Source organism: Scyliorhinus canicula, chromosome 1 (assembly GCF_902713615.1).
Source record: "Scyliorhinus canicula chromosome 1, sScyCan1.1, whole genome shotgun sequence".
Taxonomy (NCBI): Eukaryota; Metazoa; Chordata; class Chondrichthyes; order Carcharhiniformes; family Scyliorhinidae; genus Scyliorhinus; species Scyliorhinus canicula.
The window spans coordinates 82,945,117-83,089,295 of NC_052146.1; the positions used below are offsets into that span (position 1 = coordinate 82,945,117).

Consider the following 144,179-nt stretch of genomic DNA (forward strand, 5'->3'; position numbering starts at 1 on the left):
CCCTGGAAGGACCCAGGTCCCATCAACGAGTTCAGCATAACGACCACATAGGCCGCCAGGTCCGACCCCTCCAGCCCCTCCGTGAGGCCCAGGATCCGCAAATTCTTCCGCCTCGACCGGTTGTCCAGCTCCTCGAACCGCTCCTGCCACCTTTTATGGAGCGCCTCGTGCATCTCCACCTTCCCCGCGACGGCCACGGCCTCATCCTCCCTTGCGGAGGCCTGCTGCTGCAGCTCCCGGATCACGGCCCCCTGGGCTGTCTGAGTCTCCATCAGCTCTCGTGGTAGCCTTCAGCGACTCCAGCAGCTCCACCTTAAGCTCCTGGAAGCAGCACAGCAGAGTCTCCTGCTGCTCCTGCGCCCACTGCCTCAGCTCCTCGAGGGCTCTGCCGGCCGCCATTTTGTTTCCCTTCCCCCGCTTTTCCAGGGGCGCTTCCACTGTTTTTATGCTTACCCCACTCCTGGTCCGGACCATAGGACCTTGGGGATCTACTCCAGACCCCTTCCCACGTCGGGATTCGTCGACGAAGTTCCGTTGGGGGCCCTGGAAAGAGCCCCAAAGTCCATTATTAGCGGGAGCTGCCGAACGTGCGGCTTAGCTCTGCATTGCCGCCACCGGAAGCCAATTTCACATTCTTTTAAACTCTAGCAATTATATGCCTAAACTCATTCCGTCTTCATAAGACAAAACCCTCCACTCTGGAATCAATCTAGTGAACCTTCTCTGAACTGCCTCCAGTGCAACTACATCCCTCCTCAATAAAGGGGACCAAAAACGTATACAGTAGGTCTCATCTGTCCAGGTGTGGTCTCGCCTATTATGATTCCGGACCAGACCCCAACAATTCCTTCGATACCAGACACAAACCCCAATATTTTGTTTGTAAGACTGAGGAAAGGATACTTCACTCCAGAAGTGGTCCCACTCACAAATAGGAACGTGATATATTAAAACAAACATTATTTCTAACTTTAAGACAATAGCCTTAAAATTACCAGTTAGACAATGCTTAACAAAACAATGAAACAATAAATCCCAAGTGCTATATTTATCCCCACTCGAGCAAGACCCATCTCGGGTCAAAATCCACTTTTAAAAGCAGTTAGCCAACGCAGGAATATTTGCTTAATAGAAAAAGACTGATTGGAGGGAGAGAAACCTGGTCAGGAAGTACACAGTAGGTCTCATGTGTCCAGGTGTGGTCTCGTCTATTACGATTCCGGACCAGACCCCAACAATTCCTTGGATACCAGACACAAACCCCAATATTTTGTTTGTAAGACGGAGGAAAGGATACTTCACTCCAGAAGTGGTCCCACTCACAAATAGGAACATGACCTGCAGATTCTCGCCTGCTTCACAGTATTATTTAACCGGCCAGTCAGCCTTTGAAAAACTGTTCCTGTCCTGTTCCCAGGCAAATCTTTAACTCACTGTGAACTGCTTCTGTTCACAGATCAAAACTCACATGGGAAACCCCATTGGCCAGCTGGTGAGACTGCAGGGGGGCACCGCACGGGTCAGAGAATCCCACCCGGGGTCTCTAATTATCCCAGGAAACCTTCTTTATATAAATAAAATTTCATTAGTCGAACTTTTACAATGCTTTAATTGCACCTTGGCTCCAAAAAGTCTAGCTGCCTTTCAAACCAGGATTTTTAAAAAAATGACTGCAGCAGTCACACACAAACCCAAGCGTTTAACCCTTTCTGCACCAAATACAACACAATATATCAGAAATTCCTACTTTCACACACCAAAGCCTTGTATAGTTGCAGCAAACTTAGCTACCGTTGTACTCTATTCCTTTAGCAATAAATGCCAAAATGTAATTTATCTTATTACCCGCTGCATCTGCATTCTAGTTTTTTACGATTCTGCACAATGACACCCAGATGCCTCTGCTCTGAAGTTCCTCTCCATTTAGATATTAAGTTGCCTTTCTATTTTTCCGACCAAAACGGACAACCTCACACTTTCCACATTAAACCCCATCTGCCAAACATTGGCCCACTTACCTATCCATATCCATTTGTAATTTTCGCATTTCTTCATTGCAGTTTAGAATCCCACCTATTTGATGTTGTCTGCAAATTTGGCTTTGGTTCCTTCTAACCCTGTGTCCAAGTCATTAATATAGATTGTAAATAGTTGGACCCAGAGGACCGAACCTGGTGGCACCTCAATTATTACATTTGCCAGCCAGAAAAAGACCCATTTATCCTGATTCTTTCTGTCACTTAACCAGTCCTCTATCCAAGCTAAAAGCACCTTGTGTATTAACCTTTTGTGAGGCACCTTATCACACCTGGAAGTTCAGATACAGGACCACATGATTATAGAAGCAGAATTAGGCATACGGCCCATCACGTCTGCTCTGCCATTTGATCATGGCTAATAATCCCCATTCTCCTGCCTTCTCCCCGTAACCCCTGATTCCCTTTTGTTTAAGGGGCAATTTAGCGTGGCCAATCCACCTACTCTGCACATCTTTGAGCTGTGGGGGTGAAACCCATGCAGACATGGGGAGAATGTGCAAACACCACATGGACCCTAACCCGGGGCTGGAATCGAACCCAGGTCCTCAGCGCCATAGGCAGCAGTGCGAACCACCATGCCGCCCTTCCTGATCCTTTATTAATAAAGAATCTCCCAGGGTAAATACTCTGGGAGTCCGGTGTCGGTGGCAACACTGAGGATTTGGAGGCAACACTTTAAGTTGGGGGTGGGGTCAAGAGAGATGCCGATTAGGGGAAACCATAGGTTTAAGCCAGGGAAGTTGGATGGGAGGGTTTGGAGATAGGAGACCTGTTCCTGAGAGGTCGATTTGCAAGGTTTTGCAAGGCTTGAGGAGTTGTTGGAGAAATATGGACTGGGGCAGGGATATGTATTTAGGTACCTGCAGCTCCAGGACTTTGCCGGGAAGGAAGTTCAGAGCTTCCCGATAGCGCCGGCTACCACGTTGTTGGAAGAGGTATTGACAACAGAGGGAATGGAGAAGGGTGTGGTGTCGGCGATCTAGGGGCTGGTTTAGCACATGGCTAAATCGCTGGCTTTTAAAGCAGACCAAGGCAGGCCTGCAGCACGGTTCAATTCCCGTACCAGGCGCCAGAATGGCTTCTCACAGTAACTTCATTTGAAGCCTACTTCTGACAATAAGCGATTTTCTTTTCCTTTCATTTCATCTATGGGAAGATTTTGGGGGAGGATTAGATATATTGCAGGGGATGAAAGCCAAGTGGAAGAAAGAGTTGGGGGATGTTATGGAAGACGATTTGTGGTGTGAGGTGCTCCGGAGGGTGAACGCTTCCATCTTGTGCGCGAGGTTGGGGCTGATATAGTGCAGGTCGTGTATAGGGTGCACCTTTCGAGGGCGAGAATGAGCCGACTCTGAGCGGGTGGAGGATGTATGTGTGTGCTGTGGGAGGAGCCCCGCAAACCATGTTCATATGTTTTGGTCCTGCCCGAAGCTGGAGGGGTATTGGAGTAAGGTTTTTAAGGTCATCTCGGGGGTGGTACGTGAGGTTGGAGCCAGGGCTCCTAGAAGCCATTTTTGGGGTGTCGGACCAGCCTGGGCTGCAGGCGGGTGTGGAGGCAAATGTTTTAGCCTTCGCCTCGCTGAGTGGCCGGAGGCGGATCCTGTTGGGGTGGAGATCAGCTTCTCCGTCCTGTGCCTCAGCTTGGCGGGGGATCCACGCTCGAGAAAGTGAAGTTTGAGCTGAGGGGCAGGATGGAAGGCTTCTACAATTCATGGGCATTGTTTATCATGTATTTTCAAGAATTGGATGCTATCGAACATTAGGCGGGCGGGGGGGGGGGGGGGGGGATTATTGGGGGGTTAAGCACAGCGTTTATCGGATGATCATGAATTCTTTTTGTTTTTTTGTTTTGTTGTATTGGGAATGTATGGGTGATGTTTAAGTTTGATGGTTGAAGGGGATGCTGTTTGGAGGATTGATACTGTATTTGTTATTATTGGATATTTTGTTGTGTATTTGATGAAAATGAGAAGATTTAAAATTTTTTTTATAAAGAATCTATCTATCGCTGTCTTAAACACACAAGTGACTTGGCCTCCACAATCTTCTGCGGCAATGCATTTGACAGATTCACCACCCTCTGGCTAAAGAAATTACTCCATCTCAATTTTTTTTTAAATTTAGAGTACCCAATTATTTTTTCCCAATTCAGGGGCAATTGAAAAATGAAAATCGCTTATTGTCACAAGTAGGCTTCAATGAAGTTACTGTGAAAAGCCCCTAGTCGCCACATTCCGGCGCCTGTCCGGGGAGGCTGGTACAGGAATCGAACCGTGCTGCTGGTCTGCTTGGTCTGCTTTTTAAAAGCCAGCGATTTAGCCTGGTGAGCTAAACCAGCCCCTAAATGAAATGAAAATCGCTTATTGTCACGAGTAGGCTTCAATGAAGTTACTGTGAAAAGCCCCTAGTCGCCACATTCCGGCGCCTGTTCGGGGAGGCTGTTATGGGAATTGAACCGTGCTGCTGGCTTGCCTTGGTCTGCTTTCAAAGCCAGCGATTTAGCCCAGTGTGCCAAGGTTCCTGTTTGTATTGGCATTTAGCATGGTTAATCCACCTAATGTGCACATCTTTGGGTTGTGGGGGTGAAACCCAGGCAGACACGGGGAGAATGTGGAACCTTCACATGGACAGTGATCCGGGGCTGGGATTGAACCTGGGACCTCGTACCATAGGCAGTAGTGCTATCCACTGTGCCACCTTGCTGCCCCTCATCTCCATTTCAAAGGATTGTCCTCTGTCTGATGCTGTACCCTCAAGTTCTAGTCTCTTCTAGGAGTGGAAACATCTTCTCTGCGTCCACTCTAACTAGGCCTCTGTATTCTGTAAGCTTCAATTAAATACCCCCTCATCCTCCTAAACTCCATTGAGTACAGACCCAAAGTTCTCAACCGTTCCTCATGACAAGCTCTTCATTCATGGGATCATTCTTGTCAACCTATTCTGGACTCTCTCCAAGGTCAGCACATCCTTATTTAGATATGGGACCCAAAACTGCTCACAATATTCCAAATGAGGTCTGACCAAAGCCTTTACAGCCTTAGAAATACATCCCTGCTCCTGCATTCTAGCCCTCTCAATGAATGCTAACATTGCATTTGCCTTCCGAACTACCAATTGAACCTGCACGTTAACCTTGAAAGAATTCTGAACTAGGACTCCTAAGTGCCATTGTGCTTCAAATTCTCAAAGCCTCTCCCCATTTATCTGTAACCTCATGCTTCGGCATATCCCTCACACTACCATTATCACCAAGCCAGGGGATCAACCCTGGTTGTCATTCTGGTGAAGCTACAACACAGGACAAATTGCGTGCCAAATAACATAAGCAGCAAATGATGGACAGAGCTATGTGATCTCCAAACCAACGGATTAGATCTAAGCTCTGCAGTCCTGCCACATCCAGTCATGAATGGTGGTGGACAACTAAATAACTCACTAGAGGAGCAGGCTCCACAAATATCCTCAATAATGGAGGAGCCGAATACATCTGTGCAAAAAAACAAGACTGAAGCATTCGCAATAATCTTCAGCCAGAGGTGCCAGGTGGATGATCCATCTCGGTCTCCTCCAGAGGCACCCAACATCACAGATGTTAGTCGTCACCCAATTTGATTTGCCCCACGTGATATCAAGAAATGGCTGATGGCACTGGATACTGCAAAGGCTATGGGCAAATGCAACAAGACCTGTACAATATCCAGGCTTGGGCTGACAAATGGCAAGTAACATTCACGTCACACAAGTGGCAGGCAATCTCCAATAAGAGAGATTCAAACATTCACCTCTTGACATTCAATGGCATTACCATTACTGAATTCCCCCCACTATCAACATCCTGGGGGTTACCATTGACACAAACTAGCCATATAAATACAGTGGCCACAAGAGTGGTTCAGAGGCTAGGAATCCTGTGGCAAGTAACTCACCTCCTGACTCCCCAAAGCCTGTCTTATTCATTCATGGGACGCTGGCATACTGGCTGGGCCAGCATTTATTGCCTATCTCTTGAGGGGGCAGTTAAAAGTCAACCACATTGCTGTGGATCTGGAGTCACATGTAGGCCACATCAGGAATGGACGGCAGATTTCCTTCCCTAAAGAACATCAGTGAACCAGATGGGTTTTTACGACAATCGTTTCATGGTCATCATTAGACTTTGAATTGCAGATTTTTATTAGATTTCAATTTCACCATCTGCAATGGTTGGATTCGAACTTGGGTCCCCAGAGCATTTGTGACAAATCCACTATGCCACCACCTCCCCGTCTACAAGGCACAAGTCAGGAGTGTGATGGAATACTCTCCAGTGGTCTGGATGAGTGCAGCTCCAACAATACTCAAGATGCTCGACACCATCCAGGACAAAGCAGTCTGCTTCATTGGCACCCCTTCCACAAACATTCACTCCCTCCACAATCAATGCACAGTAGCAGCCCTGTGTACCATCTACAAGATGAAATATAGGGACACACAAGATTTCTGAGACAGCACCTTCCAAACCCATGAGCACTATAATCTAGAAGGACACGGGCAGCAGATACATGGGAACACTACCACCTCCAGGCCACTCACTATCCTGACTTGGAAATATATCAGCCATTCCTTCACTGTCACTGGGTCAAAGTCCTGGAACTCCCTCTCTAACAGCACTGTGGGTGTACCTACACCTCATGGACTGTCGCTATTCAAGGACAATTAGGGGTGGGCACCAAATGCTGACCTAGCCCGGTAGTGTAGTACAAGGGGATAGCACTGTGGCTTCACAGCACCAGGGTCCCAGGTTCAATTCCCCGCTGGGTCACTGTCTGTGCGGAGTCTGCACGTTCTCCCCTGTCTGCGTGGGTTTCCTCTGGGTGCTCCGGTTTCCTCCCACAGTCCAAAGACATGCAGGTTAGGTGGATTGGCCATGATAAATTGCCCTTAGTGGCCAAATAAATGGTTAGGACGGGTTGTTGGGTAACGGGGATAGGGTGGAAGTGAGGCATTAAGTGGGTCAGTGCAGACTCGATGGGCCAAATGGCCTCCTTCTGCACTGTATGTTCTCTGTTCTAGCCCATGAAAAATAATTTTTAAAAACTGCATTTTCCATTCCCCTTACAAAAAAATGCCAACATTCATTTTCCTTCCAAATCACTTGCTGTAGCTGTAGATCAATTAATAATAATTATAATAATAATCTTTATTGTCACAAGTAGCCTTACATTAACACTGCAATGAAGTTACTGTGAAAAGCCCCTAGTCGCCACATTCCGGTGCCGTTCGGGTACACAGAGGGAGAACTCAGAATGTCCAAATTACCTAACTGCATTTCTTTCGGGACTGAAACCAGGAGCACCTGGAGGAAACCCACGCAGACACAGGGAGAACGTGCAGACTCCGCACAGATAGTGACCCAAGCTGGGAATCGAACCTGGGAGTCTGGAGCTGTGAAGCAACAGTACTACCCATTGTGCTATTGTGCTTTCTTCATCTACATTGCCGGATATCTGAAGCTGATGGGAAGCCTTCAGAGTCTTCTTGTGCGTTGAGTCACCACAGGCTGCAGTTCATCAGGCTAGTCTTTCTGCCGAATTCTTAACTTTGTCACTGCCGCCATTATCTTAAAATCTTCCGGACTCTGGCACCATGTTGTGTTAGGTGTTCGATGTCAAGCAAGGAATCTACCAAATGACTTGTGACTTGTCCAAACCAGGATCTTTATTAAATCACACATGGTAAGATAGCGATATGCTACAGAGCAAGTTATCATGGGGTTTCTTTGTACTCCCCTGGAACAACCCTTTGGCACGACTGTCCTCTTGTACATCTTATAACCATCTGCCGATCACCAGATGTGCTTGCACTTATATCAGAGTGCCTTGTCACATGACCCCTGTCTGGAGAATGCATGGTGGGTCTGTACCGCCACCTGCTGGTTGGAGGTCACACCACCAGCTATCTACAATATTGCTTACAGGCATCTCACCACACACCCAACATACAACTTCCACCTATATGCCGCCACCGAAAGTCCCCAGCCATGATCATGTTGAATGGTGGAGCAGGCTCAAATGGCCTACTCCTCGTGTTTTCTATGTTTCTAATTGTTTTAACCAGTATTACATTCTGCAGTATCAACTAGTTGGTCGCTGGTCCTGGTGGACATCTAGGAATTCTCATCAACTGGTCCATATTAACATTTAAATCTGCCAAGTGGAAATCAGCCAGCACACAGAGTTTCCCACTGCCAAAAGTAAAATAAACTTGATTCCAAAATATATTAAAAATACAATCATAACCAGAGCAGTGATTTGAATGTTTTGATAACTCCCTAGTTTCCCCCCAGTGGCCTAATAGGAAAATTCAATAATTGGTGGTTGATGTCAACATTCAAAGGAAATTGAAACCGAAGATTCATAAGAAACATAATGTGGGTCAGACGGACGGATGGGAGCTCGCAGGTTAGTATGATTTTATATAGCATAAAGTAAAATAGTACAATGGGAAATATTTGCAGGGCTATGAGGAGAGAGCAGACTAGGGAAATTTGAAAAAAGAAGAAAAACTTGCATTCATATAAGGTTTTTCACAATCACCAGATGTCTCAAAATATTTTACAGCCAATGAAGTACTTTAAGAGTTCCCACTGTTGAAATATAGAAATAATGCCTCCCAACTGACACATAACAAACTCCCATCAAGAGTCATGTGATAACCCAGATAATCTATTTTAGTGATGTTGATTGAGGGATAAATATTGGCCAGGAGAGGAGGGAAACACTCCTGCTGTAATAATGCTAATCTATCTTTGCATTCACCCAAGCAGACAGATGAGACCACGTATTTAAAGCTACAACTCCAACAAATCAGTACTCAGTACTGCACCAGATTGTCAGCCTTGATTTTCATGCCCGGGCCCTGGAGTGAGACTCAAATACTTGTGACTCAGCAGCAAAAAGGCTGCCAACTGAGATTTGTGGGGCTGGAATGAAAGACATTTGCCGGGTTATGGGGAATGAGCAGGGCAGTGGGATTAAGGAAATTTATAAATGTAATGACACCACATGGACTTTTTTGAATTCATTCACGGGATGTCAGCATCGCTGGCAAGGCCAGCTTTTATTGCCCATCTCTAATTGCCGTTGTGACAGTGGTGGTGAGCTGCCGCCTAGAACCATTGCAGTTCATCTGGTGTAGTTACACCCATAGTGCTGCTGCGAAGAGAGTTCAAGGATTTTCACCCTGTGACACTAAAAAGATGGTGATTTAGTTCCAAGTCAGGATGGTGTGTAACTTGGAGGGTAACTTGTAGGTGGAGGTATTCCTATGCGTCAGCTGCCCTTGTCCTTCCAGGTGGCAGAGGTCACGGGTTTGCAAAAATTGAGGAAACATTGATGAGTTGCTGCAATGCATCTTGTATACAATACAAACTGCTGCCACTGTGCATCAACGGTGGTGGGAGTGAATCCAGTGTCCTGGATGATGTTGAGCTTCTTGAGTGTTATTGGAGTTGCACTCATACAGGCAAGTGGAGCATATTCCAATCACAGTCCTGACTTGTAGATGGTGGACAGGCTTTGGGAGTCAAGAGGTGAGTTACTTGCTTCAGAATTCCCAGCCTCTAACATGCTCTTGTAGTCACAGTATTTATATGGTTGGCCTAGTTCAGTTTCTGGTCAATGGTAACCCTCAGGTTATTGATAGTGGGGGATTCAGCAAAGCTATCAAATTCTTGCTTGTTGGAGATGGTCATTGCCTGGCACTTATGTGCTGTGAATGTTATAGAATTATAGAACAGTACAGCACAGAACAGGCCCTTCGGCCCTCGATGTTGTGCCGAGCAATGATCACCCTACTCAAACCCACGTATCCACCCTATACCCGTAACCCAACAACCCCCCCTTTAACCTTACTTTTTAGGACACTACGGGCAATTTAGCATGGCCAATCCACCTAACCCGCACATCTTTGGACTGTGGGAGGAAACCGGAGCACCCGGAGGAAACCCACGCACACATGGGGAGGACGTGCAGACTCCGCACAGACAGTGACCCAGCTGGGAATCGAACCTGGGACCCTGGAGCTGTGAAGCATTTATGCTAACCACCATGCTACCGTGCTGCCCCAAATGTCATCCAAGTCTTGCTGCATATTGGTACAGACCTCTTCATTTTACGAGTTGCAAACAGTGCTGAATGTTGTGCAGTCATCAATGAACATCCCCATCAATAAAATATTTTCTAAAAAAAATCAATGAACCTTTGATCTAACGATGGAAGAAAAGTCATTGATTTTTTTTTTTTTTTTAAATTTAGATTACCCAATTATTTTTTCTATTAAGGGGCAATTTAGCGTGGCCAATCCATCTACTCTGCACATTTTTGGGTTGTGGGGGCGAAACCCACGCAGACACGGGGAGAATGTGCAAACTCCACACGGACAGTGACCCAGAGCCGGGATCGAACCTGGGACCTCAGCGCCGTGAGGCGGTTGTGCTAACCACTAGGCCACCGTGCTGCCCCGAAAAGTCATTGATGAAGCAATTGAAGATGGTTGGGCCTAGGACACTACCCTGAGGAACCCCCGCATGCTGTTTTGGGACTGAGATGATTGGCTTCCAACAACCTCAATTATTCCCATTTGCGTTGGGTAGGATGCCAACCAATTTTGCCAGAATTTCTTGATGCCACACTCACAGAATCTCAGAATTGTTATGGTGCAAAGAGGCCACTCAGCCCATCATTACTGCCCCAGCTCTCCAGATGAGCATTATGACTAAGTTCCATCCTCCTGCCTTTTCCCTGTACCCCTTGCACATGATCTCTATTGAAATAATCATCTAAAGCCCTCTCAGATGCTTCGATTGAAACTGGCTCCACTACACTTCCAGACCGTGCATTCCAGTGCTAACCACTGTGTCGCCCCTTATGTAGTGGTCGGTGAAGGCGGCTCACCACCACCTTTCTGAGGGCAGTTTGGGATGGACAGGAAATGCTAGCCTGGTCTGTGACGCTCACATCCCATGAACCTGGAGGATTATGAGGAAATAGCAGAGCGATGGGAATAAGGAAATTTCTAGGGCTATGAGGAAAAAGGAGGGCAATGTGTAGGAGACTTTCATATTGGTAATTGGAGTGCTGTTTCAAAGATCCAGCACAGCCATGATGGGCTGAATGGGCCAACAGTTGTCCTGATAAAGAGTTAAAAAGACTGGAAACTTTAACTCTCTCCAGATGCTGTCAATCCTGCTGAGTTTTTCCAGCATTTCCTGTTGAGTTAGAGCTGCGGCATCCGCAGTATTTTGTTGTCCTTTTAGTGGCCAACATTTGTGTTGTGCGATCCTATGAATTTTTTCAGTAAAAATGAATTTTTCAAATTTAAAACAAACTAAAGCGAAACAATCCGCGAGCTGAAGGAAAATCAATGAATAATTGGGGAAGTTGGAACATGCGCACTGGAGCCCTGCCACGCGGAACTACAATCCCCACAATGCACCCGGGGCGGAAGTTCCAGAGCCGCCTGCGTTGATTTGTCGTTCGGCCTGACGTCAGTGAACGTGCCAACGGAAAGACGCGAGGACACTTCCGGTTAATGTCGGAAAAGATCAGGAATTTTGGGTGAGGAAGGGAGTGGACGGACCGAGTGGCCGCGTCGCTGGAGATCGGGTAAAGAGAGCAGCAATCGGCGCCGCTCCGTGTGTGCCTGTTGTCCGGTGGCCTCGGCCTCCTGGTAGTGCGGCTGGACCCGGGTTATTGGGCCGGGACCGGGTTTGCGCCAGGATCGCATTGGTATCGGGGCCGAGTTTGCGCCGGGATAGGGGCCGGATTTCCGCTGGGATCGCGCCGGGTTTGCGCCGGCTGCTGATCGAACTGAGTTAATGTCTGTTGCGCAATGTCCCCGTCACAATGTCTTGTTCCTGAAAACTTGTGAATTAAAATCGCCGGAGTTTGAGGTTTGTTTGTCCAAACCATCCGGACCCTGAGTTCCCCATTCGCAGGTAAATGTTGCTGAGTTTTAAGGTTAGAATCTTTCCAATTTGACAATCCTGTCGCCCTTTGGTCAGTCAGTGAAGCTGAAAGCCTGTCCTACAATGTGATTAATTAATGTGCTGCTGGACTCGACTCTGTTTCTCTCCACGGAGGCTGCCAGACCAATGAGTTTTTCCAGCATTTTGTTTTTATTTTAAAAAAATATGTTTATTCAGGTGTTTATAAATAAACATCAAACAAAACCATAACCAGGATGATAAAGATAACCAACAGATAACAAAAGGAGAACACACATTAACTCAATAAATAACCAACAACCACGCCCTACCCTCTCTACCATACCTGCCCCACCCTCTCTGCCTCCACTTTTCTAATTAACCCTAATCCTCTCTCCCTCCCCCTGCTGATTTAACTGTCCTGGAAGAAGTCAATGGACTGGTTTCTAGCGCCGCGCGAACCCTTCCATCGACCCGCTTAAGGTGAATTAAATTTTCTCCAATCTAAGGAAATCCTCCACCCAAAAAGATCTGTCTCTGGGCTACCAGAGAGGTGAACGTCAAAATGTCGGTCTCTTTCGTTCCCGGGTCTTCCGACACTCCAAACAGCCAATCCTGGACTCGGAACCATTTTCACCCCCAGTACCTCTGACATCATGTCAGCGAACCCCTGCAACTTCGGGCAGGCCAAAACATGTGAACATGCTTCGCAGGCTCTCGCGCATGATGCCCACACCTATCCTCCACCCCCTCAAAGAGCCTAATCGTTCTAGCCACTGTCATAGGCAACATATGGACTACCGTAAATTGAATGAGACTCAACCTGACATGCGAAGAGGACCTATTCACCCTTCTCAAAGCTTCCTCCCATCCTCCAGCTCTCCCCCTCCCCCAGCTCCTCCTCCCACTTGCACTTAACTGCTCTGGTCGGGGCGCCCTCCCAATCTATCAGTTCTTTATATATCTCTGACACCTTGCCCTCTCCAACCCCTACTTTCAACAGCACCTTGTCCTGCAACCCTGGGTGCGGCAGATCGGGAAAGGATGGCTCATGCTTTCTCACGTAGTTCCTCATGTGTAAGTATCTGAACCCATCTCCCCATGGCAACTTGAACTCCTCCACCAGTTCTTCCAAACTCAGGAAGCTGCCCTCCACAAACAAATCTCTCAATCCCCGCCCTCCGCAAACACTAAAAACATCCATCCAGTTCCCCCACAGATCGGGGCCCAAATTGAGGCCCCATCAAGCCTCAAGTGCTGTCCACACACCCTCAGGGCTGCCACTACCACTGGACTTATGGAGTACCTGGCCGGCGAGAACGGCAAAGGCGCCGTCAACAGCGCTCCCAGACCAGTACCCTTACAAGAGGCTGCCTCCATCCGCTCCCAAACCGACCTCCCCACTACCCACTTCCTTACCATGGTTTTATTTGCCGCCCAATAATAATTCCTTAATTTGGCAAGACCAACCCTCTCGCCTTCCTTCCCCAAGGGGCCTTTCTCGTCCACACAAATCCCAATAGCAATGAGTTAACCTTGAAAAAGGCCCTGGGGATAAAAATCGGCAGGTTCTGGAATGCAAACAAAAACCTTTGAGAGCACAGTCCTCTTTACAGATTGAACCCAGATTGAACCCGCCCCGCCAATGACAACGGAAGCACATCCCACCTTTTAAATTCACCCCTCATTTGCTCCACCAACCGAGCCAGATTCAACTTGTGTTGTTGCTCCCATCCCCGCGCCACCTGAATCACCCAGATACCTAAAGCTCGGCCCCGCCACATTAAATGGTAATTTGCCCAATCTCCTCTCCTGCCCCCTCTCGCCTGAATCGGAAAGACCAAACTCTTACCCATGTTTAGTATGTATCCAAAAAAAATGACCGAATTTCACCAAAATGCCCATGATACCCCCTCTATGCTTTCCAGTGGGTCTGATATATACAACAGCAGGTCGTCCGCATATAGGGACATCCAATGCTCCACCCTGCTTCCGCACAATCCCTCCCCAATCCCAAGACGCTCTAAGCACCACCGCCAAGGCAAAAGCAACGGGGAAAGTGGGCATCTCTGCCTCGTCCCCCTGTACAACCTAAAGTACTCCCAACTAACCCGATTTGTTTTGCCACTCGCCACCGGTGCCCGGTACAGCAGTCGAATCCAATCTACAAACCCCTGTCCAAACCCGAACTGCCCCAGCACCTCCCACAAATAATCCCACTCGACACGATCAAAGGCCTTCTCCGCGTCCATCGCGACCACCACCTCCACATTTTGTCCCTCCAGAGGCATCATTATAGCATTTAGCAGGCACCTGATATTGGTCGACATATGCCTCCCTTTCACAAATCCCGTCTGACCCCCCCCCCACACCCCATCACCTCCAGCACGCAATCGGCGAGGCCAGAATCTTAACCAGCAACTTGGCATCCACATTGAATAGCGGCATTGGACGGTATGACCCACACTGCTCTGGGTCCTTGTCCTTAATTATGCCGCCAAAATAATATTTCACATCAAGCTGGCCAATGGGAGAGTTCTGTGGCATTTGACAGTTCCTTTCCAGTCTGACGACAACCCAAATTAATGCTTCCTTTAAACCTGCTGCTGGCAGCACTTGGCTGGAGAGTGGAGATTTATCATAAAATATCCAGAATACCTGCACACAGTTTCTGAAAGATGGCATCATTGAACTGTGTTTCCCTAATCCACATCAATTATGGCAGAAATCAACCCAGCCTCTTGGTGCTGGAGAGGCCACACAGCCAAGTAAGCTATTGATCATTCCAGCAGAGTGTACACAAGAGCCAAATTATGAAATAGTAGCTCGAATCTTGCTGGAAAGAGACATATCATCAAAGCTTTTTGAACTGCCCTCATCAGGGCAAATGCCAAGAAGTTCAAACAAGCGCAACAATACACAGGGACCCATTTGCTGCAAACAAAAGGGAACATGTTCAAGACTTGCACATTTTGTTTTGAATTACCCAGGATCTCAGGAGCCTATAGTTCCCCATTGGTTGGTAAGTTGGCTGATTGCCATGGAGAAAACAACACCTCAATCAATCAGTATCCTTTTGCCTCTGTATAAATTGTTGCGACCATTTGAAATTTGACAGTCTCGCATCTGTCCTAACGATGCAAGATTAAAAGATTCAACAACACGTCTCTTTTTCAGGAAAAAAAGATGAAATGGTGTCATTTTAATGTAATTTGCTGATGCTATGGGAAATCTTAACCATAGTCTTTCGACTTAAAAGACTTTTGTAAGACAACATTGCAGTGCAGGAAGAGAAGCAACTGCGACATTAGAGAATGGTATTAACACATAGAAACATGAACACAACAAGAGCAGTTATGCAGGGTAAATGGGAGCATCTGCTTTACAAAGTGTGGCTCAGATTAAAATACTACTACTGCAGTTTAACATGTTAAACAAATGCTCATGAAAATGAATCGCTTATTGTCACGAGTAGGCTTCAAATGAAATTACTGTGACAAGCCCCTAGTCGCCACATTCCGGCGCCTGTTTGGGGAGGCTGTTACGGGAATCGAACCGTGCTGCTGGCCTGCTTGGTCTGCTTTCAAAGCCAGCGATTTAGCCCAGTGTGCTAAATAGCCCCTATCTGTTAGACCCATAATGTCAGCAGGCCCAGTTCAATTGAAACCTAACAGGATGACTGTGGCAAACCGTTATAAGCCTAACTTTCTTTCTGCAGCAGTTTTAGAACCATTGAATCCCAACAGTGCAGAGGCAGTCATTCGGCCCATTGAGTCTGTACCAACAAGCAGGTGGCATGTCCTTCTTCAGGATCAGCGATATTGAGGCCTGCGCCAACGTAGGGGAGAGCTCACCCTTCTCCCTCACCTCATTAAATGTCCTCACCAGCAGGTGCCCCAGGTCACCCAAAAACCTTTTCTAAAACTCTACTGGGAAACCGTTCAGACTCGAGGCCTTCCCTGCCTGCTTCGCCCCCATACCCTCTTAGCACCTCCACCAATCCAGTGGGCACTCCCAGCCTCTCGACCAGACTCTCCTCCACCCTGGGAATTCCTGCCCGTCCAAAAAATCCTGCATTCCCTCAGCCGGAGGTTCTGATTCATAAAGCCTCCTCAATCTCCTCAAAACAAAACTCAATCACCTTTACCGGATCCAGAACCACTCCACCCATGCCGTTCACCACCCTGCCAATCTCCCTCACTGCTTCTTGATTTGGTGGGCCAGCATCCTGCTAGCCTTCTCCCTGTACTAATGCACTGCCCCTCTGGTCCTCCGTAACTGCCCCACTGACTGCCTTGTGGACCCAAATCCAAACTCCATCTGGAGCTTCTGCCTCTCCTTCAACAACCCGCTTTCGAGCCCTCAGCCCACCTGCATAATCTTGCCCGCCAACCTTGACATCTCTGCCCACTCCTCCTCCCTGTTAGTCTGAATTGATATAAACTCCCCCCCTGACCACTTCCTTGAGTGCCCCACATAGCGTGGCGGCCGAGACCTCACCTGTATCATTCACTTCCACATACCCACTGATGGTGGCCCTCACCTGCTCACCGACCTCCTCTGCTAACAACCCCACATCCAACCTCCACTGCGGGTGTTGAACCCCCCCCAATCCACTTGTAAGTTCACCCAATGCGTCGCGTGATCTGAGACCACGATCACCGAATATCCCGAGTCCTCCAGCAGCGACTTACTGACCACAAAACAATCAATCCACGAGTAGACCCTATGCACTTGGGAGATGTATGAAAACTCCTTTGCCCTCTGCCTCCAAACCCTCCCCCCATGTGCTCCATAAACCCCTTGAACTCCTTCACCACCAACCAACACCCTCGCCAATCTCAAACTCGACCGGCCCATCCCCGGGTCAATGACTGCGTTAAAGCCCCCCCCCCCCCCCCCACCACCACCACCACCACCATAATCCGGTCCTGGGGTCCGGAATCTTCCCCTACACTCACCTCATAAACTCCACATTATCCCAATTTGGGGCATAAACATCGACTAGGACCACTCCAATTTCCCGCTTGCAAATCCCCCCCGGGTCCGCTACAATATTTCCCACCTCGAACGGCACCCGCTTATTGACCAACACCGCCATCCACACTTCATATCCAACCCCGAATGGAAAACTGGCCCTACCCACCATTTCCTTAGCCTTGTCTGGTTCCCAATCTTCAGATGTGAATCTTGCAAAAAGGCCACATCCGCCTTCAAACTCCTCAGATGGGCAAAAATACACAACCGTTTGACTGGTCCATTCAGCCCCTTCATGTTCCATGTGACGAGCCTCAAACTTCATCTTTTTAAAGAGGGAAGCCTTCACCTGATTAAACCCGGTCGTCATCCCAAGTCCTGGTATACTCGCAGCTCACTCCATTCCCAGGCGCATCTCCTCATCTGCCTCGCCATCTCAGAATCTTCTTATCCAGGAACCGGTGCCCAGGCGGTTCGTTTGCCTGCGGCCTTATTAGCTTGATCAACCTCCAGGGGCCGGCTGAAGGCACCCTCTCCCATTAGCTTCTCCAGCCATGTAAGTGTCAGTGTCCACTCCCTCGCTGCCTTCAGACATCCCTACAATCCTTAATTTGTGCCTCTGGGAGCGGTTCTCCAGGTCCTTCTCCTGCAGCCTCAAACGGGACCTTGGATTCATGTTGCATTACATTCACCCCCCACCATCTGGCCTGGCCTTACGAAATCCTATCAACTGTCCTGGCTTGAGACAATTCACACCTCCTTAACCTGTGATTATCCCTCTCTCCAATTGCTCCGTCTGGACCTGTAAAGACTTAATTACCTGTAAAAACTCTCATTCAAAGTATCGTCTTGCATCTTTGACTTTGTCTATATTTTTTCTGGAACCCACCCCCTCGTTCACCTGAGGAAGGAGCTGTGTTCCGAAAGCTAGTGATTCGAAACAAACCTGTTGGACTTTAACCTGATGTTGTAAGACTTTTTAACTGTGTACTTTTTAGGAACTCGATGATTTTTCATTTATCAAGTCTGCTCCTTCTGCACACATCTATTATTCACCTGTTATGATCGCTATCCATCCAATGTCTTTAGAAAGCCTCTGCGTGTTTCCACGAGTTTAGAAGAGTGAGGAGTGACTTGATTGAAGTATATAAGATCCTGATTAGTGTTAACAGATGGTTGTCGAAAGGATGTTTCCTCTTGTGGGCAAGTCTGGAACTAGACGGCACTGTTTTCAAATTAGGGGTTATCCTTGTAGGACAGAAATTAGGGTAATTTTTTTTTCTTGAGGGTTTTTCAACTTTGAACCTCTATCTCTGAAGTTGGTGGAATAATAATAATCTTTATTATTGTCACAAGTAGGCTTACATTAACACTGCAATGAAGTTACTATGAAAATCCCCTAGTCGCCACACTCTGGCCCTTGTTTGGGTACATTGAGGGAGAATTCAGAATATCCAATTCACCTAACAAGCACGTCGTTCGGGACTTGTGGGAGGAAACGAGAGACCCTGAGGATACGGGGCGAACATGCAGACAGTGCAGTGCCCCAAGCCAGGAATTGAACCCGGGTCCCTGGCGCTATGAAGCACCAGCACTAACCACTATTCTACCCTGCCACCCAAGCTAAATCACTGGATACTTTCAAGGCAGAGGAAGATAAATTCTTGTTCGGCAAGGAAATCGAAGGTTATCAGGGGGTAGATGGGAAAGTAGAACTCGAAACACAAACAGATCAGCTATGATCTTGTTCAATGACAGAGCATGCTCAGGGGGCATAATGGCCTACTTCTACTTTATATGTTCAGATGCATAAATGCTCACAGCCTACCAAATGTAACCACAAGAAACTGAGACAAGAGCAGACCATGCTGTTTGCCCGACCCTTAATGTGATCCTGGCTGATCTTCAATTTTACATTCCTGCCCATTCCCCATATCCCTTGATTCCCCGAGAGACTAAAAATCTGTCTGTTTCAACCTTAAATATATTCAATGATAGAGCAGGAGCAATCCAACTGCCACGCTGCGCCTGAAAAGCAGCTCGCGAAGGCACAGCGTGGCTGTTAGAAGCCAGGAGCCCCCCCCCCCCTCCCGGGATCTACTCGGCTTGCAGCGCCTTGCGAGATCTAACACTATCTCGTAGGCCATGGCGATGTGAATCCTGCCCTATTCTGGGCGGGGTCACATTTTTGCAAATCTGCATATTAAAGCGTGACAGCTAGCCTCGCTTAAATGTGCAAATTCCGAAGTACCTGAGGCTTTGGGATCTATCCCCTTCAGAGACCTCGGGTGAGCGCCGTTCAGCATTGGTCCCCACAACAGGGACCAGACTGAACATCACTCGTGGGGGCTCCCAGGGATTGGAGGTCCCCAGATGCATGTCCTTTGGGAAGGGTGGTACCCTGGTACTGCTGGAGCTACCTGGGCACATTGGCAGTACCACCTGGGGGCCAACCTGGCACTGCCAAGATGCCAGTTGGCAGGGGCACTGCCAGGGCAGTGCCAAGGAGCCAACCTGGCATTTTCGTGTGCTGATGATCGAGCCAGGTGTGCCTTGCGCGTGTATGGGGGTGGGGAGGGTGGGCAGAGACCCCCCCCTCCCCATGGTGGACCCCTTGGGGGAGCTTGAGGCTCAGAGATCGGGACGTCATTTAAAGATGGCATCCCGATCTCGCGCTACACAGGGGTTCCAGCGCGTGGAGCTCCTTGGTGTAGAAAATGGGGGACGCATACCCCGCTAAGGCCCCTTATTTAACGCGAGTGGCGTGCAGTGCTGAGAAAGACGTGGCTAAACTGCTCCCTATGGGACTTTGTTCCCATTGAGTTGAATCGCGTCCAGCACCCATAACCGTCTGGGGGAGAGCCTTCTGATAATTGGCAACCCTTTGTGTGAAGAAAGTTCTTTTCATCAGTCCTCGATGCTTGCTCCCTTGTCCTGAGATTGTGTCCCTATATTGTAGATTCCTAATCAATAAAACGCCAACATGTCTGGCCATTCTCGCATCTCCATGTGTCAACTGTGGCTCACTGTCTTTCCAGCTTCAAATCATTAGTTGGATAGTTTTTAGCCTTTTTTCTTTTAATAAGGCCTTCATATCGGGAGCGGAGCTGAGGTGGAGAAATCTGGAGTGCAATCTGGGAAGTTAAGTGGTATAAAAACTAACCTCTGGGACCTTCGGCCTTCACATAAGAAGCGGAGCTGAGTGGGAGAAATCTGGAGTGCAGCCTGGGAAGGTAAGTGGTATAAATACTTAGCTCTGGGATCTGTGGCCTTCACATCCGGAGTGGTGCTGAGCGGGAGAAATCTGGAGTGCTGTCCAGTAAGGTAAATGGTATAAAAACTAACCTTGGGGATCTGCGGCCTTCATGTCGGGAGCTGAGCAGGAGAAATCCGGAGTACAGTCTGGGAATGTAAGTGGTATAAAACAACTTACCTCAGGGATCTGTGGCCTTCTCGTTGGGAGTGGAGCTGAGTGGGAGAAATCCGGAGTGCAGTCTGGGAAGGTAAGTGGTATAAAACAACTTACCTCAGGGATCTGTGGTCTTCTCGTCGGGAGTGGAGGTTAGCGGGAGAAATCCGGATTGCAGTCTGGGAAGGTGGTATAAAACAACTTACCTCGGGGATCTGTGGTCTTCACATTGGGAGCGGAGCTGAGCGAGAGAAATCCGGAGTGCAGTCGGGGAAGGTAAGTGGTATAAAACAACTTACCTCGGGGATCTGCGGCCTTCACATTGGGAGCGGAGCTGAGCGGGAGAAATCCGGATTGCAGTCTAGGAAGGTAAGTGCTATAAAAACTTAGCTCCGGGACCTGCGGCCTTCACATAAGAAGCGGAGCTGAGCGGGAGAAATCCGGAGTGCAGTCTGGGAAGGTAAGTGGTATAAAACAACTTGCCTCGGGGGTCTGTGGTGTTCACATCGGGAGCAGAGCTGAGACGTGGTCACACCCAAGGTGTAGGCAGACAGATGGGTGACCATTAGAAACTGCAGGCAGTCAGTGCAGGAATCCCCTGTGGCTGTTCCCCTCCCTTACAAGTATGCCGTATTGGATACTGTTGGGGGGAGGGGGTAGCTTAACAAGGGAAAGCAACAGCAGCCAGAACAGTGGCACCACAACTGGCTCTGTTGCTCAGCAGGGGGGGAGCAAAGTGCAGGAGAGCGATAGTTATAGGGGACTCTATAGTAAGGGGCACAGATATGTGCTTCTGTGGATGTGAAAGAGACTCGAGGATGGTATGTTGCCTCCCTGGTCCCAGGACCAGGATATCTCAGAATGGGTAGGGGGCATTCTGAAGGGGGTGGGTGAACAGGCAGAGGTCGTAGTACACATTGGTACTAATGGCATAGGCAGGAAGGGGGACAGGGCCCTGCAGTAGGATTTCAGGGAGTTGGGTAGAAAGTTAAAAGACAGGACTTCTAGAGTTGTAATCTCGGGATTACTCCCGGTGCCACGTGCCAATGAGGCTAGAAATAGGATAGTACAGCTAAACAGGTGGCTAAACAGCTGGTGTAGGAGGGAGGGTTTCAGATATCTGGACCATTGGGATCTCTTCCGGGGATGGTGGGACCTGTACAAGATGGACGGGTTGCATCTAAACTGGAGGGGCACCAATATCCTGGCCGCGAAGTGTGCGAGTGTCATACGGGAGGGTTTAAACTAGGAGATGTGCGAGGTATGTTTTTTTACACAGAGGATAGTGGGTGTCTGGAACTCGCTGCCAGAAGAGGTGGTGGAAGCAGGCACGATAGTGACGTTTGAGGGGCGTCTTGACAAATACATGAATAGGATGGGAATAGAGGGATAGGGACCCCGGCAGTGTAGAAGATTTTAGTTTAGATGGGCAGCGTGTTCTGCACAGGCTTGGAGGGCTGAAGGGCCAGTTCCTGTGCTGTACAGTTCTTTGTTCTTTTATAATCAATCTAGTTGCCAATTTGGTTGAAGTATTTTTGCTAAGTTCTTTTGCCTTTTACACAAGGTGTTTGATAAAATATTTTTTCAAATTTAGTTCCTGGTTTGGAATATTTGTTTAATATACAGTTTTGAGAGTTTGTAGTAAGATTTTAATACTTTATTTCATTTGAAAGGTTTTCTTTCCTATATCTCTATCTCCTAGTGTATGCACCGACTTGCGATGCATACGGATTGCTGCATAGCTGGCAGAGGAAACTAATAGGAGGGGGTCAAAGGGATTCTGAAAGTGTCCTGAACTGCAAAAACAAATCTTGAAAAGTTGATTTTTATCACCTGAACACTGACTGTATTACAGTTTAGAAATAGCCAATTTTTAAGCATTATTATTTTATTTATCTCATAATGCGTTTTCTGAAGACAGTGGTTTATGCTGTCATATAATTCCAAGAGCAACATGAAAGTGAAAATTGCTTATTGTCACAATAGGCTTCAAATGAAGTTACTGTGAAAATCCCCTAGTCGCCACATTCCTGCGCCTGTTCGGGGAGACTGGTACGGGAATTGAAACGCGCTGCAGGCCTGCCTTGGTCTGCTTTCAAAGCCAGCTCTTTAGCCCTGTGCTAAACCAGCCCCTGATATGCTTTTATAAACCATAAAAATGTATTTTTGCGGCAAGATTAGGGTTGCATTGATTAGAAATATTTACAATATATTCAAGTAATAGTCGATCTTCTGTATAAGTTGATCCCTGACTTTTGACCGAATAAACCCAACACTTTCCGGTTGCAAGCTGCTTGTCGACTCTCTCCCTCTTGGAAACATACAAAGCAGTTGAAGATTTGGTCGTGTGCAGGTTGCAACAAAGTGAATGAGGAGAGCCAAAGTCAATGAATACTAGTCACTTAGATCTGCACTTTAAGCAGAGAAAACATTAATTCCATAGATGGGTGGGGCTCTATCTCTTTGGATTTTGTGAAGGAAACAGCTGTAAAATTTGCACTAGCTTATAGCTAGTCTAATAAATCCATAGTGTTCCTCATAGAGCCTTGTGGCATAAATCAGTCAGCTGGGCTAGCTTGGAAAACTGGGAAGGCAATTGGATGTCTGCCAGCAACCTAAACAAAATGTGGAGGGTCATGTAGTCGACAAGCTAAGGATCCCCATAGACACAAAATACGTGCAGATGTAGGTCATTCAGCCCTTTGAGACTGCTCTGCCATTCAATATAATCATGGCTGATCCTCTAACTCAACACCACACTCCTGTGCTTTTCTCATGCCCCTTGATGCCTTCAGAGTCTTGAAATCTACCTATTTCCTTCTTAGATATATTGACATGGCCTTTCTGTGGTAGAGAATTCCACAGGGTCACCATCCTTTCTCTTCGTCTCAGTCCTAAGTGCCGAATCCTGAGTCTATTTCCACTTGTTCTAGACCCCCATCCAGAGGAAACAACATCTGACCAGCCTTGTCAGAATTCCAAATGCTTGTTAGACCGCCCTTAATTCTTCTAAAGTCAAGTGAATATTGGCCCAGTCAACCTAATCTCTCCTCATGTGACAATCCTGCCAATCCAAGAATCAGTCTGATGAACCTTCGCTGCATTATCTTCTATGGCAAGTATACCCTTTCTAAGATAAGGAGACCAGAACTACACACAGTACTCCAGGTGTGGTCTCACCATGGCCCTGTACAGCTGCAGTAAGATCTTAATTTATTTTGTTAGCCATGGTTGTGCCACTTTTCTTGTTGTGCTTTTGCGCCAGAAAGGAATAAATAACAGTTGCAATGCATACATTAGTTGCTTAAATATTAACCATTGCCGATCTACCATCATGCCTTTTTAAAAAATTATTAATATTTATTGTCCCATTTTGTCAAAAAACTGTGAAAATGTCCATAACCAATTGTTTTGATAGCAGCTTTAACTTGCGGTAGTTTTGTCGATCTGTTATTGTAATCTTCTTGCTTCTCGCTCAGATTCCAAAAGTGAGAGCACATCTCCCTCACGAACTGGCCCTTTCACATTCCGAATGATGAATCGGTTGCTGTCATTCATAAATTCCACACGGACCTGAGTACACTGTCCCTGCGAACCAGTCCTTTCAAGAACTTTGGCAACCCGGGCCAGTTTGATGGTCGGAGTCCGCGGACCCTCCATAATGGTGGCGGTGGAAAAGGAGCGCGTGGATCTCGCCTACCATCATGCCTTTTAATGAAGTTCTCCAATCTATTTTCACCAACTCACCCTTCATACCTTTGTAGTTTTCTTCATTTAGATTTAGGACCCTAGTTTCTGATCAGGAGTCTTCACTTTCCATCATATTGAAGAATTCTATCATGTTATGATCACTCTTCCCTAAGAACTCTGCACAACATGATTATCAATTAACTCTTTCCCATTGCTTAATATTAAATCTAACAGCATGTTACCTAGTTGATTCTGGCCTAAAAATCCATCTCGTACACACTCCAGAAATTCATCTGCCACAGTATTGTTGCTAATTTGATTTGGCCAGTCTACATGTAGATTAAAGTCCCCCAAGTTACACTAGCACCCTTGTTACATACATTTCTAATTTCCTGTTTTATGCCAGCCCCAACCTTAAAGGCACTGTTTTGAAGCCTATAGACAACTCCTAGTAATGTTTTCAGCTCCTTGTTGCTTCTTGGCTCTACCCAGACTGAATCTACATCAAGATTTTCTGAGCCAATATCCTCACTCACTACTGCATTTATTTAATCCTTAAATAACACTGCCACCCCACCTCCACTCCATTTTTGCCTGTCCTTCCTAAATATTGAATACCATCGGATATTCGGCTCCCAGCCTTGGTCACCCTGCAGCCATGTTTCTGTAATCATATTGGACCGTGTATATCAATTTGTGCTGTTAATTTGTCTACCTTATTGCGAATGCTCCATGCATTTAAAGGCAGTGCCATTCAACTTGTTGTGGTGGATTCAAGATGAAGAACATAGAACAGTACAGCACAGAACAGGTCCTTCGGCCCTCAATGTTGTGCCGAGCCATGATCACCCTACTCAAACCCACGTATCCACCCTATACCCATAACCCAACAACCCCCCCCCCCCCCCCTTAACCTTACTTTTATTAGGACACTACGGGCAATTTAGCATGGCCAATCTTAAGATGTTACACCACAGACGGCTATATTTGTCTGCAAAATGGCTGATATCGACATCTTTTGGGCAGTAGGGTAGCATGGTGGTTAGCATAAATGCTTCACAGCTCCAGGGTCCCAGGTTCGATTCCCGGCTGGGTCACTGTCTGTGTGGAGTCTGCACGTCCTCCCCCTGTGTGCGTGGGTTTCCTCCGGGTGTTCCGGTTTCCTCCCACAGTCCAAAGATTTGCGGGTTAGGTGGATTGGCCATGCTAAATTGCCCGTAGTGTCCTAATAAAAGTAAGGTTAAGGGGGGGGGTTGTTGGGTTATGGGTATAGGGTGGATACGTGGGTTTGAGTAGGGTGATCATGGCTCGGCACAACATTGAGGGCCGAAGGGCCTGTTCTGTGCTGTACTGTTCTATGTTCTATGATCTTTGGCCTTTTAGGTTCTATGATCTTTGGCCACTGCAAGGTTACTAATGAGGAAACATTAGAAATACCATGAATACACAACATTTCTTCCTCTTTTAAATCAAAGGTCCCAGACACAATAAACAGTATAACATTAACAATCAATTGGCAACATGAACAACCAATCAACAATAACAGTCAACATGCCTGATACGTTGGACGTCGACGTACTATGTGATTGTCGATGAATCTCTGGTGTCTGTCTTTCTGTCTTTTAGTGTTTGCTGCAACCTCTGGTGTCTTTGGCTTGGTTTGGACTTTGTTCGGGGTCACCTTAACCAGAGTTGATGTAGTGTTCTGAGGTTCACTTGCCGTCTAATTCTCAACTGAGGTACTACTTTCCCCAATTGATTTGATTAGTGTCAGGCTCTGTGGAAGGTCCAGGTTGTCTGTCAGCACAGCTGGATATGTACTCTGTTGGTTCTGCGTCTGGCAGATTGGATCTTGTTGCCAAAAGTTGATCTGCATGTCTCCTCCACATTGCATTGTCTTGGGTTTATACAGTGTAGGAGACCTGTCCTATCTGCTAAATTGTGGCAGGTCTCCACTTTTTACTTGAGGTATAGTTCCTTGCCATAGCTTTTTGACACTGGCAAAAAACACAGCATTTTGCCTTGTTCTCCTGTCATATGACCTAATACTGTTGTTTTTTTCTCAACAATTTATTTTTTCTTCGGTGGTTTTTGCAAATCGAGTGCTGTGCCTAGTTAATGTTTGACCATTATTGACATTGTTGAGCGTGCAGTATTCCTGTACGTGAGCAAGAATTGACTCAAATGTCTAAACAATGAACCTTGATCTCTAATTACCTTTAACGGATGTTTCACGTCTGCACAAAACTTTCTGCCAACCCATTTGTGGCAGGATGATAAAGGAATGGATCAGATGTGTTGAATTCCATTCTGCTTCAAGTAGTGTACGAACTCCTGCGAAATGAAGTGCGTCCCATTATCGATTACAAATTGTTCAGGGTAACAGAATCTTTATTGAAGTTTCGCCTCTCCCGAGCTCTTTGTCGAAGTTTCGCCTCTCCCCGCGCTCTTTGTCGAAGTTTTGCATCTCCCCGCGCTCTTTGTCGAAGTTTTGCCTCTCCCCATGCTCAATGTCGAAGTTTTGTCTCTCCCGAGTTCTTTTTCAAAGTCTCGCTTCGTAGGGGCTACACGGTGGCGCAGTGGTTAGCATTGCTGCCTCGTGGGGCTGGCCACCCGGGTTCGATCCCAGCCTCGGATCACTATCCGTGTGGAGGTTGCACATCCTCCCCGTGCCTGCGTGGATCTCACCCCCACAACCCAAAGATGTGCAGAGTAGGTGGATTGGCCAAGCTACATTGTCCTTAATTGGAAATAAAAATGATTGAGTACTCTAAATTTATTTTAAAAAACTGAAGTCTGGCCTCTCTAGCTCCATACCCTTCACAGAAGTCTCTCTTTTCTCTCTCCGTGCTCTTTACTGAAGTCTTGCCTCGCTACCTCTGCGCTCTTTACTGAGGTTTGTCAAGAAGTCCATGTACATCAGATCCATATGTGTGGGTTTTGACAAGATGACAGTCAGCATGCTGGCATCTCTTACACAGATTCCTCCACTATATCCGCTTGGTACTGCAAGATTATTTCCCTTGTATCCATTCAATTTCCTTCTACCACACTCCTAAGAAAGCAAGTTCCACCAAATTGTGCATTTACTGATTTATTACTGAATAGAGGGCAATTTTGGAATTAATATGCTTATCTAAACCGTTAATTTCTCCAAACTAAATTACTTCTGAACTGTTATAAATGGTTGACTCGAATATTTGACTTTGATTGCAATTTTCAAAAAGTATTGAATTCTACAAAGTAATTCCTTTCTTTTGTTTCTGTGCAGGTTTTTATTAAGTAAAAACATAAACTATGAAGAATCAAGATTCCGAAAGTAAATTCAGTCCACCTGCTGATAGCCATGGGACAACAGCGGTTGGTGGCGTAGCAGCAGAGAGGGCAGATCCTGCTGGGAGAGAGGACTGTCTCAGTGTTGTCACTCAGTCTACTGGATCTGAAACTAATTATCAATCCAGCAAAAAATCTGATGATCTGAATGGGCTTGCTCAAAACCATGATAATCTAAGTACCAGTGAAGACGTACTGAATGGAACAACTGCAGGAGATGGCTGTGAAGAATCATTAGTTCAAGAGACTTCTGCTGGAAATGTCTTGGATACCCTCCAGCCTGAATCTTCAACAGCTGATGTCTCAGATGAGCTTAGCAGACAGCTTGAAGACATACTGAACACTTATTGCTGTAACCTGGCTGAGCATAGTTCTGTTGTGCAGCCTGAGGAATCTCCTGAAATGGAAGAAGCAGAGAAATGTGCTAACAGTGAGCCTCTGAGAAATGGTGTGCGGGAGATTGAATGTGGGGGTATAAGTGAAGAGATTGAAAAGGTTGTGAAGGCTGAGGCTCGCGTAGAAGATGTGAGAGAGAATGGAGATGTTCCAAACAACAAAGATCAGAAGAAAGCTCCAGAAAAGAAGAAAGCCAAAGCTTTAGGTAAGCCAAACTTCTAATGGCTATACGTCTATAAAGTGTTCAGTGTAATTTTTTTAACGTTTCTCTCTTTCCTGGAATTAGCACATTTAAAGGTCTCCAAATGATGCAGTTAAAGGACAGGGAAATAAGATTAGACTAGGTGGCCCCATTGAAGAGCCAGCATTGACACAAGCCAGAGGAACAAAATACTTCTATCTGTGATATAATTTCTGATTCCATGACTGAATAAATAATTACTTTCATTTATGGGATATGGAGAAAATAAATCTTAATTTCTTGGCCCTCTTTAATGGTTGTGGCTCTCGGCGATCACTTGGTGTTGAATTGGTTCAGAACCAATCTGAAATAATGCCTCTCATTAGATACTCGTGTCTCTTGCTTAACCTGTAAATGCTGGATTCATTTAGGAAGACAACCGGGATCTGAAATATTAATTTTCAGTGGGAAGCAAAATGAGGATTATTCCAAAATCAACTTGTTGCTTTGAATGTTGAGTGCTTGATTTCTGTTTCGACGTATAAATCTAACTTGGTATTTACGTTTTCTATCTATCTTGTTGACAATATTTAATTTCTGAATAGCAACACTTTTAACTTTTAGTTATAGCTAGTATAACTAGTAAATATTTTTTGTGTGAATGCAATTTTAAACTGACAGTTTGCAGTTAATGCTTCAAGAACTAAAGTATAATTTGTGTTCATTTAAAAAAAAAACTATCATTATAGACTTTTGCTGCTGAGTTCTATGGCTAAAGAGCATATAAAACTCATCATATGAATTCCATCTAACCTTGGTAGATTACAACTTTGAACCGCACCCTGGCATGTGCTGTATATTTAATCTCTTGCAACTACAACAAAGTTCATTTCTGACGAATTCTAGAAATTCATTACAGTGTTGAATAAACATGCAAAGTTACATAATTGCTCGCACTAAATAGATGATCTCAATTTCACATTCCCATCTACTCCCGAAAACCTTTTGTCTACTTTCTTATCAAGAATCTATCTACCTCTGCCTCACAAATATTCAAAGACTTTGCTTCTACTGTCTTTTAATCCTTGGTCTTTTTGGCCTCTATTACTTCAAACATTCTTTTTAGCAGGAAAGCCATTGACAAAAAACTTGTGAAAGGTCTTAAAATACTAAACTTTATAACTACTTCACCCAGGCAAAAACTGTGTTTTAATTTACATTCATACCTTTGGTATAGCATTTTACAACTCGGTAGTTTACTTTATTCAATAAATTTTGAGTACCCGATTCCCTTTTCCCAATGAAGGGGCAATTTAGCGTGGCCAACTCACCTATTCTGTGCATTTTTTTGGGTTGTGGGGGTGAGACACATGCAGACAAGGGGAGAATGTGCAAACTCCACACAGACAGGGCGGCATGGTGGCACAGTGGTTAGCACTGCTGCCTCACAGCTCCAGGGTCCTGGGTTAGATTCTGGCCTCGGGTGACTGTGGAGTTTGCACTTTCTCCCCGTGTCTGCGTGGGTTTCCTCCTGGTGCTCCGGTTTCCTCGCACAGTCTAAAGATGTGCAGGTTAGGTGGATTGGCCGTGCTAAATTCCGCCTTAGTGTCCAAAAGGTTAGCTGGGGTTATGGGGATGGGTCGGAGGCGTGGGCTAAGTATGGTTCTCTTTCTTAGGGCTGGTGCAGACTCGATGGGCTGAATGGTCTCCTTCTGTAAATTCTATGATTCTATGACTGACCTGGGGCTGGGATCGAATCTGGGTCCTCGGTGCCATGAGGCAGCAGTGCTAACCACTGTGCCACCGTGCTGCCCACCCCTCTACAGTTTACTTGAGACGTGGATGAGAAAATAATATGGTAGAGATTAGACCCTCTGACCTCTTATTAATTGTTAGCTGTAGTTCAGTGGGTACGACTCTCGTCTGAGTTGGAAGATTGTGGGATTAAGTCCCACTCCAGAGAATTGAACACACATCCAGGCTGACAATCCAGAGCAGTAATGAGGCAGAGCTGCCCTGTCGAAGCTGCTGACTTTTGCATAAGATGTTAAACTTCCCTGTCAGTGCCCTCAGGCATGTGTAAATGATCCATGGCACTATTGTAAAGTAGTAAAGGTGAGTTAGACCCAGTATCCTAGGCCGATAGTTATCCCTCAATCAACATCATAGAAACACGCTCTGAGCCTGTGACCACATTGCTCTTGTGGGAGCTTGTATGTAAATTGGCTGCTGTGTTTCCTCCATTGTAACACTTCAGATATACTTTATTGACTGTGAAACACTTTGGGATACCCTATATAAATGCAAGTTCCTTCTTTCTCATTTTGTCCCTGTCCTCCCTCTCATACTCCTCCCTCTCTCTCTCTCTCTCTCTCTCTCTCATTCCCTCTCTCAGCCTTCAGTAATGTTTTAATTGCTTTTTCATATTTACGTGACAACAGAAATCAGACTTTGCACTTCCAAGTCTCCCTGTTCATCTCCCAAAATGCAATAACAGCAAAACAACATGCATTTTTTATGGTGGGTACTAAACCAAGCAAGGTGATATTTTAGGGGTGACAAATGTTGGTCATAGTGGTGGATTTTACAGTACAGAGATTTAGGGGAGGGTTCTTGAGATTGGCATCTAATTGTTTGAAGACATGACTGCCAGTGGTGGGGGTGCATAAGAAACCAGAGTCAGCAGCAGAAGCCAGAGTTAGCAAAGCGCAGCATTCTCTGGAGTCTGACAAAGGTTGCAGAGTTGGAAGGGGTAAAGCCCTGAAGGCATTAACAAGATGGGCGGCAAGGTAGCACAGTGGTTAGCATTGTTGCTTCACTGCGCTAGGGTCCCGGGTTCAATTCCCACTTGAGTCACTGTCTGTGCAGAGTCTACACGTTCTTCCCGTATCTGCGTGGGTTTCATCCCACACATCCCGAAAGACATGCTTGTTAGGTGAATTAGACAATTCTGAATTCTCCCTCGTGTACCCAAACAGGCGTCGGAATGTGGCAACTGGGGGATTTTCACAGTAGCTTCATTGCAGTGTTAATGTAAGCCTACTTGTGACAATAATAAAAGATTATTAAAGATATGGGAATTACATCCTGTACTCATCAATCAGTGGGTTTTCAGGCCTGAATAGAGGCAGCAGAGATTTGGCTGAAGTTTATGGTGAGAAAGGATGGGATGTTGCCCAGGAGATATAGTCAGATCAGGAGGTGACAAATTATTTTCATTTATTGGTAATTGATTTGTTATTTTGACTGCTGGATTGTTTAGCAAATCTAAATCCTTTCCAGAAACTTAAACTCAAATGCATTTTGTATTTTAATATTCTCTCCATACTTAATACTTAGAATTGGTCTGTATAAGACCATTAAAGAAAATGATAGATACATAGAAAAAGGAACAGGAGTAGACCATTTAGACCTTCAAGCCTGCTCTGCTACTCTTTATTAAAATTAATTTTCACGGGATGTCGCTGGCCAGGCCAGCATTTGTTGCAAATCCCTAATTGTCCTTGAGAAGGTGGTGGTGAGCCTCCTTCTTGAACCGCTGCAGTTCATTTGATGTAGATACACCCACTGTGCTATTAGGGAGGGCATTCCAGGTTTTGACCCAGCGACAGTGAAGGAACGGCGATAAATTTCCAAGTCGGAGTGGGAGTGACTTGGAGAGGAACATCCAGATGGCGGTGTTCCCATGTATCTGCTGACACTTGTCCTTTTAGATGGTAGTGATCATGGGTTTGGAAGGTGTTGGCTAAGAGCCTTGATGAATTCCTGCAGTGCATCTTGTAGATGGTACACACTGCTGCTACTGTGCATTGGCGGTGGGGGGAGTGAATGTTTGTGGAAGGGGTGTCAGTCAATCAGACTCCTTTGTCCTGGATGGCTTTGAGCTTCTTGGGCATCACTCATTCAGGCAAGTGGGGAGTATTCCATCACACTCCTGACTTGTGCCTTGTAGATGGTGGACAGACCTTGGGTAGACAGGAGGTGAGTTACTCGCTACATGATTCCTAGCCTCTGATCTGCTCTTCTAGCCACAGTATTTATATGGCTGGTCCAGTTCAGCTTGTGGTCAATGGTAACCCCAAGGCTGTTGATAGTGGGGGATTCGGTAATGGTAATGCCATTGAATGTCGTGGGGCGATGATTTGATTTTCTCTTATTGGAGATGGTCATTGCCTGGCATGTGTGGCAAGAATGTTACTTTCCACTTGTTAGCCTGAGGGCCCTACTGCATTTGCATGTGGACTGTTTCAGTATCTGAGGAGTCGCGAATGGTGCTGATTATTGTGTAATCATCAGCAAACATCTGACCTAATGTTGGAAGGAAGAACATTGATTAAGAGTTGAAGATGATTGGATCTCAAGAACAAAGAAACGTACAGCACTGGAACAGGCCCTTCGGCCCTCCAAGCCTGCGCCGACCATGCTGCCCAGCTAAACTAAAAGTCTTCTGCACTTCTGGTGTCCGTATCCCTCTATTCCCATCCTATTCATGTATTTGTCAAGATGCCCCTTAAAAGTCACTATCGTCCCTGCTTCTGAGGAAATGAACAAAAGGGGATGGCACTGAAGCATTGTGGGCTGTCAGGCTAAGTCAGCAGCATCATGGTGAGGGGGATGGGTGATCACAGGGGCCTCCTGCAAAAGGGCAGCCGATTGGGACCATTGCTAAGATTACCTTATATGGCTAGGTTAAAGAATGTAATGGAACCTATAGAAACCCTACAATTGCCAAGTTACCTTATTTGGTCATGTGTGTAACCTCTTTTTTTTTTACCAATGTATATGAGACCATGTTTCTTTGTTCTGTGATTCACTCACTCTGGGGACTCGACAAGACCCGGGCAGAGTGAGTCAACTTGCAAGACGCACAGTTAAATTAAAGTGGTTACCTACAATCCGACTTGGTATATTTACTGAGACCAGACTGAGGGCAAAAAGAAATCGAATTCTCACTTCCACCACCCCCTCCGCCAGCGAGTTCCAGGCACTCTCTACCCTCTGTGTAATACAACTTGCCTTGTACATCTCCTCTAAACCTTGCCCCTCGCACCTTAAACCTATGCCCCCTAGTAATTGAACTCTGTATCCTGGGAAAAAGCCTCTGACAATCCACTCTATCTATGCTTCTAATAATTTTGTAGACCTCTATCAGGTCGTCTGTCAACCTCCGGTGTTCCAGTGAGAAGAAACCGAGTTTATTCAGCCTCTGCTCATAGCTAATGCCCTCCATACCAGGCAACATCCTGGTAAATCTCTTCTGCACCCTCTAAAGCCTCCACATCCTACTGGTAGTGTGGTGACCAGAATGAAACACTGTACTCCAAATGTGGCCTAACTAAGGTTCTATACAGCTGAAACTTGACTTGCTAATTTTTATACTCAATGCCACGGCCAATGAAGGCAAGCATGCTGTATGCCTTCTTGACTATCTTCTCCACCTGTGTTGCCCCTTTCAGTGACCTGTGGTCCTGTACACGTAGATCTCTCTGACTGTCAATACTCTTGAGGGTTCTGCCATTCACTATATTCCCTACCTGTATTAGACCTTCCAAAATGCATTACCTCACCTTTGTGTCATCCACAAACTTACTAATCAGACCAGTTACATTTTCCTCCAAATCATTGATATATACTCCGAACAGGAAAGTTCCCAGCACGGATCCCTGCGGACCACCACTAGTCACAGCCCTCTAATTAGAAAAGCACCTTTCCATTGGGGTGCTGTTTAGGGGCTGTTTAGCACACTGGGCTAAATCGCTGGCTTTGAAAGCAGACCAAGGCAGGCCAGCAGCACGGTTCCCACCTAATCTTGTTATAATTAGCCTTCCCCCAATTTAGCACATTCACCCTAGGTCCATTCTTAATCCTTGTCCACCAGCACTTTAAAACTTACTGAATTGTGGCCACTGTTCCTGAAAAGCTCCCCTACTGAAACTTCTACCACCTGGCCGGGCGCAGTCCCCAATATTAGATCAAGTATATCCCCTTCCCTAGTTGGACTATCTACATATTGCTTTAAGAAGCCCTCCTGGATGCTCCTTACAAACTGCCCCATCTAATCCCCTCAACATGATAATGGCTAATCATCTAACTCAGTAGCCTGTTCTTGTTCTCGCTCGCTCGCTCGCTCTCTCTCGCTCTCTCTCTCTCTCGCTCGCTCTCTCTCTCTCTCTCGCGCTCTCTCTCGCGCTCTCTCTCTCTCTCTCTCGCGCTCTCTCTCGCGCGCTCTCTCTCGCTCTCTCTCTCTCGCTCTCTCTCACCCCCCACCCCCACCCCCACCCTCCCATTCTTTGATCCCTTTAGTCCCAAAAGTCATATCTAACTCCTTCTTGAAAATATACAATATTTTGGCTTCAACCGCTTTATGTGGTAGCAAATTCAATAGGCCCACTACTCTCTCTGGGTGAAGAAATGTCTCTTCATTCCTGTCCTAAATGGTTGACCCCTTATGCTTCTGTAACCCCTGGTTCTGGACTCCTCAGCTATCAGGAACATTCTTCCTGTATCTAACCTGCCTAGTCCTGTTACAATTTTGTGAGTTTCTATGAGATCCCCATTAATTCTTTTAAACTCCAGTGAATGTAATCCTAACTGACTCAATCACTCCACATACGTGGAGTTACCATCAGATAGTGGATAACCTCACATTTGTCTAAATTATACTGCAACTGCAATGCATTTGCCCACTCACTCAACTTGCCCAAATCACACTGAAGCATATCTGAATCCTCCTCACAGCTCACCCTCCCACCCAGCTTTGAGTCATCTGCAAATTTGGAGATGGTACATTTAGTTCCCTCATCTAAATGATTAATATAGGTTGTGAATAGCTGGGTTCCTAGCCCTGATCCCAGTGGTACCCCACTAGTCACTGCCTGCCATTTGGAAAAAGACATGTTTATTCCTACTATTTGTTTCCCAACCAGTTTTCTCTCCATCTCAACACACTACCCCTAATCCCATGCTCTTTAATTTTACACACTAATCTCTTATGTAGGACTTTGTCGAATGTTTTCTGAAAGTCCAAATAAACCACATCAACTGGCTCCCCCTCATCAACTCTACTAGTTACATCCTCTAAGAATTCCAATACATTTGTGCAGCATGATTTCTCTTTTGTAAATGTGTGCTGACTGTCCGATCCGACCACTGTTTTCCAAGTGCTCTGCTATAAAATCTTTTATTATGGATCCTAGCATTTTCGCCCAAGGATAGCAAGGATTTGAAGCACTGATCCCTGCACAATTTCACTTATTATCTTTTCCTCATGATTACACTTTGTTTTTCCTACACGCACATCTAAACCAAGTTATGTTACTGCCTTTGCAACAGTTGTCAGTTTAGTGACTGCACAGAGCAAGGATGAAGCGAAACAATACTTGCTTTTGAAGAAGTCACTTTACCAAGATTGTACTCTATTGACGCATTAACACTATCAGAGATAATTTATTTGAAACTAAAAATGACACATGTAGTACTTCTTGTATCCATGCCAATTCCCACCCATCTTGATAAGGCAGTGCTGAGACTTTGAAGCTGAATGTTCTACGTCCCTTACTGTTTGTACGGTCAGTTGTGACAGTATTGTACTTGACCCTGAAATAACTCTGAATCGGATGGATTCACCATTTGAGGGGGTGTGCTAATCCAATTCAATAGTGTAATTTGTTTGCATTTGCAAAGCTTCTGGAAGGTATAAGATTTTCTGTTAATTAAGCCAATTGATCTTATGATTAAAAACATTTTATTTTATTCCTAGCTCCTTTTTGTGGTGCTGGACTCACCAGTTTTTAAATTCTCCCAAGTCTTTTAATTTCTCCTATAGAATCTGCAGTGCAGAAGGAGGTCATTCGGCTCATTGAGCCTGCATCGGCCCTTGGAAAGAGCACCTTACCCAAGCCCACACCTCCACCCTATCCCCGTAACCCAGCAACCCCACCTCACTTTTTTTGGATATTAAGGGCAATGTAGCATGGCCAATCCACCTAACCTGCACATCTTTGGATTGTCATCTTCCCACATGGCAGACTGATCAGAAAAGTGAAATCCCATGGGACACGGGAAAGCATTGAGTTGAATCCAAAATTGGCTCTGCCACAGGAATCATAAAGGGTTGATGTTTCTGCAAATGGAATTTGGTTTCCAGTCGTGTTCCACAGGGCTTAGTATTGTGTAAATTAATGATTTTAACTTAAATGTGAGAGGCATGATTGGGAAATCTGTAGATGACATGAAAATTGGCTTTGTAGTTGATTGTGAAGAGGATAGCTGTTGTCTCCAAAATGATATACATACATTGATACATAGAAGATAGGAGCAGGAGGAGGCCTTTTGGCCCTTCGAGCCTGCTCCGCCATTCATCACGATCATGGCTGATCATTCAACTCAATAGCCTAATCCTACTTTCTCCCCACAGCCTTTGATCCCATTCTCCCCAAGTGCTATATCTAGCTGTGTCTTGAATGCAGTATATTCAAAGTTTTAGCATCAACTATTTCCTGTGGTAACAATTCCACAGGCTCATCACTCTTTGGGTGAAGAAATGTCTCCTTTCTCTGTCCAAAATGGTTTACCCTGAATCCTCAGACTATGACTGTGTCTGGACACACACATCATTGGTAACATCTTTCCTGCATCTATCCTGTCTAGTCCCATTAAAATTTTATAAGTCTCTGAGATCCCCCCATATCCTTCTGAGCTCCAGCGAGAACAATCCCGACCTAGTCAATCTCTCATCATATGACAGTCCCGCCATCCCTGGAATCAGTCTGTTAAACCTTCGCTGCACTCCCTGGAGAGCAAGAACATCCTTCCTCAGAGAAGGAGACCAAAACTGCACACAATACTCCAAGTGTGTAATTGCAGCAACACATCCCTGCTTCCATACTCAACCTCTCGCAATGAAGGCCAACATACCATCAACCTCCTTTACCGCCTGCTGCACCTGCATGCTTACCTTCAGTGAATGGTGCACAAGGACACCCAGGTGCCGCTGCACACTCCCCTCTACCAATTTACAACCATTCAGGAGTAATCTGCCTCCTTGTTTTTGCTTCCAAAGTGAATAACCTCACACTTATCCAAATTATACTGCATCTGCCATGGATTTGCTCACTCGCCCAACCTGTCCAAATCATGCTGTAGAATCCGTGCATTCTCGTCACAATTCACCCTCCCACCTAACTTGGTATGATCTGCAAACTTTGAGATGTTGCATTTTGTTCCCTCATCCAAATCACTAATATATATTGTGAATAGCTGTGGTCCCAGCACCGATCCCTGTGGTACCCCACTAGTTACTGCCTGCCAATTTGAAAAGGACTCATTAATCCCTGCTCTTTGTTTCCTCTCTGCCAACCAGTTTTCTTTCCACCTCAATACATTTCCCCAATCCCATGCTTTAATTTTGCACAATAATCTCTTATGCGGGACATTGTCAAATGCCTTCTGAAAGTCCAAATATACCATATTGACTGGCTCCCCCTTCTCGACTGTGCTGGTTACATCTTCAAAGAATTCCAAGCATGTTTTTCCCTTCCTAAATCGATGCTGACCCTGACTTTTTCCTGCCACTGCTTTCTAAATCTACCACTATAAAGTCCTTGATAATGGATTCAGCGCCTTGGTTGAGTGGGCAGAAAAGTGACAACTGGAATTCAAACTAGAGAAGTGTGAACAAAACTGGAGTCAGTGGGAAGTAGAGAAAATTCCCTGGAGTTATACTTGGCACAAGGGAAGATGGTGGTGGAGGTTGGAGGTCAATCACCTGAGCTCCAGTCCGTCACAGTAGGAGTTCAACAGGGTATTGTCCTGGGTCCAACAATCTGCAGCTGTTTCATCGATGACTTTGCTTCCATCATGAGGTTAGAAGTGACGCACAATGTTCAGCAGCATGCGTGACTCCTCAGATAGTGAAGCAGTCTGTGTCCAGATGTGGCAAGACCTGGATAATATCCAGGTTTAGGCTGACAAGTGGCAAGTAACATTCGTGCCCTACAAATCCCAGGCCAACGAGAGAGAATCTGACCATCACCCTTTGGCATTCATTGCAATTACCATTGAATCCCCCACTATCAACATCCTGGAGATTGCTATTGAGCAGAAATTGAACTGGACCAGCCACATAAATACTGTGGCTAGAAGAGCACGCCAGAGGCTAGGAATCCTGCAGTGCATAACTCACTTGCTGATTCCCTAAAGCCTGTCCATCATATACAACGCACAAGTCAGAAGTGTTGATGGAATATTATCCACTTGCCTGGATGAGTGCACCAACAACATTCAAGAAGCTCGAAAACATTACCCAGACCAAAGCTGCCTGCTTGATTATCATCCCATCCATAAACATTTATCCCTCTACCACACAGCAGTGTGGACCATCTACAAGATGCACTGAAGGAACTCTCCAAGGTTCCTTAGGCAGTACCTTCCAAACCCATGACTGCTACCATCTGAAGGACAAATGAAGCAGATACATGGGAACATGTATAGGGCAGCACGGTAGCATTGTGGATAGCACAATTGCTTCACAGCTCCAGGGTCCCAGGTTCGATTCCGGTTTGGGTCACTGTCTGTGCGGAGTCTGCACATCCTCCCCGTGTGTGCGTGGGTTTCCTTTGGGTGCTCCGGTTTCCTCCCACAGTCCAAAGATATGCAGGTTAGGTGGATTGGCCATGATAAATTGCCCTTAGTGTCCAAAATTGCCCTTAGTGTTGGGTGGGGTTACTGGGTTATGGGGATAGGGTGGAGGTGTTGACCTCTGGTAGGGTGCTCTTTCCAAGAGCCGGTGCAGACACGATGGGCCGAATGGCACTGTAAATTCTATGATTTTTAAAAAATCACCATTTGTGGGGGTGAGACCCATGCAGACACGGGGAGAATGTGCAAACTGCACGTGGACAGTGACCCGGGGCCAGGATTGAACCTGGTCCTCGGTGCTGTGAGTCAGCAGTGCTAACCACTGCGCTACTGTTTCACCCCTTGGAAATATATTGTTGTTCCTTCCCTGTTGCTGGGTCAAAACCCTGGAACTCCCTACCTTAAGCACTGTGGGTGTACCTACACCACATCAATGGCTGGAGTTCAAGAAGGGAGCTCACCACGTTCTTGAGGGCTATTAGAGATGGGCAATAAATGCTGACCTCGCCAGCGAGCCCATATCCCACAAATGAATTACTGGAGCGATGAAGGAAGAGAGGTGACTTGATAGAGGTGTTACAAGGTGATGCGAGGCATGGATAGAGTGGATAGCCTGAGACTTTTCCCCAGGGTGGAAATGGCTGTCATGAGGGGACATAATTTTAAGGTGATTGGAGGAAGGTATCGGGGAGATGTCAGAGGTGGGTTCTTTACACAGTGGTGGGTGCGTGCAATGCACTGCCAGCAGGGGTGGTGGAGTCAGAGCCATTCGGGACATTTAAGCGACTCTTGGACAGGCACATGGCCTGCAGTAAATTGAATGGGTGTAGGTTAGGTTGATCTTAGATTAGGATAAGTGGTCGGTACAACATCATGGGCCGAAGGGCCTGTACTCTTTTGTACTGTTCTGTGTTCTATGAATTTATAAAATGCATGTGGGGAGGGTAAACAAATGTAGGGAATACACAGTAAATGGACACGCATTGAGGGGGGTAGATCCGTGTCCACAGGTTCCTCAAAGTGGCTGGGCAGGTGAATAAGATGGTAAAGAAAGAATATGGAATGCTTTCCTTTATTGGGTGGGATACGGATTTAAAAAGCAGGATGTAATGCTGGAACTGTATAAAAAGCTGGTTAGGCCACAGTTAGAACTTTGTGTACAGTTCTGGTCACCAAATTATATGAAGGACATAATTGTTCTGAAGAGAGTGCAGAGGAGATCTCCACAAATCTTGACAGGGCTTGAAAATTATGAGGCATGATTGGCTCGGCTAGGGTTGTTTATCTTAGAACAGAGGAGGCCAAGAGTGAACTAATTAAGGTGTACAAAATTGAGGGGTCCAGAGAAGGTGGATTGGAAAAACTGGTTTCCCCTCGCTGAGAGGGGGTCAGTCACCAAAGGGTGATTGTGAGAAGTGTTAGAGAGGACATGATTATAAAACCTTTCACCCAGAGGGTGGTGGGCATCTGGAATTTACTATTTGAATTGGTAGTTGAGACAGAACGATCAATTTGAAAGGTAATTGGATCTGTATCTGAAGTGCAGTAATCTGCAGGACTGCAGACCTGGTGCCGGAAAGTGGAATTAAAATGAGCGCTAGTTTTTTTTCCCCCTTTCTTTTGGCTGGCAGGGACATGATGTTCCGAATGACCTCTTTCTGTGCTGCGACTTTTCTGTGATTGGCAACATGCATTTTTAAATTTCATCTATTAAAATGATACTGAGCAGGTAGCAGTTGGAACCAAATCACAAGCAAGTTACAGCTAACACTGCACAATAACAGCTGAGCGTTACAATTATAAAACTTTCTCTTAGTTTGTTGAGTATGTTCAAGGCTGAAATTGATAGACTTTTTGAACATGGTGCAAGTAGACTGACTCGAAGTCAAAGATGAGCAGTAATGTTGAATGGTAGAGCAGGCTCAAAGGACTGAAGGGCTGCCTCTTGCTACTTTTTCTTTTGTTTTCTGGGTTTGATTATGGAAAAGGAGATATCAAAGGGAATGGGTTTTGTTGGTTTAATGGAACCAACTACTATAAGGCACAAATCAAATAAGTACAAAACAGTACCACCAAAGGCATGGGGTTGATTGGTGGGACATTTAAAAAGTACCAAAGGCGTGATTGACGGGGTATTTCTCAACGGCCACATTGTCGAGATCGTGGCCCATATTTAACGGCACTTTGTGCTTGAAATGAGCCCTCACCTGCCTCTCGCCATTACTGGCTGTCTCGCCGTCTGATTCACTGGACTTGTGCCTCAGCGTCGCGCTGCTAAAAAGGGGGAGCTGCTTTTAAATGCTCCCTCACCATTCTCTCCCAGTCAACACATACATGTATGGCAGCGCACAGACCTGCTCCTTGCTTTGGCGATGCCGACCTGGCCAGGCTTTTCAACGCCATCGATGAGAGATGAGATATCCTGTTCCCCCGAGGAGGTCAGAGGGCCAGCAACAGGCCACCAACACCACCTGGAAGACGGTCGCAGTGGCTGTCGGAGCGGGCAGCATGACCAGAAGGACCAGCGACCAATGTCGGAAGAAGACCAATAGCCTCCATTGAGCCGCAAGGGGAAGTCCACCTCTCTCCTGGCATCAGTTCCGCCTGCCACCCCTCAAATTCCCAAGATCACAAATCACTGCTGATACACCGCACCATCCCTACATCCGATCTTTGTGCCTGTTCCTCAGCACCACCTGACACCCACCTGCATAACCCCTTAATGTCCAAGTGCAGTGCCCACACGTGCCATCTGCTATAACGTCCCTGACCCATCAAACTCACTTTGTCCCCGAAGGCAAAGATAGCCCATAATAAGTGGGAAAGGGCCAAGCCTAGGTTAGAATACTAGAGATCCAAATCCTCTCCCCCTATGAGGAATGGGCCCTGGAGATTGCGGGGTTCTCAGAGGGGAGAGCAGTCACCAATAACAAGATTGGCCTGCGCCGCAGAGCTGAGGATCCACTACTCCTTCACCCAGGTAACCTGATTGAAATTGTTTGTGCGAACCTATAACAGCTGATTGCTGTTATTGTGCGGGGCGCAGTGGTTGCTGAGTGAGTGCTTGCTAAGGGGAGTAAATTTTTAAAAAACTTACTGTTGGGGGTTTCCAGCTGAATCCGGTCGGAGTGAGGACAGAGTGACTGCTGGATAAGTAGTAAAGATTTAAATTGTTTGCGTGGGCCCATAACAGCTGATTGCTGTTATTGTGCAGGACGCAGCGGTTGCTGGATAAATGTTTTACTTTTACCTGTATTTAAGTTGGGCGGTTCCTAAACCCGAGACACTACAGTTGTAGTGTCCCCCACCCTGCCTCCGCCTCTAACCTAAGGGGTTGAATGAATATCAGGTAAGCTCTTTCTTTTTCTTGTTTTTATCCGCAAGTTATCTAGAGGGGATAGCAGGGAAGGCAGTGCAATGTTCCTCCTGCAGAATGTTTGAGGTGAGGGACGCTGCAGTGTCCCTGCTGATTTCACCTGTGGGAAGTGCACCCATCTCCAGCTCCTCAGAAACCGCGTTTGGGAACTGGAGCTGGAGTTAGATGAACTTCGGGTCATTCGGGAGGCAGAGGTCATCATAGATAGTAGCTTCAGGGATGTAGTTACTCTGAAGAATCAAGATAGATGGGTGACGGTGAGAGGGGCTGGGAGGAAGCAGTCAGTGCAGGGATCCTCTGTGGTCGTTCCCCTCAGTAACAAGTATACCCTTTGCATACTGTTGAGGGGGACGACCTACCAGGGGTAAGCCACGGTGAATAGATCTCCTGCACTGAGTCCGTCCCTGTGGCTCAGAAGGGAAGGAAGGAGAGCAGGAGAGCAATAGTTATTGGGGACTCGATAGTTAGAGGGACAGATAGACGGTTCTGTGGCAATAAAAGAGACTCACGGATGGTATGTTGCCTCCAGGGTGCCAGGGTCCGTGATGTCTCAGACCATGTTTTCAGAATCCTTAAGGGGGAGGGGGAACAGTCACAAGTCGTGGTACATATCAGTACCGACGACATAGGTAAGAGAAGGGACGGGGATTTAAAACAGGAATTTAGGGAGCTAGGGTGGAAGCTGAAAGCCAGGACAAATCATGTTGTCATCTCTGGTTTGTTGCCGGTGCCACGTCTAGCGAGTTGAGGAACAGGTAGAGAGTGCAGATAAACATGTGGCTGCAGGGATGGTGTAGGAGGGAGGGTTTCAGTTACGTGGATAATTGGAGCACATTATGGGGAAGATGGGACCTGTACAGACAGGATGGGACCTGTACAGACCTGTACAAACTAATTTGTCAGGAGGATGGGAAAACAAACTGTCGTCCAGAAGCCGGTGTTTTGAGTAGTGAGGTACAGAGGAGGATATCAAGGTCACAGGCATGTACCGGTAGACAGGAAGGTGGGTTGAAATGTGCCTACTTCAATGCAAGGAGCATCCAGAATAAGGTAGGTGAACTTGGAGCGTGGATTGGTACTTGGGACTACGATGTTGTGGGCATTACGGAGACATGGTTAGAATAGGGACAGGAATAGTTGTTGGAAGTTCCGGGGCATAGATGTTTCAGTAAGAGTAGGGAAAGTGGTAAAATAGGTGGAGGAGTTGCATTGTTAATTAAGGATAGTTTAACCGAGGGCAGCACGGTGGCCTGGTGGTTAGCACAGCTGCCTCACGGCGCTGAGATCCCAGGTTCGATCCCGGCTCTGGGTCACTGTCCGTGTGGAGTTTGCACATTCTCCCCGTGTTTGCATCGGTTTCGCCCCCACAATCCAAAAATGTGCAGAGTAGGTGGATTGGCCACACTAAATTTCCCCCTTAATTGGAAAAAATAATTGGTTAATCTAAATTTATTAAAAAAAAGGATAGTTTAACCGCTGCAGAAAGGCAGTTTGAGGGGATTCTACCTACTGAGGTAATATGGGCTGAAATTAGAAATAGGAAAGGAGCGGTCACGTTGTTAGGAGTTTTCTATAGGCCCCCAAATAGTAATAGAGATGTGGAGGAAGAAATTGCAAAACAGACTATGGATAGGTGTGGAGGTCTCAGGATAGCTGTCATGGGTGACTTTAACTTTCCAAATATTGATTGGAACCTCTATAGGTCGAACAGTTCGGGTGCGGCAGTTTTTGTACAATGTGTGCAGAAGGGTTTCCTGACACAATATGTGGATAGGCCGACAAGTGGTGGGGCTACACATTGGATTTGGTACTGGGTAATGAACCGGGCCAAGTGTTAGATTTGTTTGTGGGAGAGCACTTTGGAGATAGTGACCACAATTCGGTGTCTATCACTATTGCAATGGAGAGGGATAGGGCCATACAGCAGGGCAAGGTTTATAATTGGGGGAGGGGTAATTATAATGCGATTAGGCAAGAATTAGGGAGCATAAGATGGGAACAGAAACTATCAGGGAAAGACACAAATGAAAGGTGGAGCTTGTTCAAGGAACAAATACTGTGTGTCCTTGATAGGTATGTTTCTGTCAGGCAGGGAGGAAATGGCCATTTGAGAGAACCATGGTTCACAAAAGAGGTTGAATGTCTTGTCAAGAAGAAAAAGGAAGCGCATGTAAGGATGAGAAAACAAGGTTCAGTTGGGTCGCTTAAGGGTTACAAGGTAGCAAGGAATGAGCTTAACAAAAGGGCTTAGGAGAGCTAGGAGTGGGCATGAGAAGTCCTTGGTGGGTTGGATCAAAGAAAACCCCAAGGCTTTTTACTCTTATTTGAGAAATAAAAGAATGACCAGGGTGAGGTTAGGGCTGGTCAAGGACAGTAGTGGGAACTTGTGCATGGAGTCAGAAGAGATAGGAGAGGCGTTGAACGAATACTTTTCTTCAGTGTTCACCAAGAAAAGGGGCCATGTTTTTGAGGAAGAGAGTGTGATACAGGCGGGTAGGCTGGAGGAGGTAGATGTTCTGAGGAAGGATGTATTAGCAATTTTGAAAAAACGTAGGGTTGACAAGTCCCCTGGGCCAGATGAGATATATCCTAGGATTCTTTGGGAGGCAAGGGATGAGATTGCAGAGCCTTTGGCTTTGATCTTTGGGTCCTCACTGTCCACGGGGATAGTGCCAGAGGACTGGAGAGTGGCGAATGTTGTTCCTCTGTTCAAGAAAGGGAATGGGAATGACCCTGGTAATTATAGGCCGGTTAGTCTTTCTTCGGTAATTTAATGGAAAAGGTTGTGAAGATTAGGGATAGAGAGGGATTTGTGACCATTTGGAAAGATGCAGCTTAATCCGGGATAGTCAACACGGATTCGTGAAGGGTAAGTCTTGCCTCTCAAATTTGATTGAATTCTTTGAGGAGGTTACTAGGTGTGTAGATGAATGTAGAGCAGTTGATGTCGTATACATGGATTTTAGTAAGGCGTTTGATAAGGTTCCCCATGGTCGGCTCATGAAGAAAGTAAGGAGGTGTGAGGTAGAGGGAAATTTGGCCAATTGGATAAGTAACTGGCTATCACATTGAAGACAGAGAGTGGTGGTGGATGGAAAATTTTCAGACTGGAGACCAGTTACCAGCGATGTACCACTGGGATCAATGCTGGGTCCTCTGCTATTTGTGATTTTTATCAATGACTTGGAGGAGGGGGCTGAAGGGTGGGTCAGTAAATTTGCTGATGACACCAAGATTGGTGGAGTAGTGGATGAGGTGGAGGGTTGTTGTAGGCTGCAAAGAGGCATTGATAGGATGCAGAGCTGGGCCGAAAAATGGCAGATGGAGTTTAACCCTGATAAGTGCGAGGTGATTCGTTTTGGTAGGAAAAATTTGAATGAGGATTACAGGGTCAAAGGTAGGGTTCTGAGGAATGTGGAGGAACTGAGAGAACTTGGGATTCATGTCCACAGATCTCTGAAGGTTGCCACTCAAGTGGATAGAGCCGTGAAGAAGGCCTATTATGTGTTAGCGTTTATTAACAGGAGGCTTGAGTTTAAGAGCCGTGGGGTTATGCTGCAACTGGACATGACCCTGGTGAGACCACATTTGGAATATTGTGTGCAGTTCTGGTCACCTCACTGTAGGAAGGATGTGGAAGCATTGCAAAGGAGATTTACCAGGATGCTGCCTGGTTTGGAGGATAGGTCTTATGAGGACTGGTTGAGGGAGCTAGGGGTTTTCTCTTTGGTGCGGAGGAGGATGAGAGGCGACTTCATAGAGGTTTATAAGATGATGAGGGGGATAGATAGAGTGGACGTTCAGAGACTATTTCCTCAGGTGGATGTAGCTGTTACAAGGGGGCATAACTATAAGGTTCAGGGTGGGAGATATAGGAGGGATGTCTGAGGTAGGTTCTTTACTCCGAGGTGGTTAGGGTGTGGAATGGACTGCTTGCTGTGATAGTGGAGTCGGACACTTTATGAACTTTCAAGCGGTTATTAGATAGGTACATGGAGCACATCAGAATGACAGGGAGTGGGATAGCTTGATCTTGGTTTCGGACAATGCTCGGCACAACATCGAGGGCTGAAGGGCCTGTTCTGTGCTGTACTGTACTGTTCTATGTCTCAAGTGAGTTGTTCATGCTAGACAAAATTATCCTTTGCTCTCACTGACCATATGTCCATTGTCTCGTAGGGTATCTGGTGGGGCCGGGCCATCCAGAATCCCCCCCCACACACACACACACACACACACCCCACACCTCTTACCCAAGAGAGCACCGAGGCATCACAGCTATCATCCCCAACTTCCTCCAGTGCAGAGACGCACTCCTTGGTGGGAGACATTCGTGGACAGGCTTCTGGGGCACCATCTGGTGAGCATCACACAGTTGCTGATGCACGTCAGGTGGAGGCAGGAACATCCAAGGGAGTCAGCAGTCAGGGGCCTCTGGACAAGGATCTCCCAGAGCTGATGCAGATGATAGGACACAGAGGTGATGTTCAGGAGGGGATGTCAGCGACATTCCAACTAGTTCATAGCCAATTGGAGAAGGCCCAAAGGCTACGGGCGTGGGAGATGATGTCGACAGTGCGTGGCACCGAGGCCAACACTGCTAGGGTGGTGACCGCAGTCATGTTCCAGTCGCTCAGGGACATGTCCCAGGTGCAGGTGGACATTGCCGGGGCACTGCAGAGCATGGCCCAGTCATTGAGGAGCATCTCTGAGAGCATTGACACCATGATGCAGACGATGGGGAGCTGCCGGGACTGGCAGAGCCAGATGACGTAGAGGACGAGCTCACTCCAGCTGTCGTCCCATGGAATTCCCCAGGGTCCCGTGGGCACCGCCAGAAAGGAGGAAGCAAAGAGACGACAATGGTCTCCAGAGTTGGGGAATGGTGGCTGGGAGAGGTTCAGGAGATGAGGCGAGCGGAAGGAGGGAATGGGGGCGTGTGGGAGAGGTGGGAATGGGGGCGTGTGGGTGGAGTGGGAATGGGGGCGTGTGGGTGGAGTGGGAATGGGGGCGTGTGGGTGGAGTGGGAATGGGGGCGTGTGGGTGGAGTGGGAATGGGGGCGTGTGGGTGGAGTGGGAATGGGGGCGTGTGGGTGGAGTGGGAATGGGGGCGTGTGGGTGGAGTGGGAATGGGGGCGTGTGGGTGGAGTGGGAATGGGGGCGTGTGGGTGGAGTGGGAATGGGGGCGTGTGGGTGGAGTGGGAATGGGGGCGTGTGGGTGGAGTGTGAATGGGGGGTGTGGGTGGAGTGGGAATGGGGGCGTGTGGGTGGAGTGGGAATGGGGGCGTGTGGGTGGAGTGGGAATGGGGGCGTGTGGGTGGAGTGGGAATGGGGGCGTGTGGGTGGAGTGGGAATGGGGGCGTGTGGGTGGAGTGGGAATGGGGGCGTGTGGGTGGAGTGGGAATGGGGGCGTGTGGGTGGAGTGGGAATGGGGGCGTGTGGGTGGAGTGGGAATGGGGGCGTGTGGGTGGAGTGGGAATGGGGGCGTGTGGGTGGAGTGGGAATGGGGGCGTGTGGGTGGAGTGGGAATGGGGGCGTGTGGGTGGAGTGGGAATGGGGGCGTGTGGGTGGAGTGGGAATGGGGGCGTGTGGGTGGAGTGGGAATGGGGGCGTGTGGGTGGAGTGGGAATGGGGGCGTGTGGGTGGAGTGGGAATGGGGGCGTGTGGGTGGAGTGGGAATGGGGGCGTGTGGGTGGAGTGGGAATGGGGGCGTGTGGGTGGAGTGGGAATGGGGGCGTGTGGGAGGAGTGGGAATGGGGGCGTGTGGGTGGAGTGGGAATGGGGGCGTGTGGGTGGAGTGGGAATGGGGGCGTGTGGGTGGAGTGGGAATGGTTGCGTGTGGGTGGAGTGGGAATGGGGGCGTGTGGGTGGAGTGGGAATGGGGGCGTGTGGGTGGAGTGGGAATGGGGGCGTGTGGGTGGAGTGGGAATGGGGGCGTGTGGGTGGAGTGGGAATGGGGGCGTGTGGGTGGAGTGGGAATGGGGGCGTGTGGGTGGAGTGGGAATGGGGGCGTGTGGGTGGAGTGGGAATGGGGGCGTGTGGGTGGAGTGGGAATGGGGGCGTGTGGGTGGAGTGTGAATGGGGGCGTGTGGGTGGAGTGGGAATGGGGGCGTGTGGGTGGAATGGGAATGGGGCCGTGTGGGTGGAGTGGGAATGGGGGCGTGTGGGAGGAGTGGGAATGGGGGCGTGTGGGTGGAGTGGGAATGGGGGCGTGTGGGTGGAGTGGGAATGGGGGCGTGTGGGTGGAGTGGGAATGGGGGCGTGTGGGTGGAGTGGGAATGGGGGCGTGTGGGTGGAGTGGGAATGGGGGCGTGTGGGTGGAGTGGGAATGGGGGCGTGTGGGAGGAGTGGGAATGGGGGCGTGTGGGAGGAGTGGGAATGGGGGCGTGTGGGAGGAGTGGGAATGGGGGCGTGTGGGAGGAGTGGGAATGGGGGCGTGTGGGAGGAGTGGGAATGGGGGCGTGTGGGAGAAGTGGGAATGGGGTCGTGTGGGAGGGGTGGGAATAGGGTCGTGTGGGAGGGGTGGGAATAGGGTCGTGTGGGAGGGGTGGGAGAATCGGGGAATGGGTGTTGGGCTCTTGAGTGCTTGATTGTTGGCTGCCTCTACGGTGCTGACTTGTCTAGAGGTCAGGATTCAAAGTTTGATTGATATGCGATGCAATAATAATCAGGGTGGCACAGTGGTTAGCTCTGTTGCTTTACAGCACCAGAGACCCAGGTTCGATTCCTGGCTTGGGCCACTGTCTGTGTGGAGTCTGCACGTTCTCCCTGTGTCTGCGTGGGTTCCCTCCCACAAGTCCAAAAAGACGTGCTGTTAGGTAATTCTGAATTCTCCCTCTTGTCTACTCGAACAGGTGCTGGAGTGTGGTGACTAGGGGCTTTTCACAGTGGCTTAATTGCAGTGTTAATGTAAGCCTACTTGTGACACTAATAAAGATTATTATTTTAATTGTCTGAGACATGGTATGTATACCCACTAGAGGCCATATTTTATTGGAAAAAGAGCCAATATTAACAGAAATTTGCAAATCAACCAGATAACATTCCACATATCGCACTAATCATTAATCAACAAGGAAACGGGCAGTAAGTGGCATAGTGATTAGCACTGCTGCCTACGGCGCTTAGGAGCCGGGTTCGAATCCTGGCCCTGGGTCACTGTCCATGTGGAGTTTGCACATTCTCCCCGTGTCTGTCTGGGTTTCGCCCCAGCAACCCAAAGATGTGCAGATTAGGTGAATTGGCCAATCTAAATTGCCCCTTAATTGGAAAATAAATAATTGGTTATTCTAAATTTATATTTAAAAAATCAATAAAGGAAATGTCACCATTCCCTATTCTTTCAGGCTACAGAAAAAGAAGGAAACAGCAGCCTCCAGGCGTTTGCATCTACAAGCAGCAGCAAACACAACCTGCAGCTGTGAAGTGCTCTCACTACTGGCAAGGCCAATTCCTCATTAGCAGCAGCCTTCAGCTGTGAAGCTCGCGGCGTTTCAGAATCAAAGGGAGTTAATGTGCGGCATGATGGCACAGTGGTTAGCACTGCTGACTTGCAGCTCCAGGGACCCGGGTTCAATTCCGGCCTCAGGTGACTGTTGAGTTTGCACTTTCTCCCCGTGTCTGCGTGGGTTTCCTCCGGGTGCTCTGGTTTCCTCCCACAGTCCAAAGATGTGCATGTTAGTTGGATTGGCCATGCTAAATTGCCCCTTAGTGTCGAAAGGGTTAGATGGGGTTATGGGGCTAGGTGGAGATATGGGCTTAAGTATAGTGCTCTTTCCAAGGGCTGGTGCAGACTCTTTGGGCTGAATGGCCTCCTTCTGCACTGTAAATTCTATGATTCTATGAATATGACCGTGTGCTGTTTAGCATTTTGTGCAGGTATATTGAATAATTGCTCTTGATTGGTAAATGTTTTAATTCCTAAAGAAAATGTAGTGTGTATTTATCTGGTATGCAGGCATTTTATGTCGCCGTCAAAAGGTTAAAATGTGAATAGGGTGCAGGTCCATACAGCTTGTGCTGTTCCTGCTATGTATTTTGATTAGCATTAACGTAGCCTTCAAAAAGATTATTGATTAACAGATATATTATGGGGACTGCAATGAGGGAGGGAAGAAGAAGACGTTTGAAAGTATGTTCCTGCATTGTGAGAAATATGCTACATTTCTCGTCTGTGATTATCTTTTTTCAGGAAAGGAAATTACGTTGTTGATGCAGACACTGAATACTTTGAGCACCCCAGAAGAGAAGCTTGCTGCACTTTGCAAGAAATATGCAGACATGGTCAGTTAAAAAAACTTTAAAGTTATACACTGCTCCAATCTAATCTGAAATTTAAATTATTTTCTGCTTTTTACATATTTTAAAGCGTTCTTTTATAGGTTAACAGATGTGGACTACTTGGACATTTGATCTGGATTTGGATTTTGTTTATCCAAATCCAATTCAAATGTCCAAGTCGTCCGCATCTGTTAACCTTTAAAAGAATGCTTGAAATATGTAAAAAGCAGAAAAGAATTTACATTTCAGGACAGATTGGAGCCTAACCTGAAATTTAAATTCTTTTCTGCTTTTTAAATCCTTTAAAGCATTCTTTTAAAGGATAACGGATGCGGACTACTTGGACATTTGAATTCTGACACTACTCTGGAATATTTTATGTACATTAAATTTCTGGCCCCTAATATTCATTACTTGGGAAAAGTGCATATTTGCTTTGTTAATCTTCCCCAATCATGATGTATTCTCTCATAGCCACTCATCTTATCTGGCATCTACCTGGTGATGTGGAATATTGCCCAAGTATCTGTTGTCCACTAAAAGCAGGACAAATTCAGTCTGGTTAATTACAGCACCATCAGTCTATTCATGATCAGCAAAAGTGATGGAAGGAGTTGTCGACAGTGCTGCCAGATGGCATTTACTCAGCAATAATCTTCTCCCTGACGCTCAGTTTAGGAGCAGAGAACAGGAGTAGGCCCATAAGCCTGCTCAACCATTCAATTAGATCATGACTGACCATCTACCTCAACGCTACATTCCTGTGCTATCCCCCATATTCCCTGATGTCATTGCTTTCCAGAAAGTTATCGATTTCTGTTTTGAACATGCTTCCACAGCCATCTGGGGTAAAGAATGCCAAAGATTCACCTATCTGTGAGTGAAGAAATTCCTCTCCACGGCCTTCTTATTCTGACATGACATTATGAACTCTGGTTCTAGACTCACCAACTAGGGGAAACATCCTATCTACATCCATCCTGTCATGCCCTGTAAGAATTTTGTAGGTTTCAATGAGATCACCCTTCATTCTTTGAAACTCTAGAGAATACAGACCCAGCTTCCTCGATCTCTTCTCATAAGACAAAATCCCTGCCATCCCAGGGATTGGCCTGGTGAAACATTTGTTGCGCTCACTCTATGGCAAGATAAGGAGACAAAAACTGTACGCAATACTCCAGGTGCTGTCTCACCAAGGCTCTGGACAATTGCAGCAAAGTATCTTTACTCCTGTACTCAAATGTCCTTTTAATGAAGACCAACAAACCATTTGCCTTCCTAATTGCTTGCTGCACCTTCATGCTAGCTTTTAGTGACACGTGCAAGAGCACCCAGGTCTATTTGGACATCAACACTTACCAACCTCTCAAGGTTTGAAAAAAATGCAGCGTTTCTGTATTTTCTACCCGGATGGATAATGTCACACTTATTCACTTTGTATTCCATCTGCCATGTTCTTGCTCATTCTCTTAGCCAATCTAAGTCCCCTTGAATACCTTTAAGATGTGGGAGCAAAAGTAGGCCATTTGCCCATTGAGTCTGCTCCGCCATTTAGTGAGATCAAGGCTGATCTGATGAGGCAGTTTCCTGCCTTATCCCTATAACCCTTGATTCCTTATTGATTAAAAACCTTTCTATCTCTGCTTTGAACATAATTAATGACTCAACCTCTACAGATCTCTATGGTAAATAATTCTACAGATTTGCTCCCCTCTGAAGGAAGAAATTCCTCCATCTCTGATTTAAATGGGTGACCCAGTATTATTTGATTATGCCCTCTGAACACAGGAATTAGGAGCAGAAGTAGCCAATTCAGCCCTTCGAGCCTACTCCGCCATTGAATCAGATTATAGCTGATCTCTTGCTGGTTTTAAATCCCTCCTCCCTATCTGTTCCCCATATCCCTTTAACCCGTTTTTAAAAAAAATCAGAAACAGGTTGAAGCATCCTCTTGGCGTCGACCCTGTCAAGCCCCCTGAGAATCTTTTATGTCTCGATAAGATCATTTTGCTAAACTCCAATGAGTACAGGCCTAACCCACTCAACCTCTCCTCATGAGAAAATCCCTCCATACCCGGGGTCAATCGAGTGAACCTTCTGGGCTGCCTCCAATGCGAATATACCTTGCCCCTTGTATCTTATTCACAACATCCGTTCCCCTAGTTTTGTGGCATTAGCAACATCGCCCCCACATCCAAATAATTTATAGATCGTGAACAGCTGTGTCCCGATCACTGTCCATGCGGTACCTCCATAGTAATTGCTGGCTAGCCTGAGAGCGATAGGTTTATTTCCACTCTGTTTTCTATCTATTGATTAATTCTCAATCCATAACCGTATCCCATGTGCTCAAATTGTATTTACTAACCTGTGTGGGACCTTACCAAAAGCCTTCTGAAGTTCCAAATATATCCCATCCATTGGTTCCCCTTTACCGATGCTACAGGTAATGTCCTCAAAAAAGCTCCAACAGGTCTGTTGAACATGATTTTCCTTTCCTGTGTTGGCTCTGCCCAATCATATTACTATTTTCCAAGTGCCTAATTGTCTCAGCCTTTATAATTGTTATGGGCCAGGGTTTAAAGAACCTCAAAGTGTATCATGGTGTTCACCTGACCCACAATTTTAATAGATTGTGGTATGGGGAGCACACGGCCCACTCTACAGGTGTGGTACAGTAGAAATGGAAAGTATTTTTTAAAGCAAAACACTGTTTATTCTATGAACTCAAGTTAAACCTTTTTAAAACCGTTACAACCGTTAATTCAAATACAACCCCAAAGAATACAACACTAAGTAATCCTTTAAGCTTTCCTTTTAACATCCATAAGACTTAAAAAGAAAACCTTTAACAGAAGCACCTCCGGTTTAACTTCACTACTGGGAACAGTTACCACATTGAAATCAGCAAATGGGCAATCATAAGCTTGCAGAGATTCACACACATCCTGCTGTGATTGCAGTTTCTCCAAAACTATAATGAAACCAAACCCACCCGGCAGCAAAAAGCCTAAAGCAAAAGTAAAAAGCTGACAGACAGCCCAGCTCCACCCACTCTCTGACATCACTGCAGTAAGAAACACCCATTTCTTAAAGGTACTCTCATTACAGATATTTCTATACACACCATTTATAAACACCCATTTCTTAAAGGTACTCCCACATGACATAATAGATACAAGCATTTTCCCTACTACCCACTCCAAAGTAACAGGTCTGTAGTCTCCATTTTTCTCTCTTCCTCCCTTAAATAGAGGATTTGCCACTTTTCAGTCTACAGGAATCTCTCCAGAATGTATAGAATTTTGAAAGATAATCACCGATGCATCCACTATTGCTATAACCACCTCTGTAGCTCTTCTGGTCCAGGGGATTTATTAACTTTCAATTCAATTATTTTTTCACGTCCTAACTCTTTATTAATACTAATTTCTTTAAGTTCTTCATTTTCACAAGCTCCTCCCTCCATTCTCTTATTTCTGGGAGGTTTTCAGTACCTTCCTTTGTGTAGACAGACACAAAGTAATTGTTTTGTTTCACTGGCATTTCCCAATTCACCATTCAAAATGTTCCTGTCTCTACCTGTAATAGATCTACAATTGTCCTAAGTTCTCACTCGCTTGCATTCCTAGTCTCTTTTTCCTTTCTTGAGCAGTTTCTTGGACCGCCTTTGCTGAATTCTAAATTGCTCCCAATCCTTGGGCTTACCACTTTTTCTGGCAACTTTATCACCCACTACTTTTATCTAATGCAACCATTTTTAGCCATGGTTGATTCTCCTTTCCTGTTGGGCTTTTGTGTCTTAATTGAATGTATATTACCATGTAATACATCTTTAAATACTAGTCATTGTCTGAGTGTATTTTCCCAGCCCATCATGGTCAACTTGCCCCTCCAAAGATGTGCAGGTTAGGTGGATTGGCCATGCTAAATTGCCCTTAGTGTCCAAAAAAGGTTGGTTGGGATAGGGTGGAGGTGTGGGCTTAAGTGGTCGGTGCAGACTTGATCGGCCTTCTTCTGCACTGTAAATTCTATGATTCTATGTTCATAGTTTCCTGTATTCAAATTTAAGACCCTAATTTCAGGATGAGCTACATAATTTTCAAACTTAATGTAAAATTAGCATAGTATGGTCACTATTTATTAAGGCTGCTTTACAGCAAAGTTATTAATTATGCATTTCTCATTATATTATAATAAATATAAAATGGCTTGATCCCTAGTTGGTTCTTCAACACATTGCTTTGGGTTCTGTCAGTGTTCCTCAGCTCCTGACCTAATTACAGCCTTGTTCCAAACATGGACAAAGGAGCTGAACTAAAACGTGAGGTGAGAGTGACTGCCCTTGAAATTAAGGCTGCAGTTGACCAAGTGTGGTACCAAGGAGCCCCAGAAAAGCTGGAGTCAATGGGAATCCGGGGGGAAACTCTTCACTGGTTAGAATCACACCTTGCATAAAGGAAGATGGTTGTGCTGTTGGAAGTCGATTATCTCCGTCCCAGGATGCCACTGCAGGATTTCCTCAGGTCGTGTCCTAGGCCCAACCATCTTCAATGACCATATCCCCATCTTCCCGTAACAGCCTCCCCGAACAGGCGCCGGAATGTGGCGACTAGGGGCTTTTCACAGTAACTTCATTTGAAGCCTACTCGTGACAATAAGCGATTTTCATTTCATTTTCATTTCATTTCATTTCATTAAGGTTAGAAGTGGGATGTTTGTTGATGATTGCACAATGTTCAGCATCTCCGATGCTGAATCAGACAGTGCCCATATGTAGCAAGAGTTGGACACATTCAAGCTTGGGCTGATGACTAGAAAGTAAAATCAGCGCCATGCAAGTGACAACCAATGACCATCTCCAAAAGAGAATCTAGCCATCTTTTGAATAAACTGTCCCATGTTGCTTCCAGCAGATTCACTTCTTCCAGTTTTGCTAAATTGTAATGTTCAGTATCGAGCAAAAATTATTTCCTTCAGTCTCCAAGAAATCTCAAACTCTCTTTGTTTGCATGGCTCACCCCAATAATTTCTTCCCCCTGGCCAAGCCAGGGCAAACCTTTCAGAGTTCTTAAATTTCTACTAGTTCCCTCTCCTTGACTGTCAGACCAACTGCCATCAGAATTCCGCCTGGTAGCTATCACAGAACAGCCTTTTTCCTGCTGCATACAACTGTTGTTGCCTTTGTCTCCTGGATTCCACCTCACTCTGTTATCTCTTAGACAGGAAGTCTGCAATAATGAGAACATCTGCTTCTATCTTTGATTTCAGCTGTTAAACTGAGCATGTGCATTTCAACAACACGTGACTTGGGCCCCGTCTCTCTCTGTTTCTATGGTGACCAGGCCATACAGGCTTGTTGTCGAAGCGCTCACAACAGATCACGTGACTTTCTTCATTGCCCACTTTCATATGTTTGTGACCAGACCCCAATATTTGTTTGGATACCGCACAAGAACCCCAAACATTTTTAAAACTGTGAGGAAAGGATACTTTGCTCCAGGAGTGATTCCTCTGACCAATAGGTATATGGTATATTAAAACAAACTTTATTATTAACACAAGATTAAACTACATTAACATCACAGAAAATATCTCACAACAGTTAAACAATTCTTAACAATAAAAAGAAACACTTTTAGCTTCTAACTGATACCGTCTCTTTCTCCAATCTGGAAAAGCCACTTGTAAATACAATTAGCATATACAAAGTTACTTGCTGCACACTTGAATAGAGATTTCTTGGAAAAACCACTGAAGAGAGAAGAACAGAGAGATCTTGGGGTTCATGACCACAGATCTCTGAAGGTTGCCACTCAAGTGGATATAGCCGTGAAGAAGGCTTATAGTGTGTTAGCGTTTATTAACAGGGGGCTTGAGTTTAAGAGCCGTGGGGTTATGCTGCAGCCGTACATGACCCTGGTGAGACCACATTTGGAATATTGTGCGCAGTTCTGGTCACCTCACTATAGGAAGGATGTGGAAGCATTGCAAAGGAGATTTACCAGGATGCTGCCTGGTTTGGAGGATAGGTCTGATGAGGAATGGTTGAGGGAGCTAGGGCTTTTCTCTTTGGAGCGGAGAAGAATGAGAAGCGACTTCGTAGAGGTTTATAAGATGGTTAGGGGATAGATAGAGTGGACGTTCAGAGACTATTTCCTCGGGTGGATGTAGCTGTTACAAGGGGGCATAACTATAAGGTTCAGGGTGGGAGATATAGAAGGGATGTCCGAGGTAGGTTCTTTACTCAGAGAGTGGTTGGGTGTGGAATGGACTGCCTGCTGTGATAGTGGAGTCGGACACTTTAGGAACTTTCAAGCAGTTATTGGATAGGCACATGGAGCACACCAGAATGACAGGGAGTGGGATAGCTTGATCTTGGTTTCGGACAAGGCTCGGCACAACATCGCGGGCCGAAGGGCCTGTTCTGTGCTGTACTGTTCTATGTCTCAAAACCCTTTCAGATACCAGCTGCGAGTCTTGTTGTGTATGTCAGACTACTGCTTAACCTGTCAGCATTTGGCAAAAGCTCCTGCTGAGCTTAAAGCTCTTAGCAGATTAAAGGTTAAGATACCTTCTGCAGACCTGGCTCCTCCCATTAATTATATCATCTCTATCCCACTCAGATCCGCAGACCAGCTTACCCAAGTCTAAAAACAACGTCTCAAATTATCTACTCTCCAGGGAATCTTCTTTCTATAAACAAAAGTCTATTAAACCCCTCTTTGTAAACACACGTTTGGTTGGTTAGAGTGAATGCTAATCTCACTTTTACGATATCTTAAATGCACTTTTTTTAAGCCACAGAGTATGGATACCTTCAACCAAGCTTTTGATAACATTACTGCAACAGATAAATATAATGCAATCTATATAAAAACATTCAACATTCATCATACATAAATTAGAAGGACAGTTTAAAACATAACCCTCTTAGAAAAGGTTTAATTCGTAACAGTACTACGTACATGATCTTTATTTTAGTAAAATATTGCGGTCCTGGTTATGTTGGTTATGATGTGTAAAGCTGAAGTTCCACATGCTTAGCAAAATGGTTCTCATTTTGACAAATTAAGCTGTTCAAAATTAGTCACCATCCATTAAAGTGATCTAAAGCTTTGACCTATCTGAATGACACAATTGATCTCTCTGCAGCTCGAAGAGCATAGAAATACACAAAAGCAAATGAGACTGCTACAAAAGAAACAAACTCAAATCATACAAGAGAAGGATCACCTCCGGAATGAGCACAGCAAAGCCATTCTGGCACGCAGCAAACTAGAAAGTTTGTGCCGTGAGCTGCAACGCCATAATCGAACACTCAAGGTAAAGTGAAGTGATCATTGGTAACTGCAGATTAGTGCACAGATGATATCTGTTTGCTTCCAGTACAGGTCTTGTGGATAAAGCCTTGTTAATTTTTTGCTTAACCTACTTATATGTCTAGTTTTTCATCTGTTACTACAAATTCAGAAATGTGTTGGGGTGGATCTGTGTGGCATAGTTGATTAAGACATGTGAAAAGGGACAAAAGATAATCTCTATCTGGTTTGTCCTTGCCCACCATTGTACATCTTTATCATGACATTTGGGGAGACAGTGGTGTGGTGGTCATGTGGTGGACTAGTAAACCAGAGACCCAGGCTAATGCTCCAGGTACATGGATTCAAATCGCAACAGGCAGCAGGTGGAATTTGAATTCAGTTAATAAGTCTGGAATATAAATGTAGTTTCAGCATTGGTGACCATGAAGCAATCATCGACTGTCCTCAAAACTCAAATGATTCACTAATAACCTTTGGGGAAGGAAATTTCCCATCCTTATCTGACCTGGCCTACCGGTAGTGGTTGACTCTGAACTGTCCTCTGAAATGGCTTAACAAGCCATTGAGTTTAAGGGCAACAAATTCTGGCCTTGCCAGTGATACACAGATCCCAGGAAACAATAAAGAAGACCCAAGAATAAAGTAAACCCAGGGCGGCGCGGTGGTTAGTTGGCACTGCTGCCTCACAGCGCTGAGGACCCGGGTTTGATCCCGGCCCTGGTTCACTGTCCATGTGGAGTTTGCACATTCTCCCCATATCTGCATGGGTCTCACCCTCTCAACCCAAAAAGATATGCAGGATGGTGGATTGGCCATGCTAAATTGCCCCTTAATAGGAAAAAAAAATTAGATACTCTAATTTAAAAAAGAGTACACCCAATTCAACCCATCCTCTTGCAACCATATAATCTCATAAGAACAGCAAAGAAAACAAGAGGAGGTGATCGTTACCCAATTTAGGGGGAATATCTCTGAAATTCTTCTCTGATCCACGCAACAATATAGCAAATTCCAGGAGACTGCATTGGCCAGTAAATAACTCTCTATTTTTATAAATTGAGATGCATTTTGCTTCCTGGAACTTACCCACTTACCTTTTGAATGCTTGCATCGAAATTACATTCAACACATTACTGTCATACTATTCCAAGATTTGACCTCTGTGAAATGACCTACTTCCTTACATCCATCTTAACAGTGCATTTGTAACTTGACCTGATACCTCCAAGTTCCCCTTTTATAGCTTAGCAGGGGGTCAACATTTTTTTTCGCGGGTTCTTCCTGAGATTTTCGTGAGGGCTACTTTTTGATTTTTCCACAGCTACTTTTTGGGCTTTCACTAACTCCTTTATTAGGTGTTGCAGTCAAGTAATAGCATTATCTTTGCTATCTGTGTGGACATATGGAGTAATTCTGCACATGCAATTACAAGAATTACTCAATACCCTCAGTAATCATCACCCTTCAATTCAAACTAAATACGTAGGGAAAGCATTAATTTCCTAGAACAGAAAATTGGCACAAGAAAGAAAAGGCATAAGTTAGAAAGAAAAGTACTTTTTTTCCAAAGTAACTGACACACACTTCTACAGACAGAAATCCGTGCCTAGCCCTTCTGCAGACCGGTGAAATCACTGCTAATGTGTTTCAATTACATGTGCACAAAGTTTGGAGATTTTAACCAGGGAGTTACTACCCTTTTTACTGCGTCTCGGATCTCAATCTCGGACTTAAATTGATCTAGCATCGATATCGATCTAACAATTCTTGTTTGCGGAACAGAGTTCCAAACTACTACCCTTTTGTGTGTCGAAGTATAAAAAATTTCCATCCTGAACGTTTCTAATTTTTAGATTATGTTCTCGGAATCACAGTCTTTACAGCGCAGAAGGAGACCATTTGGCCTGTCAAGTCTACACTGGCTCTCTGAAAGAGCATTCCACCTAGTCCCACTCTCCCGCCTTAGCCCTGTAACGTCGCACAATCTTTCTTTTCGTACCTCAATCCAATTCCGCTTTGAATACCTCGATTGAACCTGCCTCCACCGGCACCCTCAGGAAGTTTGATCCAGACTCCAGCCATTCTCTAAGTGAAAAGATTTTTCTGACATCACTTTTACTCCTTTTGCCAATTATTTGGGCAGCACAGTGGCTAGCACTGCTGTCTCACAGCCTGGGATCTGGCTTCAATTCTGGCCTTGGGTGACCGTGTGGTGTTTGCACATTCTCCCCTTGTCTGCGTGGGTTTCCTCCGGGTGCTCCGCTTTCCTCCCCCAGTCCAAAGATGTGTAGCTTGGGTGGATTGACCATGAACAATTGTCCCTTAGTGTCCAGAGATATGCAAGTGGGGTTAGTGTGGGGGAGTGAACCTAGTTAGAGTGCTCTTTCTGAGGGTTGGTGCAGACTCGATAGGCCAAATGGTGTCCTTCTGCACTGAAAGAATTCTATGCTTTTGAATCTATGCACTTGATGCTCTCTTGAATGTGAACAGTTTCTCACTATTTGCCCTGTCCATATCCCTCAGGATCTTGAATACCTCTATCAAGTTTCCTCTCGGCCTCCTTTTCTTACAGGAACACAGTCCCAAAATCTCCAATTTATCTTCTTTATCCCTGGAATCATTCTTGTGAATCTCATCTGTACTCTATCCAATGCCTTCACATCCTTCCTCAGATATGGCACAAAGAACAGGACCCAATGCCGCAGATGAGGCCCAACTGGTGTCTGATAAAAGTTCAACATGACCTCCTTACTCGTGTACTGAATGCCTCTGTTAATAAAGCCTAAGCTACCACATTTTTTATTGACTGCTATCTCAACGTGCCCCGCCATCTTCAATGGCTTGTGTGCATTTCCCCAAGGCCATTCTGTTCGTGCACCTCCTTTAGAGTTTCTCACTTTATTTTATACTGTCTCTCCATAGTCCTCCTACCAAAATGAACCGCCTTGCACTTACTGCATTGAACTTCATCTGCCACTTGTCAGCCCATTCCACTAACAGGTCTGGGTCCTTTGGATGATCATAAAAGTTGTGGAGATGCCAGCGCTGGATTGGGGTGGGCACACTAAGAAGTCTCACATCGCCAGTTTCAAGTCCAATAGGTTTATTTCAAATTACGAGCTTTCGGTGCGCTGCTCCTTCAGGTGAAGTGGAAGCAGATTCACAAACACAGCATATATAGGAGAGACACAATTGCAAGATAATTACAGATTGGAATGTGAAGAATGGTTGGATGCCAGTCTTTACAGGTAAACAAGTCTTTACAGGAACAGACAGTGTGTCCTGGCTCGAGACAATTCAGCTCTGTCCTGGCTTAAGACAATTCACAACTCGATTACCTGTGATTCTCCCTCACACCATTCTCTTACCACCATAGCACTTCCACTCTTCCTCCTTCCCTTCTGTACAGCTGAGGCACCCCTGGTGCCATGATCTTGGCTTTTGCAGCAGTCCTCTGAAGAACCATCTTGCTCACCAGAATCCAAAATAGAAAAGCAGTTAAAAAGCGAGATAGCCTCAGGCGATTCCTGCACTCCTTGCCTGTTTCTCTTGGATACCCTTTTGATTACCCATTCCCTCTCTGTACTTCTAAGCTGCAGTGTAACCAACTCTCTAAACATGTAATCCTCAGCCTTGCGGATGCACCACAGTAACTCCAGCTGCCATTTGTGTTGCAAAATCTGGAGTTCAAGTTTCTGCAGCTGGTGACATTTCCTGCAGATGTAGCCATAGAGGGCACTTTTTGCATGCACGATTTTCCATATCCGACAGGGTGCACATTCCAAGCTACACTGACATACCTTGAATTGAAGTGTTTGCTAAGTGAGGTAGATTGGCCATGCTAAATTGTCCCTTCGTGTCCAAAGATGTGCAGGTTGGGTTATGGGGATGGGGTGGGGGAGAGCAGGGGAGTGGGCCAAGGTGGAGTGCTCTTTCAGAGGGTTGGTTTAGACTCGTTGGGCCGAAGGCCACATCCTGCATTGTAGGAATTCTATGAATCACTAATTTAATTAATTAATTTTGAATAATTCCTATGTATACTGCAACTTACTGTGCTTTTTAAATGCTAGTACCAACAGCTAATGAAACTTGATTGCACAAGTATGTTCTTTAGGTATTTGTTATTTTTACTGCTTAATTTTATATCATTTTTATTTTAAAGTTTTAGTTCTTGTTACTTATATATCAACCATAACTCCTAAAAACAAGAAATCTATAAATTTACCTCCCTTTGGCATGGAGAGTGATGACGGGATATGGCAGGAATGATAATCCTTGCTCTAATCCACCATCTCTATCCCTGCTCTCGTTCCCCCATCAAATCTGGGCTCTGGCTCCCCTGCGCTGCCCCATTTTGTCTACAAGTTCCACAATAGAGAGATTCTGAAGCAATTCTGCTCCAGTGTGAATTGGTGGTGTTCTGCAAACCGTTAACTGTCATTTTTGGTGAATTGCTTTTGTATTTATCCGAGGTCTATGAAAAATCCCTCTTCTGTACATATGACAGCCAGGTGAAATCAAGTCAAGCCAGGCCATACAATTACATACCTGTCATATCACTAACTGGAATAGTGAAATATCAGAATTCTAATCAATGCTGGGAAATGTTCCCACAGGAAGAAGGTATTCAACGAGGAAGAGATGAGGAAGAGAAGCGTAAAGAGATCACCTCTCACTTCCAGGTGACTCTAAACGATATCCAGGCACAAATGGAACAACATAATGAACGGAATTCGAAACTGCGTCAGGAAAACATGGAGCTGGCAGAGAAACTGAAGAAATTGATAGAGCAGTATGAACTGAGAGAGGAGGTAAGAAAAGTGAACAATATCTGGAGCTATAAATCTTCCATCATGGACTCAACAGCTGGGAAGTACAATAAAAAGATATCATCAGCCTGTAATTTTAGTTGTTTAGATACTTAATTCTACATTTTAAGAATTGGAATTAAAATAATTAATTAAACAATTACTGGACTCAACGAACCTTGCATTGCATTTGATTCATACCATTCCTTAACCTGGGAGTTTAAGCATTGAATGCAAAGAAACAATTGTCTGTTCTTCATTGTTCACAGACTGTAAGATATAGGTAGTCTGTTTCCTCATACTCATGAAGTGCCCTGCCAAGACAAACCCATCAAAGAAATGGGAGGCAAAGCATCTGTATTGAAACTGTTAATTTCCACAGCAGTTGCCTCAGTGGTACACACAATGATGGTGTAGCTGGTAGACCATAACTTCCTTTTTGTAAAAGGACATACTCAGTTGGTCCAGCTTGATTTATACAATAGCTCCAGAAAACAGATGTACCTGGTCGGATGCTTGAAGGGCAAAGACATTCAGTTCAAATACAAATACATATAAATTTAACTGGTAATTCATATTGCATTTGAGATGTATTTTAGATTTTCGTCATACTTCAATCTGATATAAATGTAGATCACTTGGAACCACCGAGAGAGATAATTTGGCCAGGGAGAATCCATGAATGACCTGCAAAGAACTGTCGTATAGTTGGGGACCTTGTGTTCTGACCAGTTTACATGGAAATTTTAAAACTAGCCATTATCTCAAATACGCCAGCTTTCATGGAGCAGTGGTTAGGTTGTTAGCTACTGTAAATTTGCAACTCGTTATTGCAAATGTTAACTTAATTAATTGTTTGAAAATGTGTTTAGCTGGACCATGGTCCAGCGAACTGGATGCTGCATCACCTTTCAGGAAGTTCATTTGAGGGTATTTGGTAAGACCAGTGAGTCAAAATATTGTAACAATAGTTTTCTATTTCAATGTGTGTCTGGAGGCAGGAGAGGCTAATATGTAAAGTATGAACTCAAATATAGTAGGGGTATTGTTTGCCTCAATGAAATATCCTCTCTTTTGGATTACAGCAATATTCATGGCATCTGGGAATTGGTCACAATTATGATGTGGCAATTGTGCACGTTTGAAAAAGTATATTTGGGAAGTAGTTGTTTGGTAATACAGGATGTGAGCATTGCTTGAAAAAAGGCATGCTATCAACAATTTGCGTCTTGCACTCATCAGGATAACAAACAAGAAATTTACAACAATAATGGGGGGGGGTTGGGGGAAAACACAATTTATAGTGCACAAGAAGAGAGTGCTGATTGGTTGGCAGATGGACCCTGGAGGAGAGGTTGCCATGGTGAATACAGCATGAACAATTACCAGCTTTGTTCAAATTCAAACAGAGCAGGTCGACTCTGGTCAAGCCAGTGCCCAGGCTAATGAACCAAGGAATGATTCTTCCCTAAGTTTTTGTTCAGTTGAAAAAGGCGCAATGTGTAGTGTTAGGAAAGCAAAGGTAGTTTTAAGGGATTTATATTTGTATTAGTAAACATTAGAAATAAGGTACAGTTTTAGATGTGTTTAGTCTAATGTTTCTGTGCCTGGAAGGGTAAAACTGAAAGTTCAATTCATACTGGGCAACGGTGTTTGTATGTTGGTTATGTTCCCACTGTGTTTCTGTTGTGCTTGGAGAGGTCTATGATATGAAGAATAAATAGAAGTAAGTCAGTGCTTGGCAACATGAAGCCAGTTACAGAGGGAAGGGCTTTCCTTTGTTTTTAGTTTTAACTGGAAGCCAGAGCAGTTGGAGCCAGGTCACTGAGGAGTGAACAGCTCTCAACTCTGCTAGGAGAAGCTAGACAGGAGAAGAAAGTTGCAAAGATGCGAGCTTCTTCAGGAACAACATACAGTCCAGATAACCAGTAAATTGGGACAGATCAACGGTCTAAGAAGTTGAGAGTCAAGTGACCAGAGCCCAAGTATTGTTCAGAAGAATTCAGAGAACAGTAAGCAAAGTGTTCTGAGTTAAAGAGATAATCACAGTAACTGGATTTAAAGTGGGACAGCAGACTTGAGGTAGATGAAGCATTTGATGTGTGGGAATTCGAGAGTTAAAGCAAGTGTGAGCAGTTTGAACCGCAGTCGAGACCAAGAAATCCTAAAGGGGTTGGTGTAAAACTCTGGACTGGTTTTTCTGATAAAAGTGGAGCAGAAACTTTTTTGGAAAGTGTCATTTGTGAAACCTGGACTGGATTTCGGAATCCAAACTGTCATGGGAAAGCATCATTATGAGAGAAGATTTTAAAGCGTGTTTTTGGGAGTTGAGTTTGGAAACTTCCGACTTCCGGTTGCGGCTATGACTAGCTAAGCCGCACATTTGGAAGCTCCTGCAACAAAGGTGTTTTTGGGCCAATTGGAGGGCCCCAACGGCGCTGAAAAAACGAATCCCGGTGGGGGAAGGTCCCCTGAGGAGAACTAGACCGATTTTATGGTCGGTACCCGGAGCGGAGCGGCAAGAAAAACGGCAGCAGCTCCCCAAAAAAAGCGGGGGAAGAAAATCAAAATGGCGGCCGGCGGTGCACCGGAGGAGTGGAAGAAATGGGCGGAGGAGCAGCAGGCCGCTCTCCTCCGTTTTTTCACGGAGATGAAAGTGGAACTCTTAGAGTCCATGAACGCGACGGCCACCAGGTTGGTGGGAGCCCAGGCGATCCAAGAGGCGTCGATTAAAGATCTGCAGCAGGAGATGGCCGCGAGGGAGGAGGAGGCCACAGTCATCGGGGCAAAGGTGGAGGCGCACGAGGCACTCCACACGAAGTGGCAGAGCCGCTTCGAGGAGCTGGACACTCGGATGAGGAGGAAAAATTTGAGGATCCTGGGCCTGGAAGAAGGCCTGGAGGGGTCGGATCTCCCGGGATATGTGGCGGAGATGTTGAGCTCCCTGATGGGGGAAGGGGCCGGTCCGGCGCCCCTGGAATTGGAAGAGGCATACCGGGTCATGGCCAGGAGGCCTAGGGCAAACGAGCCCCCGAGGGCGGTGCTGGTGCGGTTCCAGCGGCTAAGTGACCGAGAGAAAGTCCTGAGGTGGGCTAAAAGGGAGAAAAGCAGCAAGTGGCAGAACTCGACGGTAAGGGTGTACCAGGACTGGAGTGCGGAGGTGGCAAAGCGGCGGGCCCGGTACAACCGGACAAAGGCGGTGCTACACGCGAAAAAGATCAAATTTGGAATGTTGCAACCGGCGCGCTTGTGGGTCACCTACAAGGACCAACATCATTATTTCGAGTCCCCAGAGGAGGCCTGGACCTTTGTACAAGAGGAAAAGTTGGACACGAACTAAAACCTGGGAGCACCGGCGGTCGTAGCCGCCGGGGGACTCTTGATTGTGCAAGTGGCCCTTTTCTTTTTCAGGCCAGGTCGGAACTGGGTAACAGTTTCGTGGAGTGTTTGGGGTGTTTTTTCTCGAACGGTTGACTTTTCTGAATATTTTGAAGGTTTCGAGTTGTTGGGTGTTTCTGTATATTTGTACTGTTGAAATCTCTATTGTGGGTCGTTGGCTTCTTATGGGGTGTTTTTTTCCCGTTTCCAATTTCCCTTAGTTATTTACCCCTCCTACCCTTTTTCTTTGGGTGCTTGGGGGGGTTTTTTGGTTCTTTTTTTTCTTTTCGGGTTATGGTTATCTGCGGTTATTTATACTGTTTGATGGAGGGTGATGGTTGGGCACGCGGTTAGTTGATAGTTAGTTAATTATTTTGTTATTTAAGTATGTAGTTAAGTATTTATGTATGTAGTTGCCATTGGGTATTTGTATTTATAGCGTTAAGTTGGGGAGACGGGACGGGGGGGAGCGGGTTGATTATGCGGGTCTTTCTCGGGGGTTTTAAGGGGATCTTTCACGGGCGCAGATGGGGTGAACCGGGAGGAGTCGGAATGTGGCAGGAGCAGCCGGGTCAGCGGAGACCAGCTGACTCTCGGGAGTACGATGTGGGGTACATCGCGGCTAGGAGGGGTCCTAGCCGGGGGGGGGGGGGGGGGGGGGGGGAAGGGGAGGGGACTGGGGGGGGACACCGGGTTGCTGCTAGAAAGACCAGGGACGAGAAGGGGAGAGCCGGGGGGGGGGGGGGGGGGGGGGGGGGGGGGGGGCCATCGCTATGGGAAGCGGGTCAGAAAAGAAGGGATGACCCGGGGCGAGCAAGGGACAAGACATGGCTAATCGACAGGGAGTAGGGACGGGTCGCTCTGCGACCCGATTGATCACGTGGAACGTAAGGGGGCTGAATGGGCCGGTCAAAAGATCAAGGGTCTTCTCACACCTGAAGGGACTGAAGGCTGATGTAGCAATGCTGCAGGAGACTCATTTGAGGGTAGCAGATCAGGTCCGCCTGAGAAGGGGGTGGGTGGGACAGGTGTTCCACTCAGGCTTGGATATCAAGAACCGGGGGGTGGCGATTTTGGTGGGAAAGAGAGTGTCGTTTGTGGCGGCAGAGGTGGTGGCAGACAAGGAGGGCAGGTACGTGATGGTGAGGGGTAGGCTGCAGGGAGAGAGTGTGGTACTGGTAAATGTGTATGCCCCGAACTGGGACGACGCGGGTTTTATGAGGCGCCTGCTGGGCCTCATCCCGGGACTGGAGGCAGGGGGCCTGATCATGGGAGGGGACTTTAATACGGTGTTAGACCCTGGGCTGGATAGATCGAGTTCCAGGACGAATAGGAGGCCGGCAGCGGCAGAGGTGTTAAGGGGGTTCATGGAGCAGATGGGAGGGGTAGACCCATGGAGATTTGGTAGGCCTAGGGCGAGGGAGTATTCTTTTTTCTCCCACGTCCACAGAGTGTACTCTAGGATCGATTTTTTCGTATTGAACAGGGGGCTGATACCGAGAGTGCAGGACACGGAGTACTCGGCCATTGCGATATCGGACCATGCACCACATTGGGTGGACGTGGACATGGGGGAGGCGCGGGACCAACGCCCGTTGTGGCGCCTGGATGTAGGGCTGTTGGCGGACGAAGAGGTGTGCAGAAGGGTGAGAACGGGCATTGAGAACTATCTGGGTACGAATGACACAGGTGAGGTGCAGGTGGGGACGGTCTGGGAGGCCTTGAAAGCAGTGATTAGAGGAGAGCTGATCTCCATAAGGGCACACAGAGAGAGGAAGGAGAGGCAGGAAAGGGAGAGGCTGGTGGGGGAGCTCCTAGAAGTAGATAGGAAATATGCGGCGGCGCCAGAGGAGGGGCTATTAAGGGAGCGGCGTAGCTTGCAGGCCAGGTTCGACCTACTGACCACTAGGAAGGCGGAAATGCAGTGGAGAAGGGCGCAGGGTGCGGCGTATGAGTACGGGGAAAAGGCGAGCAGGATGCTGGCACACCAGCTTCGTAAGCGAGATGCAGCCAGAGAGATTGGGGGAGTGAGAGAGAGGGGTGGGGATGTAGTGCAGAAGGGGCAAGAGGTGAATAGGGTCTTTAGGGACTTCTATAGGGAATTGTATAGGTCTGAACCGCCGAAGAGGAGAGGGGGAATGAAGAACTTTCTCGACAAATTGGGGTTCCCAAAGGTACAGGAGGAGCTGGTGGAAGGGTTGGGGGCGCCGATAGAGCTGCAGGAGCTAATTAAAGGGATAGGCCAGATGCAGGCGGGGAAGGCGCCGGGGCCGGATGGGTTCCCGGTGGAGTTTTACAGGAAATTTGTGGACTTGGTGGGCCCAGTGCTGGTGCGAGCCTTCAATGAGGCGCGCGAGGGGGGGGTTCTGCCTCCAACAATGTCGCAGGCCCTGATCTCCTTGATTTTGAAGCGGGACAAGGACCCGGTCCAGTGCGGGTCCTACAGGCCTATCTCCCTCTTAAATGTAGATGCCAAGCTGTTAGCAAAGGTCCTGGCAACCAGGATAGAGGACTGTGTGCCAGGGGTAGTCCATGAAGACCAGACGGGGTTCGTGAAGGGACGCCAACTTAACACAAATGTTCGGAGATTGTTAAATGTGATTATGATGCCAGCAGTGGAAGGGGAGGCGGAGATAGTGGTAGCGCTGGACGCGGAGAAGGCATTTGACAGGGTGGAGTGGGAATACTTGTGGGAGACGTTGGAAAGGTTTGGGTTTGGGGAGGGATTTATCAAGTGGGTAAAACTGCTCTATTCAGCTCCGATGGCAAGTGTGGTAACAAACGGGAGGAGGTCAGAATATTTTGGGCTCCATCGAGGTACCAGGCAGGGATGTCCCCTATCTCCCTTACTCTTTGCATTAGCGATTGAGCCGTTGGCGATGGCACTGAGGGGTTCAGGGGGGTGGAGAGGACTGACAAGGGGAGGGGAGGAACATCGGGTCTCGCTCTATGCGGATGATTTGTTGTTGTATGTGGCAGACCCGGAGGGGGGAATGCCGGAGGTAATGGGGATACTAGCGGAGTTCGGGGACTTTTCGGGATATAAATTAAATCTGGGGAAAAGTGAGGTCTTTGTAATACACCCGGGAGACCAAGGGGAGGGAATTGGGAGGCTCCCCTTCAAAAGAGCAGTTAAAAGTTTTAGGTATTTGGGGGTGCAGGTGGCAAAGAACTGGGGGACCCTACACAAGTTGAACTTTTCCAGACTGGTGGAGCAGATGGAGGAGGAGTTTAAGAGGTGGGACATGGTGCCGCTGTCGCTAGCAGGGAGGGTGCAGTCAGTTAAAATGACGGTCCTCCCGAGGTTCTTGTTTTTGTTCCAGTGTCTGCCCATCTTCCTCCCCAGGGCCTTTTTCAAGAAGGTAACGAGTAGTATCATGGGGTATGTGTGGGCACATGGCACCCCGAGAGTTAGAAGGGTCTTTTTGGAGCGGAGTAGGGATAGTGGAGGGCTGGCGTTACCCAACCTTTCAGGATATTACTGGGCGGCAAATACATCGATGGTACGAAAGTGGATGATGGAAGGGGAGGGGGCAGCCTGGAAGCGCATGGAGAGGGCGTCCTGCGGCAACATAAGCTTAGGGGCACTGGTAACGGCACCATGGCCGCTCCCTCCCACGAGGTATACCACGAGCCCGGTGGTGGCGGCCACCCTCAAGATCTGGGGGCAGTGGAGGCGACACAGGGGGGAAGTGGGAGGTCTGATAGGGGCACCACTAAGAGGGAACCACAGATTTGCGCCGGGAAACACAGGAGGGGGATTCCAGAGCTGGCAGAGGGCGGGTATTAGACAACTGAGGGACTTGTTTATAGAGGGGAGGTTTGCGAGCCTGGGAGAGCTGGAGGAGAAATTTGGGCTCCCCCCGGGGAACACGTTCAGGTACCTCCAAGTGAAGGCATTTGCCAGACGACAGGTAGCGGGGTTCCCCGCGCTCCCCGACAGGGGGGTGAGTGATAGGGTGCTATCAGGGGTCTGGGTCGGGGAGGGGAAGATCTCGGACATCTATAAGATTATGCAGGAGGTGGAGGAGGTACCAGTAGAGGAGCTGAAAGATAAGTGGGAGTTAGAGCTGGGGGAACAGATAGAGGACGGGACATGGGCAGACGCCCTGGAGAGGGTTAACTCGTCGTCGTCATGTGCGCGACTAAGTCTCATTCAATTTAAGGTACTGCATAGAGCCCACATGACGGGGACAAGGATGAGTCGGTTTTTCGGGGGTGAAGACAGGTGTATTAGATGTTCGGGAAGCCCTGCGAATCATGCACATATGTTTTGGGCATGTCCGGCACTGGAGGAGTTCTGGAAGGGGGTGGCAGGGACGGTGTCGAGAGTGGTGGGGTCCAGGGTCAAGCCAGGATGGGGACTTGCGATCTTCGGGGTTGGGGTGGAACCGGGGGTACAGGAGGCGAGGGAGGCTGGAATATTAGCCTTTGCGTCCTTGGTGGCTCGGAGGAGGATCCTGATTCAGTGGAGGGACGAAAGGCCTCCGAGTGTTAACACCTGGTTAAACGACATGGCAAACTTTATCCAATTGGAAAGGATCAAATTCGCCCTGAGAGGGTCGGTGCAGGGGTTTTCCAGGCGATGGCAACCCTTCCTAGACCTCTTGGATCAGAGATAGAAACTGAGGCCATGACAGCAGCAACCCGGGAGGGGAGGGGAGGGCGGGAGGGGGGGGAGGGGGGGGGGGGGGGGGAGGGGGGAAAACGACGAAGGAAGTACGGTAGCGGCGGTGGCACGGGCAAGGCCTGCCCGAGGACGCTGCTAGAAATGATAAGTTGGTCTGACTGTCGGTTCGCCGGCGGGGGGGGGGGGGGGGGGGGGATGCGCGGGTAGGGGGGGGGGGGGGGGGGGATTCTTTTTCTCTTTCTTGTTAAGTAGGGGGGTTTGACTTTGTGTTGTTATAATTTAAATGTAAATGTAGGGGGGGTTAAAATGTTTGTATTTTGAAAAATTCAATAAAAATTATTTAAAAAAAAAAAAAAAGAGTTTGGAAACTTCCGTGACAATCAACTGGGGGATTTCTGAGAAGAAAACCACAGACACTAACGGGTTCAGAGCGAAGTGTGTATTTGACCGCAGTCGTCTTGTGTGCTTAAAAGGGACTTTTTGTGGTAATAAGACCATTGTAGCTTAAGATGAACCTTGTAATCTATTTAATCTTGAAATCTGATATGTTGCCTCTAACATCAGACACTTCGACTAGTTTATTACTCAAATATTTTACCCAGGTGTCTTTATTGGCGAGGCAAACAAAGGACAGCACAAGTGTATAAATCAACCAAATTTATTTATCAAACCGTAGACCAGTTACCCTCTTAAATTATACCAAGTAATAACAGTCTTAATACTACCTGAGCCGATGGACTCAGTCGAGCTGCAGGTCCGATTCTCTGAGTCTCGGTTTCCTCAGGGGCCATTCATCTGTGAAGGCGGGTCTCACGTGCTGCTTCCTTCCATCTCTGGTCTGTCGTCAAATCTTCTCTGCTACTCTGCGCGGAGTCTGCGCTGGAGAGGGTCCTGGTTGTCAATCTTTATATCCCTCTTCCTGCCTTGACAGAGAGTTCTCTGGCCCTCAGCCAATGAGGTCTCGGGGCTGGGTCATAATACCCAATGGTGTTAGCGATTGCAACTCAACAGGGCACAAGGATCACAACCCCAGGGGTCCATTCCTAGATATATTGTTTGCACATAACCTCTCTTCATATATGGCAATGGCGGGAAAACTGGGTGGCTGGATATCTAACTTTATCAGGGCAACCCAAAGCAGTCGATCCATAAGAATAGGACCGATTATCTCCTGATGGGTGATTGACGGGGCAGGCCCAGACATGTCCTGGCAATTTGTCTGTGTTCAGTGTATTCAAACTTGGCCAAGTTTGAATTCCCATCAGGCCAGCCCTGGAGCTGACTGATTTGATTTAAAATGTCCAATTTTTAATTTAGATGTCCAATTTTATATCGCGCTCAAAATCTAGGCCATTGTCCATTTTGCCACAGTCCTTCCTCTTGATCTAGTGAACGTCAGCGAACAGGAACACAACATTCTAACCAAGCTACCGGATGTCAAGTATCAGAATCTTGGGCGAACAATCCTACTCCCTATCCCGACATATGTACAGTTTGTAGAACCATAAATAAAGTACAAAATCAAACTGTTCATACACAAAATGCAATGGTTGGAGCTACAAATAAATACAAAAGCAGTAATGCATCACACAACAAAGAAAACTCTCAGCTAGAATTCTTAATATGTCCTGCGCAGCGCCGGATCACAGTTTCTACGTCCAAGGGCTACATTAGTTCCTTCTTCCATTGGACGAGTTGTAGTGTGAGGATGGTTAAGTAGACAGTTATGAGCAGGGTGCCTATTATGGTCAGGTGTGAAAGGAGGCGGACCCATGGATGTATTGGATTGTTGGAGCTCCAATCTTAAAAGTCCTCCACCAGGTAGTGACTCTAATCTCATTAATATTTCTTTTGATTTCCCCTTTTGTTGGACTACTTTGACAAAGGTCTTGTGTGCTGTGACCAATTGTTGTAATTTCTCAGGCAGAAGTGTTATCCCGGTATCAATTTTTTCAAAGTACTCCCAAGAGTCTGCCCGAGCCCCTCGCGAGCGTTCATCACCACTTTCTCTCTCCTGTGTATATCTACCAGCTCAATCAAACCTATCCTAGTGGGGATGTGTGGCCTGATGCAGAAAGTGGTGTTGGTGACGTCGTATGTTAACGCCCCACACTGGTATTGACCTAGTGAGGCTGTGATACAGTATTCTCCCTCCTCCCTACAGGCTACCCAGGTAACATTGTTTCCTTTTTCAGGAATTTTTAGGCAAATCGTCAGTTGATTTAATATCATTATGGTTTCAATGTTTAATGAAATAAACAATCTGTTCACAGCATATTGACAAGGTATTTAAACACAAAGACTTGCAACAGCAACTCATTGATGCCAAACTCCAGCAAGCACAGGAGCTGCTGAAAGATGCAGAAGAGAGGCACCAGAAAGAAAAAGAATATGTGAGTTTTTAAATCCTTCGATCTTTTTCTTGCCTCCCTTCCCAATACAGACCATTATTCTCCATTCCCCAATTGTGTGCTGATACAGGAATATCGTGCAATTATTCACATCTTTAAAGAAGGGAAACAATCCAAGGTGTGATCCGACAAACCATTCACCAAACACAATAAAATATTTAAAAGGATGGCCAAAAGTTTGGTCAAAGAAATTTGAGGAGAATTGGAAATGTTTAGGGATTAAATTCTACAGCATGGGGCATAAACTGCTTCAGACACAAGTGCTTGCAGTGAAGGGAGGGTTAAGTGCACAAAAGACCAGCATCTGAGAAATGAAGAATTTGTGGCATGTTGGGGCAACATGTAGTTGCGGAGTGGGGATGGTGGTGGTTAGATACCTGAGGGATTCTAGAAGTAACATATGAAAGGAGAAGCTATGATTAAATAGGTAAGACTGGAAACAGGTGGGGACAATCGTACTGTGCTGGACAACAACGGAGTTGCCTTGAGGTAGGATGGTATGGTTGACTGCAAGTCAGCAAAGCGGATGGGGGGTGGGAAGAAATGTCCTACACTCAATCAAAAAAGATGCCATTTCGGATTTTGGTTTGGACTGTTTCAGTGCAGTGGTGGGGGCAGAACCCAAATTGGAGAAATTCCAGCCTAGCATTGCGGAAAAGTGGGATTCACAGAATCATAATCTTTACAGTGCAGAAGACGGCCATTTGACCCATCGACTCTGCACTGGCTCTCTGGAAGAGAATTCTACCAAATCCCAATCTAATTCACTTTTTGAATACTTCAGTCGAACCTGTCTTCACCACCCTCTACTTAGGTTGGTTCCAGACTCCAATCGCCCTGTGGGTGAAAATGTTTTTCCTCGCATCCCTTTTACTCCTTTTGCCAATTGTTTTGATTCTGTGCAGTCTAGTTCTTCATGCTGTCTTGAGAGGGAACAATTTCTCATTATTTACCCTCTCCATATCCCTCAGAATCTTGCATATATCCATCAAGACTCCTCTCAGCCAAGAGAAACAGTCCCAACCTCTCCAGTCTATCCTCACAGCTACAGCTCTTTATCCCTGAAATCAGTCTTGTGAATCTCTCTCAACTACAATTCCCGTACCAGCCTCCCCGAACAGGTGCCGGAATGTGGCAACTAGGGGCTTTTCACAGTAACTTAATTGAAGCCTACTCGTGACAATAAGCGATTTTCATTTCATTTCCTTCCTCAAGTATGGCACCCAGGGCAGCTTGGTGGCACAGTGGTAGCACTGCTGCCTCAGGGCACTGAGGTCCCAGCTCTGGGTCACTGTCCATGTGGAGTTTGCGCATTCTCCCTGTGTTTTCGTGGGTTTCGCCCCCACAACCCAAAGGTGCGCAGGGTAGGTGGATTGGCCATACTTAATTGTTCCTTAATTGGAAAAAATTAATCGGTTACCCTAAATTAATTTTTTTAAAGTATGGCCCAAAAGTGGGCACAGTACTCCAGATGAGGTCTGACTCGTGTCTTATACAAATTCTACAACCGCCTTATCCTTGTACTCTATGCCCCCATTAATAAAGCCTAAGATATCACATGCTTTATTGACTGCTTTCTCAACATAGAATGTATGGGGATTGTTTCTTAAAACAATATGTTATGGAGCCAACCAGGGAGCAGCCTATTTTAGATTTAGTGTTATGTAATAAAAAAGGGTTAATGAACAGCCTTGTCGTTAAGGATCCTCTTGGAAAGAGTGATCCGTGCATGCTAGAATTTCAAATTCAGATTGAGCGATAGAAGACAGTGGCATACTAGAGTTTTAGTGTTGGACAGAGGTAATTATACTGGCCTGAGGAATGAGTTGGCCCAAGTAGAATTAGAAGTAAAATTAGAGTCATAGATGTTTACAGCATGGAAACAGGCCCTTCGGCCCAGCTTGTCCATAATGCCCGTTTTCGATCACTAAACTAGTCCCACTTGCCCGCATTTGGCCCATATCCCTCTATACCCATCCTGCCAATTGAGGGTAGGACAGTTGAGGAACATTGGTGGATGTTCAGGGCGAAATTAAATACCCCTACCTCTCAATTCAAGTCTATTCCTGAGAGGAAGAGGGATTGTGAGAAGGGAGAAAAATGTTTCATCGCTAAACAAGGAAGTCAAAGAAGACATAAAAGCAAAAACTAGGGCATATCACACTCCAAGAGCTAGTGGGGAAACTCGAGGATTAGGAGAACTTTAAGGTTCAGCAAAAGGCTACTAAAAATAAAATTAAAAGAGCCAAGATGAACTCCGAAAGGAAACTAGCAGAAAAGATAAATACTGATAACAAAAGCTTCTACAAGTGTAAAAAGAGGAAGAGAATAGCTAAAGTAAATGTTGGCTCTTTAGAGGACTATATTGATGAGATGATAATAGGGAACAGAGATGGCGGAGGCACTGAACCAATTTTTGCCTCTGTCTTCAAGGTAGAAGATAATAAAGATTTTGCAAAAAACTGCATTCAATGCAGAGGAACCAGGTGCAATAACCATCACCAGGGAGACCGTATTGAGTAAACTAAAGGGATTAAAGGCAGATAAGTCTCCGGAACCTGATGGCCTGCATCCTAGGGTATTGAGGAGGGTGACAGCAGAGATAGTGGATGCATTAGTTGTGATATTTCAGAATTCCCTGGATTCTGGAAGAGTCCCAGTAGACATGCCAATGTGACATCTGTATACAAAAAGGGAGAGGGGTAAAAATTAGGAAACTGTAGACTGGTTCGCTTGACCTCTGTGGTGGGGAAGTTGCTGGAATCAATCATTAAGGAGGAGATGACTGAACATTTGGAAAGACACAGCTCAATCCACCATTGTCAGTATGGTTTTATGAAGTGCTTAAGGAATGCTTGACAAACTTGCTTGAGTTCTTTGCGGAAGATGGCTGATGTAACTCCACTATTTAAAAAGGGAGGTCAGGAGTAAGCTGAGAATTATAGACCAGTAAGCCTGACATCAGTAGTGAAGGAAATTCTGGAATCCATTCTCAAAGATTTTGCAGCAGAGCACTTAGAAAACGGTGGCAGAATCGGACAGAGTCAGCATGTGTTTATGAAGGGGAATTTATGCTTGACAAATCTACTGGAATTCTTCGAAGATTTAACTGGTAGAATTGATGAAGGAGAGCCAATGGATGTGGTGTATTTGGACTTTCAGAGGGCTTTTGACAAAGTCCACATAAAAGATTAGCATGTAAAAGTAAAGCCCATGGGATTGGGATAGTCTATTGAGATGGATTGAAAACTGGTTGGCAGACAGGAAACAAAGAGTAGGAATTAACGGGTCTTTTCAAATTGGCAGACAGTAACTAGTGGGGTACCGCAGGGATTGGTGCTGGGACCCCAGCTATTCACAATATATATTAATGATTTAGATGAGGGAACAAAGTGTCATATCTCCAATTTGCAGATGGCGCCAAGTTGGGTGGGAGGATGAGCTGTGAGGAGAATAATAACCGCTTATTGTCACAAGTATGAAGTTACTGTGAAAAGCCCCTAGTCGCCACATTCCGACACCTGTTCCGGTAAGCTGATCCGGGAATTGAACCCACGCTGCTGGCCTTGTTCTGCATCACAAACCAGCTGTCTAGCCCATTGAGTTAAACCAGCAAATAGTCTTTGCTGCAACCGGATTTCGTGGTCAATATGCTGTGTGGCACCTGCACTCAAATCTGCATATCTTGGACATGAAGCAAAAATGGGAAATGTGGCCAGTGGAAAAAACTGAATATGATAAAGATTTTACTGTGGAACAGTCATCAAAGGTTGTTTGGATATTAATTTTGATTATTCTTTTGTCTGGATTTCAGTTGTTGAAGGAAACTGTGGAAAGCCAGAGGATGTGTGAACTCATGAAACAGCAGGAAGTTCATCTGAAACAGCAGGTATGATCTTTGTTGATTATTTTTAACATGACTAAATGTGTGTAGTTACACAGGAAAACTGCAGGGAAAATGTTCGATTATCCTTGTGTATCAAATCAGTAAAACTGGTGCAAAAGATGAAAAATAGCTGTTTTAAAAATATGATCATAGACACTTCCCTTCCTTGATCTTTCTGTCTCCATTTCCGGCAATAGACTATCCACTAATATCCACTACAAACCCACTGACTTCCACAGCTATCTGGACTACAGCTCTTCACACCCTACACCCTGTAAGGACTCCATCCCTTTCTCTCAACTCCTTCACCTCCGTGCATTTGTTCCGATGATGCCACTTTCCAAATTGGTGCTTCAAAAATGTGTTCCTTCTTCTTCGACCGTGATTTCCCACCTACAGTTGTTGATGGGACCCTCAACAGTGTGCGGTTCATCTCCTGCATCACTACCCTCGCCCCCTCCCCTCCCTCCCAGAACAAGGATAGAGCCCCCCTCGTTCGCGCATTTCAACCCACCAGCCTCTGTATGCAAAGCATAATCCTCCGCCATTTTCGCCAACTCCAGCATGATGCCACCACCAAACATACCTTCCCTTCACTCCCTTTGTCAGCATTCCGCAGAGACCGTTCCCTCCGAGATAATCTAGTCCACTCCTCCACCATACCCAATACCTCTCCCATCACCCATGGCACCATCCCATGCAATCGCAGAAGGTGTAACACCTGCCCCTTTACCTCTTCCATACTTAACATCCCAGGCCAAAACACTCATTCCAGGTTAAGCAGCGTTTTAAGTGCTTCTCTTCCAATTTGGTCTGAATTTGCTGCTCCCGATGTTGTCTCTATGTTGGAGAGACCAAACGCAGACTGGGTGATCGCTTTGCTGAGCATCTTCGGTTTGTGTGCATTCAGGATCCTGACCTTCCCGTTGCTTGCCATTTTAACAAAAGACCCTGCTGCCATGCCCGCATGTCCATTCTTGGCCTGCTGCAATGTTCCAGTGAAGCTCAACTGTTGTGGAGGAACAACATTTCATCTTCCGGTTAGGCACACTACAGCCTTCTGGTCTCAACATCGAATTCAACAACTTCAGATGATCAGCTCTACCCCATTCTCTGCTGTTTGGCCTTTCACATCATTTGTTCTCTCTGGGGACTGCCATTAACACTCTTTCCCCTTGGTTTCTGTGGACATTAGCACCCGGTTTCCCCGAGTTTCTGTGGCTATGACTCATCTTTCATTCGCACTCCACAGTATAAATATTTCCCACATTCTGTGCCTGTTAGCTTTGACAAAGAGTCATCGTACTCGAAACGTTGGCTCTTTTCTCTCCCTACAGATGCTGCCAGACCTGCTGAGATTTTCCAGCATTTTCTCTTTCGTTTATACTCCTGCTGTTTGTTTGCAGAGATGGCAGATGGTTGTGGAAGAGCAAAATGCTTTGTGTCCATGTTCATGGAAGAAGATACAGAAAATCTCCCAAAAAATGGTGGTGCGGTGACACAGTAGTTAGCACTGCTGCCTCATAATTCCGGATTCAATTCCAGGCTTGGGTGACTGTGGAGTTTGCATGTTCTTCCCGTGTCTGCTTGGGTTTCCTCCCACAGTCCAACAATGTACGGGTTAGGTGGATTGACCATGCTAAATTGCCCCTTGGTATTTTTGTATGTATGTTGGCATAATTGGTATTAACACTCTTGGATTCAGAAGTCCTTTAGGATTCTCATCACTACACAAAGATCCCTTCTCGAAGTATGTGGACATCCAAAGATGTGGAGGTCAGGTGAATTGGCCATTCTAAATTGTCCCTCAGTGTCCAAAAGGTTAGGTGGGGTTACTGGGTTACGGAATATGGTAGAGATGTGGGCTTAAGCAGGATGCTTATGTCAAGGGCCGGTGCAGACTAGTTGGGCTGAATGGCCCCCATCTGCACTGTGAATTCGATGATTAGATGGTTGAGCACAGAACTGAATTTTCCTGGAATGTTCTTCATGATCAGAAGGCCTCCTGATGCTCAGGGATAGATTGTGGCTTTGTGATATCCTGTGATAGGAGTCAACACCCTTTGCAACCCGCAGTTCCATTTCTATTGAAGTTTGCTTTTATCCAGGGGAAAACTGGAACTCCTGGAACTCGAATGAACAACCTGCTGTTAACAAGCCATTACTGTTAGCTTGTAATTGCGTATAGATAATATTGACAGGAATCATTTGAAAAGGATACATTGAAGTACTCAGTTCTTCCAACTGCAAGATAGCGAAAAGTTTTAAAAAATACACAGTAAAACTTGAAAAACTGACAAACTTTCAAGGTAGTCGGTATTTAATATGTCATGATAATTTGACATGTGCATGAGTAATATTAACTACATATTTTTAAATTTGAAGTACCCAATAGTTTTTTCCAATTAAGGGGCAATTTAGCGTACCCAATCCACCTACCCTCCAAAGATGGGTTTGGGGGTGAGACCCATGAAAACACGGGGAGAATGTGCAAACTCCACAGAGACAGTGACCCGGGGCTGGGATCGAACCCGGGTCCTTAGTGCTGTGAGGCAGCAGTGCTAACTACTGAGATATATATATATATTAGCACGATGGCACAGTGGTTAGCACTGCTGCCTCACAGCACCGAGGTCCCAGGTTCAATCCCGGCCCTCGGTCACTGTCCGTGTGGAGTTTGCACATTCTCCCCGTGTTTGCGTGGGTCTCACTCCCACAACCCAAAGATGTGCAGGGTAGGTGGATTGGCCACACTAAATTGCCCCTTAATTGGAAAAAATTGGGTACACTAAATTTATTTTTAAAAAAGAAGAGAGGAAGAGGGAGAATTGAGAACGAGTGAAACAGAGAAAATAGGAGGAGCAGGCCATTTGGCCCTTCGTGCATTCGCCACCATTCATTATAATTCCCTGCCTTTGCAGGTCCTTTTTCCCAGTCTAAAAGTAATTGTTTTAAAAGGATTTTAAATTTAACCAGGCTTTCTTGAGTTAGAGTAAATGTATTAGCTACTAAATGCAAGAAAAATAATAAGCAACATGTGCACATACATTTGCATCGATTAGAATGTAGAATTGAGTCCAAAAATAAGAAAAGAAGATACCGTATATACTCGCGTATCATGCGACTTTTGAAGACCTAAATTTGGGGGGGTCGCATGATACGCGAGATACAAAATTCGCGGGTGTTTTACTTGCTGTTTTTATGAATGGATACGTCAAGTGGCTGTTCGATTCGCGAACAGCTTTCACAACAGAATCCACTCTGCAGAATCCACAGACAATGATACCATTTGGAAGTTTTAGTTTGGGCATTAATTTCCAAAAAAGTGACTCGCATGATACATGAGATATAGCGTAAAATCATGTTTTGGGGACGAAAATTTAGGGGTCGCATGATATGCGAGATCGCATGATACGCGAGATCGCATGATACGCGAGTATATACGGTATACAAATAGTCTTTGGCTTGTCCATGAGGAGTGGGTGGTAAAACATAGGAGCTGCTTGAGATTCGTGATTCCAGTCGCACTGACCTCACAGTTGAATAGTTAATTTAGAGTTTCCATGGTCCTCCAGTTTAGCTGAGAAGTTTTCCGGCTTCATTTTCAGCTGTGGCTTCGCTGACATGGCTCAATCAGAGAGAGAACATGACTTGTATTTTTACCTGCCAGAGCAAAAGGGACTCTGCTGTCTTTCTGTTTGTGTCACGTCCTCTAACACGCCCAGCATAGTCCACATTGGCCAAGTTTTGCAGCTGGCTTTTTATCCTGGTCTCTTGTGTATTTCTGGAGGCTGAAAATCTACAAACCGCTCTAGATATAATTCCTGCTGAGATGAAAATCTGCTCCCATTATCTTCACAGGAGATGGCAGTTGAAGTTTGCATGTTCTTCTTTCCAATCAGTGTCATTCCATTGTCTCTCTCGTAGTATCACCCACACCAGAGTAATTTTGACAGTGACTGAATTTGCATTCTCAGAATTTACGTTCTTAGCCATCGTTGGCTTGTGTGTTCATTTTTAAAAGTTCAATATGTCCGTATGTCATTCGGGGTTTTTCGCCATCACCACGACAATGTAAATGATTTAGATGTAAGGACCAATTGTAATAAGTACAGTGAAAAGTATTTTCCTGAGGCCAAGGAAATATACACCGTGCCTACATAGTAGACAAAAAAGAATAGTAGATAGTTACAGTGAATGCAATAAAGTACACAGTACATCGACAAATAAATAATTGGTTACAGTAGGGAACAAGGGCCAAACAAAGCTGATACATCATGAGCAAAGAGCAGCATAGGGCGTTGTGAATAGAGTCTGACAGGGAACTGTTCAATCCGAGGGAGAGTTGTTGAGGAGTCTAGTAGTTATGGGGAAGAAGCTGTTCCTAAGTCTGGATGTATGGGTCTTCAGACTTCTGTGGAGCAGTCTGGAAGAGGGCAAAGGCTGGGTGTGAGGGGTCTCTGACAATGCTGTCTGCCTTCCTGAGGCAACGGGAAGTGTAGACAGAATCAATGGGACGGTGGCAAGCTTGTGTGATGCGTTGGGCTGAGTTCACTATACTCTGCAGTTTCTTGCGATCTTGGGCCGAGCAGTTGCCATACAAAGCTGTGATGCAGCCGGATAGGATGTTCTCTATGGGACATCTGTAGAACTTTGTGATAGTTGATGCAAACATGCCGAATTTCCTTAGCTTCTGCAGGATGTAGAGACGCTGTTGGGCTTTCTTAACTGCTGCATACTACGCTTCCTGAAGTCAATGATCAGTTCCTTGGTTTTGCTGATATTTAGAGAGGTTGTTTTCGGTACACCATGCAACCAAGTGATCTAGCTCCCTTCCGTAGTCTGACTCGTCGTTGTTTGAGATACGGCCCACCACAGCCGTATCATCCGCAAACTTATAGATAGAATTGGAGTTAAATTTTGTCACAGTCGTGTGTATAGAGGACTCAGCACACATCCTTGCGGGGCCCTGGTGTTGAGGACTATTGTGGTGGAGGTGAAGTTACCTATCCTAACAGATTGCAGCCTATTGGTGAGGAAGTCAAGGATCCAGCTGCACAGGGAGGGGCCAAATCCAAGGTTGCAGAGTTTGGTTATTAGTTTTGTCGGGACAATGGTGTTGAAGCTGTAGTTGATGAACAGCAGTCTGATGCAAGTGTCCTTGTTGTCGAGGTGTTCGAGTGTTGACTGTAGGGCCAGAGCACAAATGAAATGTTGGTCTTTGTTGCAAGGGGATTTAAAACAATTCATGTACAGGATGTGTGTGTCACTGGCTAGGCCAACATTTATTGTCCATCCCTAGTTGCACTTCATAAGATAGTGATGGGTTGTCTTCCTTAACCGCTGCAGTCCCTGAGGTGTAGGTACACCCAGAGTACTGTTAAGAGTGGAGTTAGAACCATAGAATAGAATCATAGAATTCCTACAGTACAGGAGGAGGTCATTTGGCACATTGTATTCCAGGATTTTGACCCAACGGCAGTGAAGGAAAGACGCCGTATTTCCAAGTCAGGATGGTGAGTGATTCAGAGGGGTACCTCCTGTTCTCGGGTATCTGCCGCTGTTATCCTTCTAGATGGTAGTGGTCATGGGTTTGGGAGAAACCTTAGAAGCCTTGGTGAGTTCCTGCAGTACATCTTGTCAATAGTATACCCTGCTGCTACTGTGCGTCGGTGGTGGAACGATTGAATGTTTTTGGAAGGCGCAGCAATCAAGTGGGCTGCTTTGCTTGGTAGGTGTCAAACTTCTTGAGTGTTGTTGGAGCTGCAGTCATCCAGGCAAGTGGAGAGCATTCCATTATACACCTTTTTGAAAAATATATATTTTATTACAAACTCAAACAAGATTTGGTCGCAAAAAACCATCCACAACCACAATAGTTCTACACCATTTGTAACATAGATATCCCCCCTCTCGGTAACGAGCAGAACCTTGAACATGGACAAGAACGGACGCCACTGCACATAAAACCCTTCCTCTGACCCTCTTAGGGCGAAATTGACCGTCACCAGGCTCTAAATTTATTTTGCTAGGGCTCCTTGATGCCTTAATCGGTAAAATGCTGCCTTAAGTCAAGGGCAGTCACTCTCATCTCACCTCTGGCTTTCAGCTCTTCTGTCCATTTGATGGATCATCCACTCGGCACTTCTGGCTGAAGATCATTGCAAATGCATCAGTCCAGGAGTATGGATGTCTAGCTGCACTTGTATAGAGCTTTGGTGAGACTCACCTGGAGTATTGTTTCGGTCCCTTCTAAGGAAGGATCGAAGTGCCATAGAAGGAGTGCAATGGAGGTTCACCAGATTAATCCCTGGGATAGTGGAATTGTGCTTTATGAGGAGAGATTGAGGAGACTGGATCTGTAATCCCTAGAATTTCAAAGAATGAGGGGTGACCTCATTTGAGACTGGTGAAATTCATACAGAGCATGACAGGGTGAATGTAGATCAGTTGTTTGCACTGGCTGGTGATCATAAAACCAGAGCACACAATCTCAGAATAAGGGGTAGACCATTTAAGACTGAAATGAGGAACATTAATTCAGAGGGAGGTGAACCGTTGGAATTTTCTACCCCAGGGTAGAAATGTCTCGTCATTGAGCATGTTCAAGACAGAAATAGATACCTGGAGACTAATGATATCAAGGGATATCGAGATAGTGCAGGAAAGTGGCATTGAGGTAGATGATCAGCCATGATCTAATTAAAAGGCAGAACAAACTTGATGGGCTGAATGGCCTACTCTGTTCCCATATGTGAAATGTATAAATATTGATGTTCAAAGAGTCTTGGGTATGCTCATAAGTACGCAAAAAGTTGCCTGCAGGAAGAGCAAACAATTAGGAATAGAAATGGCATGTTGATCTTTATTGCAAAGGAATTGGAGTACAGGAATAAGTCTTGCTATAATTGTACAAGGTTTGTGTGCGACTACATCTGGAATTTTATGTACAGTTTTGGTCTCCATACTTAAGGAAGGATATATTTGCATTGCAAGCAATACAGCAAAGGTTCGTTAGGTTGGTCCCTGCGATATGGGCTTTTTCCTATGATTTTTTACGAGAGGCGTGCTAATAGCAATTTTAAAGGAGAGACGGACAACACCTGAAGAGAACAAAGTGTTGATAATATCTGTGGGAGCCAGGCGGAGTGGTTGGGTCACCAGTTTTGTGGGAATAGAATTAAGGGGGCAGACAACTCCCATCCATTGACTCCATCTACACCTCCCGCTGCCTGGGGAAAACGGGCAGCATAGTCAAAGACCCCTCCCACCTGGCTTAATTGCTCTTTCAACTTCCATCAGGCAGGAGATACAAAAGTCTGAGAACACGCGCAAACAGACTCATAAACAGCTTCTTCCCCGCTGTTACCAAACTCTTAAACGACCCTCTTATGGACTGACTTCATTAACACTACACCCCTGTATGCTTCATCCGATGTCAGTGTTATGTAGTTACATTGTATTTTTGTAATCTAAATAAGGAAAGTTGCCATAATCCCAGATGACCAAAGGCTGCTTTCCCCTTTGAGGTGGTGAGGTGACTAGTGGTGGTTTGACCTGAGGGTCACCACACCTGAGGCGAGGGGCAAGGTTGAGAGGACAGGCCTTCATGAATAGCCTCAGCTGGTACGGGAATAGAACCCGTGCTGTTGGCCTTGTTCTGCATAACAAACCAGCTGTCTAGCCCACTGAGCTAAACCAGCCCCGGTTTGTAATCAGTGCCTCGATTGATAAAGGCAAGTGTCCCATATTCCTTTTTCACCACCTTATCAGCCTGTCTTCGGAGATCTATGTACAAAGACGCCACGGTCCCTTTGTTCCTCGGAGATTTCCAGTGTCATTCATTGAATACTTCCTTGTCAAATTACTCCTTCCAAAGTGTATCACCTCACACTTTTCAGGGTTAAATTCCATCTGCCACTTTTCTACCCATTTGACCATCGCATCTATATCTTGCTGTAACCCAAGAAACTCAACCTCACTGTTAACCTCCAGGCCAATCTTTATGTCATCCGCAAACTTACTGATCCTACCTCCCCACGTAGTCATCTATGTCGTTTATATAAATGACAAAGAATAAGGGATCCAACACAGATTTCTGTGGTACCCCACTGGACACTGGCTTCCAGCCACTAAGGCAGCTGTCTGTCATCATCCCCTGTCTCCGACAGCTAAGCCAATTTGAATCCACCTTATCAAATTACCTTGTATTCCATGTGCCTTCTTTATGAGTTTTCCATGTGGGATCTTGTCAAAGGCTTTGCTGAAATCCATATAAACTACCTCAACTGCATTACCCTGATCTCACACCTGGTCGCATCCTCAGAAATTCCATCAAATTTGTTCGGCATGGCCTCCCTCTGACAAAGCCATGCTGACTATCCCTGATCACACCATACCTCTCCAAGTGGAGATAGGTTCTCTCCTTCAGAATTTTCTCCAATAGTTTCCCTACCACTGACGTGAGACTCGCTGGACTTATCTCCACAACCTTTCTTAAATAGTGGGACCACATTAGCTGTTCTCCAGTCCTCTGGCACCTCCACCATATTCAGAGAGGAATTAAAAATATGGGTCAGAGACCCTGCAATCTCCTCCCTCACCTCCCACAGCATCCTTGGACACAATTTATCCAGGCCTGGAGATTTGTCCACTTTTAAGCCAGCCAACACCTCCAATATCTAGTCATTCCCTATGTCAATTTGCTCAAAAAACCTCACAGTCTCTCTCTTGAGTTCCATACCTGCTTCCTCATTCTCTTGGGTGAAGATAGATGTGAAGTATTAATTCAACACTCTACAAATCTCCTCTGGCTCCACCTACAGATTGCCCCTTGGTCTCTTATGGGTCCTATTCTTTCCCTGATTATTGTCTTCCCATTGATACACTTATATAATATCTTGGTATTTTCTTTACTTTTACCATCCACAGTTTTCTCGTATCCCTTCTTTGCTCTCCTAATCGCCTTAATCTTCTTTCTGTACTCCACTAATGCTTCCACTGATTTGATTCCCTTGTACTTGCTAAAAGCTTCTCCCTTCCTTCTCATTGTATCCTCAATATCTCTGGTCATCCTTGGTTCTTGGGGCTTGATATTTCTTCCTATCACCCTAGAGGGAACATGTTGGGTTTGTACCCTCCCCATTTCCTTTCTGAATGCGCCCCACTCTTTCCAGTCTACCTTGGCCAGATCCTGCCATATTTTACTAAAAATCCGCTCTTCCCCAATCCAAAACCTTTTTTTGCAACTTGTCTATTTCTGTGTCCATGACAAGCATGTTGTGGTCACTATCACTAAAATACACCCCCACCAACACGTCAACCATCTGTCCGGTTTCATTTTCCAGCACTGCACCGTTCTTTGTTGGACCCTCTACATCTTGAGCTAAAAGGTTCTCCTGTATACATTTTAAGAACTCCATTCCATCTAAGCCCTTAACACTATGACTATCCCAATTAATGTTGGGAAAATTGAAATAATCTAATATAATTACCCCAGTATTATTTTTACACATCTCTGCAAATTGCACTGAGCAGTCCTGAATAGTGAGATTTGTCGTGCTGAGGCTGATGGTCAAATCAAATTATTTTACAGGCTTGAGAGAACGTCCATTTTCTGCCTAAGGTGTTCCTCAACCACCTTCATATCCATGCTGCCAGCTTCCTTTTTTATTTCATAGGCTTGCCTGTAAAGTTGAAGTCCAGTGGAGTCCATGTCCACCACTTCAATTATCTTACCCTCATCAACCATCTGTTACCTTATCAAAATACTAAAACGCATTCGTTGAACACAATTTGCCTTTGAAAAAATTGCCTGCTTTTCTTAATTAATTTGTACTTTTCCATGTGATTAATTTTGCCCCAGATTATTGATTCCAAAAACTTTCTTATCACAGAACCTTTCCCTGTAGTTGCTGGATTTATCAAAATTCCCTTTTTAAAATAAGAATGTAAAATTTGAAGTTCTACAGTCTTGTACCACCCATCTATCGAAGGAAGATTGGACGATTATGGTTAGCGCTGCCAGTATTTCCCTCAGTATCCTCAGATGATCCCATCTACTCCTGGTGACTTTTTAACTTTGAAGTACAACCAGTCATTTTAATACCACCTTTTATTAATTATTAACCTATCCTGCGTCTCACATATCTCTTCTCTTGCCATGACTTTGACAACATCTTCCTTGGTAAAGACAGGTGACAGTACTCAATTAGTACCATACTCTTTGCCTCCATGCTTGGATCCTTTTTTGGTCCCTACTCCGTCCCAGTCCTCATCTTACTACATTTTTATTATTCATATGCTTATAGAAGACGTTTACATTGCTTTTTATTCATTTATGGGAGATTGGCGCCACTGGCTAGGTCAACATGTATTGCCCATTCCTAATTGCCCTTGTTCAGAAGTTAGTTCAGAGTTTTTTATTTTATTTAGAGTACCCAATTATTTTTTCCAATTCAGGGGCAATGTAGCGTGGCCAATCCACCTACCCTGTACAGCTTTGGGTTACGGGAGCGAAACCCATGCAAACGGTGAGAATGTGCAAACTCCACAGAGACAGTGACCCAGAGCCAGGATCGAACCTGGGACCTCGGCGCCGTGAGACAGCAGTGCTAACCCACTGTGCCACCGTACTGCCCTTGGTAGTTCAGAGTTAATGATATTGTTAAGGGTCTGGAGTCTCATGTAGGTCAGACCAGGGGACAATGTCAGATTTTGACCAGATGGGTTTTTATGACAATCGATGATGGTCATTAGAGTTATAATTCCATATGTTTTAAAAATGAAAGTCAAACCCCACCATCTGCTGTGGTGAGATTTGAACTGGGGTACCCAGAATGTGACCCTGGATATCGGATTATCAGAACATTGACAATACCGCTACACCACTACTTCCCCTATGTTAGCTGCTAGCCTCTCATACTCTCCCTTTGCCTTCCTTATTTTCTTTTCCCCTTCCCCTATGAAGTTTCTCTATTCAGCCTAGTTCTCATTTGTATTGTCAACTTGACATCTGTCATACACCCTCCTTTTATACTTCATCTTACTTTCCATCTCTTTCATCAACCAGTGAACTCTGGCCTTCATGATTGTTTATTCATTGACTGGACCACAACTATCTCTTCTTTAGAGGCAGCCCATTTTACCATTACAGTTTTACCTGCCAATCGTTGATTCCAGTGTATCTGTGCCACCACACTGGAATTGACACTCCTCCAACTAAGTAGTTTTGCTCTAAATTGCTCATTGTGCTTTTCCATATCTAACATAAACCTTATGTGCCCCCCCACTCCCAGCAGTAAAGAGTTAACCATTGTATCAATTCTTTCAGGTCTTATGGACATGGTGCATGTTTTCTCTAAGGCAGTGCATCTCAAACTATCTGATGTGGTGTACCGGCAGTTTTTTTTTTCAATGTGCCAGGGACCGGTAAGCGAAACAAGCCAATCCAGGATTACTGTCTGTTTCTTTTCTGGAAACACTCCAAGTACCGGCAGACAATGGCTTGAGTACCGGCACCGGTACGCGTACCACACTTTGAGAAGCACTGCTCTAAGGGATCATTGATTTAAGTTAAATGTGCATGTCTACGTTTTTTTTTAGAAATGTCTGTAAATCACAGTCCAAAGACGTGCATGTTAGGTGGATTGGCCATGCTAAATTGCCCTTAATGACCAAAAAAGGTTAGGAGGGGTTATTGGGTTACAGGGATAGGATAGAAGTGAGGGTGTAAATGGGTCGGTGCAGACTCGATGGGTCGACGGCCTCCTTCTGCACTGTATGTTCTATGTTCTAAATTGAAATACTGTTGAGGAACTGCTGAGACAATCTCAAGAATATTCACAAACAAAGCGGAGGGATCTGGGAACTTTTTCTATTTGGGATGATGTAACCTGGTTCGATGACCTTGCTTGTATATTTTTTTCATTGTTATGTATTTTGTCAGCTGGCACTATACACTGGAAAGTTTGAAGAATTCCAAACTACGCTTTCAAAAAGTAATGAAGTTTTTACAACCTTCAGACAAGAGATGGAAAAGGTAAAGATTGCTGTAGTATATTTTTAATATTGTTAGGAGTCTTTGGCCCATCTTGCTTATGCTAATTTTCCTGTCTTTTCTGAATGTAACGGCCTGCATTTAAAAATAAGTTTTGCTTTCTAGTGGCCAAATCACCAACAATTTGATCAGTCCTTTTGTGATTTACTTTCTCAAAGCCCCTTATAATTCTGATCACTTGAGCTAATTATCCTCATAATGTGTCCTTTGAAGCACATTGGGACTTTTCATTGCATTAAAGGGACTATATATAGTTGTTGTAAACCTTCTCTGTTTGAGAATGTAAATACTAACTTTTTTACAAGTCTTCCTGCCCTAAGAGCACTTGGATGAATTTAAATATCGCCAATCCCACACCAACTAAGAGTCACTGACTTGGCACAGACTTGTTTTGAATGCAGGAATCTTTCAGTTCATCACCCGCTGCCATTCATTGTATTTACCGACTCAACTGTTTGGGAAGCACACTGTAAAATGTTGCCTTTCAGACTTTAGAGATGGTCTTAAAGATGTAAAAACCTGACATTCAGTCATTTCAGCATTCTTGTCTTTCATTTTTCCATTGAGTTTGTATTTATAACTCCCACTGAGCTGATGTTTAGAAAACAAAACTGTGGGGGCAGTACGGTGGCGCAGTGGGTTAGCCCTGCAGCCTCACGGCGCTGAGGTCCCAGGTTCGATCCCGGCTCTGGGTCACTGTCTGTGTGGTGTTTGCACATCTCCCCGTGTTTGCGTGGGTTTCGCCCCCACAACCCAAAGATGTGCAGGCTAGGTGGATTGGCCACACTTAATTGGAAAAAATGAATTGGGTAAATTTCTAAAAAAAAACAAAACAAAACTGCGACACAATATGGGAATTGTGGATTAAATTATCACCTTATTACTGTGGTTACTACAATGTAATACCAAACATGCAAGACAACCCCCCCTGCCTGTTAGAGCAAGATAATTGTAATATTTTAGCAGTAACAACCTGCTTTGCATGAAGTCACCACTTGTAGCTTAACTCTACATATTTTTAATATGCAATACATCAAATACTGAATCGTGTGCATTATTTTTCTTTCTTTACTTTGATAAGATGACAAAAAAGATCAAAAAGCTGGAAAAAGAGACCACCATGTACCGTACCAGATGGGAAAGCAGTAATAAAGCTCTGCTGGATATGGCAGAGGAGGTAGGTACTTTGTTATTTCCAGCTTGAGCTTGACAATTCAAGCTGATTCAGAAGAGATTTATCTTCTGGTGAATTGTCTTTGACAAGTGGACATCCTTGACATTTTTTTAAGTTTATCATTCACTCAACTTCTTGCTCAAATTGTACTGACAAGCTAACAGGCGCTGCCGTTTCAATTGTGGGACCTAGACTTGAAATAAACCAGAATAGTGTCATTTGTGGCACAGAAGGAAGCCATTCAGCTCATTAACATCATGCCACCTTTCTGCACAGAAATCCCAGTCAGTCCCAATCCTCATAGCCCTACAGGTTTATTTCCTTGAAATGCCCATCCAGTTTCCCTTTGAAATCATCAGTTGTTTCTGCTTCCATCGGCCTTATGCGTGGCGTGTGCCAGATCGTTATCATACTCGGCATTTAAAAAAATTATTCCTCCCATTCCCCCTGCATCTCTTGCCCAAAACCTTAATGGTGTGATTCAACAGAAACATTTCTAAGTGTCATTTTGAGCATGTTTGGGGCTTGTTCTTCGATGACCACGTTCGGCCTGTATTCAACAGCACTGAGTGCCAAAAAAGGGCTCCCATGAGCTTCTTGCCATTACTGGCTGTCTCTCAGCCTGATTCGCTGGTCTCGCGCCTCAGCTTCTCGCCGCTACTAAGGGGGAGGCGCTCTTTCACCAATCAGTCCCAGTCAACACACAAGCATGGCAGTGCTCAGACCTGTTCGTCGCTTTCGGGATGCCAACCTCATCATGTCCAGGTGCAGTACTCGCACATCCCAGCCCCTTTGGATACATACCTCCCACCCCCCAGGGGAAGGAAGGGGTGAGAGAGAGACCAGGAGGGAAGGGAGCATCTGGTCAGGCCTGCGGGTTGTTCTGTGCGAGGCTGGGTCTGTTTTTTTTTTAAATAGTTTCTTTGGAGCTAGAAGTGATCCCCCCCCCCCCCCCCCCCCCCCCCCCCCCCCCCCCCTTCAGAGTAATTATCAAGGTAAAGCTGGCAGAACCATCCAAAGTTAGCGATTTATCATAGAATTTACAGTGCAGAGGGAGGCCATTCGGCCCATCAAGTCTGCACTGGCTCCTGGAAAGAGCATCCTACCCAAGGTCAACACCTCCACCCTATCCCCATAACCCAGTAACCCCACCCAACACTAAGGCCAATTTTGGACACTAAGGGCAATTTATCATGGCCAATCCACCTAACCTGCACATCTTTGGACTGTGGGAGGAAACCGGAGCACCCGGAGGAAACCCACGCACACACGGGGAGGATGTGCAGACTCCGCACAGACAGTGACCCAAGCCGGAATCGAACCTCGGACCCTGGAGCTGTGAAGCAGTTGTGCTATCCACAATGCTACCATGCTGCCCAATTTAAATTGCTTCAGTTGGATGGTTCTTAGCCGATGCAATTGTCCACTTAAAATTATCAGTTCTGAGCAATTGCCGGGTATACCCTTGCGTAGGGGCGTCCTACAGCGACTCTCCAGTGCATCATTAGGATACCCCTGAATTGTGATGCTGGGGAGCCAGGAAGTTATGGGTCAGTAAGATTGGAAGATATGTGACTTAGCCCCAAATAGATGTCCCTGGAAGCAGGAGAGCAGCTATGGTTTCCTAACTTTTCATTGCAATGCTATGCTCAATATATTAGAATCCTAAACTTTGCTCTAGAATTGTTACAGCACAGAGGCCATTTGCGTCAGCACCGGCTCACTGAATGAGCTTCATGCAACACACAAGATAGTTCCTTCTCTTCCCTCACATCTCTTCTCTCTCTCTCCTCTCCTCTCCTTCCTCCTCCTCCTCCTTCCCCCCCCCATCCCACCCAATGGACCACTTCAGAGGAGACCATCATTGAGGCATAACCGCTATCTTCCCCACCTTCCACCGGGGCAGAGACACGAACCTTGCTGGGCAGGCTTCTGGGGCACAGCCGGTGGGCACCACACAGTTGCTAATGCACATCAGGTGGAGGCAGCAACATCCAAAGGAGTGAACAGTCGGAGGTCTGCTGGATCCCAGGACTCCGCTAGGTCCCAGTCAGGTGCTCAGCTTCTGGACAAAGTTCCCCCAGAGCTGATGCAGATGATAGGCCCAAGATGTGACAACCTGGAGGGATGTCAGGTATTTTCCAGCAATGGCATAGCCGATTGGAGGAGTCCCAAAGGCTTCGGGCGCAGGGGATCGTGCCGACACTGTGTGGCACTGAGACCCATACTGCAAGGGTGGTGACTGAAGTGGAAAGGCTGGAGAACGTCCACGCGTTGAATGGTGGTGCCCAAGGCATGGCTCAGTCTGTGACCACCATGGCTGACGGCCTCAACACCATGGTGTAAACAATGGAAGCCCCAGGACTGGCAGAGCCAGATGACTCCGAGGCCTCTGGAAGTCATTCCAGCTGCCCCTCCCTGCCATGGAGTCCTACAGGCACCATCAGGGAGGAGGAAGTGCTGGGCTTTCCATCAAGGAGACAATGGTAATCTACAGTTCTTCCAAATCCCCCCCCCCCAGTGCATCTCAAGGACAGTGGGCAGAACATGGTGACACCAGTGGCACTGGGGCCATCCAGACGATGTCCGCTAAAGGCATCTCAAAGGCCACGTGGTGTGGAGAGCAGCAGGCTGCCTCCACCTCTGATGTGTATCCTGGGGCTGCACCTAGACTTATCAGTAGATCAAGAAGATTCAGGGGGGTGTGGTGTCACTATCTGTAGCTAGGGGGAATTGAAATGTCAATTCATAATTAAAACATGTTGGACCTGATACATGTGAAGCCTCTGTCACGTTAATCGTTATAGCGGGCCTGCCAGCCCCACCCCCTCTAGCCCTCATCTCATCCAACCACACCCTCCCAGGCACAGTTGTTTAGAAAAGCGGCAAAGGGGGAGTCCAAAGAGTTCAATAGAAAGATGTCTATTCAGCATAACAGCAGTAATTACACAGGACCCGATTACACATCTCAGGTCCTCACTCCTTCAGCTGACCTGTTATCCTCATGCTGGTTAACTCACAGTCAAGTCAGCACGAGGAAACAAGCAACCACAACAAGATGAGTCCCACACAGGGTTATAACAGTGGTCCAAGATCAAAAGCCCCCGACACAGACCCCATTCAGAGGAAGAGTGTGAGCACACTATCAGCAGAAAGACAGGAGTCAGCCTTTTGCAGAAACAGGAGCACCAGAGCTTTTCTTACTGCGAGTTATCATCACTTTCCTGCCTTAATTGACACAGGCCCATCACCCTTGAGTGATGTTACACAGACCAGACCCTTGGAGGTTGGAACAGGGTGGTTGAGGACGGGGCAGTGTGATGGGAGGGGTGGGGAATTGGTGGGGGAAACATGGGGGATTGTGGTGGAGGGGGGGGATTGTGGGGGAGAAGGAGGGAAATGGGAGGAAGAGAAATGTGGGGAAGGGGGGGGGGGGGGGGGGGGGGGGGGGGCGCGGCTGTGGTTGAGCTGACGGACATAGCTTAGTCCTAAGAGAATCTGGTGAAGATGAGGGTCTCCCTGGTCTTCCAGGCATGTTGGAACCTTGCCACCGATTGTCCTCCATCCTCCGGCTCCTTGCTGGCTCTTTCTCCAGCCCTCCTGGTCCGCCGCCTCCTCACATGAGGCTCTTCCTCCTCCAGCATGTCGCCCCACTACTGTGCCAGATTTTGGAGGGGACAGCAGACCACCACAAAACCAGGAACACTAGGGAGACCGTGTTCAGGTGCCCTCCCCTGGTCCACACACACATCATTGGTCGCGAGAGAATCCCAGTGCTGAAGCCCAGGTAGTGTTTGATGGCAGCTGCCTCTAGTGCTGACGCTCCTAGAGTTTGGGCACAATTTTCAGGCTTCCCTGTTTCCTTGAAATGCTGTGCACTGATCATCTTCTGAGACATGGCATGTGTACTCGCGAGGAGTCACTTGAGAGTTGAGAATATTTTGTTTATTAAACAGTCAACAGGAACAAAGATGTGAAAATCAACCGCATAACATTGCACATATCACACTAACCATCACACAACAAAGAAACATGACCGTATTGGTAACAATACAAAGCTTACATCAGCTAATTTTCACAAAAAAACAAACACCCCTCAACAGAAACAGGAATGTGTTATCATGTCCAGAACTTTGTTGTAGAAATGATCTGTCCATCAATGTATTACTCGTTTCACATATCAGTGTCATTCTCCATCCAGGAGCCTCAGCTGTGCAGGCCCTCCCACACGGTCCAAAGAACAAGTCTTTTACTGGCCAGAAGTAGCAAACCTGTCCTCTTGTGCAGGTTGATTTTCTTTTTTTACACAGCAACACAGTTGGACTTACTTGGCTTATTTTTCATATTAAACCTAGAAAACTCTGCGTGACAAAGAATTTGAAAGTCTTCAGGTAAAGATTCAGCGCTTGGAGAAATTGTGTCGAGCTCTTCAGACCGAAAGGAATGATCTAAACAAAAAGGTTCATGACCTGAGTGTTCAATCAACCCAACAAGATGGCAACAGCAAAGAGTTTGTTGAAGGGGAAGAAGATACACAATCCTTAAATAAAATTTCCCAAGATAATCAAAGCAAAGATTCCACTGCTGATGTTTCTGCAAAGGTTGATTGCCCGACTCAAGAAACTGTACTCTCGACTGAAGTTTGTGCTTGTGTGACTGAGGAGGCACAGTCGCCCATGTTTACAGACAATCAAATGGAATCTAACATTGAAGCTTCTAGCATTCAGTCTGAATTATCACCATCAAATAGCACCTTGGATTAGTTTATTGTATCTATAGGGTGTGTGAATATTGCTGCAGTCCAAAATGCCACGTACCAACTGAAGGAACTAAGGCCCATAAAGCTTAAAATAACTAGGTTTTGGATTAAAGCTTTATTCGTTAGTGACTTTATAAATAAGTTCCCTCTGAGGCTTGCTGACATGGTGTCAGAGTTTCTATTTTTACTAGATAAAAGAGGATTCTAAGTGTTTGGATTACTTGCATGGAAAGGAAATTGTTCTGATTAAAAGGAAGCTTTCAGAAAAGATTAGAATCCATATGAAAGAAAATAACCTAAAAGGGGCAATTCAAACTGAGTGTCTTTGATTTTCTGGGAAAGTTTCAGAAGTATATTTACGCATTCTTTAAGCCAATAATTCTGATTTACCCTTGTCTACAAATACTTGATTGTTACTTTTTCCCCCAGGGTATCAGTTGCTCTTCAATTCCTTGTTTACCTCCAACAGTTGAGCTAACTGGTACCTTGCTGCTCTTACTCCACCAATGTTGCTCTTCAGTCAGTTGTTAGAAGACATACATTTATGGCATGGCAAAATCTGTCTTCCGATTCCAGTAATGGAGTGGTTGAGATGAGAAATGTAGAGTGGAAGGGGAGCAGGTAAAGTACGCAAAGAATCTGCCTTTCCACTCACTCTAATTGCACCATTGTGCTTTAACAGCGTCTTATCAGTGTTGCAGCAGATCAAGTTTGTACTGTTACAAAATTTACTTTTGAGTGGGGAAGGATAAAAAGGTTGAAGAATAAAGGCATATCTGTAGAAAGATACTTTGTGCTGAGGCAAATGTCAATCAAATGCTAAATTACCAGTAAACTTGTGGATATCACTGTCAAAAAGCCTTTGAGGGAATGTTCCTTGTTAATCCTACTACGTATGCTGAATTAAAATAGCTGCATAATCAAATTATACTTATTTTTAAAAACAAACTTTCCACTTGCCCCCCCCCCCACATTGTTTCCACATACTTCCTTCGTACAGCATTCTGCTTAGATGAAGGGTCAAACAAAATTAAAAAATTATGATCATCTGTCTCGAGATACTGCTCATCTCATGCTGAATCTTTTAATATAGATTTATTTTCTGTGAGGTTTATAACTGAGGATGTTCCTATTGTATCTGGTGTTTATGATATTTACTTTCTGAAAGACCATGATTAGTGATACCCTTTGTGCCCTACAAATGCTCGCAAACCTGTGAGCATTGAATAAAAAATGTCACGAGCACTTTTTCACATGCCATTTCCACTTTGTTCTGATGTCTTGATTTTTACAGTTTCTTTTTTGAGGACCTCCTTCAACTGTAGTAATAGTAGTTGGTTTTCTCTATTAACCACAATATTGCTACCAAAGAAAGTTTTTTGTAATTCTTGGCATCCAAAGTGCTAATAATGATAGTGTTGCGAAACAAGACCTTATTGCATTGCACAAAACACGAGTTGTCTCATTATGTTGAAAAAATGCTGTAACTTTTGAATCCTCTTGAGTGTTTCGAGATTAATTTTGAATTTATCTCTAGCAGGTCCTTTTTCACACGCAAGCATTGTTGGATTCTTTACTGTTACATTTCAGGCTATGTATTTGTCAGTAAATGTTATGGAATTGAGAGAATTTCATATCATTACACAACCTTTAGCATCTTGTGGACTGATGCAATTTAAAATTGTAACTTAGAGGGAGTCTCTAAGAAGATGCCAGAGCGTTTACTGTCCAAATATAAATGCATTCCCCACAGTGTTAATGCTTCATTGTACTTAATGATAAATGCGACTAATTAATCGTCGCATTTCCCTTAGGTTACTCAGTGTGTCCTTGTTATGTTGCTTGATGGGGGCATACTTTTTATTTGCAAAAATACAGATATTTAACTGACAGTTTGCTGAGTAACAGAATGTTCAGTTAGCAGAGTAACAGAATGTTCCACTGCTACCAAAAATACAGTTATGCAAAATATATTCTAAAGCCGATCTCCAACAATTAGCTGTGATTAATGATGGGCACAATAGTGCTGTTACAATTTTTTAACACTTTGATTCAGCGTGATTACTAAAATACATTTTTGGAACTCATGCATTGACAAACCATGTCCATTTTTAGGTTCTCCTTTAAAAGGAAAAATGAAACAAAACTGTAGAGAAAATAGAGATCAAAAGGGAAAAAGCAATTTCTACGGAACATTTAATGATCTTGCTTCCAAATGCAGTTTAATGGTCAGTTATGGGATTCAGCGACTGAGAAATCAAAGAAGGTACATAGTATTTACTATTTTGGCTTATAGACCTGCATTAATTATCATTTAGTAAATTACTTAACAAAATGTTACAAAATATCTCAAAATAGGGTGGAAATTAATTAAAATAATCTGAATGGGAAACTGAAATGAAAAGCAAATTCAGTTAGAAACAGCAGTTTAAGAAATTCTGACTTAGTAATGCATTATTTAATTGGAAGGTTGATGGAATGCAGTGCTGTACCAAGATTTTCTGATACTTGTGCATGTACTCAATTTATACGTCATCAGAATCAATCACAACATTGTAATGTACGAATGCATGATGATTATTACATCCTTTGTAAGGTACTGTTTTGTGATTTCATATATATAATGTCTATCACACAGACACTTATTTTGTACCCTGTGCATGTATTGCAATTGAACAGTCCACTTTCTCAACAGTTATTATTATCCTAACTTTAGCTAATGTGGTGATGACATATTAAAACTGCAGTTTTATATCATTCCAACCACTCTAATTAGCTTATTATGTCTGCGCATTATCTAGTTTAAGATCATTCATGCTAATCTTCTCTCATTTAGCTTGGGACCATGATAAATTAATATATGCTTAATCTGAGCACATTTCCCTCAGTTTGGCATGGGACTCCAATGCATTTTGCTCAACATGAGATGCTTGAACATAATGGGCTGGATTCTCCATTTCTGAGGCTAAGTGCCGGTGCGAACGGAGAATCTGTGGGAGGGACGCGACAGGAAAATCGGCGCGAACCCCTCACCGATTCCGGTACCAGTGAGGGGCTAGCACTGGCGCCGAGTGAAACCGCCGTGGATCGTACCTGAGAATGGCTGGGTCCCGGCTGCGCATGTGCAGGGCTGACAATCTGCATCGACCGTGCCGTAAAACATGGTGCCAGCTGTGCTCGAACCGTAACCCCAAACCGCGACCTCACAGGCCACCCTCCACCAGTACCCCCAGCCATTGCAGAAGTCCTCCCAGCCTGAGGCACAGATCCCAGGTGACTGTGGCGGCGTTGCCCGCACCGTCGGGAACTCGGCCCATTGTGGGCGGAGCATTGCGCGTGTGTCACGTTGACGCCCGTTTGGAGGGGGGTGGAGCATGGCGAATCGGCATCAAACTGGCGCCGGCCCCAATTCTAGTTTCAGAATCAATTCTCTGCCTGATCGCTAATCACAATTTTTGCATCGGGCTACAGAGAATCCAGGCCAATGTATTTATGTTATGCACATCCCAATTTCTTTGCACTGTGCATAACAAAGTGTGGGGCAAAGACAGTTTGCTTTTGACCCATTGGCTCATCAACCCATCATTCTTTTATGGGCCCTATTATCTGGGACGTTCCTTCCAAAGAAAGTGATTTGAGTAGAATTTAAGAATACCCAAGTAGCATTCTATCCAACTTCATACTGCATCTCTTTGAATTGATTACTTTTGCTAATTGACCAGCCGTTTTGTGAAACCAAAACCCAGTGTTTGGATGTTGCTTGATAGTCAGCTGTAATTACAAATGTCTTAACAGCAAAAAAAAACTGCACCATAATGTATAATCTATGTTTTTAGGGCAGTAGTGGGTTAGCCCTGCTGCCTCACGGCGCCGAGGTCCCAGGTTTGATCCTGGCTCTGGGTCACTGTCCGTGTGGAGTTTGCACATTCTCCCCGGGTTTGCGTGGGTTTCGCCCCCACAACCCAAAGATGTGCAGGCTTGGTGGATTGGCCGCGTTAAATTGCCCCTTAATTGGAAAAAATTAATTGGGTACTCTAAATTTATTTTTAATATATCTGTTTTTGATTTTTTGAAGTAGTCTTTGGAAAATGTTCCTGTCCATATCTAGGTGTGAGACAGTTGGGCTGAACAAGTGTTAGAAAAACAGGCAAAACATGTAACTGACCTCGACCTTAAAGTGAATTGTCATCTTAGCTGCAAAAACAGTAGGGTCATTGACCTGATATTGAATTGTTTCATGTTCATTCTCCTGAATTTGAATTTTGTGTTCTCCGCAAATGGGCAGTGTTGGCATTGTTTCATTTATTGCCTGCCCATAGCTGAAATGCCTTAAACATGATGATTATAACCATGAGTGAAATTGCTTGGCTAATTCAGGGCACAGAATCAACCATGGATGGATAAGAGTCACATTCAGGTTAACCCTGGTAACGGTGACTAGTTAGTTACCTTCCATTCCCTCCTGAAAAGCTTAAGTGAACTGGTTGATTTTTTTTGTTGTCATTTTATCCCCTCTGGTTGGTCACAAATGGCCAGACTTATTGAATTCACTTTTAGTGACTTTGCACAGTGGGATTTGACCTGCGTATGGCTGAGTTGCTAGTCCATTGTACCATAATCATTACACTACCGTACTCACATTATTGAAAAACTGAATATTGAAGCAAAACTGTCCCATTTTGTTATGTCCTCTTATTTGGGGGGGGGGGGGGGGCAGGAGGAGAGAAGTTACATAAAATTGTTTATAGTAGTACAAAGTTTTGAGATGTTCCCTGTACAAAATTGTTCAATCTGTAAAAATAAATAGCAAAGTAAGTTTCTTTGTGACTTCATTGAGATAGTCGAAACTGATTCTGAAGTGTATAATCACAGCTGGCTACAGATTAAATAGTTTCCATAATCACTGAAGCATGTGAGCTGGAAGGGCACTTAGTATTGCCCTGATTAACATTGTTGATGCTGAAGAATCAAAGTCAATTGTACGATATATTGAAAATTAGACTGCTGATGTGCCAGTTTGTTGAAGAAATGCATTCATTGTAGACAGCGTATTTCTTTTCAGATACAGACTGGGAAAGATAGGAATTCTAGGATTACATTAGTAAACTTTGTCCTAGAAGATGACAACCTGTTCTAAATATTCTTTTGTATCTCCTTCCCAGAGCAGATAATTTTGTACTGTTATTTCCTGTTCCAATAATATCAATATCCCTCAAACAAAACTAAATAGTGAGGGCCTTGTTCACATAAACTTTGTTTTGGCATCAGGTAACCAAATTATGCTTGTAATAGTTTGAAAACCAGATTTTAATAACCTTCACACCCACAAATGAATTCTTGTCGAATTTAATTTGATCTTTTGGAAATGTAACTGCATCATATACTGTGAACAGAAAACTCTTGATTTAGGCACTTTGCTATACTCTTGCCAGAGTAATCCACTGATCCTTTTCATTAAAGGACTGCTACCAATCTAAACCTGATGCCACTCCAATGTCTTTATCAGCCATACTAAATTTTAAAGATCTAACGGGGATTGTTGGTAATTCAGAAAGGGTTACGCTTAAATACATTTGTATTGCATACCTGTGATGACTGGTCTATATGTTTTGCAGGCTCTAAATAAATTAATCAAACGGGCAGCACGGTGGCGCAGTGGTAGCACTGCAGTCTCACGGCGCCGAGGACCCAGGTTTGATCCTGGCCACGGGTCACTGTCCGTGTGGAGTTTGCACATTCTCCCCGTGTTTGCGTGGGTTTCACCCCCCACAGCCCAAAGATGTGCAAGGTAGGTGGATTGAACACGCTAAATTGCCCCTTAATTGGAAAAAATGAATTGGGTACTCTAATTTTATATTTAATAAATAAATAAATAAAAATTAATCAAGCAACCACTGGCTTCACTGGGGCTACTCCAATAGATATGTGGTCTTGTAGGGTTTTCATTTAAGGTTTTCACAACTTCAGACTGCTTCAAAGTCTGCTTTGATTTCAGGTCAAAATACTTTGTATGAAAGAATTGTAAAAGAAAAAGAGCAAGAAATGCCAGAATTAATTCCATTGACCAGTGTTTTCAGAAGAGCCCAATAATTTGCAATTCAATTGATGTAAACTGCACCTACATCCCAGGAAAAATAGTTGCAATGTCCTCGAGATTTTTTGTGCAAGTGGTTATAATAGGTTAAAGACCCTCCCACTCCAGTAGATTAGAGTCCTTTGATCAGTCTGCCAATGAAAATAGGAACTAAAATCTTGTCACTGGATTGTGCTCTCTGACTGCCTCCTTCTACCCCCATCCAGCCAAGCTCAAAATTTATCCAAGAAATAAAGGCTTTTAGACTAGGAATATTCTCGATCCAATAATTGGCATTGCAAATTTCTCAACTTATAGTATTGTTCATGTGTGAAGCAGTTCTAAGCCCTATCTGAATGGAACTATTTTTTTTTGTAATTAATAGCACAAGAGCGGCATGGTGGCACAGTGGTTAGCACTGGTGCCTCACAGCGTCAGGGAGCTGGGTTCAGTTCGGGCCTTAGGTGACTGTGGAGTTTGCACTTTCTCCCCATGTGTGTGTGAGTTTTGTCCAGGTGCTCGGTTTCCTCCTACAGTCCATGGAAGGGCAGGTTAGGTGGATTGGCCATGGTAAAAATTGCCCCTTAATGTCCAACAATTAGGTTGGGTTATGGGGACAGAGTGGGGTTAGGTGGGTGCTTTTTCGGAGGGTCGGTGCAGACTTGATGGGCCGAATGCTCTCCATCAGCAATGTTGGGATTCTACGAAGAGAAACTTTACAGGGAAAGACAGTCAAAATGTTTTATCTGTTAGGAACTGGTTCAAAAATTGGAATTTCAGTGATCCATGCATCATGTAGTTGAAAATTGTCTGTTGGTTGAAGAGACCATATTCAGATGTGGTGCGCATAATCAAAAACAGCACAGATTTGTTGAAGAAAGTTGTGTCTGGCTAACACAATTGAATCTTTTTTTAAAAGTTTTTTTCAAATTAAGGGCAGTTTTAGAGTGGCCAATCCACCTACCTCGCACATCTTTGGGTTGTGGGGGTGAGATCGAAGCACACACAGGGAGAATGTGCAAACTCCACGCGGACAGTGACCAGGGGCCGGGATCGAATCCAAGTCCTTGGGCACCATGAGGCAGAAGTGCCAACCACAGTGCCGCCCTAAGGATTGACTCTTTTGAGGAGGTAACAGGAGGGTCAATGAAGGTAATGCATTTTATGTAGTCTGGGGATTTTAGCAAAGCTATTTTGATAAGATCCCACATGGCAGACTGGTCACAAAAGTAAAAAACCATGAGATCCAAGGTAAACTGGCAGATTGGATCCAAAATAGGCTCAGAGGCAGGAAGCAGAGGGTGTTTTTTTTTTGTGACGGAAAAGCTGTTTCCAGTCGGGTTTCACAGTGCTCTTGTACTTGGGTCTCTTGTTTGTTGTGGTATATATCAATGATTTAGACTTGAAAATGGGGGTTTAATTAAGAAGTATATAAATGATTCAAAGTGATATGGTTGATAATGAAGAAAATGTTAGACTGCAGGAAGATACCAATGAGTTTCTGAAGTGGGGGGGGATCCAGAAAGTGAAGTAATGCATTTGGGAAAGGCTAACTAGCCAAGGGAAAACACAAATGGTAGGATAGTGGCACTCTGAGGGTCCTTAGTAGAATTCTCTTCCCTAGGGGCCATATAATGTATTCAAAGGTGAGTTTGATTTTTGATTGACGAGGGAGTCTAGGGTTATGGGCAGCAGCCAGGAAAGAGAAGTTAAGGTCGCAATCGGATCAGCCTTGATTTTGGAGCAGGCTTGATGGGCCGAATGATCTCCTAGTTCTTGCATTTTCTGGCATGTAGAGAAACAGGGACCATGCAGTACACATTCACAGATCCCTCAAGGTGACTGAACAATTAGATAAGGGGTCAAGAAGGCATAGGGGATATTCACCTTTTATCAGCTGAGGCACAATATAAGAATTGAAATGTTATGCTCCAACTATATAAAACACTAGTTAGGCCACAGCTGGAGTTGTACATGCAGTCCTGGTCACTACACTATAAGATGCTATTGCATTAGGGAGGCAACAGATGAGATTTACAAGGATGTTGCCTAGACTGGGGATTTCAGTTATAATGGACGATTGGACAGGCTGAAATTGTTTTCTTTATTTCAGAGAAGGCTGAGGAGGTATCTAATGTCAAGGTATAAAATTGAGTGGATAGGAAGGGCCAATGTTTTTTGGTTGAGGGGTCCATGTCCAGGGACATAGAGTTATTGTATGATGTAGGAGATTTAGAGAGGATTCAGGGGAAAGCTTTTCACTGAAAGGGTGGTAGAGGTAGAACCCCTTAACATTTTTCAAAGTACCTGGATATGCACATCAAGTGCCAAAAAGAGACTGAATGCGGGATTTGGCTGGATGCTTCCTTGGCAGTCGGTGTGGACACAATGGGTCGAATGGCTTCCTTTCATACTGTAAATTTCTATGATACAATTTTAATTTATAATCTTTATTGTCACAAGTAGGCTTACATTACCACTGCAATGAAGTTACTGTGAAAAGCCCCTAGTCGCCACATTCTGGCACCTGTTCGGGTACACCGAGGGAGAATTCAGAATGTTTATTGGCGACCCTCATTTTCAACGGTAACTGCAAATAATCGACACCGTATTCCTGTTGTAATGATTCTGTTTTCTCAAAAAGATTGCATGTATTCTTAAAGATAGAATTAGTTGTTTGAAGTATTTTGTATAAGCCAGAAAAACAAGTGTGGCAATTCACTTTTGTAAAGTCCATTATCTTCTGGTGTACATTAATAAAATCAATATAGTGGCAGACAACACATGAAACTGTATCAGTGTTTAGCTTGATATATTTACAAAGTTGAAACATTAAATATTTCATGATGCACTAAAATAATTTGGTCTTCAAAGTGTAATATGCAATGGCAAATAAAGATTATCTAATCTCAAGTTTAAAATGTTACTGCTAAGTGGAATGGGAAGTGGGTGGCTTTTTCCTGAATATTGCATCTTACTGGTCTTTAAACTGAATTTAGCATAAATTCAGTTTAGTTACTATCTCTGTTCTATTTTAATAATCGCTGTGAAATGTTTCACACAGCCATTTAAACATCCCAATGAATTGAATTTCAATGATTTTAACTACACATACACATTTTTAAATAAACTATAAGCACTGCCAATGATATGTAAATGCAAGATTTTAAGTTAATGTGGTTTAACATCCCAAATTACCCCCATTCAAGACCTTTGAGTCGTTGGAAGAATATGGTGATCTGAAGCAACAGAGCATTCCACAATTTATGGTGCCATTAATCTGCTAAAGTCTTGCTCATCCTTTAGCTCCAGATAAAATGCTGCACTGAGTTAAGATATTGAATATGCCAGTAGTGTTAAGAATTGGTGCAGCTTCTATAAATAATGGTGAACCCCGGCATCCCAACCATATTTTGCCTTTTGATTAGGACTGGGGCAAGCTACTGATTACAAGTAGCTCTTCATGACAGTGTTCACAAGGAGGATGATAGTTGGCAACGCCTTCCACAAACGATACCTGTTGACAGCAGTGTGAGTGCACAATAAGGGACGGTGAGTGAAGGGGTCTGGGAAAACCATAAAAGCAATATCTGTAGTGGTCATAACACCAGTGTGGCAGCACGGTGGCACAGTCAGTACTGCTGCCTCACTGCTGAGGACCCATTTTCGATCCCGGCCCCGGGTCACTGTATGGAGTTTGCACATTCTCCCCGTGTCTGCATGGGTCTCTCCCCCACAACCTAAAGATGTGCAGGGTCAGTGGATTGGCCACATTAAATTGCCCCTGAATTGGAATAAAATTTTAAAAAGAATAACACCAATGTTATTTATTGAGCAGGCAAAATCGCAGAAGGAAACTTGTCTGACTGATCATAACCCTTATTTTGCATTCTGATAAAAAGGGAAAATCCACTTTGCCATAGCCTTTTAAGATAAATGCAGATTTATTCCTGTTGCCTCTCAAACTACCAGACAAGTTGTCGACTAACCTTTCCCCATCTTAATTAAATCACATACAAATACAGACAAATAACCTGTTTTACAGAATAACAATATTCCCAAAAAATATATTTTTTAAATCCATCCTCGCGTTTGGAAGCAAAGAGTTCACAAAGCATTAAGACAAGCCCTATGAATAGTGCAAACATTAAGGTCAATGGAGGTGAAAAAGCTGATTGTATTGGCCATTGAATTTTCATCACTTGTTCCTTTAAAGGTGTCTATATGGCATTGAAATTACAAAACAAAATCAGACCAGTTGTGCCAATCAAGCTGCATTGGTGTTTATGCTCTATATGAACATGTCCATGCCCTCTTCACTTAATCCTTTTATTTCCCCTTGAACAACCGATCTAACTCATTCCAAAATAGGTTTAGGGGAGGTGATGGCATTAAGGTATTTTCACTGCACTAGTAATCCAGAGGCCCAGAGTAATGGTATGGGAACTCCGATTCGGATCCCACCAGCACAATAGACCCAGCAGAGGTGGCAGCACAGTGGAATACGGTCAGGAGGGAGGTGCCTGGGAGTCCACTGGATCCCATGAAGTCTCATTGCAGCAGATCAAACATGCGCAGAGAAATCTGCTGATTACCATCCACGCTCCTATCCCACTGCTGAATCAGTACTCCTCCATGTTGAACACCACTTGGTGGAAGTGGCAAGGGTGCAGAATGTACTCTTGGCATCTTCAATGTCCATCACCAAGACTGGCTCGATAGCACCACTACTGACCAAGCTGACTGGGTCCCAAAGGATGTAGCTGCCACTCTAGTCTGGCAGTTGCTAAGGGGCCAACAAGAGGGAAAAACATACACCGTCAATCTGCAGCTGTATCTGTCCATGACAGTATCATCAGGAGTGACCACTGCACAGTCCTTGTGAAGACGATGTCCTGACTTCATACCTGTCAAGTGCCAGAATTAGACTAAATATGGGATTAGGCAGGATGGTTGTGTCGCATTACCACCATGCTAAATGGAGAGATTTCAAACAGATCCAGTGTCCATGAGGAGCTGTGGGCCATCGTCCGCAGATATTGCTCCAGAACTGACTTGTGTCCCCAGCCAATCTATTCAAGTAGCTACAACACAAGCCAGTCGACAATGTGCAAAATTGCCCAGGTACACAAAAGGCAGCACAGATCCAATCTGGCCAGCTATAAGTCTACTCCATTTGTGAGGTGAGATTAACTGCCCTTGTCATCAAGGCAGCATTTTACAGAGTGGTATTAAAGGAGCCCTAGCAAAACTGGAATCAGTGTGAAAGCTTTCTGCTGGTTGGAGTCACTCCAAGCACAAAGGAAGACGATTGTGGTTGTTGGAGGTCACTAACCTCAGCCTCAGGACATCACTGCAGAGGTTCCTCAGGATGGTGCCCAGGTCCAATTATTTTTAACTGCTACAGGTAGTTGTGGGGCAGTTTAGGAACGGCATGATGGCACAATGGTTAGCACTGCTGCCTCACAACGACCTTGGGTGACTGTGTGGAGTTTGCACTTTCTCCCTGTGCGTGGGTTTTCTCTGGGTGCTCCGATTTCCTCCCACAGTCCAAAGATGTGCAGGTTAGGTGGGGTTGTGGGGTTATGTGGCTAGGACGGGGCAGTGGGCCAAGCTGGAGTGCTTTTCAGAGGGTTGGTACAGACTCAATGAGCCAAATGAGCTCCTTCTGCACTGTAGGGATTTTATGATTCACCAATGACCTTTCATCATGTAGGTAAAAAATTGCGATGTTCGCTGATGATTGCACAATGTTCCATACCATTCGCAACACCCGATGGTGTTGTCAATTGCAACTCTGCAGGACACCATGTGTACTGTTTAGAACATAGAACATTACAGCGCAGTATGGGCCCTTCGGCCCTCGATGTTGCGCCGACCTGTGAAACTATCTGAAGCCTATCTGACCTACACTATTCCATTTTCATCCATATGCCTATCCAGTGACCACTTAAATGCCCTTAAAGTTGGCGAGTCTACTACTGTTGCAGGCAGGGCATTCCACACCCCTACTACTCTCTGAGTAAAGAAACTGCCTCTGACATCTGTCCTATATCTACCACCCCTCAATTTAAAGCTATGTCCCCTCGTGTTGGTCATCACCATCCGAGGAAAAAGACTCTCACTGTCCACCCTATCTAACCCTCTGACTATCTTATATGTCTCTATTAAGTCACCTCTCAGCCTTCTCCTCTCTAACAAAAACAATCTCAAGTCCCTGAGCCTTTCCTCATAAGACCTTCCCTCCATACCAGGAAACATCCTAGTAAATCTTCTCTGAACCCTTTCCAAAGCTTCCACATCCTTCCTATAATGTGGTGACCAGAACTGCACGCAGTACTCCAGGAGCGGCCGCACCAGAGTTATGTACAGCTGCAGCATGACTTGTGGCTCCGAAACTCAATTCCCCAACTGATAAAGGCTAGCACACCATATGCCTTCTTAACAGCCCTATTAACCTGGGTGGCAACTTTCAGGGATTTATGTACCTGGATGCCGAGATCTCTCTGTTCATCTACACTACCAAGAATCTTGCCATTAGCCCAGTACTCTGCATTCCTGTTACTCCTTCCAAAGTGAACCACCTCACACTTTTCCGCATTAAACTCCATCTGCCACCTCTCAGCCCAGCTCTGCAGCTTATCTATGTCCCTCTGTATCCTATAACATCCTTCAGCACTATCCACAACTCCACCGACCTTTGTGGCATCTGCAAATTTACTAACCCATCCTTCTACACCCTCTTCCAGGTCATTTATAAAAATGACAAACAGCAGTGGCCCCAAAACAGATCCTTGCGGTACACCACTAGTAACTGAACTCCAGGATGAACATTTGCCATCAACCACCACCCTCTGTCTTCTTTCAGCTAGCCAATTACTGATCCAAAACGCTAAATCACCTTCAATCCCATACTTCCTTATTTTCTGCAATAGCCTACCGTGGGGAACCTTATCAAACGCCTTACTGAAATCCATATACACCACATCAACCGCTTTACCCTCATCCACCTGTTTGGTCACCTTCTCAAAAAACTCAATAAGGTTTGTGAGGCATGACCTACCCTTCACAAAACCGTGTTGACTATCGCTAATTAACTTGTTCTTTTCAAGATGATTATAAACCCTATCTCTTATAACCTTTTCCAACATTTTACCCACAACCGAAGTAAGGCTCACAGGTCTATAATTACCAGGGTTGTCTCTACTCCCCTTCTTGAACAAGGGGACAACATTTGCTATCCTCCAGTCTTCCGGTACTATTCCTGTCGACAAAGACGACATAAAGATCAAGGACAAAGGCTCTGCAATCTCCTCCCTGGCTTCCCAGAGAATCCTAGGATAAATCCCACCTGGCCCAGGGGACTTATCTATTTTTACACTTTCCAAAATTGCTAACACCTCCTCCTTGTGTAACACCTCCTCCTTGTGTTTGCATGTAACCTTACTCCAGAAGGGCAGCATGATGGTGCAGTGGTTAGCACTGCTGCCTCATGGCATCGAGGTCCCAGGTTTGATCCCGGCTCTGGGTCACTGTCCGTGTGGAATTTGCACATTCTCACCGTTTGCATGGGTTTCGCACCCCCCCAACCCAAAGATGTGCAGGGTAGGTGGATTGGCCACGCTAAATTGCCCCAAAATTGGAAAAATTAATTGGGCACTCTAAATTTATAAGAGAAAAAAACGTTACTCCAGATGTGGTAACGGCGGGAAATCTGGGTGCCAGAAAATCTAGCTCTATCTGAGCATCCACAATAATCAATCCATTTGAATGGGACCAATTATCTCCTGATGTCTGTTTGCAGGGCAGGCCTAGACTTGTCCCAACTGCCTGTCTCTGATCAGTGGGTTTGAACGTGGCTGTTCGAAATCCATCAGGCCTGCCTGTGGGTTGACTGTGGTTTAATTTAAAATGTCCAATTCTTATTTAAAGGATTCCTAACTCTATGTAGATAGGCCGACTAGGGGGGAGGCCATATTGGATTTGGTTCTTGGCAACAAACCAGGCCAGGTGTCAGAAACCTCGGCGGGAGAGCATTTCAGGAACAGTGACCACAACCCCTTGACCTTTACCACAGTCATGGAGAGGGATAGGAATAGACAGTATGGGAAGGTATTTAATTGGGGAAGGGGAAATTATACTGCTGTTAGACAGGAGCTGAGGACCATAAATTGGGAACAGGTGTCCTCAGGAAAATGCACAACAGTAATAGAACATAGAACAGTACAGCACAGAACAGGCCCTTCGGCCCTCGATGTTGTGCCGAGCAATGATCACCCTACTCAAACCCACGTATCCACCCTATACTCGTAACCCAACAACCCCCCCCCTTAACCTTACTTTTTAAGGACACTACGGGCAATTTAGCATGGCCAATCCACCTAACCCGCACATCTTTGGACTGTGGGAGGAAACCGGAGCACCCGGAGGAAACCCACGCACACACGGGGAGGACATGCAGACTCCGCACAGACAGTGGCCCAGCCGGGAATCGAACCTGGGACCCTGGAGCTGTGAAGCATTTATGCTAACCACCATGCTACCGTGCTGCCCCTAATGTGGGGGTTGTTTCAGGAGCACTTGCTGCGAGTGCTGAATTGTTTTTTCCCACTGAGACAAGAAAGGAATGGTATGGTGAAGGAACCTTGGATGGCAAGAGAAATGCAGGAAGAAGGAAGCTTACATAAGATTGAGGAAGCAAGGATCTGGCACAGCTCTAGCGGGTTACAAGGTAGCCAAGAAGGAACTCAAAAATGGACTTGGGAGAGCTAGAAGGGGGCATGAAAAAGCCCTGGCGGGAAGGATTAGGGAAAATCCCAAGGCGTTCTACACTTATGTGGGAAATAAGAGGATGATCAGAGTGAGAGTAGGGCCGATCAGGCTTAGTGGAGGGAATTTGTGCGGAGAGTCTGAGGAGGTAGGGGAGGCCCCAAATGAATATTTTGCTTCAGTATTCACTAGAGAGAGGGACCTTGTTGCTCATGGGAACAGCGTGAACCAGGTCAGTAGGCTTGAGCAGTTTGATATTAAGAAGGAGTATGTGTAGGGCGGCATGTGGCGTAGTGGATAGCATTGGGACTGCAGCGCTGAGGACCCAGGTTCGAATCCCGGCCCTGGGTCACTGTCTGTGTGGAGTTTGCACATTCTCCCCGTGTGTGAGTGGGTTTCACCCCACAACCCACAGATGTGCAGGTTAGGTGGAATGGCCATGCTAAATTGCCCCTTAATTGCAAAAAAAAATAATTGGGTACTGTAAAGTTATTTTTTTTTAAAAGGAGGATGTGCTGGAAGTTTTGAGCAGCATCAGGATAGATAAGTCCCCTGGGCCAGACGGTATATATCCAAGGTTACTATGGGAAGCAAGGGAGGAGATTGCTGCGCCGTTGGCGATGATCTTTGCGTCTTCACTCTCCACTGGAGTTGTACCCGATGATTGGAGGGAGGCAAATGTTGTTCCCCTGTTCAAGAAAGGTGTTATAACCTGCCAGCTTACCAGTGGCTGGTGACCAATGGCAATCCCACAATCCTTTGGGAGTATGAGCTTCCCCAATGAGGAGGGCGGAGAAATCATTAGCAGATCCCCTGCATAAATAAAGCTGGCCAGTTTGGAACTGGCTAGAGGAGAGTGAGCAGCAAGGGAAGTTGCTGCTGCTGCTGTTGCATATATATATGTTATTGTAAATAAATGTTATTTACTTCTATCCTTCAACTCGTGCTGGATTCTTCGTGGCCCTCACAAAACTGGCGACGAGGGTTAAAGTGAATAGCTGTCTGCACTGCTGAAGCCACCTCCCTGGATTTTTGTTGGATACAGGTTGGAAGTTGTTTTCTATTACACCATACCTCTGTATGGACGTTTGAATCTTTTTGACACTGCGCTGAAAAGCTGGAACCAGTACGCACAACGGATGCATTACTATTTCCGGGCAAACAACATCACTGAAAACGAGCGCCAGGTGGTCATATTGTTCACTGCCTGCGGCCCGCATACGTTTGGGGTGATTAGGAGCCTTGCGTACCCAGCTGCGCCGGACACCAAAATGTTTGATGAACTTGTGAACTTAGTGGGGCAACATTTTAACCCAACCCCATCCACGATAGTCCAACGTTACCGGTTTAATACCGCTGAGCGGTCCCCAGGAGAATCCCTTGCCGACTTTCTATCCAGGCTACGCAGGATTGCGGAGTACTGTGACTATGGTGAGACCTTGTCAGAAATGTTACACGACCGTTTGGTTTGCGGTATTAACAATGTGGCCACCCAGAGAAAGTTGTTAGCTGAGCCAACATTGACTTTTCAACAGGCCATTCAAATAGTATTGTCCCGAGAGAGCGCAGAACAGGGAGTGCAGGAGCTACAGGGAATGGAGGTGCATGCCTTGGGGCGCAACCCCTTCCGTCCAAAAGCGTCCCCCTGCACCCCTGCAGTACCTTGGACGAGGCGACGTCTGGATCGACGCCAGTGGCCGTCGGACAATCCTTCCCGAAGGGAGCCTTTTCCAGAACCAATGGATGAGGAGCCATGTCCGTGTCAGACTTGTAGGCACCGACCCCATCACGGATGCCAGTCCTGGGAGCACCGCTGTCATTCCAACAGAAACTGGGGCCAGCCCAGGGGCCGTACCTTCCATTTGGATGAACCTGCGGCGACTACTCCAGAGGACAAGGAGACGGAGGACGACTGCCTGCAGCGCACTGTGGCAGCTCCCCGTGTGGCCCCCATTAAGGTGATAGTACGGGTCAATGGTCACCCGCTTGAGATGGAGTTGGACACTGGTGCAGCGGTCTCCGTGATCGCCCAGAGGACATTTGACTGCATCAGGCAGGGTATACAGACCCTTACATTAACCGACACACAGGCCAGGTTGGCCACCTACATGGGGGAACCATTGGACATTGCAGGAACTATGATGACCCCTGTTGTTTATGGACGCCAGGAGGGGCGTTTCCCACTTATCATGGTGCGCGGCCATGGACCCAGCCTGTTGGGTCGGGACTGGTTGCACCATTTGCGGCTGCAGTGGCAGCACATCCTCCAAACAGTTTCTGGGGGGTTGACTGAGGTGCTAGGATGATACCCAGATGTATTCCAGCCCGGTTTGGGGAAAATAAAAGAGGCCATAGCCCGTATCCAAGTCGAACCAGGAGCCACGCCGTGCTATTTTCAGGCGCGCCCGGTGCCTTACGCCTTGCTCGAGAAGGTAGAAGAGGAGCTCACTTGTTTGGAGACTTTGGGTATTATCAGGCCCGTCCGTTTCATTGACTGGGCAGCACCAAATGTACCTGTAATTAAACCAGATGCCACAGTTCGCTTGTGCGGTCACTATAAGCTTACAGTGAATAGGGCTTCCCAACTCGACTGATATCCAATGTCTCACATAGAGGATCTCTACGTGAAGCTTGCAGGCGGACTCTCGTTCACGAAATTAGATATGAGTCATGCCTATCTACAATTAGAGCTGGACCCTGCCTCCCAGCTATTGTAACGATTAATACACACCAGGGCCTGTATGAATATACACGGTTGCCCTTTGGAGTATCCTCTGCCTGCGCTATTTTTCAACGCGTCATGGAGGGCATTTTGAGAGGTTTACCGCGTGTTGCTGTCTACTTAGATGACGTTTTGATTACAGGGACGTCGGAGCAGGAACTTTTGGAAAATTTGGAGGCTGTCCTTAGACACTTTTCGGAGGCTGGAGTCCGTTTACGTCGCACAAAGTCAGGGCCGGCCCAAGGTACCGGCAACTCGGGCAGTCGCCCGGGGCGCCATGTGCTAGGGGCGCCAGAGACTCGGGTCCCGCGCATGCGCAGTTGGGCCGGTGCCAACCAGCGCATGCGCGGGGGCCACCCTCCCCCAGGGCGGCCCCCTCTGTCCCCGCTCCCGCCCTCCCGCCCCCTCCCTCCGGCCGCCCCCCCCTCTCCGTCCCCCCTCCGTCCGCCCCGCCCCCCCTAGGCCCCCCCCCCCCCCGGCCCCCGCCCCCCCCCCCCCCCCCCCCTCCCCCCGAGGGCGCTGAAGTTCAGCTTGCCCGGGGCGCCAGCAACCCTAGGGCCGGCGCTGCACAAAGTGCATCTTTCAGGTGAAGGAAGTAGTCTACCAGGGTTATCGGGTGGACCGTGAAGGTTTGCACACCATCAGAGAAGGTGCACGCAATTCAACAGGCCCCCCGCCCCGAACAACACTTTGCATCTTCGTTCTTTTCTCGGCCTCGTAAACTATTACGGAAAGTTCCTCCCCAATCTGGCAACTACGCTGGCCCCGTTGCACCTTCTGCTAAAGAAGAATCACACCTGGGTTTGGGGTCAGCCGCAAGGAAACGCTTTCCAGCGGGTAAAACAATTGTCGTCGTCTGGGTTACTAAGCCACTATGATCCTGGAAAGCCTTTGCTCATCACATGTGATGCATCCGCTTATGGTATTGGGGCCCTGGGTTAGTAACCCAGACGACGACAATTGTTATTTTACCCGCTGGAAAGCGTTTTCTTGCGGCTGACCCCTGTCCCACAAGATGGAGAACGGGGCCGAGCAGCCGATAGCTTTCGCCTCCCGCACATTGACTGCAGCGGAAAAAAGTACGCGCAAATCGAGAAGGAGGGCCTGGCGGTGGTCTTTGCGGTGAAACGCTTCCATCAGTACGTATATGGCCGCCACTTCACTATCGTGACTGATCATAAGCCTCTGCTGGGACTTTTTGAGAGGATAAGCCAATAACGCCCATTGCTTCCGCACGGATCCAGAGCTGGGCTTTGTTGCTCGCTGCATACGAGTATTCTCTGGAGCACAAACCAGGAACCCAGATAGCGAACGCCGAAGCACTGAGCCAATTGCCTTTATCGACCGGCCCCATGTCAACCCCCACGACCGGTGAGCTGGTTGCAACCCTAAATTTTATGGACACCTTGCCTGTCACGGCATCACAGATCAGTGAGTGGACCCAGACGGAGCCAGTCCTATCAAAGGTTCGGCACATAGTCCTGTATGGTGGGCAGCATAGACAGCTTCCAGGCGAGTTGCGGGCATTTTCCTCCAAGCTGTCAGAATTTAGCTTGGAAGACGGCATCCTCCTGTGGGGGACGCGTGTGATTGTCCTGGAAAAAGGACAGCAGCTGATACTGAGAGACTTGCACAATGGGCATCCGGGTGTGACCAAAATAAAAACGTTGGCCTGGAGTTATGTCTGGTGGCCAGGCCTCGGCACCGACATTGAGAAGGTGGCCCAAAACTGCTCCATTTGCCAGGAGCATCAGAAGCTTCCGCCGGCCGCGCCCCTACATCACTGGGAATGGCCAGGGCGGCCTTGGGCGCGCTTGCATGCGGATTTTGCCGGCCTTTTTCAAGGAACCATGTTCCTGCTATTAATCGATGCCCAGTCTAAATGGCTAGAGGTGCATAAGATGGTAGGCACAATGTCCTGCGCAACAATCGAGAAGATGCGTTTGTCTTTCAGTACGCATGGCCTCCCCGAGGTGCTGGTCACGGACAACGGCACTCCGTTCACAAGTGAGGAGTTTGCGAGGTTCATGAAGATGAACGGCATACGCCATATCCACACTGCCCCTTACCACCCGGCTTCAAATGGGTTGGCAGTGCAGACATTCAAACAAGGTCTAAAGAAGCAGTCTTCCGGGTCGATGGACACGAGACTGGCTCGTTTTGTATTTTCATATAGGACCGCCCCACATGTGGTGACTGGGGTAGCTCCCGCAGAACTCCTATTGGGCCGGAGACTTCACATCTGCCTGAGCATGATTTTCCCGGACATTGGCACAAAAGTACGCCGCACACAAGAACGGCAGGGACATGGTTTTTCTCGGCATCGGCCGATTCGGCAGTTTGCGCCCGGTGACCCAGTGTTCGTTCGGAATTTTGCTGGTGGTGCCCAGTGGATCCCTGGCATAATCTTTTGCCAAACCGGCCCTATCTCTTACCAGGTGCAAGCCCAGGGTCGTCTCCAGTGCAAGCATGTAGACCACGTTCGGTCCAGAAGACCATCCCTTCCAAAGATTCCCTGCCCCCGGAGCTCATTTCTACAGCCACAGGAGACCAGACACAGTGGAAAGTATTCCTCACAATCTTCCTCTGGTGCCGCACTCAAAGCCTGCGCAAGTCATTGCAGAACCGCATAGAGATAGAGACGGCGAGATGACGGAGGCAGCAGACTCCGACGCAGAGATGGAGACACAGGACGCCTCAGAGGGGGAATCCTCGGGCCCACGGGCCGTGAATGTACAACCGTTATGCCGTTCATCGCGGAAGCGCCGTTCTCTGTCTCGTTACACCCCGCCCGATCCAGCGCCTCGTGCAAATGGTGTCCGGCCTGCGGCAAAACTAGTCCGACGCCCTCCTTCGCCAGGGTCTTCGGTGGATTCCTTGGACTTTGCGGGGGGGAGGGATGTTATAACCTGCCTGCTTACCACTGACTGGGGACTAATGACAATCCCACAATCCTTTGGGAGTATGAGCTTCCCCAATGAGGGGGGGCGGAGAAATCATTAGCAGATTCCCTGCATCAATGAAGCTGGCAAGTTTGGAACCGGCTAGAGGAGAGTGAGCAGCAAGGGATGTTGCTGCTGCTGTTGTGTATATATATGTTATTGTAAATAAATATTATTTCTTTCTATCCTTCAACTCGTGCCGGATTCTTCGTGGTCCTCACAAAAAAAGGGAATAGGGAAATCCCTGGGAATTACAGACCAGTCAGTCTTACGACTGTGGTGAGCAAAATACTGGAAAGGATTTTGAGAGATAGGATTTATGATTATTTGGAAAAACATAGTTTGATTAAAGATAGTCAGCACGGCTTTGTGAGGGACAGGTCATGCCTCACAAGCCTCATTAAATTCTTTGAGGATGTGACGGGACACATTGATGAAGGTCAGGCAGTGGATGTGGTGTATATGGATTTCAGTAAGGCATTTGATAAAGTTCCCCATGGGATGCTAATTCATAAAGTCAGAGGGCATGGGATATAGGGAAATTTGGCTGTCTGGATACAGAATTGGCTGGCCGAAAGAAGACAGCGAGTAGTAGTGGATGGAAAGTATTCTGCCTGGATGTCGGTGACCACTGGTGCCTGGTCTGGGACCTCTGCCCTTTGTGGTTTTTATAAATGACTTGGATGAGGAAGTGGAAGGGAGGGTTAGTAAGTTTGTTGATGACACAAAGGTTGGTGGAGTTGTAGATAGTGTTGAGGGCTGTTCCAGGTTACAACAGGACACTGACAGGGTGCAGAGCTGGGCTGAGAAGTGGCAGACGGAGTTCAACCTAGATAAATGTGAAGTGATTAATTTTGGAAGATTAAATTTGAATGCTGAATACAGGGTTAAAGGCAGGATTCTTGGAAATGTGGAGGAACAGAGGGATCTTGGGGTCCACGTACATAGATCCCTCAAAGTTGCCACCCAGGTTGATAGGGTTGTTAAAAAGGGGTATGGTGTGTTGGCTTTCATTAACGGGGGATTGGGTTTAAGAGCTGCAAAGTTTTGCCACAGCTTTATAAAGCCCCGGCTGGACCACACTTGGAATATTGTGTCTAGTTCTGGTTGCCTCATTATAGGAAGGATGTGGATGCTTTGGAGAGGGTGCAGAGGAGATTTACCAGGATGCTGCCTGGACTGGAGGCCATGTCTTATGAAGAACGGTTGAGACGGATAGGGATTTTCTCATTGGAGCAAAGAAGAGATGTGACTTGATAGAGGTGTACAAGGTGATGAGAGACATGGATAGAGTGGATAGCCAGAGACTTCCCCAGGGTGGAAATGCCTGTCACGAGGGGACATAATTTTAAGGTGATTGGAGGAAGGTATAGGAGAGATGTAAGAGGTTGGTTCTTTACACAGAGTGGTGGGTACGTGGAATGCACTGCCAGCAGAGGTGGTGGAGTCAGAGTAATTAGGGACATTTAAGCAACTCTTGGACAGGCACATGGACAGCAGTAGATTGAAGGGGTGTAGGTTAGGTTGATCTTAGATTAGGATACACGGTCGGCACAACATTGTGGGCTGAAGGGCCTGTACTGTTCTGTGTTCTAAAGTGTCCAATTGTATCCAATCTCCTCCTGTGAACCTGATTGGAGAAGTGAGATCATGAGGACCTGGCAGGCTCATCTCTCGCATTAAAGGTAAGGGAAAATGGTGGGTCGCGAAGGTCGGCCGGCGTGGGTCGCGAAGGTTGGCCGGGTTGGTAAAAATGGGTACCCAGAAAAAAAGTTTGAAAAACACTGAGTTAGAGGGTGTTTTTTGCGGCGGGGAATATAGTGATGGACCCTGCGGGCAGGTTTGTGATGGCAAGGGAGGGGCGGGGCACCCGTAGTGCTGGTGAATATGTACAGCCCAAATTGGATGATGTAGAATTTATGAAAAGGTTACTGGCAAAGGTTCTTGACTCGGACATGCACCAGCTGATCGGCAACACGGTGGCACAGTGGTTAGCACTGTTGCTCCACAGTGCCAGGGACTCGAGTTCGATTCCCGGCTTGGGTGACTGTCTGTGGGGAGTTTGCACATTCTCCCTGTGTCTGCGTGGATTTCCTCCGGGTGCTCTGGTTTCCTCCCACAAGTCCCGAAAGACGTGCTGCTGGTGAATTGGACATTCTGAATTCTCCCTCTGTGTACCTGAACAGGCGCTGGAATGTGGCGACTAGGGGATTTTCACAGTAACTTCATATGCGGTGTTAATGTAAGCCTACTTATGGCACTAATAAAGATTATTATTATTATGAGGGGGATTTTAATACAGTGTTGGATCCTAGGTTGGATCGGTCGTGCCCAGGTCCCCGAAGGTGTCGGTGATGGTGAAGGAACGGCTGGGGTTTACATAGAACAGTACACCACAATATAAGCCCTTCGGCCCACAATGTGGCGACCACTTATCCTAATTGAAGATCACCTAACCTACACCCCTTCAATTTACTGCTGTCCATGTGCCTGTCCAAGAGTCGCTTAAATGTCCCTATTGACTCAGACTCCACTACCCCAGCTTATGGAGCGGATGGGAGGGGTGGACCCGTGGCATTTTGGGAGGCCGAGCGTGAAGGAATTTTTGTTTTTTTCACATGTCCACCAGGTGTATTCCCGGATCGATTTCTTTGTCCTGGACAAAATGTTGCGGGGTTGGTTGGGTCGGGGTATTCGGCAAATGTGGTGTCCGACCATGCGCCACATTGGGTGGACTTGCGGGTGGAAATGGTGGAAAGGGCTGCAGTGGAGGTTAGATGTGTGTTTGCTAGCCGCCAAGGGGATTTGCAAAAAGATAGGTGTGGCATTCAAAACAATGTGGAGCACAATAAGGCGGGCGAGGTCTCTGCCTCCGTGGTGTGAGGGGAGTTAATTCTGATCCAGGTGCATAGGGAGAAGGTAGAGCGGTAGAGAGGCAGACGTTGGAGCAGGTCTTCTGGCGGTGGATAGAGGTACTCAACAGCCCCCGAGGAGCCACTGTTAAAGGAAAGAAAGAAGCTCCAAATGGAGTTTGGGCAGAGTGGTTACTGAGTCAGGGGAGGTAGATGGAGTATTTGAGACTTTCTTTTTTTTTAAATAATTTTTATTGGAATTGTTTACAGAAAATATAAAATATAACAACAAACAATGAAATGCAACAAAATAACCCATAACAACTGTAACACCCCCCAAACCGTATCAACGCATGTATCACATCTCCCCACCCCCCCAACCCCCAACAAGAGAACTTAAAAATAAATTAAAATTAAATAAACAAACATAGTCATCGTCCCGCCCGCCCCCCCCCCTTTTCCCTCCCCCTTCCCCCCCCCTCCTTTTCCCTCCCCCTTCCCCCCCCTCACCCCCGGGTTGCTGCTGCTACTGTCCCCGTACCCTATCGTTGAGCCAGAAAGTCGAGGAAAGGTTGCCACCGCCTAAAGAACCCTTGCACCGATCCTCTCAGGGCGAATTTGACCTTCTTCTAGCTTAATAAACCCCGCCATGTCATTGATCCAGGTCTCCACGCTTGGGGGCCTCGCGTCCTTCCATTGTAGCAAAATCCTTCGCCGGGCTACTAGGGACGCAAAGGCCAGCATACCGGCCTCTTTCGCCTCGTGCAAAAAAGGGGAGGGAAAAGGGGGGGGGGGGGTACGACGGACGGGACGATGACTATGTTTGTTTATTTAATTTTAATTTATTTTTCTCTTGTTGGGGGGTGGGGGGGATGTGATACATGCGTTGATACGGTTTGGGGGGTGTTACAGTTGTTATGGGTTATTTTGTTGCTTTTCCCTCCACCCCAACCCCAAAAATCGCGAGTCCCCACCGTGGCTTGACCCTGGATCCCACCACCCTTGACACCGTCCTCGCCACTCCCTTCCAGAACTCCTCCAGTGCCGGGCATGCCCAGAACATATGGGCATGGTTCGCTGGACTCCCCGAGCACCTGACACACCTGTCTTCACCCCCAAAGAACCTACTCATCCTCGTCCCAGTCATGTGGGCCCGGTGCAGCACCTTGAATTGGATGAGGCTAAGCCGCGCACAGGAGGAGGAAGAATTAACCCTCTCCAGGGCATCAGCCCATGTCCTGTCTTCGATCTGTTCCCCCAGTTCCCCCTCCCACTTAGTTTTCAGCTCCTCTACTGACGCCTCCTCCACCTCCTGCATAACCTTGCAGATATCAGATATCTTCCCCTCTCCGACCCAGACCCCCGAAAGCACCCTGTCGCTCACCCCCCTCGCGGGAAGCGAAGGGAATCCTTCCACCTGCCATCTAGCAAATGCCTTTACCTGCAGATACCTGAACATGTTTCCCGGGGGGAGCCCAAATTTCTCCTCCAACTCCCCCTGCTCGCAAACCTCCCATCAATAAACAGCTGTCTGATGCCCGCTCTGTACCAACCCTGAAATCCCCCATCAATGTTCCCCGGGACGAACCTAAGGTTTCCCCCTTAACGGAGCCTCCATCGAGCCCCCCACTTCTCCCCTATGTCGCCTCCACTGCCCCCAAATCTTGAGGGTAGCCGCCACCACCGGACTCGTGGTATACCTCGTAGGAGGGAGCGGCCACGGCGCCGTTACCAGGGCTCCCAGGCTTGTATCTCCACAGGACGCCCTCTCCATCCCTTTCCATGCTGCCCCCTCCCCCTCCATCACCCACTTGCGCACCATCGACACATTGGCCGCCCAGTAGTACCCCGAGAGATTGGGTAGCGCCAGCCCCCCCCCCCCCCCATCTCTACCCCGCTCCAAGAAGACCCTCTTCACCCTCGGGGTCCCATGCGCCCAGATAAAGCTCATGATGCTGTTGGTCACCCTTCTAAAAAAGGCCCTAGGGATAAAGATGGGCAAACACTGGAAGAGGAACAAGAACCTCGGGAGAACCGTCATTTTGACGGACTGCACTCTACCCGCCAACGACAGCGGCACCATGTCCCACGTTTTAAATTCCTCCTCCATCTGCTCCACCAGCCTGGTAAAATTAAGCTTATGGAGAGTCCCCCAACTCCTGGCCACCTGCACCCCCAGGTATCTGAAACTCTTCACTGCCTTCTTAAACGGGAGCCTCCCAATTCCCTCCTCCTGATCTCCCGGGTGTACTACAAATACCTCGCTCTTGCCTAAATTTAACTTATAGCCCGAGAAGCCCCCAAACTCCGCTAACAGCTCCATCACCCCCGGCATTCCCCTTTCTGGGTCCGCCACATACAACAGCAGGTCGTCCGCATACAGCGATACCCGATGTTCCTCCCCACCCCGCACCAGACCCCTCCATCTCCCTGACTCCCTCAACGCCATAGCCAGAGGTTCAATCGCCAGTGCAAAGAGCAAGGGGGACAGGGGGCAATCCTGCCTGGTCTCACGGTGGAGCCTAAAGTACTCCGATCTCCTTCCATTTGTGACTACACTCGCCATCGGAGCCGCGTAGAGCAGCCTCACCCATTTGATGAATCCCTCCCCAAATCCGAACCGCTCCAGCACCTCCCCACTCAACTCTATCAAACGCTTTCTCTGTGTCCAGCGCCACCACTATCTCCGCCTCCCCCTCCACTGCCGGCATCATAATAACATTCAGCAGTCTCCGCACATTCGTGTTGAGCTGCTGTCCCTTGACAAATCCTGTCTGATCTTCGTGTATCACCCCTGGCACACAATCCTCTATCCTGATGGCCAGGATCTTCGCCAGCAACTTGGCATCAACATTGAGGAGCGAGATAGGCCTGTATGATCCACACTGCAAGGGGTCCTTATCCCGCTTTAGGATCAGAGAGATCAGTGCCCGCGACATCGTCGGGGGCAAAGCCCCCCCCCCCCCCCCCCCCCCCCCCCCCCCATGCCTCATTGAAGGCTCGCACCAACAGGGGTCCCACCAGATCCGCATACTTTTTATAAAAGAGTATTTGAGACTTTCTACCAGAAATTGTATGATGTGAGACCCCGGCAGGGGATGAGTGTTTGAGGCGGTTTCTGAATAGACTGGAATTCTCGATGGTTGAGGAAGGGAAGGTGTAGGGATTGGGCCCTCCGATTAGGCTGGGGAAATAATGAGCTGTGTGGGCTCCATGTCGTCAGGAAAAGCCCCGGGCCGGGATGGATTCCAGGCAGAGTTTTATGAAAAGTTTGGTTTGGATTTGGGTCCCTTATTCATCGAGATGTACAATGAACCGGTTGGTAAGGGAGAGCTCCCGCTCAGGCTGTCTTGGGCTTCTATCTCGCTAATTTTTTAAAAGGACAAAGACTCAGAGTTATGTGGGTCGTATCGCTCGATATTGCTGTTAAATGTACACGCAAAAGTGCTAGCAACACGTGTAGAGGACTGTGTGCCGAGGGGGTGGGGGGGGCACGGTTAGGGGAAGACCAAACGGAGTTCTTGAAAAGGGGGCCTGCTAATATTAGAGGATTATTAAATGTGATTATGATGCCCCCGGGAGGCCACGAAACGGAAATGTAGTGTCAATGGACGCTGAGAAAGCATTTCACCGGGTTGAATGGGAGTATTTATTGGTGGTGTTGGGCCGGTTTGGGCAGGGATTTGTGGATTGGGTTATGTTGCTGTACAAGGCCCCCAACGTATAAATAACATTACTCCGGAGTAGTTTGGGTTGCACTGGGAGACAAGGCAGAGGTGTCCCCTCTCCTCATTGGTCTTCGCTTTAGCAATTGAGCCGTTCGCAATGGCACTTAGAGCCTCGGGGGGAGTGGAGGGGTGTTGTGAGAGGATGGGATGGAGCATGGGTCTCCTTGTATGCAGGTGACCTCCAGCTGTATATTTCAAACCCGGTGGAGAGCTCTGACAGGATTATGGGGATACAGGGAGAGTTTTTTTTTATATAAATTTTTTTAATTGAGTTTTTGCATACAGGGAGAGTTTAGTTCATTTTCAGGGTATAAGCTCAACACGGGGAAGAATGTAGTATTTCCAATCAATGCACGGGGCAAGGGAAGAGCTTGGGGAAACTGCTGTTCCAATTGGTCGGGGCAAACTTTTTTTACCTGGGAATATGTGTGCAAAACATGTTTTGGCCCATTGCGCACAAGATGGTAAAGATGGCTGTGTTGCTTAGGTTTCTGTTTGTCTTCCAGAATCTGTCAATTTTTGTGCCCAACCCTTTTCCAGTAGGTCCAGTTTCTGAGTTCATCTGGGCGGGCAAGTTACCTCGGACTAGGAGGGTGTTCTGGAGAGAGATAGTTGGAGAGGAGGGTCAGTGTTACTGAGCCTGCTGCATTACCACTGGGCAGCAAATGTTGCAAAAGTGAGAAGTGTAGGAGTGGTCAGTGTGGGGTCTAATGGAGGAAGCCTCGTGCAGTGGGTCAAGTTTGAGGGTATTGTTGCTGGTGCCTCTTCTGTTTTCGATGGCTAAACCCTGTAGCGGTATCAGCGTTGAGGGTTTGGAACCAATGCCGACAGCATCTTAAAATGGCACGCATGTCACTGTGGGCTCCAATTTGTGTCAATTAAAGGTCTATCCTGGCTGTGGTAGACTCCACATTTAGGTTGTGGGAGTGGCGAACTCGTGCTGGATTCTTCATGGCCCTCACAAAAGGGGGAGGTTTGCGGACTTGGGTGACTTGGAGGCGACGTACCAGCCAACCAAAGGGGAATGGGTTTTGATACCTGCAAATTAGGCACTTTGTTAGGAAGGGGCTAGCTTCAACTTTGAAAATTGCCACTGCTGGTGGTACAAGATAACATTCTGTCTGAGGATGGGAGAGGGGGGGACAAGATCTTGGAAATATGTGGGGAGCTGATGGGGAGAGAGAGAGATCTCTGGTGGAGGGAGTCAGACAGAAATGGCAGGATCCAGTTTCCTGAGATTAACTGCAGCTCTGACCTAGTTTCCTGTGATTAACTCCAGCTCCGATCCAGTTTCCTATGATTAACAACAGCTGCGATCCAGTTTCCTGAGATTAACTCCAGCTCCGATCCAGTTGCCCGTGATTAACTCCAGCTCTGATCCTGTTGCCTGTGATTAACACCAGCTCCAATCCAGTTTCCTGTGATTAACTTCAGCTCTGATCCTGTTGCCTGTGATTAACTCCAGCTCCAATCCAGTTTTCTGTGATTAATTCCAGCTCCAAGCCTGTTGCCTGTGATTAACTCCAGCTCCAATCCAGTTTCCTGTGACTAACTCCAGCTCTGATCCAGTTTCCTGCGATTAACTCCAGCTCTGATCCAGTTTCCTGTGATTAACTCCAGCTCCGATCAAATTTCCTGAGATTAACACCAGCTCTGATCCTGTTTCCTGTGATTAACTACAGCTCCGATCCAGTTTCCTGTGATTAACTCAAGCTCTGATCCAGTTTCCTGTGATTAACTCTAGTTCTGATCCAGTTTCCTGTGATTAACTCCAGCACCGATCCTGTTGCCTGTGATTAACTCCAGCTCCGATCCAATTTCCTGTGATTAACTCCAGCTCTGATCCAGTTTCCTGAGATTAACACCAGCTCTGATCCAGTTGCCTGTGATTAACTCCAGCTCTGATCCAGTTTCCTGGGATAAACACCAGCTCCGATCCAGTTTCCTGTGACTAACTCCAGATCCGATCAAATTTCCTGAGATTAACTCCAGCTCTCATCCAGTTTCCTGTGATTAACTCCAGCTCTCATCCAGTTTCCTGTGATTAACTCCAGCTCTCATCCAGTTTCCTGTGATTAACTCTAGTTCTGATCCAGTTTCCTGTGGTTAACTCCAGCACCGATCCTGTTGCCTGTGATTAACTCCAGCTCTGATCCAGTTTCCTGAGATTAACACCAGCTCTGATCCAGTTGCCTGTGATTAACACCAGCTCTGATCCAGTTGCCTGAGATTAACTCCTGCTCCAATCCAGTTGCCTGAGTTTAACCAGCTCCGGTCCAGTTGCCTGTGTTTAACCATCTCCGATCCAGTTGCCTGTGATTAACACCAGCTCTGATCCAGTTTCCTGAGATTAACTCCAGCTCCGATCCAGTTTCCTGAGATTAACTCCAGCTCCGATCCTGTTTCCTGAGTTTATCTCCAGCTCCGATCCAGTTGCCTGAGATTAACTCCTGCTCCAATCCAGTTGCCTGAGTTTAACCAGCTCCGGTCCAGTTGCCTGTGTTTAACCATCTCCGATCCAGTTGCCTGAGTTTAACTAGCTCCGATCTAGTTGCCTGTGTTTAACCAGCTCCGATCCAGTTGCCTAAATTTAACTCCAGCTCCGATCCAGTGGCCTGAGTTTAACTCCTGCTCCGATCCAGTTGCCTGAGTTTAACTCCAGCTCCGATCCAGTTGCCTGAGATTAACTAGCTCCGATCCAGTTTCCTGAGATTAACTCCAGCTCCGATCCAGTTTCCTGAGATTAACTCCAGCTCCGATCCTGTTTCCTGAGTTTATCTCCAGCTCCGATCCAGTTGCCTGAGATTAACTCCTGCTCCAATCCAGTTGCCTGAGTTTAACCAGCTCCGGTCCAGTTGCCTGTGTTTAACCATCTCCGATCCAGTTGCCTGAGTTTAACTCCAGCTCCGATCCAGTTGCCTGAGTTTAACTCCTGCTCTGATCCAGTTGCCTGAGTTTAACCAGCTCCAATCCAGTTGCCTGAGATTAACTCCAGCTCTGATCCAGTTTCCTGAGATTAACTCCTGCTCCGATCCAGTTGCCTGAGTTTAACTCTTGCTCCAATCCAGTTTCCTGAGTTTAACTCCAGCTCCGATCCAGTTGCCTGAGATTAATTCCTGCTCCGATCCAGTTGCCTGAGTTTAACTCCTGCTCCGATCCAGTTGCATGAGATTAACTAGCTCCGATCCAGGTTTCTGAGATTAACTCCAGCTCCGATCCAGTTTCCTGAGATTAACTCCAGCTCCGATCCTGTTTCCTGAGTTTATCTCCAGCTCCGATCCAGTTTCCTGCGATTAACTCCTGCTCCGATCCAGTTGCCTGAGTTTAACCAGCTCCGATCTAGTTGCCTGTGTTTAACCAGCTCCGATCCAGTTGCCTAAATTTAACTCCAGCTCCGATCCAGTGGCCTGACCTTAACTCCTGCTCTGATCAAGTTGCCTGAGTGTAACCAGCTCCGATCTAGTTGCCTGTGTTTAACCAGCTCCGATCCAGTTGCCTAAATTTAACTCCAGCTCCGATCCAGTGGCCTGAGATTAACTCCTGCTCTAATCAAGTTGCCTGAGTTTAACTCCTGCTCCGATCAAGTTGCCTGAGTTTAACTCCAGCTCCGATCCAGTTGCCTGAGATTAACAGCTCCGATCCAGGTTCCTGAGATTAACTCCAGCTCCGATCCAGTTTCCTGAGATTAACTCCAGTTCCGATCCTGTTTCCTGAGTTTATCTCCAGCTCCGATCCAGTTGCCTGAGATTAACTCCTACTCCGATCCAGTTGCCTGAGTTTAACCAGCTCCGATCCAGTTGCCTGAGTTTAACCAGCTCCAATCTAGTTGCCTGAGATTAACTCCAGCTCCGATCCAGTTTCCTGAGATTAACTCCTGCTCCGATCCAGTTGCCTGCGTTTAACTCTTGCTCCGATCCAGTTTCCTGAGTTTAACTCCAGCTCCGATCCAGTTGCCTGAGATTAACTCCTGCTCCGATCCAGTTCCCTGAGTTTAACTCCAGGTCCGATCCAGTTGCCTGAGTTTAACCAGCTCCGATCCAGTTTCCTGAGTTTAACCAGCTCCGATCCAGTTTCCTCAGATTAACTCCAGCTCCGATTCTGTTGCCTGAGTTTAACTCCAGCTCCGATCCAGTTGCCTGAGATTAATTCCTGCTCCGATCCAGTTGCCTGAGTTTAACTCCTGCTCCGATCCAGTTGCATGAGATTAACTAGCTCCGATCCAGGTTTCTGAGATTAACTCCAGCTCCGATCCAGTTTCCTGAGATTAACTCCAGCTCCGATCCTGTTTCCTGAGTTTATCTCCAGCTCCGATCCAGTTTCCTGCGATTAACTCCTGCTCCGATCCAGTTGCCTGAGTTTAACCAGCTCCGATCTAGTTGCCTGTGTTTAACCAGCTCCGATCCAGTTGCCTAAATTTAACTCCAGCTCCGATCCAGTGGCCTGACCTTAACTCCTGCTCTGATCAAGTTGCCTGAGTGTAACCAGCTCCGATCTAGTTGCCTGTGTTTAACCAGCTCCGATCCAGTTGCCTAAATTTAACTCCAGCTCCGATCCAGTGGCCTGAGATTAACTCCTGCTCTAATCAAGTTGCCTGAGTTTAACTCCTGCTCCGATCAAGTTGCCTGAGTTTAACTCCAGCTCCGATCCAGTTGCCTGAGATTAACAGCTCCGATCCAGGTTCCTGAGATTAACTCCAGCTCCGATCCAGTTTCCTGAGATTAACTCCAGTTCCGATCCTGTTTCCTGAGTTTATCTCCAGCTCCGATCCAGTTGCCTGAGATTAACTCCTGCTCCGATCCAGTTGCCTGAGTTTAACCAGCTCCGATCCAGTTGCCTGAGTTTAACCAGCTCCAATCTAGTTGCCTGAGATTAACTCCAGCTCCGATCCAGTTTCCTGAGATTAACTCCTGCTCCGATCCAGTTGCCTGAGTTTAACTCTTGCTCCGATCCAGTTTCCTGAGTTTAACTCCAGCTCCGATCCAGTTGCCTGAGATTAACTCCTGCTCCGATCCAGTTCCCTGAGTTTAACTCCAGGTCCGATCCAGTTGCCTGAGTTTAACCAGCTCCGATCCAGTTTCCTGAGTTTAACCAGCTCCGATCCAGTTTCCTCAGATTAACTCCAGCTCCGATTCTGTTGCCTGAGTTTAACTCCAGCTCCGATTCTGTTGCCTGAGTTTAACTCCAGCTCCGATCCAGTTTCCTGAGATTAACTCCAGCTCCGATTCTGTTGCCTGAGTTTAACTCCAGCTCCGATCCAGTTGCCTGAGTTTAACTCCAGCTCCGATCCAGTTTCCTGAGATTAACTCCAGCTCCGATTCTGTTTCCTGTGAGGAACTATCGCATTGTTACTGGCGGAAGATAGATGCTACTTTGTTTCGAAGGGTGGATTTGCGATTCGAGGTTTTAGTTGAAGGGCCATTGAGGATTTTAATTTCCGTATCAAACTTGAAGCCAGGGTACCCCCACAATCTGGATAGGATTGAAAACATTCCGTTCGGTTCCTCGCTTTGCAGGTAAAGTGTTCAATCCAAATAGGCTGGGGTTGTGGTGGGCCTGAGTGGTTTGACGTGCGGTAATTGTTGGAGTGAAACAAAATAATTGCGAAGAATTCTCGTGGTCAGTTGACTTCTGAACCATTTGGCTGCACTGATGTTGTCTGCTTGTTGTTACGAACCATGAATCGTGGAGTTAAAGCCTCCGAATTCAGTCTGTGAGCGTCAATAATTCTGACCTACATCTTGTGAATGTTGTTTATCGCTTGAGTGACTCCTTGCCCAGCTTGGTAATCAATGGGGGGTAAAGTCTGGGTCATTGATACAGATCAGAGATCGCAGGGTTCCCAACACCGATCCCTGGGGAACTCCACTACAAACCTTCCCCCAATCTGAAAAACATCAGCTACAACTGTATCTGTTCACTCAGCCAGTGTTGTATCTATGTAATCGATATTGTCGTATGTTTGCACAAATATGTCCACCATTCGAAATAGGAGCAGGAGGAGGCCTTTCGGCCTTTTGAGCCTGCTCTGCCATTCAATAAGATCATGGGTGATCTGTGTGTTAATTGGACATTCTGAATTTTCCCTCTGTGTGCCCGAACAGGCGCCGGAATGTGACGACTAGGGGCTTTTCACATTAACTTCATTGCAGTGTTAATGTAAGCCTACTTGTGACAATAATAAAAGATTATTATCCTGTATGGTCATGGTAAGGTGGACGTGGAGAGAATGTGTGAATGTCGAAAAGCCCCTAGTTCTGCAAAAGCCCCTAGTTCTGCACTCCCACCTACCCTCGATAATCATTAATTCCCTTGCCTAAAAAGAATGTATCCACCTTTCCCTTAAAAATATTCACTGACCTTGCCTCCATCACCTTCTAAATTTAGATTTGAGGTACAGTGAAAAGTATTGTTCTGCGTATCAGGAGAAGCATACAGAGTTTAGTGCTATACTAGAGATGATATTTGGAGAGATCAGCTCGGTCCATAGAGGGCCATTCAGAAGTCTGTGATGTGGAGATGCTGGTGTTGGACTGGGGTGAGCACAGTAAGAAGTCTTACAACACCAGGTTAAAGTCCAACAGATTTGTTTCAAACACGAGCTTTCGGAGCACTGCTCCTTCCTCAGGTGAATGAAGAGGTAGGTTCCAGAAACATATATATAGACAAAGTCAAAGATGCCAGACAATGCTTAGAATGCGAGCATTTGCAGGTAATTAAATCTTTACAGATGCAGAGATAGGGGTAACCCCAGGTTAAAGAGGTGTGAATTGTCTCAAGACAGGACAGTTGGTAGAATTTCGCAAGCCCAGGCCAGATGGTGGGGGATGAATGTAATGCGACATGAATCCCAGGTCCCGGTTGAGGCCGCACTCATGTGTGTGGAACTTGGCTGTAAGTTTCTGCTCAGCGATTCTGTATTGCCGCGCGTCCTGAAGGCCGCCTTGGAGAACGCTTACCCAGAGATCAGAGGCTGAATGCCCTTGACTGCTGAAGTGTTTCCCGACTGGAAGGGAACATTCCTGCCTGGTGATTGTCGTGCGATGTCCATTCATTCGTTGTTGCAGCGTCTACATGGTCTCGCCAATGTACCACGCTTTGGGACATCCTTTCCTGCAGCGTATGCATTCAAGGGCATTCAGCCTCCGATCTCCGGGTAAGTGTTCTCCAAGGCGGCCTTCAGGACGTGTGGCAACGCAGAATTGCTGAGCCGAAACTTATAGCCAAGTTCTGCACACATGAGTGCGGCCTCAACCAGGACCTGGGATTCATGTCGCATTACATTCATCCCCCACCATCTGGCCTGGGCTTGTGAAATCCTATCAACTGTCCTGGCTTGAGACAATTCACACCTCTTTAACCTGGGGTTACCCCTATCTCTGCATCTGTAAAGATTTAATTACCTGCAAATGCTCACATTCTAAGCATTGTCTGGCCTCTTTGACTTTGTCTATATATGTTTCTGAAACATACCTCTTCATTCACCTGAGGAAGGAGCAGTGCTCCGAAAGCTAGTGTTTGAAACAAACCTGTTGGACTTTAACCTGGTGTTGTAAGACTTCTTACAGAAGTCGGTTAGCAACAAGGAAGCTGTTTTTGAATCTGTTAGTGCATGTTCTCAGACTTTTATATCACCTGCCTGATTGATGAGGTTGGAAGAGAGAATATACTGGGTGAGAGGTAGAGAGTTTCAAAGTCGCAAAACCCCTGAGGGAAAAACATTCTCCTCAGCTCTCTCCAAAAAGGGCAACCTCTAATTTTAAAATGGTGCCCCCTATGTCTCGACATTCTCACATTCTCTCCACGCCCACTTTGTCAAGACCATACAGGATAATAATCTTTTATTGTTGTCACAAATAGCCTTACATTAACACTGCAATGAAGTTACTGTGAAAAGCCCCTAATCGCCACATTCCGGCGCCTGTTCGGGTACGCAGGGAGAATTCGGAATGTCCAATTAAGTCAAGTCACCTCCTCGCTGTTCTAAACTCCAGTGGAAAAAAGCCCAACTTTTCCTCGCAAACCAACTCAAACCAGGCATCAATCCAGGAAACCTCTGAATACAATGCATTTACATCCTTCATTAAATAAGGAGACCAAAACTGCACATTTGAGACGTGGTCTCACCAATGCCCTGTATAACTGACTATGAATATATCCTTACTTTTATGTTCCAATTCCTCTTGTAATAGAAGGTAGCATTCCATTAGCCTTCTAATTACTTGGTGTAGCTGCATTATACTTTTTGTGACTCGAGCACTAGAACACGTAGTTCCCTCTGTACCTCGATATTCTGATGTTCTCCATTTGAGTAATGCTCTACCTTTTATTCTTCCTGTCAAAGTGCACAACTTCACAACACTGTAGTGGTTAGCACTGTTGCTTCACAGCACCAGGGTTCCAGGTTCAATTCCCGGCTTAGGTCATTGTCTGTGTGGGTTTTCTCTGGGGGCTCCGGTTTCCTCCCACAGTCGCGAAAGACGCGCTGTTAGGTAATTTGGACATTCTGAATTCTCCCTCCGTGTACCTGTCTGTGGCGACTAGGGTCTTTTCACAATACCTTCATTGCAGTGTTAATGTAAGCTTACTTGTGGTGATAATAATAAAGATTATTATTATTTTCCACATTATACTCCATCTACCAGATTTTTGCCCACTCTCAGCCTATCTATATCTGTCTGCAACCTCCTTATGTTGTCTTTGCAACAGACTTTACTACCGATCTCTCTGTCATCAGCAAATTTAGCTACAATACTTATCTAAGTCATTGATATAAATTGTAAAAAGTTGAGGCGCCAGCATAGACCATGTGGCACTCCACTCTTCACATCCTATCAGTCAGAAAATTATCCATTTATGCATACTCTCTGTCTCTACCAGTCAATCGTCTAATCCCTGTATTTATACTAATATGTTATCTCTCACACTATAGAGTTTTTAATCTGGATTTGACACTTTACCAAATTCCTTCTGCAAATCTAATTACATCACATCTACAGGCTTCCCTTCATCCACAGCTCGTATTACTCCTTCAATGGACTTCAATAAATTGGTTCAACATGACTCCTTTTATAAAACCATGCTGACTCTTCTCGATTACCTTGAGTTTCCCTAAATTCTCAGGTATAACTTCCTTAATCTATTCTAAAGCCTTCCCCACCTCGTACGTCAAGTTAACTGACCTAAGGTTTCCTGGTTTCTGCCTCCTTCCCTTCTTGAATAGAGCGGTTAGATTTGTTACTTTCCAGTCTGATGGTACCTTTCCAGAATCTAGCGGAATTTAGAAAATTAACACCGACTCATCTACACTTTCATTAGCCACCACTTTAAAGACCCTAAGATGAAGCCCATCATGACAGCACGGTAGCATTGTGGATAGCACAATCGCTTCACAGCTCCGGGGTCCCAGGTTCGATTCCGGCTTGGGTCGCTGTCTGTGCGGAGTCTGCACATCCTCCCCGTGTGTGCGTGGGTTTCCGCCGGGTGCTCCGGTTTCCTCCCACAGTCCAAAGATGTGTAGGTTAGGTGGATTGGCCATGATAAATTGCCCTTGGTGTCAAAAATTGCCCTTAGTGTTGGGTGGGGCTACTGGGTTATGGGGATAGGGTGGAGGTGTTGACCTTGGGTAGGGTGCTCTTTACAAGAGCCGGTGCAGACTCGATGGGCCGAATGGCCTCCTTCTGCACTGTAAATTCTATGAGAATGACCCAGTGATTTGTCAGCCCACAGCTCCATCAGTTGCTCAGTGATATTTCACCAAGTTCCTCTCGCCCTTCAACCTCCTGATTTAAAGCTCTTTTTTTAACCGATGACTTCTTTGCTATTTCTTATCTCCACCAAAACTGATTACACATCTTGATCTTCTGAACCAAGGTCATTTCTCATTATTGTACTGATCTCGTCCTTTTATTAATAGACCTATACTAGCTGCATTTACTTTCACACTCCTGGTTGATTTCCCACATTCTGCCCTTCGAAAACTTAAGGTCGTCCAAAACTTTGCTGTCTGCGTCTTAACTCGCATCCTGTTCGCCATCAAAATTCCTTTCCTTGTTTTTCAAACCCTTCCATGACCTTGCCTATCATTTTCTCTGCAATCTTATCCAGCCCCTCCCAAGTTACCTGCATTCCTCTAATTCTGGCACCTCATTCATCCCCAATTTTAATTTCTCGACCGTTGGTGGCTGTGCATTCAGTTGCTTAGACCCCAAGTTCAGAAATAACTTCCAAGTACCTCTCCTCCTTCTCTCTACCAAGACATTCCTTAAAACTTGTCTCCTTGCCCAGCTTTTGGACATTTTATCCAATATATCCGTAGTTTCATGGTGTCATACTTTGTTTTATAATCATCCTGGAAAGTGCCTTGGGATGTTCCATTATCTAAAGGTGTTATGTGTAAGTTGTTCTGCCCATCCTTGCAAAGTTCCTAACCTTGGTCACCTTGAAACCATGCCTCTCTAATGGTTATCGGATCCTATTCTTTTATTTGTATGTACGCCATTGATGTATTTATCTTGTTATAAATACTAATGCATTCAGATAAAGAATCTTTTGATATTGTCTTTTGGCCATGTTTCCCTCCTGTGACCCCATTTCCTGGTGCATACTAACATTTGTACTCTGTCCCTTCCTGTCACACACTGGGTATCATTACCATATTAGCATCCTGCACTATTGCCTTGTCTTTTATCTTTCTAAGTCTACCCTCAGTTGAACCGTCCCGCCCTGGCAGGTATGAGTTCCAGCAGTGAGCTCTGGTGTGTTACTAGACTGTGAAGATGATCTAAGCCTAGTCACCTGAACCCTCCCACCCCACAGGCGTGAGCTCATACAATGTGTGTTGTCAGGTTATTTGAAGGGATCATAGCTTGGCCAAACCAGCTCCTTCTTGATAACCAGAAACATATGTTCACCAGAGGCCAATTTACAATGGCTAGGAATAGGAACCTGGTTGAGCTTTTCCTTCATTCAGCTCTCAAGCGCTGAAGCCAGTTGTAATGCTGAAGTGCTACTAAACTGGGATAAGCGAACTCGGCACAGACTAAGAGTAAAACCTTCAAGCCTATGGGGTTAGTAGACTAGTAGCTGATGCCTTTACTTACTTGACCATCGAGGAGCTTTGTACCTTCATTCTAATCCTGAGATAAAGGTTAATGATCTCATTGTTGTGTGGCTAAAAAATTTTAAAATATGAATTTGATTATCTAGCTCACTTCAACTTTGATTTGACTCCAACTGTGAGAATGGAAGAGAAGAAAAAGAAAAGAAGCCCAAAGGTGACTTTATACCACCAGGCTCCAAAAGGTAATCCCAGGAAATCATCTGTGCCGACGAGTAAGAGTGCCACATTCTCCACTGCTTTACCTCAGCCCCCTTCACCAAAACTACGGTCAAAGTTGAAAAGGTTAGTACGAAGTTAATGGGTTTAAACTCAAAAGTTCCGTTGGGATTTCCACTGTACTTTTTTTCCTGTGTGATCCGTAGCAATCGATTTTTACTTTGCTGACCTGTCATCATGAATGTGTCTTTAATGTGGCTATTTACCTTGGCATAAACACTGATTATATAAAGAAAATCTAGGGGCTGGTTTAGCACACTAGGCTAAATCGCTGGCTTTTAATGCAGACCAAGGCAGGCCAGCAGCACGGTTCAATTCCCGTACCAGCCTCCCCGAACAGGCGCCGGAATGTGGCGACTAGGGGCTTTTCACAGTAACTTCATTGAAGCCTACTCGTGACAATAAGCGATTTTCATTTTTCATTTCATTTGGTATTACCCCCAAAGTTAAATAATAGACTTGAAAAGTATAAGGAGACTACCTACCACTTTCTAAAGTGCCAGTTTTCCTTTCATTTACATGAAATTATTGATATGTTTTAAATTATTTTATTTTGATCCATATTTTAAAATCTACAATTGTTTGGAAATTTGAACAGGGTAAACAAAGATAAAGTGAAGCCTTCACAACAAACTGGAAAGGTGACAAAGTCAGCTCCAATTCAGCATTCATTCTTGACTGACGTTTCTGATGTAAGAGAGATGGAATGTGGCTTGCTGAATTTACTGAATGATTTCCACTCTGGGAAGCTGCAGGCTTTCGGTGAGTTATTTGACTCAAGAAAATGTGACAATTGAAAATAATGAGTAATGTAACTATGTAACATGCTCAATAAAGTGCATGTGTGGTTTATTGGAAATAACATTGTGATTTTTCTTGAAACCTTCCATAACACATTGATGACTATCAATGCCGCTTCATGCTCTCGTCTGGACCTAGAACAATTTATTGATCTTTGTTTCCAATTTCCACCCCTCTCACACCTTCACATGTAATCTCTGACACTTCCCTTCCTTGACCTTTCTGTCTTCATTTTTGATAGACTGATCACTAATATTCATTACAAACCCACCAATTCCCACCGTTATCTTGACTGCAGCTCCCCACACCCCAAACCCTGTAAGGACTCTATCCCATTCTCCCAGTTTCTCTGCCTCTTTTCCAATTGTTTCAATTATGCCACCTTTGAAAACAACCCTTCTGACATGTCCGCCTTTTTCCTTAACCAAGGATTCCTCCCACTGTGATTGATAGGGCATTCAACTGTGTGTGACCCATCTCCTGCACCTCTGCCCTCCCTCTGACAACAATGATAGGGTCTCTCTTGTCCTCATTTTCCACCCCACTAGCCTCCACATTCAAAGAATCATCCTCTACCATTTCCGCCTACTCCAGCATGATGCCACCACTAGGCACATCTACCCCTCATCCATCATCCACCCCCCTCCATCAGAATTCCACATGGATCACATCCTCCATGACACCTTGGTCCACTCCTCCATTCCCCCAATCCTTCGCCCCTTCCCAGGTAATTGCAGAAGGTGCAACAGCTCCTCCTTTCAAATGAAGCAGTGTTTCACTTGTACCTCCTTCAATTTGGTTTACTGATTAGCTACTCCCAATGCGGCCTCCTCTACATTGGAGAGACTAAATTCAGACTGGGTGATCACTTGGTAGAACACCTTTGCTCTGTCTGCAAGCGTGATCCCATCCCACCTGTCGCTAACCATTTCAACCCAGCATCTTGCTCCCAACCCCAAGTCGTATCGTCAGCAAACTTGTAGATGGAGTTGGAACCAAATTTTTCCACGCAGTCGTGTGTGTACAGGGAGTAGAGTAGTGGGCTAAGTACGCAGCCTTGCGGGGCCCCGGTATTGAGGACTTTTGTGGAGGAGGTGTTGTTGTTCATTCTTACTGACTGTGGTCTGTTGGTCAGAAAATCGAGGATCCAGTTGCAGAGTGGGGAGACAAGTCCTAGATTTTGTAGCTTTGATATGAACTTGGGTGGGATTATGGTGTTGAACATTGGAAATGAGGTATGGTTTCAATTGGGCTTAATTTAATTTCTCTCTGCCTGGAAGGCTAATACCTGTAGTTAGATTCATGCTAGACAAAGGTGGTTTGTACCTGTGGGGGTTGGTCAAGTTCCAGCTGTGTTTCTGATGCGCTGAGAGAGGGCTATGGCATGAAGAATAAATAAAATTCATAAGCAGTTGGGTGTTGCTTAGAAACTGGAGGTCCTATTTTAAAAAAAAAGCTTTTTATGTTTTAGCTGGATACAAGACACTGGGGAGTGAACCTCAGCTCTATTGGATAAGGAAATTGTAATGATGCAGGCTTCCTAAGGAGCAAGTTACAGTCCAGATAGCCAGGGAATTGGGACAGAAAGGCTGTCTAAGATGACTGAAGTTAGGAAAACAGTGATTAAGCTATTGTTCAGAAGAATTAAGCTATTGTTCAGAAGGATTCAAGAAAGATTCAAGCAAAAGGTTTTGAGTTTTTAAAAATAAATTTAGAGTACCCAATTCTTTTTTTCCAATTTAAGGGGCAATTTAGCATGGCCCCAAGCCACCTACCCTGCACATCTTTGGGTTGTGGGGGTGAGACCAATGCAGGCATGGGAAGAATGTGCAAACTCCACATGGACAGGGACCCAGGCCAGGATTGAACCCGGGTCCTCGGCGCTGTGAGGCAGCAGTGCTAACCCACTGCGCCACCGTTTCACTCCTAGATTCTCAGTTGAAGAGAAAATTGCAGTAACCAGAATGAAAGTGGTACGGCAGACTTCTCGGGTACATCACGAGTTTGATGCCATTTTAATAAGAGTTTGGGAATCAAGAGTTAAAGCAATTCATAAAGCAAAACACTTTGCACAGCAGTCAAGGCAAAGAAATCCGAAAGGGGTTGGCTTAAAATCCTGGACTAGATACACTGTTAAAAGTTGAACTTTGTTTAAAAATATTTTGCAAAACCTGGCCTGGAGTTTGGAATGCAAACCATTAATGGACAGCAGTACTGTGCACAAAGGTTTTAAAGCATGTTTTTTTGAGAGTGGAGTTTGAAAACTCATGTGACAATCATCTGGGGGAATTCTGAGGAGAAATCCAGACATTCACTTGAGATTCAGGGTGGGGAAGGTATTTGACTACTGCCACCTTATGTGATGAAAGAGATGTTGTGTTAGTGAGACTGTTGTAGTTTTAAGATATACTTTGTAAGACGTGTTATTCTTAAAATTCATGTGTTTTGTTAAAATAAGAGGGGAGTAAAGGAACATTGCATAATAATCCAGCTTTTCGTGTTCAATAAATGTTTTTTGTTATTTTTTTCAAAAATTCTCCTTTTTAACATTTTCATCCAAATTTACACCCATCAACAAACAATCAACGGTAACAAATACAATGTCAATCCCTGGCCAACAATCCCTTCCTCCCACCAACCCCCAACATTTAAAATACATACATCAAAGAAAAAGAATCAGGAATCCACCAGCACCCATACAAATCACCAACAGCATATACAATCCAAGCCCCCCGCCCAAGTTTGATGTCATCCAATTCATGAAAGAGCATAATAAACAAAGCCCATGAATTGTAGAACACTTCCATCCTTCCCCTCAACTCAAACTTCACTTTCGCAAATGTTAAGAACTCTACCAGATCCCCCCACCATGCCGGGGCACAGGGTGGAGAAGCTGATTTCCACCCCAACAGGACCCGCCTTCGGATGATCAACGAGGCGAAGGCCAAGCCATCTACCTCCGCACCCGCTTCCAGCCCTGGCTGATTGGACACCCCTAATATAGCTTTCAGGGGACCTGGTTCAAGTCTCACATGTACCACCTTCGAGATTATCCTGAAGTGAAATTATCCACGCCACATGCACCCCCAGATATCTAAAGTGAGGCCCCACCCCATGGAATGGTAGCCCCCCCCCCCCCCCCACCCCTGGCTGAGACACCACAGAATATTCACTTTTATATAAATTTAGCTTATACCCAAACACCCAATTGGTTTCCGATACATACATAGAGACCTTATGCTCTACCCCCCCCCCCCCAAAACACTATCCCTCTTCACACCTCTGAACCCCTCAACACAATGGCCAAAGGCTCAAGCGCAAACAACAGGGGTGACATACAGCATCCCTGCCCGGTCCCTCGGTGCAGAGCAGAACATACCAAATTCATGTTATTCGTGTGGACACTCTCCCTCGGCTCCCTATACAGCAGCCTTACCCAATCTACAAATCGTACTGTAACATCAACTGGAATGGTCCCTCAATGGCATATGTATACTTCCTTAGATGAGGAGACCAAAACCTGTGCACAATGCTCCAGGTGCAGTCTCACCTAGGCTCTATATGTAGAACATACAGTGCAGAAGGAGGTCATTCAGCCCGTCGAGTCTGCACCGACCCACTTAAGCCATCACTTCCACCCTATCCCTGTAAACCAATAACCCCTCCTAACCTTTTGATCACTGAGGGCAATTTAGCATGGCCAATCCACCTAACCTGCACGTCTTTGGACTGTGGGAGGAAACCAGAGCACCCGGAGGAAACCCACGCAGACAGGGGGAGGACGTGCAGACTCCGCACAGACAGTGACCCAGCAGGGAATCAAACCTGGGACGCTGGTGCTGTGAAGCCACCGTGCTATCCACTTGTGCTAGCGTGCTGCCCACAATTGCAGCAAGGCATCTTTACTCCTGTACTCAAATCCCTTGCGATGAAGGTCTCAACATACCATTTGCCTTCCAAATTGCTTGCTGTACCTGCATGCTAACTTTTTGTGACTTATAATCCATATCTCCTGGGTGTTATTTTTGTTTTAGGCTTTATATCTTGATCTCAGTAACATTGTCTGCCTCTTATTTCTCTTTTTGCCACTACCCATTTTCCCACCATGGTTTGGCGTCTATTTAATATTTTCCCCTGTTTGGTCTACCTGAAACATTTTCTACGTTAAAATGTTGTGTAACTGTAAGTAATTAACACAAATATGTTTTTGTCACCTCTCTTGAAGACATTAAATCCTGATATAAGGTTTCTCACACATCAGGGCATCATGTACCCCATCCCACAAGCTATATTTCATGACTGTAGGTTGACGGTGAGTATTGATGAGCTGTCACCCACAGATATCATGAATTGGCCAATTCATTGCACTGTTATCGGGGCAGGAAAGCTTGACTGGTGTGTTTCCTCCTTCCTTTAACTCGGGCTGCTGAATTCAATTGCTGTGTCTCTATTGTTTAGCTGTGAGTATCCTGTCAACGACTTGATGGGTCATTCTTTTCAGGCATTGAGGAGCTTATATTTTTCTATTAAATTTCTTTTAAAACAAGTCCAATAAGAAAACAATCTAAACATTAAAAAAAACATACTTGTATACAGAAGTACATGTCTTGTCCCCATGACAATGTCTGAATGTAGCAGTTTGAAATGTCTTTCATTTCTGGTGGACTGGTGCCAATTACATGGTGTTGTAAATAATGTGGTTAGCATGAATCAACCAACTATGTGAATTGTGTTCCACTTTTCAACCATTATACATTACATTGCCACGTCAGCAAGTTAAAATAACTTCAGCCATTCACAGTCTATGAATGAAGTTTTTAACAAAGTTGGAGGCCTTAGCCCATTGGACTCTATTCATAAGTAAATTTAGTCAGAAACATGAGCTGCAGCAGTGCACAGATTTTGGGTTAATGTCAGTTGTGAAAATGCTGCATTTTCTTTAGGGAAAGAGTGTTCCTTTGAACAGATGGAACATGTGAGAGAAATGCAGGAAAAAATGGCACGTTTACATTTCAGCCTTGACAGTCATGTGGAAGAGCTTTCTGAGGACAAGAAAAAAAATGCATCCGACAGGAATCTTGAACAGCTTCTGGCAAATGTGAGTTTGAGGTTTTTTTGTCTCGGGTGTCTAATTCTTGGGGTAATTTGGTATAAGAAGGGTGGCATGTGGCGCAGTGGTTAGCACTGGGACTGCAGGGCGCTGAGGATTCGGGTTCGACTCCCGGCCCTGGGTCACTGTCTGCATGGAGTTTACACATTCTCCCCATGTCTGCGTGGGTTTCACCCCCACAACCCAAAGATGTGCAGGTTAGGTGGATTGGCCACAGTAAATTGCCCCCTTAATTGGAAAAAAATAATTGGATACTCTAAAAATTTATCTGAAAACAAAAAAATGTTGGTATAAGAATTCTTTGCAAAATGCGGATAGATAGAATTTTGATGGAACAATTAGAAGATGTCTAAGAAATACTCATTTTATTACATTGGATTGGAATTAATTCAGTTTTAGACCCCAGAGATGAGAGCATACAACTTAACTCTGGCTTTGTAACTTTCCAAACCCTTCACACACTGATCCAAATGGAAAAATGTTTTTTTTTCATTTGGAGTACACAATTATTATTTTTTTCCAATTAAGGGGTAATTTAGCGTGGCCAATCCACCTAAACCTGCATATCTATGGGTTGTGGGGCTGGGACCCACGCAGACACGGGAGAATGTGCAAACTCCACACAGACAATGACCCGGAGCCGGGATAGAACCCGGGTCCTCAGCGCCATAGGCAGCAGTGCTAACCATTGCACCACCGTGTCACCAATATTCAGGCTGATGTATTGCCCTGGCCGGTATACAGGGACTCCATCACGGTGAGGAGGCAGCTGTGCGTGGAGGTCTGTGAGATCCCAGACAGGACCCCACTTGATGCATGGAAGGACCCTGTTGCATAGACGTTCAGGGTGACCATCACCACGGTCGACCACCGGGCGGGTGTTCTCCTCCATACCCCCACGCTTCCAGACGTGCCATGATGCAGCAGAGGTGTCTCACGGTCCTGCTCAACCAGAGTCTTCGGCCACACGCTCGGTTCGGCAGGTCCTCGAATCACAGGCACTGCCAGTACGCTTTCTGCACTGCTGTCCTGTCCTGGATGTAGGGCTCACGGCACTCTGCCACCTGCGCCCAGGTCAAGTTCATGTCTGCAGGTGGCAGTCTGCTTCCCACCCTGGGGAACAGGGTGTCCCGCTTCTCCTCCACACCATCCAACAATGTCTCCAGCTCAGTTTCTGGTTATTAGTCCAGTGACATACGACTACACCACCAGCTCCCCAAATTACAGAAATGCAAGTGTAAGAGCTAGTTACACGTTTCAGTACATCTTTTAAGTAATTCTTGACATAAGCAGGTGTGAAATTCCAGAGGAGGATGTCGTGGCATTAAAGTTTAATCCACATTTGAGACTTCCAGAAACCAGGGGCAGCACAGTAGCATTGTGGATAGCACAATCGCTTCACAGCTCCAGGGTCCCAGGTTCGATTCCGGCTTGGGTCACTGTCTGTGCGGAGTCTGCACATCCTCCCCGTGTGTGCGTGGGTTTGCTCCGGGTGCTCCGGTTTCCTCCCACAGTCCAAAGATGTGCAGGTTAGATGGATTGGCCATGATAAATTGCCCTTAGTGTCCAAAATTGCCCTTAGTGTTGGGTGGGGTTACTGGGTTATGGGGATAGGGTGGAGTTGTTGACCTTGGGTAGGGTGCTCTTTCCAAGAGCCGGTGCAGACTCGATGGGCTGAATGGCCTCCTTCTGCACTGTAAATTCTATGATTCTATGATGATTCATATATGACCAACCTGTTATACCAGACATGACAGGGGATCTGTGACGGTCATCTTAAGTTGGTGTCTTTACTCGTTTTAAAAAGTTATTTTTGAAAAAGTTCATTATTTATATATATTTTTTTTTAAAATTTAAAATACCTAATTAATTTTTTCCAATTAAGGGGCAATTTAGCATGGCCAATCCACCTACACAACACATCTTTGGGTTGTGGTAGTGAGACCCACGCAAACACGGGGAGAATGTGCAAACTCCACACGGACAGTGACCGAGGGCCGGGATTGAACCTGGGACCTCGGTGCTGTGAGGCAACAGTGCTAACCACTGTGCCATCGTGCTAATATATATATATCTCAGTAGTTAGCACTGCTGCCTCACAGCACTGAGGACCCGGGTTCGATCCCAGCCCCGGGTCACTGTCTCTGTGGAGTTTGCACATTCTCCCCATGTTTTCATGGGTCTCACCCTCACAACCCATCTTTGGAGGGTAGGTGGATTGGGTACACTAAATTGCCCCTTAATTGGAAAAAACTATTGGGTACTTCAAATTTGAAAATATGTAGTTAATATTACTCATGCACATGTCAAATCATCATGACATATTAAATACCGACTACCTTGAAAGTTTGTCAGTTTTTCAAGATTTACTGTGTTTTTTTTTACTTTTCGCTATCTTGCAGTTGGAAGAACTGAGTACTTCAATGTATCCTTTTCAAATGATTCCTGTCAATATTATCTATACGCAATTACAAGCTAACAGTAATGGCAATAGCTTGTTAACAGCAGGTTGTTCATTCGAGTTCCAGGAGTTCCAGTTTTCCCCTGGATAAAAGCAAACTTCAATAGAAATGGAACTGCGGGTTGCAAAGGGTGTTGACTCCTATCACAGGATATCACAAAGCCACAATCTATCCCTGAGCATCAGGAGGCCTTCTGATCATGAAGAACATTCCAGGAAAATTCAGTTCTGTGCTCAACCATCTAATCATCGAATTCACAGTGCAGATGGGGGCCATTCAGCCCAACTAGTCTGCACCGGCCCTTGACATAAGCATCCTGCTTAAGCCCACATCTCTACCATATTCCGTAACCCAGTAACCCCACCTAACCTTTTGGACACTGAGGGACAATTTAGAATGGCCAATTCACCTGACCTCCACATCTTTGGATGTCCACATACTTCGAGAAGGGATCTTTGTGTAGTGATGAGAATCCTAAAGGACTTCTGAATCCAAAAGTGTTAATACCAATTATGTCAACATACATACAAAAATAGGCCATTTAGCCTTTGCGCCTGCTCTACCATTCAATGAAATTGTGACTGAGCTGTGAACTGACTCCATGGGCCTTTGTCCCACATCCCTAATACCTATGGTTTACAAAACTCTATTAGTCGCTATTTGTGGAAGAGTTCTAAGGCCCTCTGTGTTGAAGTGTTTCCTAATTTCATTTCAGAAAGATCTGCCTCTAATTTTTTAGAAGCTGCTCCCATTTCTACACTTCACAGCCAGGAGAAACAGTTTATATCTACCCTATCTATCCTCCTTAATATCTTGAAAACTTGGATCAGAAGTGCTCACAATATTCCAGATGTGGCCTAACCAGGCTTTGTCTAAGTGAAGCATGATTGCTACCCTTGTGTATTCCAGCCCTTGAGATCTAAAGGCCAACATTAATTTCACCTTTCTGATTGTACTCTGTCCCTGTTCATGACATTTTAATAATCTATGTACCTAGACCTGCAGGTGTCTTTGGACCTCCACTGGTTCTAGATTTTCACCATTTAGAAAGTACCCGTTCTATCTTTCTCGGACCAAAATGGATGAGCTCCTTTATTTTCTTATATTGAAATCAATTTGTCAGTTTTGTTCATTCACTTAATCAACCTGGGACTATCCCTTTTAAAGTTTGTGCTTCCTTCACTGTTGCTGGTCAAAATCCTGGAACTCCCTTCCTAACAGCTCTGTGGGTGTACCTACACCACATGGACTGCACAGTGTTTGAAGAAGGCAGCTCGCCACCATCTTCTCGTGGACAGTTGGGATGGGCAACAAAGCCCACATCCCTTGAATGAATAATAAAAACTATACTCCTTACAATGCCACCCATCTTTGCATCCCGTAAATCTAGATACTTGGCTCTCTTTCCAATCGTCTTCGTTGTTAATAAACATTGTGAATAGTTGAGGTCCCAACACAGATCCTTGTGGAACACCACCAGTCACATCCAGCCAGAGTACATGCCCATTACTTTCACTCTGTCTCCTGGTACTCAGCCAATTTGCTCCCAGGGTGGTGCAGTGGCTAGCACTGCTACCTCACGGCACTGAGGCCAGGTTCGATCCTGGCCCCGGATCACTGTCCATGTGGAGTTTGCACATTCTCCCCGTGTCTGCATGGGGCTGACCCCCACAACCCAAAAATGTGCATCATAGGTGGACTGGCCCCTTAGTTGGGAAAAAAAGAATTGGGCACTCTAAATGTAAAAAATATTTGCTCACAAGGTCAATAATTTGCCTTCCAATTCTATAAGCTTCATTAAATTGACTCTGTGCACAGATCATGAACCAAACTACAGATCTCCTGGTCTGTACAGCTTAATGTTATAGTGGGTAATATATTCAACTACTGAGTTATCTTGGGAACTCTTTTTTAAAAATTATTTTTAAAATAAATTTAGGGTACACTTCTTTTTTCCCCCCCAAATCTGGGATCGAACTCACGTCCTGGCGCCGTGAGGCAGCAGTGCTACTGCGCCACCATGCTGCCGCCTAAGAACTCTATTTTAAAACATTATTGATTTAGATGTTTGAAATTTTCCATAGTTAAGAGCAAATGATCCTTAGCAGAAACTCAGACAAAAATTACACTTAGCAGAAAATCAAGAACTTCCAAAAAATCAAGAACTTCCAAAAAACCAAGAACCAAAACCTCCTACTTTATAGAAATTGTGGTTAATGAGACAGAAGGAAATCTTGGATCACGAGGAAATGGACTGCGCTCCTCAATGAAAGCACTGCTGTGAGGTGGAAGACCGAATACATAAAATTCCTGGCTTTTACACTGAAATGGGACGCAGAGGTAAAATTAACATTCAGGGACCAGTGTATTTTCTTGTTGACTTTATCCACTCACTTCATCTCTGGAAAAGACTGGCTCTTCGTTACAGCTACAACTGGGACTGGAATCTTCAACCTTTTTAGTCTGTGTGGCTCAATCATTCGCTGGCTAAATTTGCAGAACTGTCAGGGAACCAGATTTTAATTCCGTGGATTGGGCACAAATAGATTGTTCGCTAGGCAGGATCAAGACATTATTGTGAAAATAACTTTTAAAATGCAATTCTTATCTTTCCTGGCACAGGGCGCTTGACTTTTTAAAACAAAAAAAAATCACTTGTACTGTTTGTACATA

The 144,179-nt window shown here is 46.0% G+C and overlaps 2 protein-coding genes across 8 annotated transcripts in view; both read left to right on the forward strand.

The window, feature by feature from the left end:
- The first annotated feature begins 11,538 nt into the window (after nt 1-11,538).
- Nucleotides 11,539-98,517, forward strand: LOC119964605 (alpha-taxilin-like). Of its 6 annotated transcripts, none has more exons than XM_038794336.1 (11): nt 11,595-11,683; nt 25,706-25,818; nt 27,351-28,013; nt 50,195-50,286; nt 57,439-57,609; nt 62,225-62,419; nt 72,698-72,817; nt 76,650-76,724; nt 88,669-88,761; nt 89,861-89,956; nt 94,309-98,517. In XM_038794336.1, the coding sequence occupies exons 3-11, from the start codon at nt 27,377-27,379 to the stop codon at nt 94,714-94,716; spliced, it is 1,887 nt and encodes a 628-aa protein (XP_038650264.1). In that variant the 5' UTR covers nt 11,595-11,683; nt 25,706-25,818; nt 27,351-27,376; the 3' UTR covers nt 94,717-98,517. The 6 variants fall into 6 exon arrangements, with proteins under 6 accessions (XP_038650243.1, XP_038650236.1, XP_038650264.1 ...); XM_038794345.1 differs by lacking the exon at nt 11,595-11,683 and adding an exon at nt 11,723-12,015; XM_038794315.1 differs by lacking the exon at nt 25,706-25,818 and having other exon boundaries at nt 11,539-11,635.
- Nucleotides 98,518-127,072: 28,555 nt separating this feature from the next.
- The window catches only part of ccdc28b (coiled-coil domain containing 28B), a 17,347-nt gene continuing 240 nt past the window's right edge, over nt 127,073-144,179 (forward strand). Inside the window, exons 1-6 of one of the 2 annotated variants that reach the window (XM_038794367.1) lie at nt 127,073-127,311; nt 133,004-133,199; nt 133,732-133,895; nt 138,878-139,032; nt 141,447-141,469; nt 143,623-144,179. The exon at nt 143,623-144,179 is cut by the window's right edge and continues 240 nt beyond it. In XM_038794367.1, coding sequence (XP_038650295.1) covers nt 133,039-133,199; nt 133,732-133,895; nt 138,878-139,032; nt 141,447-141,469; nt 143,623-143,710 — 591 coding nt within the window. In that variant the 5' untranslated portion in view covers nt 127,073-127,311; nt 133,004-133,038 and the 3' untranslated portion in view covers nt 143,711-144,179. The remainder of the gene's footprint in view (nt 127,312-133,003; nt 133,200-133,731; nt 133,896-138,877; nt 139,033-141,446; nt 141,470-143,622) is intronic. The other variant, XM_038794375.1, reaches the window with a different exon arrangement.

Bases quoted from the DNA above. Each gene is read 5' to 3' on its own strand.
- LOC119964605 (XM_038794315.1), top strand. From the start codon at position 27,377: ATGAAGAATCAAGATTCCGAAAGTAAATTCAGTCCACCTGCTGATAGC. The intron at 88,762-89,860 runs GTAAAGATTGCT...TACTTTGATAAG, and splicing joins TCAGACAAGAGATGGAAAAG to ATGACAAAAAAGATCAAAAA. The intron at 89,957-94,308 runs GTAGGTACTTTG...TATTAAACCTAG, and splicing joins TGCTGGATATGGCAGAGGAG to AAAACTCTGCGTGACAAAGA.